Source organism: Erpetoichthys calabaricus, chromosome 3 (assembly GCF_900747795.2).
Source record: "Erpetoichthys calabaricus chromosome 3, fErpCal1.3, whole genome shotgun sequence".
Lineage (NCBI taxonomy): Eukaryota > Metazoa > Chordata > Cladistia > Polypteriformes > Polypteridae > Erpetoichthys > Erpetoichthys calabaricus.
In genome coordinates, this window is record NC_041396.2 from 2,069,324 (window position 1) to 2,212,912 (window position 143,589).

The window sequence follows — 143,589 nt, forward strand, 5'->3', positions numbered from 1 at the left end:
AAGTAGGATTTGAAAATTTACCTTCCCTGTCAAAGAAGCCCTGCAGAGCTTTTTTGGGGTCTTTAATGTAGAAGGCTTCAGTGTCTTCTTGAAATCCTGTAGCAAAAGGGTTCTCTTCATTTTCATCATTCTCCTCTTGTGCTTCATCAGCTGTGAAGGACAGAAAACTCTACATGTTAAAGGTTGCAACCTGCTTTCTCTAAATTTAAATGTAATCATAGCAGAGAAAAATCAAAAATGTAAGGAGATAAGATTTAGCTGCCTGAACTTGTCCCATTAACGCGTGTCCTTTATGAATCAAATGCACTCATATAGTGAGGAGAGTATGAGGCCTGCTAAAGGCTCCACCAGCCACACAAGGCCCTCCTAGGCCGCCTAAAATTCCCCTTACCTCAGGCAGTCTGACTTCCCTGTTCTACAGATAGGCTTTGGCTTAATTAGGCCCAAAACGGTCTCTTTAATGTTCCAAAAATATACATAAAACATGAAAATATCTTTTTAGGGAAAAGAATTGTTAAACTATTGGCTTGGAAGAATGACTCCCAAAGCAGATTCTTTATAACTAAGGATATTTAAAATATCACAGAAAAAAAAAAACAAAATAGAAAAAAATAAGGCAAAAATTCAACCCAAAGTAAATAAGTCTAAATACATGATCCAAATACTCAAAACCTAAGAGCAGAAGCAAAAATATCCCAGAAACAGAAAATCCAATGCTTATAATTAAATACACTCAATGAATGTCAATCAACCACTGAAAGATCTGCTCTCCACTTTGGACTATAAATGCTGGGGGTGGTCATTCTGTGGTGACATCAGGGTGGCACCACCCACAGAGTACAAGTAACTCATGACAGTAAGATTATAAATAATAAACAAACAATATTAACAAAAAGTACATAATTACAATAAATATTTAAAAAATATAAAATTTCATTTATAAAATCTCATTTCTATAAATAGTAAGGAGACCAGGTCTGCCCTGTGTGGAGTTTGCACATTCTCCCAGTGTCTGAGTGGCTTTCCGCCAGCTGCTCCAGCTTATGGGTGGATTGGCATCACTCAATTGCTCCTAGTTTGTTTGTGTGTATGGTCAGTGATTCTGCCTTGTGCCCTATTCTTGCTGGGATAGTCTTGAGCTCCCACAACCCTGTTTAGGATTAAGCAGGCTTAAAAATGGTATGGTGTGGTATAAATTTAAAGTACAAGTGTTAAATGTTTTATTGCCATACCATCCATAAAGTGTATTGAGGCATTCAGTGGCACAAAATAGCCTTCTCCAAACAGCTTGATCCTGTACCTTCTCCTCAGTCAGAATCTTTTCCTTCAAATCTTCTTTTACTTTATCAATCCATCTCCGTTTTGGCCTCCCTCACATTCTCTTCCCTTGTACTTCCTTGCTCATCACTCATTTGCCCACATATTCTTTATCTCTCCTCATCACATGTCCATATCACTTCAACCTACTGTTCTGTGCTTTCTTAGTTATTTCTCAAACTTTTAGTGCACTTCCTATTGTCTCGTTTCTTATCATTTCCTTTTTTGGAACTCTATCCATCCATCTCAACATTCTCATTTCTACGACATCCAACCTTTTCTCCTGCTCTCAGCTCCATACATTATTGCTCTTCTTACAAACCTTACTTTTAACCTTTGATCACAAAACAGTCCTGGTACCTTCTTCCAATTGTTCCATCCACACTGTGAGTTATCTCTGCATCTAATTCTCCATCTTTGGCTACCACTGACCCTAGATATTTAAAATGTATCCACTTTTTTCTGCAGTGCGCATTAAGTGTTATTACATTTCAAGGACCGGATCCCTCTTGTTGTCTGGAGCACGCAAAAAAAAAAGTGTCCCTCATTGTCCATAGCACGCTTTGTGAGGGATTCCTGAGTGCGTACCAGTTAACTTTCATAAATGGCACCATAGCTGGCCGCCTATTTTATATAATAGATCGACTGGGTCTGAATGCAGCACACAAAATCTGGCTTCTTTTTTTATTAATCACAATTGGAAATAACTTGCATATTTCTGGTTTTCCTTTTATTATTACAACGGTTTTAAAATTGACATTTTAAGGAGCATTTACAGTGTCAGGACAGCATATTTAGCTACTGCAATCAATGTGTGTCATTTGGAGACTGCTGGATTGACAATTCCTAAAACAAAGGCAAAATTAAAAATAAGTATTAAGCTTATAGGTGTTATATTGCTGTATCTATAAAGAAGAAACAGAATCGCATTTAGTTTAATCCTGTATGTTATTCTTTGACCACCTATGCCACGCTTTACAAATGTATAAAATCTGGCTACTCTGCACATTTGATTTTTTATTTCTTTTAACTATAACCTACACCTCTTGTGATTTTTGCTGTATATTATTTTGTAATGAAAAAATGTGTTAATGACAAGTGTTTGCCAAATCAAAAATACAATAAGGATGGAATACTTAATGAACATTACAATGCAATATTTAGTACATTCCGTTATTCTTTTTGTGAGACGTGACTGGATTCACCCTTATTATTATTATATTAGTATATATTTATATAATTATATAAAATATAGATGAGCATGTCTTTTTGCACCCAAGGATCAGAAAGGCACATACTGGAGAGAACTGAAGGAGGAAGTAGGATGTGTGGGACTCAAGTAACGTGTGTTTAACATGTTTAAATAATCATCTATGGGTTTCAAATATGCATTACATGCATGTAAAGTGATCCGGTTCCATACTTCTCTTTGATCAGGTCACTTTCAATGCACAGAAAATCCCGTTTGTAAAAATTCTGCTGCATGCTTGGTAGAAAAGGCAAAAATATTAATAATAATGAAGCATACAAAAGCATGTTAAATACAAGCATACAAGTAGTAGCACTTGCAAGTAGGAGGACGTTGTATGGACCAAGCGAAGGCAATTCCATGCCAGACCAGGGGGTGGTGGGGTGCACTAAACCTTCTCCTGTTATCTCTGCAGACCAACCGCAGGAAAACCTGTCTGACTCAGCACTGACGACTCCACTTCCGTCACCCAGCATGATGTCACTTCCGGTTCCTAAACATCACTTCTGGTTTGATCCCTTAAAGCCACTATCTTTGCAAACCTTCAGCAGTTCAATTCTGGACTCCAAAAGAGAAACATCTCTTGCTAAAAATTAACCCATTGCAGCCAGGGATAATATAAGGGTGGCTGCCCCAAACCTGTGTGTCTGTCAAGTCTGATCATTTTCACAATTGTTTCTCGCACTTCTTCATCTAATGACTACAGAGCAGGGGTCCTTACGCCTTATGAAGACCTTCCAGGGGTGGGTTCTGGACTTCCTGAATCTTCTTGTGAAAGATCACCTGGACCCGCTGCAGTTTACCTACTGAACAAAGATCGGACTGGAAGACACAATTATCTATTTGTTCAGACCACAGTTAGTGAGACTCAAGGAGTATGTGAATAACAGTAGAGCACCACAAGGGACAGACAGGCCTGTCTGCTCTTCTCTTCATTCTGTACACGTCTGATTGGAAATATAACAGCAGGTCGGGTCACTTGCAGAAATTATCGGATGAGTGTGCACTTAGGGGGTGTATTGATAAAGGGGAATGAGACAGAGGAGTTGGGGGAAAACGTAACATCAGCAAAACCAAGGACCTGCTTATTGATTTTCACCGCACCAAACAAGCTGTATGTCCAGTCACTCTTCAAGGAGTAAAAGTGTAGATAGATAGATAGATAGATAGATAGATAGATAGATAGATAGATAGATAGATAGATAGATAGATAGATAGATAGATAGATAGATAGATAGATAGATAGATAGATAGATAGATAGATAGATAGATAGATAGATAGATAGATAGATAGATAGATAGATAGATAGAATCCCAAGGGGAAATTCACAATACAATCAGTGTAGATGGGTGCACTGCTACCTGCACTTGGGGTTTCACATCAATGACAGACTGGACCAGTGTAGTAACACAGAGGAACTACAAGGGACATTCAAAAAGTTTCCACACCTTTTTTAAATTCTATTTATTAAGAATTTCAAAAACAAATGACATCACTTTTCTACATACTCACATACACTTGTGATGCAAATTTTCCCAGCATCGTACCAACATTTTAGTGCCCCATTACTACCCATCCCACCTTCACCGTTTCCAACGAAAATATAAAAGTGCAGAAACGTTTTGAACATCCCTTGTATATAACAAACAGAAGTGAAGACTCTTCTTTTCTTTCTAAGACTGCAGTCCTTAAATGTGTGTGCAGTGACATCCTTTACATGTTCTCTATGTTTGTGATGGCCGGTGTGATTTCCTACGCTGTGGTGTGCTGGACTGGTAATGTCACTTCAAAAGAAGTCCAGCAAATCAACAAGCTGACGTAAAAGGAAGCCTCAGTTTTGCAGCACACTCTTGATCATGTGGAGGTAGTAGAGGAGGACAGAATGAAGGAAAAAATGATGGCCTTTATGAACAAAGCTGCACAACCTAACCTCTCTTTGACACACCAGCATTGAGAACTTTCAGCCAATGGATTATTCCACAGAAGTGTGTCAAGAGAACGTGAGTGGGGCTCCGCCATTCCTAAAGCAATCGGCCGCATTGTGACTATGACCACTCTTTTTATCTTTAGCCATGTCAGATGTTTTCTTTGTTAGACACTCCGGTGATGTTGTTTGTGATAATATCACCATATTTATGTATTGACCTTCTGTAAAAATAATAATAATAATTCATTACATTTATACAGTGGACCCTTGATATACGACCGGCTTGACATGCGAACAACTTGATTTACGACCAAAATTTTTATTTTGATTTACGACCAACATCTTGCGTTACGACCTGAATGCGGTCACGTGTATCCGCTTGCGCGATTGTAAACAAACAGAAACATTCCTATTAATGCGGCACTCATTCAATAAAATGTCAGGTTTGTAAACTCTCTTGGGACCTCCCCCAACTAGAAGACATGCCAAAGTCCAAACTCCGTATGGAAGACTGTTTATCTGTTGCTGGGGCAAAATCCGGCTTAAAGCTGTGCTGAGTCTCTCAGCCAAAGCAAACAGAAAAGATATCGATGGGTGATATGCATGTGATATCCCTGCCCGGCAATGGACAAGCAAGCTTCTACAGTCGCGGCAATCGCGCTTCAGGACGCACTTCAGCATGTCGTTCCCATTGAGTGGGGAGTGGGGGGGTCTCAGAAGAGTTCAGAAACAGTTCCTTGTATCATCGCAAGGAAATGCTGAGAAAAAATTCTCGTCAGAATAACTTGTAGGCAGGAGGAGATTAAAAAGCCTTCAGTTTCATTATCATCCTCCTCCCTTCCTGCAGCCCAAAGATGTCAAATTAAATGGTGAGTACAGTATGAAATTGTTGTTTCTGGTAGGCTATTACTTTTTGGTTAGTACATTAGAAAAATTATTGGTGTTTTGGTAAATTATGCACATTATACAACCCTTATGAAAAGGTTAAGTAAGTGTTGCAGTGGGAGGTTCGGAACGCATTATGGGTATTTCCATTATTTCTTATGGGAAAAATAGTCTTGACTTACAACCAACTTGAGTTACAACCAGCCCTCGCGAACGAATTGAGTTCGTAAGTCAAGGGTCCACTGTATACCGCTTTTCTCAGTACTCAAAGCGCTATCCACACAGGGAGGAACTGGGAAGCGAACCCACAACCTTCCACAGTCTCCTTACTGCAAGGCAGCAGCACTACCACTGCGCCACCTGTGAGGACGAAAAAGACAAATGCCCTCCTGGGGACAAACAAAGCTCTATACCAGGGGTCTCCAACACGTCGCTCGCGAGCTACTGGTAGCTTGCAACCCCTTTCCAAGTAGCTCACCAAAGGGTTAATGAATCCTACATAAATCTGAAAACTTGATTAGTCAAATTAGGGGTGGGCGATCTTACCAAAAATCATATCACGATCCACAATCTGAATTGCAATCTCTCTTTTCAATGTGGCATACACTTAAGAGAATATCCAGACTGAAACTCATCAAGACCTACGTAACGCTTTATTTTAAATATCAAACAAAGTTGAATTCAATTGTTCTCTCGTTCGCTAGCTAAACGGAGTTAAGGACCATGACCCGAAGTTGGCAAGTGAGTGAGGAAGGCCCCTCCCTTCGGCCCGCCGCATGTTTCTCAGATGGCACAAATAAATCGGAACCGCAAGCAAACTCTGATACATAGCGCAATGAGAGAAGTCACAAAATCAACCGAAACAGACATACAGACAAAGAGACATTGGATTTTATATATTAGTAAACCTTCAAAATAATGTGCAGTTCAAGTCTCAACAGCCTTTCTGGAGCTTAGTAGAGCCAGATAACTCTAAGAATCTTCACCATGCAGCTCTGAAAATGTCGGCTTTATTTGGATCCCCATACCTCTGTTAGTCTGTGACATTAATGTCATGAAATCAAAGTTCAGAACAAGACTGACAGACGGACATTTAAATGACTCCATCAGAGTGAACCTGAGTGGCTCCACTCCACCATACGCCTCAGTGACAGTCATGTCACTAACTAAAAAACACATCACACATGCGACTGGACCTGTGAATAAAGTGACACAGTGACATGTGACACAATGACAAATGAATAAGTCAGATCTGTGGATTTGGAATTGCATTGCTTTGTTCCGACGGCCTTCAAGTTTTAATTCATGAGTGTGAGAGACACTAGAAAATGCATGCAGACATACAAAATGCACTTACAAGTGAACTCGATATTTTTTGTGATGTTTTAATGCAAAATGTGAGTTGTGGACACCAACATTCTGTAAATGTTCAGGCAAAACAAGCTTATTCAGTTTGTTTGGGTTGAAATAAGTGATGAGATAAACGTTAAAAACATGAGGAGCTGTCGGCCATTTTCATTTTGGAAAAGGAGCTCTCGGGGGGGAAAAAAGGTTGGAGACCCCTGCTCTAAACATTCAATGAATTAACAGAGGTGAGCACTGCTGCCAGAAAGCTCCAAGGACTTGGGTTCCACTCCAGTTGTGGTCACTGCTTGTGAAGAGTTGCCATGTTCCCCAAGTGTTCCTTAATGATGCCCTGGCTACTCAGATTTCCTTCCACGTTTTTAATTAACTATAATTTTTTCCGGTGTGACTAAGCGCAGGTTTGTGTGTTTGCATTAATCGACAGGAATGAAGCCTATGCTTGAATCTCCTTTCTGAACGGAGTCCCCCCACCCTGTTCCCCATTAAATGAAGAGTGCACAGAAGCAGAATGTGTGGATGGAGGCTCACCTATTCCCCAGGTACATCCTGCATCCTCGGTGCTGCTTCCTTGCCCAGCGCTTTTCTGGATTTCATCTGGTTCAAGCTCTTCATCTGAGCCATCGCCCATCATCTTCCTCTCCAGGTCCTCCTGCCTACGCCGCTGCATTTCCTTCAGCTCTGTGACTGACAGCTCACACTCTGCTTCTGCGTCAGACTCGGGCCCCTGGAGTCAGGGAGGACAACAAAGAACAAAAAGACGGCATTAGGGGGAGTCACAACCCTGGATATCGGACTAAATCTCTTTTAATTCAGTAAATGTGTAAAAAGCAAAAAAAGCAAGAAATAGCTCCTGTAAAACAAAAGACACTTCATGTTCTTAAAAAAAAAGATCATCATAAATCACTTCCTCCTCCCTTTCAAGTTTTTGGCCAGGGTTCTCCCTTGGCTGAGGTTCAAATTCACGATTTGTGCCCCTTTTCTTCATTTTGATTTATCTAATTATGTTAATGTTACTTTTGTCGATCATCTCTTCTATATATTTCTCTTCTGGTTCGTCCTGTTTCCTCTTCAAAAGCGGTCCCGCCAACACGCAGCCGACACGGCATTTCTCGATTCCTATTCCTGCTCTTCCAAACCCTTCCCCACGCTGCTTTAGGCCTCCCATACCCCCCCACACCGCTTTTCTCGATTCCTATTCCTCCTTTGGACTACCGCATTCCCCGCTCCTCTCTCATGACCCCATTGGTGTCACGTCACCGCCCTATATCTAGCTTGACAGCGTGACCTTTCACTTCAGCCATGTGTGCGCCTGGGAGTCTTTTCCGTAGCCTGCTACAGGAAGGTACTCTGTTGACCACTGGCATTGGTTTCGCTCCTTGCTATTCGTTTCGCTCCTTCCTATTTTCATTATACTGCGACGGTTGTTTCCTAAGCTTTTGTTATAAAATGAACGACAGTCTCCCTAATTTCCGCCAAATACTGCCTGTTATCTTCTGCGGTTCTTGAGCCCTCACCGCTGCCTCTTCAATCAACAAACACAGGCTGTGGAATGAAATGAAAGTCCTAAAACTCACAAAAAATATGAGAGCTCTCGAAAGTGAAACTCAATTTGTTCAATGGCTTCTTCAAGTTCGGGAAGGTAAAACTGGAGATACGGCAGAACTACCTTCTCAATGTTTACCACAACAACAAGACCCAGTTGCTCAACTTTACGGTGATATTAATTTCTCGACTGTGACTCCCCAAGAACTTGCTACAAGACCAATACTGAGCATCACAAATGACGATTCTCTACCTATTAACAACAGACTTCTTGATCTTATACAAGGTGAAAAAGTGACCTTCAAGAGTGTAGATACAGTAGTCAGTGACGATCCTAATGATCAACTAACGTACCCACAGGAGTTTTTACACACCCTCACACCAACTGGCATGCCTCCCCATATCCTTCAGCTGAAGGTGGCAGCTGTAGTTACGCTCCTCTGAAATTTTATGCCATCAAAAGGTCTTTGCAACGGAGCAAGACTCATCGTTACCCGAATACATACAAATATTATTGAGTGCAAACTGATCGCTATCCAAAATTTTAAAACAATCTTCTTTCCCAGAATCTCTCTCCTTCCTTCCGACACCAACCTCCCTTTTACATTTAAACGCACACAATTCCAACTCAGACTCGCCTTCTCCATGACTATCAACAAGTCCTAAGGACAACCGTTTGCAAAGATTTGCGTTAATCTACAACAACCAGTCTTCAGCTATGGTCAGTTGTACGTGGCTTTTTCTAGAGTTAGTTCTTTTGACTCATGATCTGTCGTCTCCACCAAAACACCTATTCACAACTGTGTCTTTCAAGAAGTATTTATTTCTTCTAGATTTCTGAATTCCTTTCTCACCGTTTTCCGTTCCTATTCTTACACCGCCGTGTGCTACGCCGGGCGTCGGCTAGTGTGCTTTATTCTTAGTATCTGATTTGATGAATGTTAGCTGCCTGTGATATGTTCCATGTGCTTTGTGGCTGGTGCCCCAAGAGGTGATGCAATGCCCTGCACCCTATAAATCCAGAGGGTCTCCCACAGTTCCCAGTGGTTCATTTCTGAATGTACCTGGGAGTTGAGTTTACTTGTGTTTATTGGATTTATTACACTTCTAGATTTTCGACTCTCTGCTCCGTATTTTGACGATTCTCTGACCTTTTTGCTTTGGATTGCCTTTGCCGTCACTCCCTTTTTCTCCCTCTTGTGCTCCCGTGGTGTTTCATTCTTGTTACAAACTAGGGGGGTCCGCCCCCTGTTCGCTTCGCTCGCCCACCCCTGATTTTGGTTGACCAGATATACAATTTAAAGAGATTGTTATTTTCATGGGAATTGTTACATATGCATTATTGTCACTTTTACTTTAAAACTTTGTAAGAACAATATTTGCAATTAACTTTTCTTCAAGATTGCATTGAATTTTGATTCCGTGTTTGGACTTACATCGTGACACGCAATGCATACTGCCTATGAGTGAATATCGTTTCTTTCTCTCCAATAAATAAAACGACTTTCTCGAATGTTTGTCCATGCTCTTTCTTCTTCGCTTAGTCATTGACATGTCATTGAACGTATAAAATTATTGTCCTGATAAAATTTATGAGAGCTGAGAGTGCAGGAAGTGTGTCTGACAAAAGCATTCACACGACTGAGAGGTTAGATGGCCGTGGTCTTGTTTGAAAACTGATGTAAGTATGGCGTGACTTGAATGAATCTCATGTTAATAGTCTCCGTCTCACGGGACTTCATACCACACCAGTGTTTTTGGAATCTTTTAATTCTCACTGGCAACACGAATTAGATGATCTACAAGTCTCTGACTTAAAATTTAAATCCGAACAATATATTCAATCTCTTTTCGCTGTTCCATTATTTCACCGGGTAATAATTTCCATGTTAGCGCTAATGCGATCTTTACTATCAGTTTTTTGAGGCTTTCTAATTTTAGTACTTTCATAATCTCTAATCTGCTCTGCATGTGTATCACGCCAACATTTTTGAACCTCTTTAGGACGTTCTACTTTGTCTTCTACTCTTTGTCTTTTATTTCTAACCCCGCTTGAAGCTGAGAGCGCAGGAACTGTGTCTGATGATAGCATTCACACGAATGAGAAGTGATTGGACCGTGGGTGTTGTTCTAACAACATCACATTAAAGTTCGATAAATTCTGAAAAGAATGATACCAAACATATATATGTATTTTTTAAAATAAGCCTGATTTAAAGTGTGACAAAAAATGTCACATAAAATCGTTGCACTTTTAGGCTTAGGATTTTATATTATATATATTGTGATGGACGGCCGGCATTTCAGTCTGGCCGGGACGTCCCTGAACAGAAAGGAGGAGGAACAGCAGGCTTTTTAGGACACTGCCTCCCCCAGGACACTAGATGGCAGCTCCCCTGGACAGAAATGGTTCCCCAAGATTCCCTCAGGGCATCATGGGACATGGAGTCCTTTTCCTCAGCCCTGTCGGGTGCCGTGGGTGCCACCAGTGGGAGCTCACAAGGACTCCTACTGTTATTATGACCCAGAAGTACTTCGGAGGCACGAGGACGGAAGCCTGAAGTACTTCCGGGCTACTTAAGGAAGGATGATGTGGCGTTTGACCCGGAGAAGGAACACTTCTGGGTCATTGACTATTTAAAGGACTTTGGGAAACCCAGAAAGGGAGCTGGAGTTAGGTGGTAGAGTGTCGGTGCTGCTGGGAGGAGTGGAGGGTTGTGATTGTTGATTATTATTGTGGCGGACAGCCGGGTCCCATGCCCGGCAGGGACGTCCCTGCTGCTTATGTTCCAGGGGAGCAGCCATGGACAGCTCAGTACCTCTCCCGGGTCACTTGGTGGCAGCCTCCCTGGCCAACGGTGATTCCCCAACCTCCTGCAGGGAGTCCTCCACAGCCTGGTAGGGGCCCGGGATGGCCGCTAGGAGGGGCTGTCTGGTTTCAACAGCCTGGCTGGACGAATCTTCGGCCCCAACCGGAAGTGCAATTAGGACCAGGTAATCAAGCACATGGAACACTTCCGGGTGGGCTATAAAAAGGGCCAGCCACCACCACTCGAGGAGCCAGGGTCAGGAGGAGGAGGACTACGCTTGCGGAGGAGTGGTGGTAAAAGAAAGGTTGTTGCTGTGTTGGACTTGTTCTTTGTGGGACTGTGTATTGCCTGTGGGTCACGGGGAAAGATGTGTGCCCACGGGTGAAGAAAATAAAAAGTCTACTGTTTTTATACAGGCCTCTGTCTTTATCTGTGTCGGGTCAGGCGCCTATATAGCGCCTTGTTACATTGTATTGATTATTATTGAGTATTGTGAATTGTGGAGTGTGCGGTGCTTTGTGCACTTTATTGGAAGAAAAATATTAAAGGATTCTTCTTGTTGCTTTTACAAGTGTGTCTTGGACGTCTGTCTGGTGGGTTTCACGGGGCAACAGCGACCCCTAGCGTCCACAATGTATATATATTAAAAATAGCAGCAGCCCTAACACTGCCCCCTTGCTGGTTACCACTCTTTTAACATCGGCCAGTTCTGATGTGGTTCCTCGCACCATCACCCTCTGCTTCCTGTGTCTGAGCCAATTCTGCACTGTGACGATGCAGGTTCTGCTCCATGCTCCCATCGGCTGTTAGGGAGCCCTTGAACCCAACACCGTCATTAATGTCACCGATGAGCTAGACAGTGAGGCAATAACACTTGAGCAAGGGGATGATGTATAAGTGCAAAAGTGCTTTTATTAAAACAACAAATCCAAAGTGCAACAGTGCAGTGTTCATAGTTCAATAAATAAATAATCCATTAAAGAAACGTTGTGGAGGTTAAATTCATTAATTAGAACAATCCTTTAAAACGAGGTTAAAACAAAACAATGCTGAAGGCAGTCTCTTTAAAACCAATCTAAAGCCCGGTGTCTTTTACCTGGCAGCTCTCCTGCTTCTCCCATCTGGGCCACGCAACAGGAGAGTCGCCCTTTCTGCAGCTGGCCTTCTCTCCACATGACTGATCTGGATGCTCCCCGATCCCTGGCTTCGGTTCCGCTCTCCCGATTGAGACTTGGCTTTAACCCAAGGGCCAGGATGCTCACATTGGGACTCCTACACCCAAGCCTCTCGACTCCCGCTGCCTTCTTGGCCTTACGCGGCCAGTCGCCCTTCACTGGTCACCCCCGCTACTCGTTCACTCAGCAGGAGCGTCCACTACTACGACTCCTGGGTGTCGGCCTAACACCCAGGCTTTCACATAGCTGCCTGCGAGCGCTCACGCGCTCATGCGCACCGGCTTTCTCCTTCTTGCCGCCTTCCTTCCTGCTTCCTTTTGCCACCTCCGTTTCCTTCTCTTTTACTTCTCTCCCCTCAACCGGCTCGCGCTTCTCTATACAGTATATGCAGAGAGGACATGGCAGCTGCAGCCCATTAGCCACAGGAACGACCACGGATGTGGGCAGTAGTGATGGGCCGCTCGATACTCAGGTTTCGACACTGTGTCGAGCTTTCGAAGCACTGGAGATCGAAGCGCCGCTTCGAGGCTTGCTTCAAATGCGCCCGTCACGTGATTTTGAGTCACGCTTGCGTAATGACGTCATTGATATCTGCGCAGTCAGCAGTCGATTTGGTCAGCCACTAGTCTGTTAAAGCGCTCAGTTGTTCTTGTTACATACAGCGATAAGGTTCGCTAACCCGAGATCAAATCCTAATTTAGGCTCGCATATGTTGAAATAAGGATTTTGTATAAAACAGTTAAGTAGTACTTGTCTGAAAGTTAACAAATATATTTTGGAGACATTATGAACGATTTACATGGGGCACCTTTTTCCTTGGTGTGGAATCGTGTCCACCTAGAATCTGTAACAAATTAATGAGCATATTTTGCGTAAGGTAGCACGTATTATAACAATCCAGAATCTACTCTACGCCATGTCGATCATATCAGAGAGGCTAAGAAACGCTTCACTAAAGCCGACGTGGTCATTACACCAGTATATGCGCAAGACACTCTCATTAAACGTTTTTACTATTCAGTGATTCCCAGATCTGTAGCTGATTTGTATTATTGATTTCCAAAAAGCAATGTGTGTAAAAGCGTGTGCTGCATAACTAATCACAACTGTCTTCTGCAATTTTAGGAAAGCTTCGGGAGTTCTGCGTTAATGAGACAAAAACGTTGTAAAGAAACTTTGCGAATTCATCCAGAGGTGAACATAAAGATCACTCAAGTACTGACAAGAAGGAGCAGCTGGATAAGCACATCTGGAGCCAAACTTTCAAAAAAGCACCTGACTTTGTCAGCAACATCCTTTCCTTCTGAATGCATCTTATCAAAGGCTGCGCCGGGGGGTAAATAAGTAATCTTCCGAACTGCAGCACAACAGAGTAAATCAATGATGTAAATAAAATTATTGAAAGACTAAGCTTTTGTCGTTTCTGTATTCTTAAACCATCTTCCAGTCCCACAATCCCCCACAGTCACTGTCAATTTAACGTTCCCTGCTCCTCACCTGTCGTGTCACCCAAAGTATCAACACTCAGTGTCATTCAAGGCTTTACCGTCCTTCCTTTCAAAGACATAAAATAACACACACATTCCCTCTACATACGTGTCCAATAATAATAGTAAACTGGCAGGAACGAGAAAAAGCACAAGATGGGAATATTCATGACAAGAGCCTCGGCATCAGGGTGAGGATGTGCCTTGTCACCCATTACGTGAGCTCGTCTGCCACCCTTCAGTTGCACTGGCACACCTTACACTGGGGGCAAATGCAATGGAGAATACCGACAATGTACACCTTCAGAAGTGGAATAAATCGACTGTATAAGGAGAACATTTCAGATAAACGATGAATTTTGTTAATCATAAACAATGCAACATAACTATTATATGTGTTGTTACTTTTTATTTATTCTCACCAAACGTTACATATCTACATGGGAAATGAACATGGGTAATATGTTTATAATCATTGTCACTAAAATACACTGTCAAAATATATTAATGAGCAAACTGAGACACATTGGCCTTTAGGAAATATAAAAAAGCGTATGCGCTGCCATTTAGGACAGAATGCATTGTTAATGTGACGCACTCTCTACTGATGCGATGTCACAAAAAAAAGAAACAGCATAGTCCGTGCAAACTCATCGCCTCCTTGGTTTTTGACCTTATGATTGTCAACATCAAATCAATAAAGTCATTTTAAGAAGATGACAAGTCTGCTATAGTCAGTTCAATGAACGCTCCTTTTAAAAAATTGCTTATACCGAATATAAATCAGAATCTCAATGATGCGGGACTCGCGAGTAGTAACGAATAATATATGACACTGAGAAATTGTAATTCCTAATAACGGGAACAAGTAAAAACTACGATTTCCTAAAATGGACACTGTAAATGTAGGCATTTCAATAAATAATTTAGGAGACTTGTGTGTGCATTTCAATACCAATTTAAGAACTACGTAGGCTACCTGTTGTACTATAAACGCTACCTCAAGCAGCACTTAACAGTAAATAGTCTAACAGGACAATGACTGACTGTACGAAGATGCTGCGCCGCTACAATAAAGGTTCACACTGTCATTCTGCATGTTTAGAAGGCGCTGATTGGCTGAAACTGTTTATAGCGAATTGTCTCAAATTAGTAGTGCCGTATAGCGATCAGAAACGAAAAGACACATTTAGGCATGCTGGACAGTAGTTTGTTTTTCTACAATACAAATTCAGTACGACACCAGGGTCTCCAAACACACAAATATGAAGCTTATTACGTTTTACAGTGAAACTCTTTACATACACAATATAATTAGGGACGTGTGCCCCCTGCCCGTCTACGGCGGCCCAATCTTTCCTCGACAGCTCGATTCGCTCGCTATCCGTCCAAGCTGAAAATATTGTTAAATGGAGGAATTGAAAAAACCTTCAACAAGTGGAGGATCGACGACGCGAACAGCTGGTGTTTTTACCGAGAGACAGTTGTGATACCATTGAGCCACCTAATCAGGATAATCAACGAGCTTCGCACAACTGAACTACTACTACTGTTCTTACTGCGGCGGATGTGGAAATATGTTGTTTGACATATACACGTTAAATTGGTTTAATTGACACGAGAGTATCATTGTTGTATTCTCCTAATGAAGACAAAAAAATAATATTTATAGATGTATACTATATGACGTACGGTTTTGAACAAAATTAAGCGTTCCATAAAAAGGTTGCATGATTTACCTAATCTTTTTATATATATATAAAGTTGATATATGACAATATATCTTTGACACTATGTATCAGACAAAGGAAATCACAGCAAACCACAAGAACAATAATTACTTCTCAGCAACTACCTGAATTGTAGTTTAACAGTATTAAGTGAAATGTGTAATGTCAATACGAATTACAAAATATAACTAGAGAGTTAAGTGTCAGATAGACTCTCAAAATATAGAGGTCAATGCCTTTGAGTGTGCTGAGGCTTCACAAAGATTCAGTAACCAGTGACCATGTCTGCTCGAGACTTCGAAGCCCTATCATGATCCAATCTCTGTACTACGCATGTCTGAGGCTTCAGAGCTCCGTCATGAGCTCAGTACTACGCATGTCTGAGGCATCAAATCCCCGTTCGAAGCCCGTCATGACGCAATCTCAGTAGTACTACGCATGTCCGAGGCTTTGAATCTGCTCGAAGCTTCGAAGCCTCAGTTAACCTAGTGCGCATGTCAGAGGCTTCGGTGTCCCGTCACGATCTCAGTACTCAGCATGTCTGAGGCTTCGGCACCCCATCAGGATGCAATCTCAGTACTACGCATGTCTGCTCATTGCTTCGAACCGCAATGCATGGGGGCGGGACATTTCCATTCCTCATGTCAGCTTACTGCTTTGACCCGAGAGTTAGGAAGTTATATTAATTACATTACACTGCATATTCCACCACCAGGTTACAAAATTTCAACAGAGTTGTGATTGGTGAAACAAATCTTTCTGGATCATCAACACAACTGAAATTATTGTGCAGTACATTACTTAGTGTCAAAATATAAAATGACAAATTTTGCATATTAAAATGCTATTAGAATGCATAAGAACAGCTGTACTAATATGGTTCAAAACACTTCCTTCACCATAATACTCTGGCTGTTCTCATAAATATTCCAGTCTCTGTGTTGCACTGCCTCACTTCTATAGTGAACAGTGTTATGCGTGTATTCACTGAATATAGAAATCAACATATATATGATTGTACCGCTACTTTGCGGTTCACTTTTCGCGGATTCACGACTTCACGGGTTTTTAAATAAAAGTGATTGCCCGCCTATCGCGGAAGTTATGTTCCAGACCCATCAGCAACAGGAGAAAATCCGCGATATAGAAAGACCATATAAATAAACATTTTTATAGTTTAAGCCTTAAAATACCCATCCCACATGCTTTAAACACATGTAAACTTATAAAACACACTTTGTTAACACATATGATATGTGAATGTCGGGCTAAGGATATGAGTAACATCTCACTATTATAAAACATTTTAACTTCACACAAGACAAGACAGTGAGACAGGAAAATTGGTGATGTACAGGCTTTTAAATTATTGACACGCAGAGTGACAAGCAGCACAAAGCCAGCACAAAGTCCACTTCTCCTTAGCGTTCATTCTGCTCCCCACCCCCTTGACAATGCGAAGTGGCAGGAGCGTACTGCGCCTCCGGGGAGGGGGGGGTTTGAGCGAAGGTGCGTTCAGCCCTCACACACCCACACACACATACACACACACTCCTCCTTCCGAACGCGCAGAGCGGCAAGCAGGCATTTTGGCAGAAGCAGCACAAAGTCCATTTCTGCTCAGCGTGAGTTCAGCTGCCCCCCTTCACAAAGCGAGTGCAGACACATCGACGTCTGATCGCTGCGTGCAGTGTGCAGTGCTGGTCTGCGGTGTTTAAGAATGTAGAAAGTGTTTAAGAGCATAGGAAGTGTTTATAAGAGCGTGGGAAAGGTTAACAAGAGAGTGAGAAAGGTTTATAAGAGTGTGGGAAGGGTTTAATAAAGCCTTAGAAATATGTATAAATAATAAAATAAATATAGGTCGCTACTTCACGGATTTTCACCTATCGCGGGGGGCTCTGGAACGTAACCCCCGCGATAGGTGAGGGATTACTGTATATATATATATATTTGCAGCTGGAGATCCACAAAGGGAGAAAAAATGTATCATGTATCATAAAGTAGTTTTTATTCCTGAGCTTTCAACCCCTGCCAGGGGTCTTCATCAGAGGATAATGCTTAGACTTGCAAGAATCAAAGGCAATATATAGCAAAACATTATGTGGATGGGGGGGGTGGCTAAATCAGTGTGATGGGGGGGGGTATTGGGTGTACAGTTTATTTATTATGAACATGTTCTTCTTCTGTGTCCTCACAGGTGGTGCAATGGTAGTGCTTCTGCTTTGCATTAAGGAGACTGTGGAAGATTGTGGGTTCGCTTCCCGGTTCCTCCCTGTGTGGATAGCGCTTTGAGTACTGAGAAAAGCGCTATATAAATTTAATGAATTATTATTAAGTTTACATATGCTGGATCTACGTCCAAGTGTCTGTTGATGGCGTCATCATTTGATAACCAAGATTCGGCCAGCTCTCTGCCACTTTTAGTACTGGCCTTAAATTTGACTTGTCCCAGTTAAATGTCTGTCCTGTTGATTTAGTATGCGTGTAGATCAATGAAAGTGAGTCCTTTCTTCTGATGGCGTTGCGATGTTCCTCTATACGTGTTGCGATTCTTTTTGAAGTTTGTCCTATGTATACTGCTGAGCAAGAACTGCGTGGAATACTATAAACTGCGTTTCGTGTTTCTGCTATCGATTTCTTGTTTTTAGCATTAAAGAGGACCGTGCGCAAATTGTTCGTGGGTTTGTGTGCTATTCTGACACCTGACTTGGCCAGGATGCCCGCTGTACCTTCTGACACATTGTGGTGATAAGGGAGTGCGTGCCAGGTGGGGTGGGGGTTCTGATTCAGTTCAATTGTTTGCTGAGTTTTTTGGCGTCTTCTGTGTACGCTCCGATTAATGAATGTTTTTGAGTATCCGTTTGAAGTTATTCATTCATTTTTGTTTCCTTCGTATTACAGTGGGTGTGGACTCTTCTGAATAGAGTTTTAACACAGCTCCGTTTATGAGATACCGGGTGGTTGCTGGTGAAGTGTAATATCTTGTTTGATATTCTATATGTTCTATTTACTGTGTTATATGTTGTTTTTATACTGTTTGCTACGATATCACTGTTTCTGTCCCTTCTCATAAATATTCCTTTTCTTCCTCAGGTTCATTATTACTGCTATAATTACTGCATTAATGTTCAATATGTCTGTCACTCAGTCAGTCATTGTCCAACCTGCTATATCTAAACACAGGGTCACGGGGGTCTGCTGGAGCCAATCCCAGCCAGCACAGAGCGCAAGGCAGGAACAAATCCCCGGCAGCATGCCAGCCCACCGCAGGACACACACATACACCAAGCACACACTAGGGACATGTTAGGATCTCCAATGCACCTAACCTGCATGTCTTTGGACTGTGGGAAGAAACCGGAGCACCCGAAGGAAACCCACGCAAACACGAGGAAAACATGCAAACACCACGCAGGGAGGAGCCGGGAAATTAACCTGAGTCTCCTTATTGTGAGGCAGCAGTGTGATCAAGATGGATCTAATGAAAATATGTGTCTTGTTTCATGTGTATGATGAAATGGTAGATCTAGCTAACGTAGAGGGTTTCATTAGTTGTATTAGCTATATTATGTTACAATAGGTAAACTGCAGGTCTTGTACTTTGAACGTTAGGTGATATACGTGTATCAAGTCTTATTTGCGCCTGCTTCGAGATAAATGATTAGTATGGGCTGCTCTTACGGTAAACAAGAATAAATGTTTCTGGCAAAGACAGATTTTTTTTGAAATTACTATAAATATGGATAGCTGCCTGCTCTTTGTTTCCAGTGCATTAGTAGATCTTCATTCCGGCGTCTGTATCAATCGATGAAGAGTCTACAGCGTCGTCATTAACAAGGCTAACATGGGGTGAAGTAATTGACAGTGCTGATAAAAGTAAACACACGACATATCTCAGTGACATTTGGCTTTACCTCCCCTTCATCATCTCACGTGCACTTTTAAACAAGCTTCAAGGTGTCGTTTTGAAACATTTGTGCGTCAAAAGCTCAGCGTCTCATTTCCAATGCACGTGATGATGTGGATGTGTAGCGCCAGTTCGTATCAGTATAGTTATTGCAAAATTTTGTGACAGTTAGTGATGGACCAATCGCATTTCCACGAGGTGTAGTCTAGTTTGGTTGAAGAGTTTAATTCAAATACTGATATATGCTGGTTTTACATTGGAATTAGAATATGAATGTACTGTACATTATGCAGATTAAATTCCCGATTAGAAGTCTAACACCAACCAGGTTTTCAAGGAGCATTGCCGCATAATCGGAACTATCAATCAAACGCATCAGGCAACGGCAATCTGCAATCCCCAGACAGATGCTGACCAGGTTTGTTATTGAACACGAGACCTGGCGCTGTCCGACTGGCGTAATTGTTCAAGCCACCGTTACGCATACATTTACTTCTAAACAACGGTAATCCGTGCTGGCGCCTAACGTAACTAGTCAACGTTGATCCGATTACTGCAGAATAATGACTTGCTAAGCGTATGTCGATTTACAATGCTTGACATTATTGCCAATTATAATTTTTGACTTCAAAGGTGTATATCACAACTTCATAGAGATTCGGTATTCGTCCACAATGCTCTAAGGGTTTACTGTTAAAATGTGCTGTTAATACAAATGGCCAGGAGGTGTCCCTAGAGAGGTGAGTGTCAAATGCTTCGAAGCTTCGATACGATTTCCGACACAATTGCTTCAAACGTGTTGATACTTCATGAGGCTTCACTCCGCCCATCACTAGTGGGCAGTCTCTCACCTGTGCACTTAGGTGAGAAATGCCCACACCGCAGATCGCCCTGCGGCTCGCTACAGTTACCACGCCCCCTCGCTAAGCCGCGAGTGCTGCGATTATTTATTTAAAATAAAACGGCCTTTGCTGGAAGAGCTGTGGACCCATAACACATGCACCCATCTAAAAACATCACCCTGAACTGCCACTTCTTTTAATTTGATGCCCACCCTCTCATGTGGCGCCTTATCAAATGCTTTCTGAAAGCCCAGATAAATAATATCATCTGCTCCTCTCTGATCGTATCCTTTTATTGCCTCCTCATAGAATTCCAGCAGGTTAGTAAAACACGACCTCCCTCATCTGAACCCACGCTGACTGTTCAGTAAAACTCCTGTCCTCGCCATCTGCTGCTCAACCTTATCCTTAACATGAGGGGACGTTCAAAAAGTTTCCACACTTTAATATTTTCACTGGAAATGGAGAAGGCAGGAGGGAGGAGTAGTAACTGGTTGGGTCTGAGAGTGTCATGTGAGCAGTGAAACTGCAGTGCACAGGAAGGGGACAATGTGGAAAAGTGATGTCATTTGTTTTTGAGATTCTTAATAACACAGTTAAAAAAAATGCAGAAACTTTCTGAACGTCCCTGGTAATTTCTTCCATTAAATTTTTCTGTGATGCACATTAAGCTTACTGGCCTATAGTTGCTTGGTTCTGCCCTGTCACCCTTTTCAATATAACGGGATAATTTTTGCCATTTCCCAGCCTTTGAAATTTCCCCAGTGCGTAGCGACTTCCTAAAAATACGCATCAGGGGTTTCTATCGGCACTCGCTCACCTTCTGAGGACTGAATACGAGTGACTGACATGACTGCTCCTTTGCTCAGTCACCCTGAAGCTAGTTAGCTAATTTGGAGAAAAGGAACAACAACAAAAAAAAAAACAACTTTTAAGTAACAAAAGGATTCTCGAGTCAATCATCTACATTGTCAAGTGCAAATATGCCGAAGTCTGCTAGTATGAAGACAATCTGAATAAGTTTGGCTTTGTGTGTCCTCATTCTCCGCCCTGACTGCTATCAAGACAAAGCGCAGGACGACGTGTTTCCATACGAAGGCTGCTGATCATCCATCATTCCCAGACCTGAGAAACTCTGCAGTCAGAGATGAGCACCCCAGTCTCATCAATTTGCAAAGTACGCCATCGTTCAAAGTATACGCAAAAATGTGGAGTGGTGCAGCTATTTTCAAGTGTTCTACTTATTGTGTGCTAATAAATGTTTGTTTTGGGGTTTCTGAAGGGGGTCTGAATTTTTTTTTCTCTCCCTTCGAAGGGGTCCCTGGTCTGAAACAGCTTGAGAACCCCTGGTTCTTCCATACGACGGTTCCAGAAAGAAGCCTTATTTCTTTAGATCTCAGATGACATCCTGATTTGAAAAGGTCCCTGGATGCCGTCAGTTACACCGGCTAAGTTCTGATCTGTTTCTTGACCTGTTAGTGTATCCTGTCGCCTTCTTCTTTCTTAGTTAGTCCCATCTTTTTGAGTCACTATTTTATTTTTTCAACTAAACTTTTCCAATAGAGGTTTCGGCGCCATTTTTACACTATTCTTTAAAGATTTCTGTTTTGCCTGCTTTTCAAAGCCCAAACACACAACTTCAGAATGAAATGGTCAAGCAGTGTCCAGCGAGGCACCACACAACCCAGTAGAGAGGCATTTTGGAATCCAGGGCGTGGGCGTGAGACCCCCCACCCCCCAGGTTTAAGCCCCTTGCCCTACCTGCAGGATAAACAGCCTGGTGCTGCCCCCGAACTTGAGCACATGGCCCACCTTCAGGTGCACGTAGGTTTTAGGTGGCACCTGCTTCTTGTTCACGAAGGTGCCGTGGGTGCTACCCAGGTCATAAATGAAAAGTCCCCCATCGTCCTCGGCCCGGCGACCCTGCAGCACGGCGTGATAGCGGGACACCGACGGGTGCTCCAGGGCGACGTCGCAGGTGGGCAGCCGGCCGATCACCGTGTAGTTGCGCTCCCCGAGCGGCACGGTGTCCACGATCGCGCCGTTCTTGAGCACCTCGATGGAGTACGAGCTGTCAGGGATTCCGCCCCAGGAAGGTTCGCTGTACGGCAATGGCGGAGGCGGCTTTGCCACCGCTGGGCCTCTTTTCGGTTGCTTGAGCTGCCGAGTCTCACAGGTCCCATTTTTTGAAGGCGAGCTCTCCTCGAGCTCCGACTCTGGCCTGATTGCAGCCCCGATCACGGCGGGCTTTTTAAACTGGAACGCAGTCTCTTCTGTTGCATCTTCTTCCTCCCTGCTCGTCGGGACCGTCTGGCCACTGTCCAGTTCTTCGGTCATTCTTTGAAACTCTTACAGCAGACCACCAGCCACTGTTTACTACGACAGATTACTCGCAGGATGTGCTAAGGCTGCCTCCACTCTGGTTCGGCGCTTAAAAAGTCCCGTGCGACATTACGGAACTGGAAAGGGAAAGTTCAGTTCCTATTGCACTTTGAGCTACTTTTTGTATGAAAATGTGCTATATAAATAAATGGTGTTGTTGTTGTATTGGGGGCAAAAGACCCAGAAAGTACCGCTCCTGTCCGGACATGCTCAGGATCCTAAGCTGTCTGTGGCTACATGCACCAGTTATGGTCAATAAATAAATACGCAAATAAATACTAGTGTGAAATGTAACAGTAAATAATGACATATGTCACGAAATATTTATTAAAATGTTAATTTCTTTATGTATTTATTTTATTGATATCTGTGTGAGCCATCTAATTTGAAAAGTCCAGTTATCAACGTAGACCTCAACGTTAATGTTTGCAGTGCACCATGCAATTCTTGCCTCTCTCTAATATGTCATTTGGTGTGGGAATTCATAAAAGGCGTGTTAATGTTTGTGATGTGTCATCTATTGGAATGACAATCCTAATGTATATATCTCTGTTGCATGTTATTTGATATGGGATTTGTAAAGGCAGTGTTAATGTTTGTGATGCACCATCTGTTGGAATGATAATTGCAATGCATATGTCTATGTTATATGCCGTTTGGTATGGGATTCATAAAAGCAGTGTTAATGCTTGTGATGCGCCATCTGTTGGAATGATAATTGCAATGCATATGTCTATGTTATATGCCATTTGGTATGGGATTCATAAAAGCAGTGTTAATGTTAATGGGCTAAAAATTGACGTTGATGGGATCCTGGTTGAACCCTCAGCATCAGTCTGTAATTTGGGTGTCATCTTTGATCAGCTTCTTACTTTTCTACCACACATTAGCTAAATAGTACAGAAAGCTTTTTTTCATCTCTATAACATTGCTCATCTGCATTCTTTCCTCAGTGTGAAAGATACTGAAACACTCATTCATGCTTTCATCACTACCCGTCTGGACTATTGCAATGCATTGCTTTATGACCACCCAACTAAATATATCAATAGATTACAATATGTTCAGAATTCTGCTGCTCGTTTAGTTACATAGACTAAATAATCTGCTCACATCACTCTTGTCCTCCATGATTTGCATTGGTTACCAGTTTCTTCAAAAATCAAATATAACATTATTCGTCTCACCTTTAAAGCCCTTCATGGTTTAGCCCCTCATTATTTGTCTGTCTGCTGCTTCCTTACACTCCTGCTCGTGCATTAAGATCATTGGACGCTAAGTTACTCACTGTACCTAAATACAGGTCAGCAACTATGGGTGGCAGTGCTTTCAGTGTGATAGCCCATAAAATTTGGAATGCTCTTCCTCTCAGCCTTCATGAGGAAAAATCTATTATTAATTTCAAACTCCGGTTAAAAACATATCTCTTCAATAAGTATTATTCATTTTCTTGTATGTGATTTCTATTATTTTGTTAATGTGTTTATTGAATTGTAAAGTGTCCTTGAGTGTATGAAAGGTGCTACATAAATAAAACTTATTATTATTATTATTATTATTAATGTTTGTGATGCATCATCTGTTGGAATGACAATTGCAATGCATATGTCTCTGTTATATGCCATTTGGTGTGGGATTCATAAAAGCAGTGTTAATGCTTGTGATGCGCCATCTGTTGGAATGACAATTACAATGCATATGTCTCTGTTATATGCCATTTGGTGTAGGATTCATAAAAGCAGTGTTAGTGCTTGTGATGCGCCATCTGTTGGAATGACAATTGCAATGCATATGTCTCTGTTATATGCCATTTGGTGTAGGATTCAAAAAAGCAGTGTTAGTGCTTGTGATGCGCCATCTGTTGGAATGACAATTGCAATGTATTTATCTCTGTTATATGCTATTTAGTATGGGATTGGTAAAAGCAGTACAGTATTAATGATTGTGATGTACCATCTATTAGAATGACATATGTAATGTATGTGTCTCTGTTAAATGCTATTTGGTATGGAATTCATGAAAGCTGTGTTGATGTTTGTGATGCGCTGTCTGTTGGAATGATAGAGACATAGCAATCAGCCAGACACACAGACAGACACTCAGACACTTATCCTTTTAGTAATGTGGATTTCTTCATTTATTTATTTCAGTGATGCACACTCAACATGAAACAAGCATTTATGAAAACTGCCACTTTCATGCATCCAAAGTTGAGAGGGCAAGTTCTAGTGAGCCCTATTCTGTGACTGGCGTGTGGTCGGTAGCTTAGACGTAAACTGCTGCCCATCAATTGCCACATTTACAGCAGATACTTCAGATGCAGACTCCATGGGTCAGTATCAGTGTACCTGAGATAGTCTCGTATTCTCTGTGGTTCAAGACCAGACTACATAGTCTAGTACTAAGAGGAGACGATCTTCAAGACTATGTGCTCTTGTGGTGAAAAGCAGAACACGATCAGCACCACGTTTAACCAATCTGCAGCTTGCCTTCTTTTGTGTTCCTCCTTGGTTTGCTCAATTTACCCGTTAGCAGCAGCTGCCAGCAATTCACATTTTGCCCTCTCTCAATTATTGAGGCGTCACAAATATTTGTAGCAATATTATCTATATAGATTATCAATATAATCTATTGGAATGACAAATGGAATGCATATGTTTCTGTTATATGCCATTTGGTATGGGATTCGTAAAAGCAGTGCTAATGTTTGCTATGTGGCACCTGTTGGAATGACTGGGATATTTCAAGTGGACGGACTCACAGATAGGACAACGCACAGACACGTATCCTTTTATCATGGCAGATTATTCACTTCAAGCATATGAGATGACCCTGAAATTCCTGTACTGAAAGTAATGATGAAAGGCTGACATTAGTAGACTCATATCGGATGCACAACTGTCTCTCTGTAAATCGTATCTACCGTTAGGGTGACCTGCGTGCGCACCCTTTGGGATCGGCATATGTAACAAAAAACGCAAAGTCGGAATTTTTCTTTCTGATTTTACCAAAGTTCGTTGTATTGTTATATATGATGTTCATAGAATACAAACATATGCGTGTGACGTCCTTTTGAGTGGGGTTGCCTGTGGGTTCTTGCTGAAGAATTAATACTCTTCATTCATTATGCGAGGGGCTTTTCCTAATAAACGAATTAATCCAAAAGTTGCCAAGGCATATAAAATATCTAGTCAGGGAAAGGACAACAATCATAAAGAACGCCTCATCGAAACCGCAGCTTCACAGAAGAGCACAGGTGCTGCTGAAGACATATCGTGAGAGATGTCGTGTAAGATCTGCAGCAGGCCCGGTCTTAGGTATTATGGGGCCCTAGGTGAAAGGGGGGTCCAGGAGCCCCCCTGGAAGCTCTGTGAAATGCGTGAAAATTAGACCAAGGAGTCGATCCGGGGCCCCCCGGACGCCGAGGCCCTAGGCGGTCGCCTACGTCGCCTATGCCTAAGGCCGGGCCTGTCTGCAGATACCGCAACGAAGCGCACTCTCCCAGCCCGCCGCGGAGCGATTTCTTCATCAGAGGCGCCGACTCTGCGTTCTTTTACCGAAGGCTAACGGTTAAACGTGTGTTGATCCGCATTTTTCTACTTCTTAAATTATGTATCATAAACGTTTTCATGCATCGCTTGTCTTTTTTCCAGGACATTGATTTAAATATATTTGATTTAGTAAGACGCTATATATAGAGAGAGTAGGGAGCAGGCTAAAAAGACCCTGGAGAGGTGGAGATATGAGACGAGTGGAGAGGAATGAAGGTCAGTAGGACTACCAAGACAGAATACATGTGTGTGAATGAGAGGGAGGTCAGTAGAATGGTGAGGATGCAGGGAGTAGAGTTGGCGAAGGTGGAGGAGTTTAAATTCTTGGGATCAACAGTACAAAGTAAAGGGGATTGTGGAAGAGAAATGAAAAAGAGAGTGCAGGCAGGGTGGAGTGGGTGGAGAAGAGTGTCAGGAGTGATTTGTGACAGACGGGTATCAGCAAGAGTGAAAGGGAAGGTCTACAGGACGGTATGTTATATGGGCTGGAGACGGTGGCACAGGAGACAGAGCTGGAGGTGGCAGAGATAAAGATGCTAAGATTTGCATTGGGTGTGACTTGGATGGATAGGATTAGAAATAAGGACATTAGAGGGTCATCTCAGGTTGGACGGTTGGGAGACAAAATCAGAGTGGCGAGATTGCGTTGGTTTGGACGTGTGCAGAGGAGAGATGCTGGGTATATTGGGAGAGGGATGTTAGAAGAGGAAAAGGAAGGCCTAAGAGAAGGTTTATGGATGTGGTGAGAGAGGACATGCAGGTGGTGGGATGATGAGGACTGGAAGATATGGAACAAGATCTACCTATCTATTATATAGTGCCTTTCATCTATCTATCTATCTATCTATCTATCTATCTATCTATCTATCTATCTATCTATCTATCTATCTATCTAGTGCCTTTCCTATCTATCTATCTATCTATCTATCTATCTATCTATCTATCTATCTATCTATCTATCTATCTATTATATAGTGATTTTCATCTATCTATCTATCTATCTATCTATCTACCTATTATATAGTGCCTTTTATCTATCTATCTATCTATCTATCTATCTATCTATCTATCTATCTATCTATCTATCTATCTATCTATGTATCTATCTATCTATCTATCTATCTATTATATAGTGCCTTTCATCTATCTATCTATCTATCTATCTATCTATCTATCTATCTATCTATCTATCTATCTATCTGTGATATAGTGCCTTTCATCTATCTATCTATCTATCTATCTATCTATCTATCTATCTATCTATCTATCTATCTATCTATCTATCTATCTATCTATCTATGTATCTATCTATCTATCTATCTATCTATTATATAGTGCCTTTCATCTATCTATCTATCTATCTATCTATCTATCTATCTATCTATCTATCTATCTATCTATCTATCTATCTGTGATATAGTGCCTTTCATCTATCTATCTATCCATCTATCTATTATATAGCGGATTTCCTATCTATCTATCAATCAAATTTTGTCCGAAATACTCTACCATAGGAACGTTTTTTACGAGCTCGCGTTTCCAGTCGGACGCGAATTAGCGCCGTACAGAGAAGTGCGCGCCGGGCCCGTCTGACAGGTACGTAAGTGAATCTACCGATTTAATGCCTGTTTTTAAACACGAACAAGTTTTTTCGGAGTTTAGAATAGCACATCGTGTGAGTGTGATATGAATGGGGCGAGTTTGCCGTCTGCTGTTCCGTAGATTTATTTTACTCGACGGTTTTCATTCAAAGGGAAAACTGAACTCGCGAACTCTGAGGGCTCCATTTGACAGGCACCCCATTAACACACAGCCCGTTACGGCCACCCTCCGGTTCAGCAGTCCGATTATCCCGTGCCGTTTTCGGCGAGTCTGCGCCCATCCCGTGAGTAATGCAAAGCGAGCAACAAGCTCTGGACGGGCCGAGAAGCCAAAGTGACACACGGCCGGTTAAAGTAATGGAGACCAAAAAGACTGAAGAGTAAAAGAAAAAAAAGAGACAAGTGCCATTGTGTGAGACGAGAAAACAAATTCTGTTCTGTCGATTTATTTTAGTTGCGCCTCTGAGCAACAGCAAGGTAACATGTACACTTTTTTCCCCACTGAAGTCTTCTGATAGATAGAAGTTTGTTTGTTCCCGGGTGGGAATTTGACTTTTTACAGAAGTCTCAAAAATAAATAAGTAAAGAGATATATTATGATAACAAAAATACAAAACCCGTCTCATTTACACATAAGAAGGACTAAAAAGAAGGAAAACTTCTGCCTTGGCAGTCCTAGTCCTAGTGAGGCGCCACACAGGCGTGTTGCTGTTGATATAAAGGAGCCCCCGCCGCGTTTCTTGACCCACTTCTGCTGGATAATTTCTCAGTATGAGGGAGTCAGAGAGAGGATGTGCAGCGATGGTCAGAATGACACGGAGTGCTGTCTTCATTCTCTCCTGTATGGCTACCAGGGGGTTCAGAGTGTGTGTCATAACTGAGCCTGCCCTTTAAATTAGCTGGTTGATTCAGAGAGGCGAGTCCTGTTGTTACTGACCACCCGAACCCACTGCAGTTTGCCTGTCTGCCAAAGAATGAAGTGGACATCTCTATGATCTGTCTGATCCACAAGGCAGGACAAAGCTGGCAGCAGCTGTGCGATTTCTGTTTTTTAAATTTCTCCAGTGCCCTCAATATCACCCAGCCATCCCTGTTAAAGGATATGTTCAATGTTTTTCAAGTCAGAGTTATTTCTTGCTCTTCTTACTTCTTTATTTAAATAAAATGCTATAAAGTTCTTTTAATGTCGATAGTGACATCCTTCATATCCTCAGAAACTTGGTGATGACCACTGTGGTGTGCTGGGCTGGTAACATCACTTCAGGAGGGGCCCACCGAATTAACAGGCTAATTAAAAGGGCATGCTTAGTTATGGGATGTAGTCAGGACCCCCTGGAGGTAGTGGTGGAGCAGAGAACACTGAGTGACATTATGAACAATGCTGCACATCCTCTCTGTGACACACACCAACTCTGAGGACTTTCAGTTAATGAATTGTTCAGCAGAAGTGGGTCAAGAAACCCAACTGGGGGTCCTTTATACCAATAGCAATAAGCCTGTGTAGTGCCACACTGGGACTGAAACTGCCAAGTCAGACATCTTGTTTTCTTTTTAAATTTTCTTTGGTTTTAGTCATCTACAGTGCATCCGGAAAGTATTCACAGCGCATCACTTTTTCCACATTTTGTTATGTTACAGCCTTATTCCAAAATGGATACAATTCATTTTTTCCCTCAGAATTCTACACACAACACCCCATAATAACAATGTGAAAAAAGTTTACTTGAGGTTTTTGCAAATTTATTAAAAATAAAAAAACTGAGAAAGCACATGTCCATAAGTATTCACAGCCTTTGCCATGAAGCTCCAAATTGAGCTCAGGTGCACACTGTTTCCCCTGATCATCCTTGAGATGTTTCTGCAGCTTCATTGGAGTCCACCTGTGGTAAATTCAGTTGACTGGACCTGATTTGGAAAGGCACACACCTGTCTATAGAAGGTCCCACAGTTGACAGTTCATGTCAGAGCACAAACCAAGCATGAAGTCAAAGGAATTGTCTGTAGACCTCCGAGACAGGATTGTCTCGAGGCACAAATCTGGGGAAGGTTACAGAAAAAATTCTTCTGCTTTGAAGGTCCCAATGAGCACAGTGGCCTCCATCATCCGTAAGGAAGTTTGAAACCACCAGGACTCTTCCTAGAGCTGGCCGGCCATCTAAACTGAGTGATCGGGGGAGAAGGGCCTTAGTCAGGGAGGTGACCAAGAACCCGATGGTCACTCTGTCAGAGCTCCAGAGGTCCTCTGTGGAGAAAGGAGAACCTTCCAGAAGGACAACCATCTCTGCAGCAATCCACCAATCAGGCCTGTATGGTAGAGTGGAAAGACGGAAGCCACTCCTTAGTAAAAGGCACATGGCAGCCCACCTGGAGTTTGCCAAAAGGCACCTGAAGGACTCTCAGACCATGAGAAAGAAAATTCTCTGGTCTGATGAGACAAAGATTGAACTCTTTTGTGTGAATGCCAGGCGTCACGTTTGGAGGAAACCAGGCACCATCCCTACAGTGAAGCATGGTGGTAGCCGCATCATGCTGTGGGGATGTTTTTCAGCGGCAGGGACTGGGAGACTAGTCAGGATAAAGGGAAAGATGACTGCAGCAAAGTACAGAGACATCCTGGATGAAAACCTGCTCCAGAGCGCTCTTGACCTCAGACTGGGGCGACGGTTCATCTTTCAGCAAGACAACGACCCTAAGCACACAGCCAAGATATCAAAGGAGTGGCATCAGGACAACTCTGTGAATGTCACTTGAGTGGCCCAGCCAGAGCCCAGACTTGAATCTGATTGAACATCTCTGGAGAGATCTTAAAATGGCTGTGCACCGACGCTTCCCATCCAACCTGATGGAGCTTGAGAGGTGCTGCAAAGAGGAATGGGCGAAACTGGCCAAGGATAGGTGTGCCAAGCTTGTGGCATCATATTCAAAAAGACTTGAGGCTGGAATTGCTGCCAAAGGGGCATCGACAAAGTATTGAGCAAAGGCTGTGAATACTTATGTACATGGGATTTCTCAGTTTTTAAATTTTTAATAAATTTGCAAAAACCTCAAGTAAACTTTTTTCATGTTGTCATTATGGGGTGTTGTGTGTAGAATTCTGAGGAAAAAAATGAATTGAATCCATTTTGGAATAAGGCTGTAACATAACAAAATGTGGAAAAAGTGATGAAGCGCTGGGAATACTTTCCGGATGCTATCTATCTATCTATCTAATCACAGAGTTGCCTGACTGACTCCCTCACTGTTTCCTGTTTAGTTAAAAGGCTGGAGTGGTGGTACGGTAGCAGGCTGGTACATGTACATCCATAGGCCTTTACTAAGGAATGGCATTGATATATCAATATTTAGAGTGATTACCCCAGTTATATAAAAAAAAAAAAAATATAAAACCTCCAAAATGGTTTAATGGAAACCTGATGTTATAGGAAAAAGAAAATTAGCCAACCAGTGTTTTTTATTTGTCGATATTTGTTGGTAACAGTGTGGTAGCGAGTGGGCATGTCCTTTTTCTGTGTCCGCACAGAGAAATGGAGTTTGCAGTTCATGCAAGTAAATGGCGGCAGCACAGCAGTACCACCGACCAGGCTGAGGCCATAATCATGCAGAGAAGTGGAGGTGCTGCTTTTTATGCAAATGAACACCACTACCAAAAGCAAAATGGAAGAATGTTTGTCTAGGGGATTCATTCATAAAAAAATGTTGCCTGGATATGAACATGAAAATATGTGCTTGGCAAAAAATGAAAAAAAAAAATTGCTGTCTAAAACCTGGCGCATGCGTATTTCTACACAATTCACCCTTTATAATCCCTGTCACCTTCTAAATGTGTGTACCTGAACTCGCCTTGAGTGCTGTCCTGAAACATCCATATGTGGCGCATGCTAATCAACCTCATACATATGCAATCACCATACTACAGAATTTCATTGGCTGGTAGAGCAGTTTCCTCCTGACGCATCAAGACTCCGCCTCCCCTCATTCAAGAGTATCAGGCTATGCTCCACAGCTGAGAGCACAAGATCAGGCATAGCATTATAGCGCCTCTCCTCCGCATTCATGGATTCGATGAGCCTGTGGCACTGCTGAGGTGTTAGGGAATCCCAGAATGCTTTGATCGCAGCCTTCAGCTTGTCTGCATTGTTGGCTTTGGTGTCTCTCATCATCATTGCTGCTCTCTGCATATAGCGATCTACACACCTCCAAGGCTGTGAGTCCAAACGGCCGTTTTTGTGTTTACAGACGGCATGTCTGTGGATGTTTTAAAGGAACAACAGAATCCTGAATATGCTGACTTTGCCAAGAAAGAACAACCATCATCTTTGTGCATCTCTGCAGGTGTGTTCTCATCATGTCCGCTACTATTTTTTCCCCATCTACACTACACCTCAAAAGTTTCAGAGCACCTCAGTTTTTTCAGTTTTTATGGAATTGCACGCAGTTTAATGTCTTAATGTTTCATCCGAATTGCCCGATGTTAAGAGTGGTTACCAGCAGGGGTCAGTGCTGGGGCCGCTGCTATTTCTGATATATATAAATGATTTAGATAGGAATATAAATAACAAGCTGGTTAAGTTTGCAGATGATGCCAAGAGAGGTGGATTAGTAGATAATTTGGAGTCCGTTATATCATCACAGAAGGACTTGGACAGCAGACAGGCTTGGGCAGAGGGTGGCGGATGAAATTTAACGTCAGTAAATGTAAAGTATTACACATAGGAAGTAAAAATGTGATGTTTGAATACACAATGGGAGGTCTGAAAATCGAGAGTCCACCTTAAGAGAAGGATTGAGGAGTCGTAGTGGACTCTAAGCTATCGACTGTCAGACAGTGTTCAGAAACCATTAAGAAGGCTAACAGAATGTCAGGTTATATAGCGCCTTGATGTGTGGAGTACAAGTCACAGGAGGGTCTGCTCAAGCTTTATAACACACTGGTGAGGCCTCATCTGGAGTCCTGTGTGCAGTTTGGGCCTCCAAAAAGACATAGCAGCACTAGAGAAGGTCCAGAGAAGAGCAACTAGGGTGATTATGGGGGGCTACAGGGTGTGAGTTATGAGGAAAGATAAAAAGAGCTGAGCCTTTATAGTGATGAAGAGGAGACCTGACTGAAGTGTTAAAAATGATGAAGGGAATTAGTCCAGTGGATCGAGACAGTTATTTTAAAATGAGTTAATCAAGAACACGGGGACACTGTTGAAAACTTGTGAAGGTTAAATTTTGCACAAACATTAGGAAGTTTTTCTTTACACAAAGAATGACAGACACTTGGAATAAGTGACCAAGTAGTGTGGTTGTTAGTAAGACTTTAGGGACTTTCAAAACTCGACTTGATGTTTTTTTGGAAGAAATAAGTGGACAGGACTGGCGAGCTTTGTTGGGCTGAATGGCCTGTTTGCGTCTAGATTGTTCTAATGTTCGTGAAATCAAGAGACAGAAGAAATAAACAGTGGCAAATAAAAAAATAAGTCAAGGAAATCATTAAATGTACAACATTTTATTCAGATTTTGGATTCATCAAAGTAGCCTGCACCTTTTGCTGATATTACAGCCAAATTGTGGTAACTCTTGTGACTCAGAATGCCAGTCACCTTGTGCAAGTCACCAACTCTGCCTCCAGCCAAAGAACCCCAGACCATCACACCACTTAACAGTTGGTGTCACACACTGAGGAACCATCATGTCACCAACCCGACGGCGTACAAACACCCTGTGTGGTGATTTCAGATTTTGATTCATTTGGTCCATAAGATTTTCTTCCAGTTGTCCACAGCTGGTATTTCTGTGGCCTGTTGGGTCCTTTAATGAACGTCTTTCTTCCTTTCAAACCTGCAGCACAAAGCCTCCTCTTCACACTACAAACTGACACTTAATTTTGTCGACCCGCACTGTTAAGCTGTGCTTGAAGCTGTGAGGCGCCTGTGGTCACACAAGCTGGTGACCCTCAGAAACTGGTCTTCTGATTGGCTTGTGACTTTGGGGTTGCCTGATCTCTTCCTATCAGAGTTTCTTCCCGTTTCGAGTTGCCTTTGGATTGTGTAGGACACCACTGGACTCACTGACACTTTGACTTTGTTTGCAGTTTCTGTACATGAAAGGCCTACACTTCTCAGGGTTGTAATACTTGGCCTCATTTAATTTTTTAACTACCGTTTTCTTGCCATTATCACTAGAATATTGCCCACGTAGCACTTCATCGGTTGTAGTAACACTGTCTGTTCCAACTTGGCTTTAAGACACACAGAGGGTTCTTAAGTAATCAGCAGAAGTTGGGACACCTGTGCAAATAGTTTGCTTCAACGTTCAAGGCTTCATTTACTTTAATCGCTCCAGAACATCTATAGGTTGTAACCTATTAGTTCCTTAATTAAGGCCCACCTGTTATTCTGACATTTCCTTGTTCTTTCAGATTTTTGCTAACCTAAACTTTACATTTGAACCCCTGGCAGTTTACTGCTTACCGTTTCACCATTTTAGGTCATTCATTGCATTTCAACTGATTACATTTAAAGAAAAACTGAGGAGTTCTAAAAGTTTTGATGGGTAGTGTAATTATCTTTGTGACGCACCAAGTGGCCTTCCATAGGTGAATCGAGCCCGATCATCCGAGTGAGGGGGTGTCGAGCGCAGCTGTTAATGCGGTGGCCCACTTCAGACCCATCACCTTTATAAACAATTGCCTTTGTGATCCAGTGGTTGGGAAGCACTGCACTAAGGTAAGTTGGAGTCCTCATGTCTCCTGGTTTCAAATGTTACAACATGCTGTTGTATTTCCACCTGTCCTTCTGTTCCGAGGAGAATTCCATGAAGGGCCTTTACTAACATTAGTGTGGATATATTCACAGAACCTTCATGGAGTGTTGTTACAAAGAAAATTGTCAGTAGGCCTTCAGAATACTAATACTGTCAAGAGAAAGTCTCGTCTTGGACCGCCAGTCTTGTGCCCTGTTGCACTCGTCACTTAGTTGTCACTTTACATGCAGTCCTTCAGTAACACAATAGCAGAAGCATTTATGGAGACCTTATAGATGGTGGATGGTATATTTTGTGAAGCATGGTGCGTGGACGTTTGCCACCGCTCATCTGTTTCTTCTTCCAGGACACACATTTTGTATCCCAGGTGTCCATTTCAGACACCCCCCCACACTTTGATTGTCCTCCCTGGTCTTTAGTTACTTATTTATTTTATCTTCTTTCTACAGGTAACTGACCATAATGATGCGCTACTGGGGGGAGATTCCTGCCCCTGCAGCACCGCCCAGCCGGAGCTCCTTCGATCTTCTACAGCGGGAGTTCCGCTCAGTAGAGGTACAAGACCCCCCAATGCACCAGCCCTCCGCCCAGCGCCCTCGGCCAACGACCATGCTGGACATTCCCTCAGAGCCCTGCAGCCTAACAATCCACACTATTCAACTCAGCCAGCATACCCGCCGTCTTCGTGCCCTCCTGGCAGCCGCACAGGGTCAGTCTCAGGGTGAGGGTGCAGGAAGCGGGGCTAATCGGCTGGACGAAAGTGAGGGTCTGCCTCCTCGCCCTGTAACTCCTGCTCTGCCTGATGATTTACTCCCTCTTGACAGTAAGGCTCCTTATCAGCCATTCCAGCTCCGGCACAGTGATCCGGAAAGTGACTTCTACAAGTAAGTGGTGCCCAGATTACAATCTACTGTATACAAGTAAAACCATAGTACCCCCTGTCTGTCTTTTGAAGTTTTTGACTTTGATGTTACTTATCCATTTTGCTCACTGAGGATGTGATTTCACCAAGTCTGTTTGTGTTTCTGTTTGTTCACCAATCAAGTGACGATGGCTGAACTGATCTTCAAGTTATTTTGCATGTAGGTTGCTGTTGGTCCAACTTAAAATACGGGCTGTATGGTGTTTCAAAAAGTTCATCATGGGTTGGGCAGAAATGCATCACTCTAAAATGGCTGAGTTGAAGTTCTTTAAATTTTGCATGCAGGTTTGTTGAGTTGAGTGGCACCTTGCCTGGAGAAGTGGCCTGAGTTGCCTCGATAGCTTGCATATTGTAATCTTTCTAGTTAGCCAATAAAAAGGGTCATTTTGCTTGACTTCTCACTATATCCATAATGGCTAACACGGTACATCACCTTAGTACTACATGCATATTACTGTTAATACAACCTGAAAGCCATTAAAAAATTCCTTTGAGAAGCAGGTTGTAATGGGGCTTGGGCATTTGTGCAAAATCAAAACCGTTCATCACCGGCAAAATAGTTTGGCCGCTAGTAACGGAGTTGGGTAGATTTTTTTTCTAGCGATCTTTTCAGAATCAGAATTGCCATTCACTGTTTTTAATCTGCCTGAAATAACTTGTAACTTGTGCAATGCCACTCCTTATTCAGGAAAATATTCCAGTCGTCCCATGAGAGAAAGACTTTCCGAGACTGCGGTCATAAAGCTTATGAAGCCGTTTCTGGACAAAGGCAGAACCGTAACAACAGTTGGGTAAAGTGCGACAGGAGCTTCCACCTGCAGTTAATGGCACTTCAGTACCCATGTAGTTTGTCAGCATGCCCGTGTCGATCAAACTAAGGAAGTGACCTTATGCGTTAGAGAGATAAGTAAATAAATCAAGGTAGATAACATTCGATGTGGCTTTTATATAAGTAACACTATTGGACTCTACCCCCTGCTCGCTTCGCTTGCCAACCCCTGTGTGGGCCCTACGCGCTCGTCATTTTCCGGATCTGCCGCTTACGATGAATCGTGCTGTGCTTTTGAATAAACACGATTATCAACTCTATCTTTGATATCTCCGTCTTTCGAAACTATTATTGATGACAATTTGGCACATGTTTCTTTATTATATACCAGTAACAGCGCACTGCACGATAAAGTGCAGTGAATACACTTGACTTGAGCATTTCTAGTTTTCATGTTCTTTCTCTGTATGTTTAGCATTCGTTTGCTCAGAGGTTGATGAACTTGCTCCTGAGCAGCTCTTCTTTTCTCCACCCTAACAGCCCGCTTCTTCTCTTCTTTCGTAGGCATCTTTTCACGTTAATTAAACTGATTAAGTCAGTGTTTATGTTGCAATTACTTAGTACGTTTTTCCTTAATTTTTCACTTAAGCTGGCGCTTAAGTTTTCAATCTGCCTCAAGAACGATTTAAGATATGAAGAGGTAGAGGAAGTGATGGTGAAGGTGGGAGGGATAAGAACGACGCCTGTATGCATGCGCCGCATGGCCGCCCTACTGCCAAGAGTTGATTCTACAATAACATAAAATAAAAATAAAAAGAGGAATATCCTTGGAGGTCAATTATCACCCCAAAAGCGGATAGTAGACGTCACGTAGTATATGTGTACCAAATTTCAGGTCAATAGTTCAAACGGTTTGCAAGCTACAGGTGATTTAATATCCTGGACAGACAAACGAACAGCCACGGTAGTGTATTATATAAGAAGATGCTAGCATGATCTTTCGGATTCATATAGAAATCCTAGAAAACTTCTTTTTTTGTGTTTTTCAGATAAATTTCATGTAAAGTGTGATACTTTGGGACGTATGGATTTGTATCCATTATTGGCAGTAGAATTTCTAATACGTCTGTTTGTTAACTCTTTCAATTCTATATTGCATCAATTCTCCCTGATCATAAATATAAACCTGACCAAATTGTGGTTTCTTTGAAATCAAACTTGTGGTAGCTTTAATTGTTGCGGGGCTACAGATTCTCATAGTGTATGTTCCTGAATCGTGTAAATCTATGTTTTGAGCATTGAATGATGCGAACACGAACAGTTTATTGTAGATTCGGATATTTTGCCTGTAGTGTTTGTGGATTTCACTTTCGCCAAATAACAAATTTTATTTCTTGTGGATACACCTCTTCATTGGGAAGAAATACTACTTTTCCCTGATGGCAACATGAATTAGACGATCTGCAAGTCTCCGACTTAAACTTTAAAGCCGAACAATATCTACAGTGCATCCAGAAAGTATTCCCAGCGCATCACTTTTTCCACATTTTGTTATGTTACGGCCTTATTCCAAAATGGATTCAATTCATTTTTTTCCTCAGAATTCTACACACAACACCCCATAATGACAACATGAAAAAAGTTTAGATGAGGTTTTTGCAAATTTATTAAAAATTTAAAAACTGAGAAATCCCATGTCCATAAGTATTCATAGCCTTTGCTCAATACTTTGTTGATGCACCTTTGGCAGCAATTACATCCTCAAGTCTTTTTGAATATGATGCCACAAGCTTGGCACACCTATCCTTGGCCAGTTTGGCCCATTCCTCTTTGCAGCACCTCTCAAGCTCCATCAGGTTGGATGGGAAGCGTCGGTGCACAGTCATTTTAAGATCTCTCCAGAGATGTTCAATCGGATTCAAGTCTAGGCTCTGGCTGGGCCACTCAAGGACATTCACAGAGTTGTCCTGAAGCCACTCCTTTGATATCTTGGCTGTGTGCTTAGGGTCGTTGTCCTGCTGAAAGATGAACCGTCGCCCCAGTCTGAGGTCAAGAGCGCTCTGGAGCAGGTTTTCATCCAGGATGTCTCTGTACATTGCTGCAGTCATCTTTCCCTTTATCCTGACTAGTCTCCCAGTTCCTGCCGCTGAAAAACATCCCCACAGCATGATGCTGCCACCACCATGCTTCACTGTAGGAATGGTATTGGCCTGGTGATGAGCAGTGCCTGGTTTCCTCCAAACGTGACGCCTGGCATTCACACCAAAGAGTTCAATCTTTGTCTCATCAGACCGGACAATTTTCTTTCTCATGGTTTGAGAGTCCTTCAGGTGCCTTTTGGCAAACTCCAGGCGGGCTGCCATGTGCCTTTTACTAAGGAGTGGCTTCTTCTGGCCACTCTACCATACAGGCCTGATTGGTGGATTGCTGCAGAGATGGTTGTCCTTCTGGAAGGTTCTCCTCTCTCCACAGAGGACCACTGGAGCTCTGACAGAGTGACCATTGGGTTCTTGGTCATCTCCCTGACTAAGGCCCTTCTCCCCCGATTGCTCAGTTTAGATGGCCGGCCAGCTCTAGGAAGAGTCCTGGTGGTTTCGAACTTCTTCCACTTACGGATAATGGAGGCCACTGTGCTCATTGGGACCTTCAAAGCAACAGAAATTTTTCTGTAACCTTCCCCAGATTTGTGCCTCGAGACAATCCTGTCTCGGAGGTCTACAGACAATTCCTTTGACTTCATGCTTGGTTTGTGCTCTGACATGAACTGTCAACTGTGGGACCTTCTATAGACAGGTGTGTGCCTTTCCAAATCATGTCCAGTCAACTGAATTTACCACAGGTGGACTCCAATGAAGCTGCAGAAACATCTCAAGGATGATCAGGGGAAACAGGATGCACCTGAGCTCAATTTTGAGCTTCATGGCAAAGACTGTGAATACTTATGTACATGTGCTTTCTCAATTTTTGTATTTTTAATAAATTTGCAAAAATCTCAAGTAAACTTTTTTCACGTTGTCATTATGGGGTGTTGTGTGTAGAATTCTGAGGAAAAAAATGAATTTAATCCATTTTGGAATAAAGCTGTAACATAACAAAATGTGGAAAAAGTGATGAAGCGCTGTGAATACTTTCAGGATGCACTTGTATTTACAAAACACAAGAAAACGATCACAGGGGTCAAGCTTATTTTTGGATTCACAGTAGCTGAGAGAAATAGAATAAATAAGTCTGCTCTTTACCTTTTATTTCTGGCATAATGAAACTGCCATCTGTTTGGTGTATTTAGAACAAGATTGTCTTTGGCGGGATAGGATGGTTAACTCCGTTTTTAACTGATCTTACTGTGATTAATGGGATATGACCATACTAGCTTAGTGAAATGCCTCCTTTCTAAAACAGGCTTACTGGTACAATGACAAGTATGTCTGTTTCGATTCTGTTGTGTGTTTACGAACCTCTCGTCACCTTCAACATTACTCCTGGGAATGGGCATATCTTATATATAAACATCTACGTGTGGAAGTGTGTGTGTCTGTCCAGCCCAGATGTGAGAGGTGGAGTTGGGGTAAGGGCTCCACCTCCGAGAAAACAGAAAACTAAATGTCTACGTGAGGAAGTGTGTGTGTCTGTCTGGCCGGCCCGGACGTGCGAGTCTACTACAGCATGAAGCTCAGAGAGTCGGCAAGGCAGCCTCAAGTTAACAAGTCGGAAGAAGAAAGCGAATCTGTTGCCAAAGTAAAACCGCCAAGAAAAGAGAGAAACTCTTGCGCAAGCGAGACAAGCACATCGGCAAAATGGTATCCATTTTACTTTTCCTCCCGCCGCTAATACACAAGTGAGGGGAACACGTCAGCAAAATGAAACCTCCTAGGAGAGAGACACCCGGAGATGTTCCTTTCAATTACCTGACGTCTCTAAATTTCAATTTTTTTTCTGATGATTTCAATAGTTTCTTGGACCCCAGGCTTTTTACAACACGGGCTTACACAACTAGTGTATATATGTATACAAGGGGGTACCCAAAAATAACCGGAATTGAAAAAAAGAATTGTTTTAATAATTTTTACTTTCTGAAACTTTAGTCTCCTTCAAAGTACTCTCCATGTGAATGAATGAATGCACTCGTCGCAACGGCTTTCCAACTGGTGGGAACATTTTTGGAATCAATAAAGAGGAACATTGTCCAAGGCCTGCAGCGATTTTTCTTTGACTTTTTCCACTATACAAAAACGCTTTCCTTTGAGTTCTTCATTCATATGCGGGAACAAGAAAAAGTCACACAGAGCAAAAATCAGCTGAGTAGGGAAAGTGGCAAGAACTCCAAGACACACACAAGTTAATTCAGATATCTCTTCAATAGTCCAACAGCAATCTTCGTAAAATTGTCTTGCAAACTTTTTCAAGATTTTCGTCATTCCTAATTGTGGAAGGTCGGCCAGATCTCGGTTGGTCTTCAAGTGAAATTTCCCCTCGTTTGAAACGTGAAAACCACTTGTAGACCTGCCTTTTAGTTAAAGCTTCTTCTGTAAAGGCAGTTTCAAGCATCACTACAGTTTCAGCAGCTGTTTTTCCCTACGAGAAAACAAAATTTAACGCAGATTCACTGTTCTTTATGATCACCCATCATAAAAATCACAGAACACATTTAATATGCAGCAAGAAAAACTGACACGGAATGACATAAGAACAATACTCAACAGACTGCAGCAGAATACTGTAAGTGTGCTACACCGAGTGGCGAAATTCGCAACTAAGCCGAGATTGAGCACCAGGGACAGATTCCGGTTATTTTTGGGTGCTCCTTGTATTTTATACAGTATCTGCCAAATAATCCAGAGTACACGACACGTCTTTTGTCCTTGTAGGGCCTCGTCAAGTTTATGGTCTTTTATATCCCCTTACGGTGATTGAACCTCTAATGTTGCGCCACGATGGCTGGTTTGCTTACTTGACAGGGTGAAGATCAGAGTTTTACATTCTTAGTTCTGAATTGCAGTCTGATTATTTGGGTGGTTACCTTACAGGTAACGCTTGTGTTTGGTCGGCCAGTCGACAAGCATCTGCCACGTCCTCTCAGTTGCGTGAAACAGATCAAAGATATGTTATACAGTATATGCCAAATAGTACAAAGAGTACACGACATGTAAAGAGAGAGAGAGTCAGACTTGGTGTTGAATCTTAATTTTATTTTTGTTTTATTATTTTTTTTTTTTTTATGCAGAGGCAAAGGAGAACCTGTGACAGAACTCAACTGGCCATCATGTCGCCAGTTACTCTATCAGTCGGTTGCTACCATCCTGGCTCATGCAGGCTTTGAAATGGCTAATGAAAGTGTTCTAGAGACCCTGACGGACTTGGCTCATGAATACTACCTTCGTCTCACCCGACTGCTGCGTGTGGCGGTGGATCGTGAGGCTCGCCTTGGAACTACGCCTTTCCCTGATGTGGTGGAGCAGGTATTTCATGAGACCGGCATTGGCAGTGTGCTGGCACTGCAGAAGTTCTGGCAGCAACGTATAAAAGACTACCATAGCTACATGCTTCAGGTGAGAATCCGCACAAGCTCTTGTTTAAGGTTTCAGTTTTATTTGAGCGTTGTACATTAGAGTACCTATTAACACTTGACCTCAACTCAGCATTCTCAACATTTTCTTAATCCAACCATTAGTACTAAGGGATTGGAGACAATCCCAGCAGCCCCCAGCGTGAAGCTGGAACCAATCTTAGATAGGGCACCAGCCCAGTGCACCCAACTGCACTCACACTTTGGGGCACAGTCAGTTTACAGTAATCCTTTGGGATGTGAGAGTAAAACCCTCCTCAGACACAGGAGGATGTGCAGACTCCATACAGATAATGACAGGTACAGCATTTAAAGCTAGGATTGTGGGTTATGGATTCAACAAAACTAACTGTGGTTCACCTCGTTCTATCTACCTCACACAACTGTAACAGACTTGTCCATCACACACCTACCTGCACGTTACACTTTATATTTCTATTCTGTTTTTATACTTTATGCTGCCTCTGTTACTTATTATCTATCTGCTACTTATTATTTATGTTTATCTTTAAACGTTGGTTTTTGTCATTTGGTGTGGACAGCTGTTTTGTCTTGGTAAGAGTAATATATCGCTCTACTTTCCCCTATTGTATTATTAATATGTAGCCTTTGTCAGAATGTCTCTGATATCACAGACTTACCACTGTTTATAAGGTATTATAGTATACAGTAATCCCTCCTCGATCGCGGGGGTTGTGTTCCAGAACGCCCCGCCAAAGGTGAAAATCCGTGAAGTAGAAGCCATATGTTTATATGGTTATTTTTATATTGTCATGCTTGGGTCACAAATTTGCACAGAAACACAGGAGGTTGTAGAGAGACAGGAACGTTATTCAAACACTGCAAACAAACATTTGTCTCTTTTTCAAAAGTTTAAACTGTGCTCCATGACAAGACAGAGATGACAGTTCCGTCTCACAATTAAATGAATGCAAACATATCTTCCTCTTCAAAGGAGTGTGCGTCAGGAGCAGAGAATGTCAGAGAGAGAGAGAGAAAAAAGCAAACAAAAATCAATAGGGCTGTTTGGCTTTTAAGTATTGAAGCACCGCCGCACAAAGCAGTTGCAAGGAAGGCAGCAGCTCACACCCCCTCTGTCAGGAGCAGAGAATGTCAGAGAGAGAGAGAGACAGAGAAAAACAAACAATCAAAAATCAATACATGCCCTTTGAGCTTTTAAGTATGCAAAGCACCATGTGGGAAACATGTCGCTTCACGAAGCAGCTGCACAGAAGGGAGCAACGTGAAGGTAATCTTTCAGCATTTTTAGACGAGCGTCTGTATCGTCTAGGTGTGCGAACAGCCCCCCTGCTCACACCCCCTCCGTCAGGAGCAGAGAATGTCAGAGCAAGAGAGAGAGAAAAGTAAAAATCAAAAAATCAATACGTGCTGTTTGATCTTTTAAGTATGCGAAGCACCGTGCAGGAAGCGTATCGCTTGATAAAGCAGCCATATGTAAGCCCAGCAAAGAAGAGAGCAATGTGAAGGTAATCTTTCAGCGTTTTTTGAGGAGCGGCCGTATCCTCTAGGGCAGGGGTCCCCAACCCCCGGTCCGCGGCCCACTACCGGTCCGCAGCCGTCTGATAGCCGGGCCGCGAGAGAACTGCCGGCGATGGCGACTCACTCAGACTTTTCAGAATGCTTGGCGGGCGGGGCTTTGCAGTGGTGCAGAGAGAGGAGAGAGACCGAGGTGAGAGAGTATTACAACAAAGTATTTTTATGGTCCTGACAGTTTCCCCATATGACACGAGTCTATAGAAATCACGTTACTACGAGGTACATTCAACAGATGCTTTCATTACAACGAAGTGACCTTGTAATGCTTGAACGAATCATCCACAGAGCAGTTAGATCTGTGGTCGCAGCTCAGTTGTGCACGTTTGCACAACGATCCCCAAACAGAAACATTGTAAAAAAATCTCTTTCTTCGAACTTTCCTCGTACTGTTTTTTTTTTTTTTTCTGTTTTTGTTGTCTGTGGTTTTCATTGATTCCTTTTGCTTATTGCTTGTCAACATTTGAAAAACATCCATTGGAATTTAACTCATTGTCACCCTCCTATAGAAACGGCAGACACGAAAAAAAGATTGCAGTGTTAATGTTTGTGATGTGCAATCTGTTGGATTGGCAAATGTAAAGCATATGTCTTTGTTATATGCAAAAAAAGAAGAAAAATCTCAGATTGCAAACGTATGCGAACTGCTTAATAACTTTAATAATAATAGAAATGTTATGTAAATTGTGTATAAAACTGCCCCCCCCCCCCCCAACCAACCCTAACCCCGTAGCGAAATCCCCCCCCCCATCCCCCCCTCCCCCCCCCGGACCGGTCCGTGGAAAAATTTGCATCTAATAAAGTGGTCCTTGCTGTCAGAAAGGTTGGGGACCACTGCTCTAGGGGTTCCCGTGCTCACAATATATTTGAGGAGTTTTATTTAATACGTAATACGCGCTCTGGTTGGGTAGCTTCTCGGCCATCTGCCAATAGCGTCCCTTGTATGAAATCAACTGGGCAAACCAACTGAGGAAGCATGTACCAGAAATTAAAAGACCCATTGTCTGTAGAAATCCGCGAACCAGCAAAAAATCTGCGATATATATTTAAATATGCTTACATATAAAATCCGCGATAGAGTGAAGCCACGAAAGTCGAAGCGCGATATAGCGAGGGATTACTGTATAACTTATCCCCACCTTCCCTCCTACATGTATAACCTCAGGCAATTAGGTGTAGTAAAAGACAAGCAGGAGTTAAGTTACAACTTAAACAATATATTATTGATAATATTCATAAATAATAACAATATGCAAAGTACGTTTGAATATTCGCAACCATACAACCTGATTAAATGGTGATATGTGTAGTTTCAGGCGGCACACAGACTTGTTAGGTACTTAAAAATTAGCCTTACGTCTCTTCCCTGAGTCTCATTTTTCCTGTCTTTCTTATTGTGGAGTCATGAACGCTGACCTCAGCTGAGGCAGGCAGCCTGCAGTGCTTTTAGAATATTAGAACAATCTGGACAAGAACAGGCCATTCCAACAAAGCTCACCAGTCCTATCCACTTAATTCTTCTAAAAAAACAAAAGGTCTAGTTTTGAAAGTCCCTAAAGTCTTACAGACCACCACACGACTTGGTCACTTATTCCTTGTGTCTGTGTCCTCTGTGTGAAGATAAACCTCCTAATGTTTGTGTGAAATTTACGCTTAACAAGTTTCCAACTGTGTCCCCCTTTGGATGCTGTTCTTCTTAAACGAGTTGTCACTGTGCTCTTGGGGTCATTTTGGCAGGTCATCCTTTCTTGGGAAGATTCTCCAGTGTTCAGAAAGTTCTCCATTTGAAAATAATGCTCCTTACTAAGGTGCACTGCAGTCCCACAACTGTAGAAATGGCTTTGTTACTCTTTCTGATTGGTAAGTTTCAACAACTGTTTTCCTCATCTCTTCTGGAAATGCCTTTGATTGAGGCCTGGCGCTTTTCTAAAAACCTTGTGGTGACAACTTCACTGTCATGGTGAGGGTCAGTATGTGGTGAGGCTTGACTGTGTTTGAAAGAAGATCAACCAAGCCGATTCCAGGGATACAGGGGATGACTTATGAGAAAAGATTAAAGGAGCTGAGCTTTACAGTTTAAATCAAAGGAGATGAAGAGGAGACATGATTGAAGTGTTTAAAATTATGAAGGGAATTAGTCCAGTGGATTGCGACTGTGACTTTAAAATGAATTTATCAAGAACACTGGGACACAGTTGGAAACTTGTTAAGGGTAAATTTTGCACAAACATTAGGAAATCTTTCTTCACACTGAGAACCACAGACACATGGGATAAGCTTCCAGGTATTGTGGTAGACAGAAAGACTCCAGGAACTTTCAAACCTCGACTTGATGTCATTTTAGAAGAATTACATGGGTAGGACTGACGAGCACGGTTAGGCCAGGTTTATACTTCACTCGACACATGCTCCAGCGGATGCTTCTGCTACGCAAGTGTTTTACTGTTTATACTCACGAGCATACTTTACCTAAATCTGGAGGAATCCACCAGGTGGCAGTGCGAGATATTATCACAGTGAGAACAGGTTCGGCTTCGCTGTGTTGTGAATTGCCTGGAACATCCATTAAATTCAGATGACACCTTAGCGCAATATCTCTGAAAAGGATGTTTAATGATTAAATCGATCAATCCAGGGATGTATCCATTCCAACAAGCTTTGGACACGAGGCAGAAACAATCCCTGGACGGGGCATCAGCTCATCACAAGGTGAATACAAGCACACACATACACTGGCGTCATTTTAGTGTCACCAAATCTGCATATCTTTGGAAGGAAACCGGAGCACAGTGTGGAAACCCAGCAGGAAAACATAGAAACTCCAGGCAGGGAATACCAGCGACGTGACTCCCTGCGAGACATCAGTGCTACTGTTCCGCCACCGTGCCACCCCCATGTGTGTAATTAGTATTAGTAATTAACAGTATTCATTATTTAAATGAAATTAATGATTTTTCTGTAAAATGTAACATGCATACTTTAATGCATTTCATCATGAAAGTGATATCAAGTGTAAGTCTAAGGATTCTAAATGTGCAGAGAGTTAGAATGTCATACATTTAATGTGTTCTGTGTGGTGCTCTATTGCTGTTTGCTGCTGCTGTCAGGTCAGGAGGAAGCCCCAGGAAAAAAAGGACACACAGAAGATGTGTCATGTCATTACGATCGTGAATATGCGACGCTTGAACATAAAAAGCACCACGAATGCATCTGTATGTCGGCGTTTTGCTTCACTACATTGAACCATTCATCATACATCGTAGCACGCACATCGATCCCCTAGGATCCGCATAGAGGCTTTCTGTCACATGTAGATAGTAAACAGAGACTCTGATGTCACATTCCGACTTTTATCACACTGCGCCCCCCCACCCCATTTTTTGCTGGTACTGCACCTCACGCACACATCATATTAATTTCTGAGGACCTGCTCAGAGGACGCATCAAATGAACGCTGGGAACACATTGTAGCCATGATGCATGTGCATACGCGTTCTGAGTGTGAAGTATAAACGAGCCCTTAGGCTGAATGGCCTGTTCTCGTCCAGATTGTTCTAATGTAGTGCGGTGCAAGGCCGTGTAAGACACAGGCAGGCAGTGACGGCAAGGCAGGATGGCTGTTACTGTATATGCTTGCCTGTGCCGATCTCTTGTAGCCGAATTATGAACAAACTAGAGTTGTGATGACACGTTTAAGGGCACCTGCCATTAGGGAGATACTGCATCCCCACTTTAAAATTAGGGTCGTTTCAAAATTAGTACTTCTCAACACACTTATATCAGTTGTCTGTGAGCTTCCAAATGCATTCTGAAAAACTTTATACATTTTTTTTTTCCAAGTTTGAATCCAGTTATACACCACTTTCACTCGTAATAAGGAGATTTTATCTGTTGTTTAGAAAGAAGGACCTGGCTTCTGTGCGCTTCTCTCAAGTGGTTGATGTTAACAACTAACCCAAGCATTTTATAAGCATCACACTTTCAGACCATTTTTGCACCTGCTTATCCACTTGTGTCCACTTGGGTAAAGTAAAGAAAGCTCTGCCCCTGTATTGTGCACTTGTGCAATTCACTCTCATTAAACAGGAACTTTTCTGTTTTACTTTAATAGAAACTGACAGAAGTACAGCCATTGTAGCTGCGTTTTTCCAAAGTTACCAAAGTTCAGCAGCTCTAACTCAAAAAATGGGATTCAACAAAAGCCTGACGCGTAGAAATGATTCCACAGACAAAATATCTTTGTTTTTAAAAGTTTAGTTAAAATTCAAAGTAAAACAGTTCACACGAAAAAGAAAATTAAAATAGCAAAAAAAAAAGAAAATTCTTATTAAGAAAAGTTCTGTTCAAAGCTTAAACCTTGTTACATCTCAAATCATTACTAATTACTTAACTTTTCTGAACCATTTCTAAACTGTCAGAAAACTGTATGCCTATCCCATCTCTGAGTTGAAAATGGGTCTTTCAAGTCCCTGAGTAATGGGACATGTTCTAAACACAACTGAACTTATTATCACACTGTTTCTCAGTTATAGCAAGAAGGTTCTATCTCTTACTAACTTATAGGGGGAAAAGACTATACCATTGTCTATGACTATGGAAGAAATTATATTCTATTCAAATTAAGCAAACATTAATATGAATTTAAGTCAAAACTTTAACTTTCTGAGGTGCCCTTGTACTGATGTGTCAGTTCCTTGTGTCATTCGACTCAGATTCATAGTTGCTCGACTTACAGTGGATTCAGAACGTATTCAGACCCCTTTGCTTTTTACACATCTCTTATATATATTTCTCTTCTGGTTCGTCCTGCTTCCACTTCAAAACCAGTCCCACCCACACGCAGCCGACGTGGCATTTCACGATTCCTATTCGTTGTCTTCCATGTCATGCACTATACTGGCCTGCTGAGTGTCATACATCCAACAAGTACGTGCCACAACGGTAAAGTAGCGTTACCACCTTTGCGAGAGCCACCTGTGTCTTTACAACAACTTCTTACACAGCAAACATCAGAAGCTAAAAATGATCGTGAACACTTTCGAGAATACAACTCTTCTCTAGCGTTTGCTTCCATGGGTGCAAAGATAACTCAACCTTCTGGCCACGGACCATACTGTTTTAAAATACACGGGCATATTTATCACCAAAACTCTCCACTATACACTAACACTGCTACCTCTCCAGGATATGGACAGTTGTATGTTTTTCACATAGCACAAGCTGCTTACAAAACAAAGCAAATTCTGCATGCAGCGAAAATTTATGCTCAGAACCATCAACCCCTTCGCTAAATCATACAAACACATGCATGAAATCACTCAGTCCAATCCAACAGCATCTGTACGAATGGTTTTTAAGGAAAACCCTAGGCAGGATTTACGACGATACAATGCCCCGACATGTCACACTGATGTTGCAGTGATTTTCGTCAGAGAAGATGGCGAACCACCTGCTGAAAGGGACATTTGCATCTATCCCATAGGCAACTCCTGTAAACAGATTTCCACACTCAATATGAATTGCGATCCTATGGTTTACCCACTTTTATTCCCTTATGGAGACATTGGCTGGCACAAAGATTTACAACATGTTCCTGATAAAAGAACCGCCAAGTGAATAAGGCTTACTCAATGCCAATTTTACACGTACAGATTAGCAATGAGGAGTATATTTAGTATTATGCACTCCAGCGGCAAACTATTCCAACAGTACGTCGTAGATGCGTATGTCAAAACAGAGCGCGCGTCTCAACTGTCTCAGATTACATCTACAAGATCTGCGTGTAGAACAATACAAAGGACTATCAGACGCACTGCAAGCAAACACTGAAAATAACAACGTACGTGTAGGCAGAATGATCATATTACCGTCCACATTTCCAGGAAGTCCAAGATACATGCAACAAAACTATCAGGATGCCATGGCCATAGCACGTAAATTCGGAAAGGCCGATCTATTTATCACTTTCACATGTAATCCTGCTTGCCCGGAAATTCTACATGCACACTGCGTCTTTCAAGAAGTATTTATTTCTTCTTGATTTCTGAATTCCTTTCTCACCGTTTTCCGATCCTATTCTTACAACGCCATATGCTATGGTGGACATTGGCTAGTTTTGCTGTACTGCAGTATTGGTCTGGGACATTGTTAAGCATACAACCACATACCTGACATTTCAATTTTGAACACGACTAATTTGAGTTTTTTTTTCCCTGTGCATGTTTTAGTATTGTTTGGGTTTACTCAAGACGGATCTCAGTTCAAACTCACTGTATCAAGAATTTTGTCATATCTGTTCTCCATGAAAATATGATGTTAAATGTTTTTCTTGGAAATCACTTCAAACAATGAGGGCAAGTAAGATACAAAAAAATTCAGACGTTACCGTCAGTTGGATTAGCGCCCTAGGAACCAAGTTACCTGAACTGTTCAATAACATTTCAGTAATTATTTTCAGCTCTGATGCTGATCTTTCTGATCATAAAATAGGTCAACTGAGGAGTAGAATTCCTAATTAATTGCAGAATTTGGTATTTGAGGGTTCCTCTAGAGTGCCTCTTTCTCTTGCACAATTTGGTTCAAAAACTAATCAGTACATCGTCATCTAATAACAGGCTTAAGTTTCACGTTTGGTATTTTTCCATCCACCTATTTTAGCTCCAGACTGTCCTCAAGAAACTGTGACACACAAACACACACAGACAGACACGTTTTCGGTATCGGGGGACCCTAAAACGTCGAGATCCATTGAAAACCGAAGATTGCAATTTGTGACAAATCTAAAGCTTTTGTTCCTCCCTCATCGATGATGGGTTATGGTGGGGGAGGATGCAAAGCTAAAAAGTAGCATTTTTGGGCGCTTATTACCTTATTTTATTTACTTTAATATCTATATTTAGAGAGGTCAGCAAAAAGTGGACAAATTGTTATGAATGGAAACTGTTACATGGTAAAAAGAGACTAGACTCTCTGCACTCCAGTAATTACAGGCAAATGGTGGAATAAATTAATGAAATTGCAAATATAAACTGGAGATGCTGCTCATGTTTGGTAATGGAAAATCAGAATGGGTTCAAATAGCAGGCATTCTGTTTCAGGAGAAAATGGATTTGGAAGATGGATGGATGGAAGGATAGAAGGATAAATGAACAGATTGATCCCATTTCACTGTTATGGGAGAAGCAACAACATTATTTGACAGGGTCAACCGAGTTTACTCTTAAAGCGTGCTGTTCTCTGGTGAACACCATCCTGATGTGATTTAGAAGTAACAGCTGTTTACGTCCTGGGTGGCACTGCTGTCTCACAGCTCCAGAGTCCTGAGTTTTAACCCCAGCCACTGCCTCCTCAGGTTTCTGAGGGTTTTTCCATCCTGTTTTCTTTCCAAAAACACACAGGTTGTTTATTCAGCATCACTTAATTGGGCCACTGCGAGTGAGAGTCGATGTGCCCTACAAAGAATCAGCACACTTCCTTCATGGTTAGTTCCTACCTGATACCTTTATTATTGTATCTTTTTTACTCCTTCTGTGGTGGGCATCTTCTGCACAGGGCAGTGGGATAGTAACATAATGTGCTTCTGGTTTATTCTTTATAGAACCGAACATGAATATTGATTGCAAAAATGTAATATTGTGTCAATCTTGCAGGTGAGCAAGCAGCTTTCTGAGGAATATGAGAGGTTGGTGAATCCCGAGAAGGCAGCAGAGGACACCAAACCCTTAAAAATCAAAGAAGAACCCCTCAGTGACATCACTTTTCCCATCAATGAGGAGCTGGAGGCTGACTTAGCACCTGGTGACCAATCCCTACCCATCGGAGTGCTGGGCGCACCTAGTGAGAGATTTTCATCTGGCCTTGAAGTGGATAACTCTCCTCACACAGCAGGTACTGAAAGAACACTAAACATAGAAAGTGGAACCAAACAGACCAAGGCTGGTGGGCCTTATTCAATGTTTGTGGGCCTTTAGCTGCATTTATAACCAATGAACACAGACTTGAAAGATGATTGTAAGAGCCATTTGCTAGTTATTGAAGTTACATTAAATGTTTGCCTATATATTAGTGCATAGTCTGTGGAAGGTTCTTACAACCCCCAGAAGTTGCATTTCTAGCCTCTCTGACTACAGATTAGCCTCAGTTAGTGACCTGCCTTGCCATGTGTGTAAGGCCTGGAGGGCACACGGTTTTTAACCATACCTTAACATGTCCTATAGCGTGAAAGGTAACATGCTTTATTGAATGTGCAGCGTCGTACATTTAAAGAGTACTGAAGGCAAAGTAAAGCATCTTTAAGTATAGAAACAACTGAAGTTTGACAAGAAAAGCTAAATTTAGAGAAGAGATTTTTTTTCCAGTTTTTTGCCTTTAATTCTTTGTGTGTAACTACCTTTTGTCTTTATTCTTGTCTGGATTATTTTCTCTGAATTTTCACTAAATCTTTTAAAACAAACTTTTGGACTGAGAGATTTCTTTTTGTCCCATGCTTGACCCTGCCTTACGCACCAGCAGCTACACTAAAAGTTTAAAACCGAGGATAATCTACAGTCAGAGAATAGAAATTATTAGAATATACCAATTCATTTTAACTTGTGGGGATTGTAAGAACTTCCCATAGACCATGCCATAGACATTTAATGTGACTTAAATAACCAGCAAATGGCTCTTACAATGATATTACAATTTAAAATAACAGTCCCTTGTGTAAGTATTATAGGTGTCATTTGCATGTATGTGAGGAGATTTTAGTCATTTCATTAACACAAGAATTACCAAAGCATACAAAAAACACTCATAAATCTGGCCCACCTTAAATCCGCTCGCACCTCTCCATTCAGCGTCTTTTGTCTTGTAAACATGTCAATGAGCCCAAGCAGCAAGTATCCTGCTGTCCCGTTCTCCCTCAGCCGCAGAAACTGCAAAAACCTCTCCCAACTGAAGCCTTGTTTATCAGGGAGTCAAGTACCTAATAGGCTAAAAAAATATCTTGTTATTTGGAACACATGCAATGCAGTTGTGTTCTAGGTCTAGAAAGATCTATGTAAGTGTAGCATGACAGAAATGTTGAACACATACCTAAAAGACAAACTTTTTCCATGTTTTGTACTAACGACAAAATTTCGACATGAAGTGTATAATGTGTGAAGACTGAAGTCCAAATATCAAATAAGCACTTTCACAAAAGGTACACGTATAACAGAACAAGTGTGCTTTTATTCAAGACTATAACCGAAGAGCTACTCTTATTGTTACTATTATACAATAAAAACATACATTTGATTTGAGTGTGTAACAGCCGGTGTAAATGTATGGTACTTGTAAAGGTTAGCATTTTTTTAATTCAGTTTTATTCTCTTAGTCACATTCACGCTCGCCCCGATCTGACACTGCTGTTTTCAAATAAAGACAAGCTATAACATAGGTGAACTCAGATGAGGACAATGGTTCTACATTGGAGAAAGAGAACAGAAGCCCTCCATGCAAGAAACCTCCACTCACATATAAGAACAACGCAGCTGCACCAGGTGTAAAGGCGAAAGATGGCACCGTTTGGATGCAGGATGAGGTCCGGCGTCATCCTGCCAGCCAGTCTGCCCCACACCTGTCCTCCAGCGAAGCAGCACAGCTTACAGAGCTCGCCAACGTATCGCCAAACTTCTGTTTGTGATTGTTTTGTGATGGTGTTTACATAAGAAACATTTATATGTTACTTATATAAAAGCCAGATCGAATGTTATTTATCTTGATTTATTTACTTATCTTCCTACAGCGTAAAGTCACAAGTAGACTGCAGAGCTTCCTCTGTTCGATTGATAAGGGCATGCTCACAAAGTACACGTGTAATGCCACGAAATATGCCTGCTGACACTTCAGTACGCAGAATGCAGTTAGACTTCTTTTTTGGGCACATACACCGTCCAGATCTAAACCCTAGCGTGGAGTGTCGCTCGCGTACTGAAGTATGTTTTTATTGTACAATAGTAACAATAAGTACAGCTCACTACTCAAAACATTTATTCTGGGACATGTGAAGACTTGAACCCGCAACCTTTTGAATAGGAATCAGCAGCTCTTACTGCTGTACTACCAAAGCAGTCACTACAAGGACGTACACTAACCCAATTTCTTTTTCTCTGGTTATAGTCTTGAATAAAAGCGCACTTGTTCTGATATACGTGTACCTTTTGTGAAAGTGCTTATTTGATATTTGGTCTTCACACATTATACACTTCATGTCGAAATTTTGTCGTTAGTGCAAAATATGGAAAAAGTTTGTCTTTTAGGTATGTGTTCAATATTTCTGTCATGCTACACTTACATAGATCTTTCTAGACCTGGAACACATGTGAAATGCACATGTTCCAAATAACGATATATTTTTTAGCCTGTTAGGTACCTGACTCCCTGATAAACAAGGCTTGAGCTGGGAGAGCGACTTTTGCCATTTCTGCAGTGGTGGGGGGATTGTATAGCAGGCTGCTTGCTGCTTGGGCTAATCGACACATTTACAAGACAAAAGATGCTAATGGAGAGGTGTGAGTGGATTTCAGGTGGGCCGGATTTACGAGTTTTTTCGTAAGCTTTGGTAATTCTAGTGTTAATTACCTTTATTCCTGTGTTTCATTACATGACTGAGTTGGAGAGCACGTCACACTTTGCATCTGATTCTGCTTGATCTCGTTGCTTTGAAAATGTCTGATTACATGACTAGGAATTGCAGGGGATGACAGATTACACAAGTTCTTCACAATGTTCCCCCCCCCCTATTTAAAAATTTCTTAATTATCATGAGCTCATGGCATTTTGACATCTAATTAATTGTGTTCTGAAGTTGCCCATAAGCCCTGTGACTTTAAAGTCCCTCTCACAGTGTTCATGGCCGTTGCAGTGGGCTGCTATAGGAACATCTGTGTTGCCACATTTAATATGGAACCTGTGGAAATTCATTCTTTGGCAGAGTGTGGACCACACAGCAAGAGAGAGAAGAATGGGAAGTTAAACTCATGCTAAAATTTAAGTCATTATAACATGGTTTGAATAGAGATGAGTTTTACTCCGATAGATGAGGATTGTTTGCATCTCTCGGATTGTTGCAGACAACTTGACTACAGATCCACATTGTTTTGAAAAACTCATCAACTTCCAAAGACTCTGTTGGACGGTCATCTTATCAGAAGATCTTGACTACTCATTGTTCTCCTCTCTTGCTGAATGAATCTTAGCCTGGAGAGGTCTGTTCATTTTTTACATCTAAGATATCTCACTTAAAGGTTTTCTACTGCTGTATCTGTCTTAGTGTGTATACAAGCACAGAGAATTCCAGTTTCTGTATTACATCACATCTTGCCTGAAGAAGGGGCCTGAGTTGCCTCGAAAGCTTGCATATTGTAATTTTTCTAGTTAGTCAATAAAAGGTATAATTTTGTTTAACTTCTCACTACATCCATTATGGCTAACATGGTACAACACCTGTATACCATTAACTGTACTACAGGGGACCTAGCCCAACCCCTGAAAAACAGCCCCACAAACACAATTTCTCCTGCACCAAGTGTGACAGTAGGCACCGTGCAGTCCTTTAGGTAGCATTCTCCTGGCATCACCGGACTGCCAGGTAGTGAAGTGTGATTCAGCACTACTGTGGGTCTAGCTGACACTGGACATCGCGCATAGTGATCTTAGGCCTGTGTGCAGCTGCTCAGCCAGGAAAGCCCATTTCTTGAAGCTCCCACCACATAGTTCCAGAGGCAGTGTAGACCTCTGATGTGAGTGATGCCACAGAGGGTAGGCGATTCTTACTCGTTTCAGCACTATGTGGCCCTGCTCTGTGAGTTTGCACAATCTATCACTTTATGGCCAAGGTGATGTTCTTCCTTAATGCTTCCACTTCACAATTAAATGACACTTAGAGTTGACCGGAGCAGGTCTACAATTACAGAAAGTTCATACACTAACTTGCAGCAAAGCTGGGGTCATTTGACTTTGCCACTGTTAAGGTCACTGAGCCCTTCAGTATGACCCATTCTGCTGCTAAAGTTTGTCAATGGAGATGGCAAGGCTACATGTTTGATTTTACGCACCTTTTATTAATGGGTGCAGCTGAAACACCTGAACTCAGTAATTTGGAGGGCATACAGTGTAGTTTTATGGAGGCTTTTGGACCTCAGAGAATTTGAATGTCTTGTTTATTTCTGGGGCATTGTTGAAGTTTATCCACCTTATTTTTTGGATTTACTATTTTGCATTTGTGGTTGGTGCCATTTTGTGGCTTTGTTGTCATGATGCATCACTCCATTGCTAGGGAAACGGTTCCTGGAAGTCACATGGCATAATGTCACAGATGCAGCACTTTATAAGACGGGTCCTGCCAGGTTGTGTTTTGGTATGAAAGGTTTTTCTGCGCCATAGCTGACCCTATTACATATTTCTAGGGTTGTCACGATTTACATAAATATGCACTGATTTCTTTTTAAAGGGCACCATAAAGCTAACATTATAACCTGTAATGTTAGCCTTTTAATGATAGAATCTTGGTATTGATACTTTTGGCTAGGCTGGTATGTTTTATTTTGTGATTTGGTTTTGACCAACGATTTATTGTCACTATGTTAAAAGGCACACGTTAGTCTTAGGGTCCTTAAATTTTCTTCATTCTGGCAGAACAGTTACGATTTCTTTTAAAACAAGTTTGCTGGTTTACTGTTTCAAGATCTCCAAAGAAGCTAGGGGCCCACTTTGCCACCAGGTTGTGCCACGTTTTCTTCCCATTTTCAGTTTGTTTTTCATGTCGACCACCCCATGGTGGCCCACCACTGACCTTTCTGTGTTTTCTCCTTTTTGCAGCTGCTGCCAATAACAATTCCCCTTTGTGGGTCTTAGCTCAAGTTAAGATAGAGCCACAAGACACTGAGGAAGGGCAGGTGTCTGGGCACGCCGTTCTAAGTGGTGACGTCTTTGAGGAGCCCATGTCCACTATTAGCGAGACTGGCATCCCCCCTTCTCCGGGTGGGGCTGGCTCTGAAGGCAGCTATGGTTCCCACTCTCCAGACAGTCTCATGGGATCTTCACCTGTCTTCAACCAGAATCCTAAAAAGCGCCTTAAAAAGGTATGATGAGAAGAAATGTCTGTTTTACGCTGCCCAAGAAGTGGGTGTTGGAAAGGCTTGATGACTGATAATTGCTGCATTTCCTGCTTCTTCATGGCTTTGACTTCTCATGGAGCAGATTATCACTGATGCGGTAGAAATATGAACTAGTCTGGACGAATGGCCGCAAGAGAGCTTTGATTGTGGCTCATGCCAACATTGCTGTGCCAGTTCAGCATACTGTCCTTAACACTTGGACAATAAAGCTTTAGGTTCTTCACTGGAAGAGACATCTGAGTCGTTGTGAAGTACAGGACATCTACCACTTCCATACAACAAACATTCGGGAATGACTTTTTGAAGATGCCATCCATTTTAGGTCCTGGACATGGAGCATTGTCACAAAGGGCACAACTTGGCATCATATAGTTGCTTTTGAAAACAGTGGTGGTTTCTTTTCAGGGTTTGTTGTGTGTCAGATTCAGGGAATTGTCCGACATCGAAGCTGAGCGTAATGAACTGATGAGGATTACAAAGAGCCCGTTCCTATCCACGACACCTGTGGAAGTCAGTTGGGTGGTACGTCTCTCTGATTTTATGAAGTAAGCCAAGCTCTTTGGCCCTTTTGATTCAGAAACTGCTCAGATTTGTTATCCAGATAACGGATACTTTTTTTTTAATTTTACCTTGCAGACTTTGCCCTGTATAAGAAAAATCAACGGCATTGAAATGACAACTGTTATTAGCATCACGTGTGTTAAGTAAAAATATGAAAGACTGGGAAGGGTGAATTATTTTAAATGTGAGAGTCAAAAAGAACAATTAGGAAGGAAGCAAAGCTAGTGGACATTTCGTGAACCAGTCGCTTGATATGAGGCATTAAACTGTTGAATTGAAAGCTTGTTTCTTCATCCACCTCCTGACGCGCAGGGTGGTCCACACTCGACTCTAAACTAATCCATCCATCCCACAAATTTCATACTCGCTTATTTGGTGCGGAACAGGGGAAAAGTGAAATCGGTGCATTTATAGTAGAGAGTGCACTGGCAACAACCTCTGAAACTCTGCTCAATTGAGTTGGAGTGACCATGACCATAAGTGAATTGGAGTGACCACGTGTAGCTCGTTCTTTGGCTTTGTCAGGGCCAGTAATTGTACTTTATTGTCAGGACTGGTGCATTTAAGGAACTCCCAGTAGGACCTTATGGGCGAGCTTCTTCAGATATAATTGTGTCCAGTGTATGAAAATGGACAGATGGGAGGATGAGACCTGAATCAAACCCCAGAGCCTGTTGTTCTTGAGTGCCTCAATGGTGAGGAACATTTCAGTACAGTTTTACACCGAAGCAGTTGTGTTGCATTTTGAGGTGTTTGCTCAGGGGACATGGAGAGTCAGTGTTGGGGGAACATTCTGGAAACTTGTGGTTTCCAGAACTACTTTTTAGCCACTAGGGGGTCACACCATCCTCAGTGATGTATTCACAAGTCCAATGGTTCTTACAATAATTTGCAGCTCCCAAGTCAAAGAAGCACACATCACCACAGTTTTTGACTGCAGTTTCAGGTGAAGACCATCACTTTTAGGAAGGAAGTAAAGGGTAGGGGTTAGTATGGTTACTTTGTAGTATACAGCATTAAAGTTAGGGACTGGTAGATTAGGGGTAATTTAATGTTAGGCTTAGTGTGTAGTATAAGCGGTTAATATTACCGGTAACTTAAGGTTTAGGTTGGGGGTTTGCATTGTTAGTGTGTATTATAGGCACAATAATAATAATTCATTACATTTATATAGTGCTTTTCTCAGTACTCAAAGCGCTATCCACACAGGGAGGAACTGGGAAGCGAACCCACAATCTTCCACAGTCTCCTTAATGGAAAGCAGCAGCACTACCACTGCGCCACCTGTAACGCAACTTCCACCATGAAACTGCCGCCGTAGGCCTGTGGTGACGTAGGGCTCTGTGGCTCAGCAGCTCGCTGCTTCTTGGATCACAATGTTCTGTCACCAGGGCCCCCTGTGACTGCAGGCTTGTGTTCCAACCAGTTTCTCAATCAGTCGGTCATTGTTACATTTAATTGATCTCATTGTTTAATCAGCTGACCCATTTTTTTCCTTTTGTTTTGCATTTGAAAAATCCAGTAATGTCAGATTTACACTTACAAGAATTTAAGATATATTTGTATTTTTTTCTTGTATCTTTAAATAGTTAATTTTTTTAATTCACTCTTTTCTGTGAAGTTTGCTTTCTTAGTTTTATTTGAATACAAACAATTAATGCTGAGCAGGGCAGCACAAATGACTCTGAAAAGAACAACAAGTGCGGTGCTACCTACTCGTGTTACCCATTTACTAATCAGCACACAAAACATTTACATTCACTTGTTTGGCTGATGCCTTTATCTGAGGTGACGTACAACATTTATGCTACAATTGGTTACATTTCTACTGGTTTTCCAATTGGCAAAGTAGACTACACTGTGCTCTCTGCTGCACTTCTGTGATCTACCGTGTAGGCATTATGGGCCTTTAAGTCGCTGCTTGTGCTAATCAACATGCAGCATGTGGCCATAGTGTGGACTAGTGAGGAGAAACGTCTGTCTTCATCACCGGGTAGACATGAGAGGTAGCATATAATAAAAAATAGAGAGTCAATGGGTTTGTAGGGTCATGTGAAAAGAGTCCAGTGACATTGTCACCGGCACTTCGTCATCACTCTCTGGCATCACAGTTAGCGAGTACAGCTGCCTGACCCGGAAGTGTCTCTGACTTACCTGAAAAATCACATAACGCAGTTGTCATATCAGAAAAAGGTTTACTCAAGATGGAGAGATGTGCAAGGCACTATATGATACATACATCCACACACGTGAAAGGCTCACAGTAATAGACAGATCAGTAGATAGATATGAAAGGCATTATATAATGGAGAGATGGGCATTAAAAAGAAACTACACAGCCATGGGGAAAAAGTAAGTGCACCCTATGACATGTTTTTTTCTTTTTAACATATTTTGACATTCAGTTTAACAGTATCTTTTTGTCTGTCTGTTATATAGTGCCTTTCACATCTGTCTGTCTGTGTATTATATAGTGTCTTTCCTATCTATGTATCTATGAAACAATCATGCAGTGTCTTTTCTTATTTATCTATCATATAGTTTTCTTTCTTTCTTTCTTTCTTTCTTTCTTTCTTTTTCTGTTATATAGTGTCTTTCACATCTGTCTACCATCTGTGTATTACATAGTGCCTTATCTATCTATTATATAGTGCCTTTCATCCATCCATCTATCTATTATATAGTGCCTTTCATTTATCTATGTCTATTATATAGTGCCTTTCATCTATCTATCTATCTATCTATCTATCTATCTATCTATCTATCTATCTATCTATCTATCTATCTATCTATCTATCTATCTATCTATCTATCTATCTATCTATCTATCTATCTATCTATCTATCTAAATTGTCTGACTGACTCCTTATTTCCCGTGTAGTTAAAATGCTGACATATGAGAGTACAGCACATACATTTAGACCTGTAGTTATCTATTAAGAAAGGAAATTTCAATACATCAATATGTAGGGGTCACCCCCCCTCCCCAGTAGAAAACTAAATACTCCCAAAAACCTCCTAAAAGCTTTATCAGGTTTAATTGAGACTGGGTGACTTTACAGAACATCAGTCATGTTTGTATTTTTATTTTAGTAAAATAAAAAAATAGTAGTACTAATACTAGTAGAGTATTCTTGGGCTCCTCCTGCAAATGTATGCCAGCAGCACCACAGCGCCACCGACCAGGCCGAGGCTGTAATCACACAGGGAAGTTTGGCTCCCGTTTTTTGCAAATGAACGCCATTACCAGAAATGAAATGGAAGGAAATTTGGTGAAGCCGTGAGAAGACGTGCTTAGCAAGTTGCATCACTGGATACACACAGTGCTCCTTATTCTGTCAGGATAAAAATGCATACAAATTCTATCTGAATCATATTATCGATGTCGTTTGTCGGCAGTAGACATACTTTGAACAGCAGGGTGGGGGCTGTTGGTGGTGACATACATGCAGTATGGTGCAGACCCCCTGGTGGTCAGACTGCGACATGCAGCTACGCTCAGGTTCACAAAGCAGAAGCAGTGAAGTGCCAGTAAAGACGTGCCAGCCTGGTGCAGCTCAAGTCAGGAGTGGTGACATTTCCTGGTCAGTTTGAATGCTTATGCAGATCAGTTAAGGGTGAAGGACAGAACATAGAGGAGGTAGATGTTGTACATGGTTCACCATATTGTTTCTTTTCACTTATTAATCTTCTGTACAATTCTAAAAACATTCAATTCATTGCATTGACCACATAAGTAAATGTGCAGCCAGTAAACCTCAAATTTGTATTACTTATTAAATTAGCTTATATTGCATTTGAACAAAATCCTCCAAAACTTTGTAATGGTACAATTTATTACAAACGTTTATCATTATATTTCTTAGGAGCACCTGGAATTGGGCCGACTTACTGAGCTGAACTGAAATTGAATCTGACTTACTGGACTCTCTGAGTTGGGCCGACTGAATTCAGACGTATTCCAACGATATTTTAGCCAGTTGTGCTGCCAGTTTTGAGCCTACACCAGGATAACTGACTTACGAATTATGTGACATCAGCAATATGACATTTTTTTCCCTATGCCTGTTATTCATAGTGTTTGCTGTTGTCCAGTATTGCGCACCATTGACTTGTGTCCTTTTAAACTTTACTTATCTCTCCATTCTGTATAAAAACAAAAGATTCTATTTTTTTCTCAGCTATCGCTTCAAAACACATGAGGTTAGAGTAACATATTGGAAAAAAAAATATATCACTTTTTGAGTGGAATATTCATTTAAAAGCCTGTGCTCCATTTTGGGTCTGTGCAGGTCATAAAGCCAGACTTTTGAGTTTGGGGATAGGCTGCCCTGGGATGAGATTTGTGGAGTTCTGGTCTGGTCTTTGTGTACTTTGGGGTCTTCTCACCTCTCTTTGCTCTTTTGATGCTGCACAACAGCGCTGACCACTGGGCCACCCGCAGCAATATGGAGAAAAGTTAATGACACCATTTCCAATCCACACACCTGCTTGTTCTTGAGCAGGGTCATGGTTTGGGGGTTTGGTTTTGGAACGATCCTTGAACAGGGCATACCAGTCCATCGCAGAGCAAACACACACGGGACAGTTTAGTGTCGCCAATCCACCTCACCTGCATGTCTCCGGACTGTGGGAGGAAACCCACTCAGAACCCTGGTCTACTTACGACAAGCCAGCAGCGCTGCTACGGTGCCACCATGCTGCTGTATTTCGTCATTAAACATTTAAATTGAAGCTCACATTCTGACGTTTGAAATATTTTACACAATTGTTCAAATTTATTGCACACTTTTACTTCATGAAGTAAATCATATTTAGTATGAACACCCTGACTTATGCTAATTCAGGCATATGTAATGATATTTTAGCACAAGGTGCCTGTGTGTTGCATATTTTGGGTGTACAACGTGATAACTGATATGTGGATTATGTGACATCAGTAACATGACAACTGATGTTTTTTTTCCCCCCATGCCTGTTATTCACGGTGTTTGCTGTTGTCCAATACTGGTCACCATTGACTTGTGTCCTTTAAAAGTTTAATAATCTCCATTCTGCGTAAAAACATGAGATTCAGTTTTTTTTCTTGGCCATCACTTCAAAACACATGAAGTTACATTAACATATTAAAAAAATATTTTTCGGGTGGAGTATTCCTTTAAAAGCCTGTGCTCCATTTTGGGCCTGTGCAGGTCATTAACTTTTGTGTTTGGGGATAGGCTGCTCTGGGATGAAACTTGTGGAATTCTGGTCTGGTCTTTGTGTACTTTGGGGTCTTCTCACCTCTCTTTGCTCTTTTGATGCTGCACAACAGCGCTGACCACACGGCTACCTGCAGCAATGTGGAGAAAAGTTAATGACATCATTTCCAATCCACACACCTGCTTGTTCTTGAGCAGGGTCAAAGTTTGGGGGTTTGGTTTTGGAACGATCCTTGAACAGGGCATGCCAGTCCATCACAGAGCAAACACACACGGGACAGTCTAACGTCACCAATCCACCTCACCTGCATATCTCCAGACTGTGGGAGGAAACCCACTCAGACACGGGGGGAGAACTGGCACGTGAACCCTGGCGTACTTACGACGAGCCAGTAGCGCTACTACGATGCCACCATGCTGCTGTATTTTGTCATTAAAACTTTTAAATTGAAGCTCACATTCCACCATTTGAACTATTTGACACAATTGTTCAAATTTTTTATGCACTTTTACCTCATGAAGTAAACCATTATATTTTTTATGAACACCTTGAATTGGCCGACTTCAGATGTATTTATCGATATTTTAGCACATAATGCCTGTGAGATGCACATTTTAAGTGTACAGCGTGATAACTGATATGTGGATTATGCGACATCAGTAACGTGACTTTTTTTTTTTGTTTCCATGCCCGTGATTCACGTTGTTTGCTGTTGTCCACTACTGGTCACCCTTGGCTTGTGTCCTTTTATAAACTTTATTGATCTCCATTCTGCATGGTAACATGAAATAATTTTTTTTCTTCTCGGCCATCACTTGGCTATAAGTAACGTATTAAAAAGTACTCTAATTTGGGCCTGTGCAGGTCATAAAGCCAGACTTTTGAGTTTGGGGTTAGGCTGCCCTGGGATGAGACTTGTGGAGTTGTAGTCTGGTCTTTGTGTATTTTGGGGTCTTCTCACCCCTTTTTTTTATTTTTTTTTTTTTTTGCCCTTTGGATGCTTACCACTGTGCCAGTATGGAGTCACGTTAATGACTCCACCTCCGCACCACAAGTCTGCTCATTCTTGAGCATTGTCACAGGGGTCTGGATCAGTCCTTGGACAGGCTGAACACACTCCGGCACCAATCAGGGCCTATTTAGTGTCACCAGTCCTAACTTGCATGTCTTTGGACTGTTGAAGGAAACCCACCCAGACATGGTGGAGAACTGTACGCAGGCAGGACCTGTGAAGCAAACCATCGTCTCCTTACAATAAGGCAGCAGTGCCACCACAGTGCCACCCATTACACCATTTCAATTTGGCATTTGTCTTAGATGACAGCAGTGGTTTAAGACAGCAAATGGTGAAAAATAGTTTTGGCTCTGTAGGAAACTTATTTTTTGGGATGAACCGGGAGATGTGCGCAAAATGCAAAACAAAATAAAAATAAATGAAGTAACCAAAACCCAGATGAGAGGCAAGAATCCAAAATCAGGCGGATGGTGAAGATCAATTAGCAAAGAGTTTACTCTTTACGTTTAAACGTTTTATCCACCGATGAGTTGAAGCTCAAGCTCTGACTTTGTATCCTGTCATGGCGATGAACTTGAGGTCACGACCCCGGTGACCACGCCCCCACAAACGTGGGTCACGGCCCTAACAACAGTTACGCAAAAATATGTAAAAAGCAACAGGACCCTAAAATTCAACCCCTGATTATGATAAAAATAAGGAAAAGTGAAATTCACAGAAATCCAGACTCAGGGTTGAAATGAATTCCACTGATAAGCGTTTATTTTAGAAAGCGGTTTAAAAACAAGATGGCAGGTGCAACTGAGAGAGCGACTAGGGGTGGCATTTGAACCAGTGTAGCAGCAGTGTGAAGATCTGTGCCACAGTGCTACGTAAAATAAAAAGGATGGCATGGCAGCTGTTCTGCTTACTTGTCTTAATGGCGACTTCTAACAAAGAGGAGGGGATCTGCTGGACAGGTGACGCCAGGCATCGACCAATCAAGGGCTCATTTATTCTTTTTGATTTGCCACTCGCTGTCCTCCATAAGGGAGTATGGGGGTCTCACTTTCACAGACTTTGTCGTCATGTGGTAGTCTTTCACAGGACGATTCTGATTGGCTGTCCTTACACTGCCATTTGCCCTATCAGTTCTATCGCATGATTTCAGGTCACTCAAGTTGAGGGGTACCATAATGACAGCCTGCTAAACTCCAACCCTCAATGGCCACGCTACTGGCAGACAAAGCGAAGCTTCATCCCACAGCACTGGCTGCCCCAGCTGGAGTTCTTTGTCAGGATGGCCATTCCACAGAGCTGCCCATAAGTCCCATTGGGCTTCCCGTTGTCCCAGTTTGTGTAGTGCACCAGGTCCTCACTGTCCACCCAGTACCAGTACTCCCACATCAAGTGTCTCCGCAGGCCGATCCACACCGCCTCGCCGGAAAGGCCGCGGACAGCAGCGATCAGCGCTGCCTGCATCGTCTCGTTGGCCACGCTGAAGAGGTCGCTCTGCTGGCTCAGGCAGTGTCTGCGGGCTTCGGGCCAGCTCTTCATCTCTGGGTCGGTGATCCCTGTGAATGAGGAAGGGCAAAAAAAATCAGATAAAGATGGGGCTGGCTGGGCAGGTGGCATCACAAGTTGGTTACTTTTTAGGTGCGTTCACCTAAAAGACCTGCCGTCGCGTGAGACAACTCGGCACCCGAGGGAACTAATTGTTACGTTGGCACTTATAAGGATTACAAGGATAGATTAGAGAAAGCTTGCTTTCTTTCTCCCCCCCCGATCCCCCTGTACCCCCATTTTGCCTTCCAAATTGAGGCTGGACCCCACTTCACAAAGTCCCAGTCCTCTGACCTACCTGAAGACAGAGCACGTCCAAAACAAAACAAGCCCCCCAGCAACGGCGTATGAGGAATACAATTATTGAGATATCTATTGCCAATACAGTCCAGTTACTATACGCATAAAATATAATCTTCAGCAATCTTGAGATAGAAAACCCAGGAAATGGGGTTAAAAAGTGGCCCTGGATGAGCATAGTGAACCCTAATACAGTAAACCAGAGGTATGATGTTAAACTGTCTCCTTTAATTTCTTCCACACATACATACATATACGCATATAATTGTAATTAAAGCATAAACCAAAAGTGTCCGAGAAGGGAAAACTGATGTATAGTTACAGTACCAGTATGATTGCAAGCGGCTCAAACAGTGATGGCTCTGAGGCTAAGGATCTGCGCTGGTATCCAGAAGGTTGCCGGTTCGAATCGCCGTCACTGCCAAAAGAGATCCTACTCTGCTGGGCCCTTGAGCGAGACCCTTAACCTGTAATTGCTCCAGGGGCGCTCGCTGTACAATGGCTGACCCTGTGCTCTGACCCCAAGGGGTATGCGAAAACTAACACATTCCTAATACAAGAAATAAAGAACAACAAGATCTTCTTTGCCACACCATGACAGGATGCAACTCATGATCGTCTTCTATTAAAGTGTCGGGATCAGCTTTCTTAGCTCTCTTTCTGCTTCCTCTGTAGAGGTAAAGATGTGATGCTTGCCTTGAATATCCACTTTCAGTCTGGCAGGGTACAGGAGGCTGTATCTGATCTCGGCTTTCTGTAAGCGCGGTTTAATGCTGTAAAAAAATGGCATGTTTAGCAGCCGTTGAGGGTGAGAAATCTGGGAAAATGCGAATGTGGTTACAGTGGACCCTTGACTTAGGAACTCAATTCGTTCACGAGGGCTGGTTGTAACTCAAGTTGGTTGTACAGTTGTGCTTGAAAGTTTGTGAACCCTTTAGAATTTTCTATATTTCTGCATAATTATGACCTAAAACATCATCAGATTTTCACTCAAGTCCTAAAAGTTGATAAAGAGAAACCAGTTAAACAAATGACACAAAAATATTTTACTTGGTCATTTATTTATTATGGAAAATGATTGAATATTACATATTTGTGAGTGGCAGAAGGATGTGAAGCTCTAGGATTAGCAGTTAGTTTGAAGGTGAAATTCAAGTCCGGTGTTTTCAATCAGTGAGATGACAATCAGGTGTGAGTGGGCACCCTGTGTTATCTAAAGATCAGGGATCTATCAAAGTCTGCTCTTCACAACACATGTGTGTGGAAGTGTATCATGGCACGAACAAAGAGTTGTTGATGCTCATCAGGCTGGAAAAGGTTACAAAACCATCTCTAAAGAGTTTGGACTCCACCAATCCACAGTCAGACAGATTGTGTACAAATGGAGGAAATTCAAGACCATTGTTACCCTCCCCAGGAGTGGTCGACCAACAAAGATCACTCTAAGAGCAAGGAGTGTAATAGTCGGCGAGGTTACAAAGGACCCCAGGGGAACTTCTAAGCAACTGAAGGCCTAATGTTCATGTTCATGAGTCCACCATCAGGAGAACACTGAACAACAATGGTGTGCATGGCAGGGGTGGAAGGAGAAAGCCACTGTTCTCCAAAAAAAACATTGCTGCTTGTCTGCAGTTTGCTGAAGATCACGTGGACAAACCAGAAGGCTATTGGAAGCATGTTTTGTGGACGGATGAGACCAAAATAGAACTTTTTGGTTTAAATGAAAAGCGTTATGTTTGGAGAAAGGAAAACACTGCATTCCAGCATAAGAACCTCATCCCATCTGTGAAACATGGTGGTGGTAGTATCATGGTTTGGGCCTGTTTTGCTGCATCTGGGCCAGGACGGCTTGCCTTCATTGAGGGAATAATGAATTCTGAATTATATCAGAGAATTCTAAAGAAAATGTCAGGACATCTGTCCATGAACTGAATCTCAAGAGAAGGTGGGTCATGCAGCAAGACAACAACCCAAAGCACACAAGTCGTTCTACCAAAGAATGGTTAAAGAAGAATAAAGTGAATGTTTTGGAATGGCCAAGTCAAAGTCCTGACCTTAAACCAATTGTGGAAGGACCTGAAGCGTGCAGTTAATGTGTGGAAACCCACCAACATCCCAGAGTGGAAGCTGTTCTGTACAGAGGAATGGGCGAAAATTCAGGACTGATCAACAGTCACCGGAAATGTTTAGTTACAGTTATTGCTGCAAAGGGGGGTCACACCAGATACTGAAAGCAAAGGTTCACATACTTTTGCCACTCACAAATATGAAATATTCAATCATTTTCCTTAATAAATAAATGACCAAGTATAATATTTTTGTCTCATTTGTTTAACTGGTTTCTCTTTATCTACGTTTAGGACTTGAGTGAACATCTGATGATGTTTTAGGTCATATTCATGCAGAAATATAGAAAATTCTAAAGGGTTCACAAACTTTCAAGCACAACTGTAAGTCAAGACTATTTTTCCCATAAGAAATAATGGAAATGCCCATAATGCGTTCCGAACCTCCCACAGCAACACTTACTTAACCTTTTCATAATAAAAAAGGGTTGTATAATGTGCATAATTTACCAAAAACACCAATAATTTTTCTAATGTACTGACCAAAAAGTTATAAAAAGTGCCTAGCCTACCAGAAACAACAGTTTCATACTGTACTCACCATTTAATTTGACATCTTTGGGCTGCAGGAAGGGAGGAGGAGGAGAATGAAATGGAAGGAGTTTCCTTATACAAATCTTTTCTTTGTAAAATTGTCGAGATGGTGGATTTCGACATGCTGTACATATTAGCGAGATCGGTCACACGAACACCACTCTCATATTTCCACACAATTTCCTTCTTCATTTCGATTGTGATCACTTTCTTTACCTTCATTACCTTCTCTTCCTTCCTTAGCAATTATCGAAATAAATTATATAAATCACCGAACTGACCGAAATTACGTCCACAAACACATGTATCTGGGCTCTGACTGACACTTACGAACGCTCTCGGCTGTTTGTTTACAATCGCACAAGCGGATACACGTGACTGCAATGACGTTGGTCGTAATTCAAAACAAAAATTTTGGTCGTAAACTAAGTTGTTCGCATGTCAGGCCGGTCGCATATCGAGGGTCGACTGTATTTTCAAATCTAATAATTTCTTGTTTCTCTCTGAGAAGTGACATTACACGGAATTTAAATTGTCATTTTTCAAAGTGCACGATAAGACTCTTAGGTTTAGAGGTATTTGATCCCCGTTTGCGGTAAGCTGCTGTTATCTCGGTTCTCTCTAATTATTTTAGAGAATAGCTCAGCTCCGAATTTCACTGGGTTTGGACTTTCACGATTCACAGGGAGACCTTCGATTCTAATATTATTCCTTCTGTATTCATCTTCCAGTACAGCAAGTCTGTCTCTGAGTTTTTTGCATTCGGAATTTGCAGCCGTTGCTTTTCCATCACCGGTAGATGCCAGATGTTCGGCTGTTTCAATTTGAGTGGTGAATGTTTGCTTAATGTCTTCCAACTGAGCGCCAAGTGCTCTCAGTTTATTCTCAAACTTAGATGCATTTTCCTGAATTTGTTCCTCAATATTTTCTAGCGTACCTTTGATGGCCGCCTCAAAGCGATTATTTACACGTTTCTCCTGGTCTTTCTTATCCTGCCACAGCTTCTCGTTTGTCTTCTCGTCTGTCTTGTGTATACCATGTCTTTCTTTCTTTATATCTTTCTTGAGCTCCTTTATGTCTTGAGCAGCGGCCATTCACTTCAGTTCGGTCAGATTGTTTCGGCCTTTGTGCTCCGCGGGTGAAGTGACAGGCCCTGTTACAGCCGATGCTCCCGGCTAGCGGACAGCAAGGCCACTTTCAGTTTCAAGCGATCTTCTGGAATCACCGAGTTATTGTGACCGGCGTCACTTGCACATTTGCTCTCGACTGGAGACAATGCAGTAGCCCGGGGTCCCAGGAGATCTGAGCTTTCGCCCGTCTGCTCCGGGTCAGTCTCTGTAAGGCCGTACCTTGAGTTTGGACTTGGACTTGATGCCTGTCTAGGCTTGGGTGTAGCTTTGAGTTTCTTTTCCATTTTGTTCTGAGCTCCTTTCTTACCGCTCATGTTTATATACACACTGGGTATAGAGAAGAATCCCCCCCTTTGAAATATTCCCAATTTTTTTGCTTTACAGACTTAAATGAAAACACACAAATTAATATTTCTTCCCAGCTTTACTTCCTCGATGCAATCTCTAACATCAAGTGAAAGATATCACAGCTACAGAAAAATGGTAAAAAATGGTAAAAATCAAAAACAAGAAATCCTGAGATGAATAAAGGACCCCCCCAAACTCAATCAGGTGTCAGTGCCCCCCATTTCCATTGCGGTTACTGGTTTCCTTCCCCCTGTGATCAGTTGTAATGAGTGTGATTAGTGAAGCTGTTCCTGGTCCATTCATTCCCTTCCTTGGCAGTGCCACTGACCGCAAACAACTGACTACGAGTGGCAGGCCACTTTCAAAAGATCTCAGGGACAGAGTTGTGATGGACATAAGGCAGGAGATCTCAAAGGCTTTATCAGTCCCAAGGAGTACAGTGAAGTCCATCATAAAGAAGTGTTTGGTACGACTAGGACCCTCCATGGACCCTCCAAACTGTACAGAAGAGTAAGGAGGAAGCTGGTAAGAGAGGCTACCAAGAGGTCAATGGCCACTCTGAAGGAGTTACAGGATTTGATGGCACAGAGTGGTCATTAATGGTGTGCCTGTGACAACCAATTTCACAAGCGCACCACAATGGTGGCTTGTTCAGAAGGGTCACACTTCTCAAGAAAGGCCACATGAAGGCTCGTTTGAGCTTTCCCAGAATGCACCTTGAAGATTCTGATGCCAAGTGGAAAAAAGTCTTCTGGTCAGAGGAAACCAAAATCAAACTATTTGTCCTCAACACCAAACGGTCCACCAATGCAGCTCACCATCCACAACACACCACACTTACAGTAAAGTATGGAGGGGGCAGCATTCTGTCGTGGGGGGCCTGGGGCTCTCGTTAGGGTAGAAGGATAAATGGATGGGGCAAAATACTTGAGGAAAACCTGCTACTCAATGCCAGAAAGTTGAAGATGGGCAGAATGTTCACCTGTCAACACGAAGACGACCCGAAGCACACAGCAAAACTGACCACCCAGTGGCTGAAGGAGAACAAAGTGAATGTCCTGGTGTGGCCAGTCAGAGCCCAGACCTAAATCACAGTGAAGATCTGGGGAAAGATCTCAAGATAGCAGACCACCAACACTCACCATCTAATGTGACTGAACTTGAACAGGTAAACTGTAAAGAAGAGCGGGCAGACATTACTCAATCTAGGTGTGCAAAGCTGATAGAGAAGAATCAACAGACTGAGGGCTGTCATTAAAGCAAAAGGGGGGGTCAACAAAATGACAATGACATGGAGGGGGGACCTTTACTAATCTCAGTAGGTCTTGTTTTTGATTTTTTTTTTGATTATTTTCTTAATTATCTTTCACTTGACGTTAGAGGTGGCATTGAGTAAGTAAAGCTGGGATGAAACATTAGTGTGTGTGTTTATATTTAAGGCTGGAATATTTCAAAGGGGGGGATTCTTCTCTGTAGCCACTGCATGAAGAGATCAAAGGTACATAAGCAGGTGTGACACGGAGGTGCAGGTCAAGCAGGTAGAGTGGATCATAAGGACTTAACAGACCGACTGGCAAATCAGCTACCGTAGAGAGACAGGTGAACAGAGTAAGGGGCACACGCTGGTGTAATATGGACAGCCAGGTGAAATAACCCCTGTGGGAGAGTCCACCAGGTAAATGAAGTAAGAGGTACATGTGAGGAAAATTAGGATGGATAAGAAGGTGTAATACAAGTAAAGAAGGTAAGACGTGTCACACCTGCTCATACACCAACATAAGAAGGTGTGATTTAGACGTCCAGGTAGAACAAGCACCGTATATACTGAGGAGCTGATAGACCTGCAGACGTGCACATCAGCTAAGGTAGAGAAACAGGTGTGATAGTCAACCAAGTAAAGAGACACACGCAGGTCTAATCCATCCACTCATCCACCAAACTGAGCCTTTGTTTAGGTCTGGAGGGAAATCAGCATGACCCTACCAGAGTACCCTCTCATGCCAACACCCACCCTGACTTGGGGAGATCGTGCAAGCTCAACACAGGCAGCAAACAGATGAGGACTGAAACTGCGCCACCCCTGGAGTGTACCAAGGTGCCAGTGAACCGATCCTTATTTTGAATCTGCCCAGCGGGTATCCCAAGGGCGACATTCACTGCAGTCCACTTCCGGTCCTTTTTTTGGTGCTCAGTTGCTCAATGGATGTCATGATTGGTGGTGTGAGGGCAACGGGCAGCCTGTGACCTTTAGCACAGGGTAACAGTGAACAAGTATCTTACCATCTGTAGCTGGAAGGGGTGGAGAGGGTGGCACAGCTGGCGTCTCCGGAGGTTTCACGGTTGTGCTTGTGTTATCTGAAAGGAAAAGAGGAACTCCTGAATATGCATCAAAGAATGAAGGAAGAACCACAGAATGATAATCAACAGAGCACTTCAATCCAGTATGGTGCGATGCCAGGCACTGGTGGGCACACCCACTGCCCAAAGTTTACTGACAGGCCCCATCAACAACAAAATGACATTGACATTGGGGGGGGTGATCCTTTATTAATCTCAGTAGGTCTTGTTTTTGATTTTTTATCATTCTTCTGAACTGTAGCTGTGATGTCCTTCACTTGATGTTAGAGGTGGCATTGAGGAAGTAAAGCTGGGAAGAAATCTTAGTTTGTGTGTTCATTTAAGGCTGTAAAGCAACAAAAATGGGAATATTTCAAAGGGGGGGATTCTTCTCTATACCCACTGTATGCTTGTATCTATTGTGATAGAACCTCCTCAAGATACCTTGGGATGATAAAAAATAAGAGAAGAATGAAGAGCGCTGCTAACAGAGCTCCGCTATAGACGTCCATCACCCCCTGGGTGGACCTAATGAGGATGAAATGTGTGGGAGACTTCAGTTTGCTCCCAGCCTCTCTCTTCAGTTTTATTTGACAGACACTGGCCATCTCACTGTAGGAGAGCAGGAGAGACTCGACTTGGCTCATTACAAATGTTTTTCTTGGCGTCTTGGTTTGTAGGCCTGTTTCCTGGGGATATTTGGGGCGCGGATTCAGAAAATCGCATTGGATCAACCACATCAGCTCTAGTGTCTTTACCGAAGACAACAACTTAGTATTCTGCAATGACATCGGAAACCATCCATCCATCCATTAGCCAACCCGCTATATCCTAACTACATGGTCACGGGGGTCTGCTGGAGCCAATCCCAGCCAACACAGGGCACAAGGCAGGGAACAAACCCCGGGCAGGGCGCCAGCCCACCACAGACATCAGAAACCTTCTGAAGAAAATTGGTCTTTCAGAAAACAAACCAAGTGAATGGCGTCTTTTCATCGACCGTTCAAAACGTAGTTTGAAAAGTGTGGTTTTAAATGAGGGCAACAACTACGGTTCTACTCCAATTGGTCACTCCACCAGGATGAAAGAGGAGTACAAGGCCATCTCTTAAGTCTTGGAAAAAATAAATTACCAAGAACATCAATAGGAGATTTGTGTAGACTTGACACCTTGGTACCCCTGACATATATTTGTAGGAAGTCACAACGCATAAGAGAGATCCTGAAGGACTGGAAAATGGCAAATATCATCTCATTATATAAGAGCAACTATAGGCCAGTAAGCTTAATGGGCATCACAGGAAAATTAATGGAAGGAATTATTAAGGATAAGTTTGAGCAACACCTGGCAAGGACAGGACAGTCAGCGTGGGGTCAGAAGAGGGAGGTCGTGTTTTACTAACATGCTGGAATTCTATGGGGAGGAAACAAAAGGATACGACCAGAGAGGAGCAGATGAGATTATTGATCTGGACTTTCAGAAAGCATTTGATAAGGTGCCACATGAGAGGGTGGGCATCAAACTAAAAGAAATGTCAGTTCAGGGTGTGGTGTGTAGATGGGTGCAGAATTGTCTCAGACACAAGAAGCAGAGGGTGATGAGGGTGTGAGGAACCTCATCAGATTTAAGAGTGGTGACCAGCAGGGGGCAGTGTAGGGGCTGCTGCTATTTTTAATATATATATATATATATATATATAAATATAAATGATTTAGATAGGAATATAAATAAGCTGGTGAAGTTTGCTGATGATACCAAGATAGGTGGATTATAAGATAATTTGGAATACATTATATAATCACAGAAGGACTTGGACGGCAGACAGGCTTGGGCAGATTTGTGGCAGATGAGATTTAATGTCAGTAAATGTAAAGAATTGCACATAGGAAGTAAAAATGTGAGGTTTGAATACACAATGGGAGGTCAGAAAATTGAGAGTCCACCTTATGAGAAGAACTTAGGAGTCGTAGTGGACTCTAAGCTATCGACTTCCCGACAGTGTTCAGAAGCCATTAAGAAGGCTAACAGAATGTCAGGTTATATAGCGCCTTGATGTGTGGAGTACAAGTCACAGGAGGTTCTGCTCAAGCTTCATAACACACTGGTGAGGCCTCATCTGGAGTCCTGTGTGCAGTTTTGGTCTCCATAAAGACATAGCAGCACAAGAGAAGGTCCAGAGAAGAGCGACTAGGCCGATTACGGGGGGCTACAGGGTTGAGTTAGGAGGAAAGATTAAAAGAGCTGAGCCTTTATAGTGATGAAGAGGAGACCTGACTGAAGTGTTTAAAATGATGAAGTGAATCAGTCCAGCAGACCGAGACGGTGACTTTAAAATGAGTTCATCAAGAACACGGGGACACAGTTGGAAACTTGTGAAGGGAAAATTTTGCAAACATTACGAAGTTTTTCTTTACACAAAGAACGATAGACACTTGGAATAAGTGACCAAGTAGTGTGGTGGACAGGAGGACTTCAGGGACTTTCAAAACTCGACTTGATGTTATTTTAGAAGAATTAAGTGGACAGGACTGGTGGGCTTTGTTGGGCTGAATGGCCTGTTCTTATCTCGAGTGTTCTAAGGTACCCAATAAAACTGGCCAGCTGAGAGTGAGTAAGACCTGTGATGGCCGTTGTCTGCTTCAGTACTGGCTCCTGCCAAGCATCTGATAGTCCCAGGACAAGTTGGAATTGAATAATCATGGAAAAATGTAATCATTCAAAACAAAATAGAATTTGTTTTCATTACATAAATCCACCAGAGTCACTTACACCTGACCGCCATTTCAATGTCGCAGCAGAAATCGAGGCTCGTCAGACCAGGTGACGTTTCTCCAATCTTCTTTTTTTTTGCTAAGCCCGTGTGACTTGTGGCCTCAGTGGCCTGTTGTTAACTGACAGGAGTGACACCCGCCGTGGTCTCCTGCTGCTGTAGCCACCCCAAGCTGCTCTTGTGCACACCTCACTTGTCACGAGTGCTTATTTGAGTTCCTGTCGCCTTTCTATCTGCTCAGACCACTCTGGCCATTGACCTCTGACCTCTCTGTAAACCCTCGAGATGGTTGTGTGTGAAAGTCCCAGCAGATGAGCAGCCGTGTGGCACCAACAACCACGCCATCACATTCAAAGTCCCTTCAGTCCCCCTTCCTGCCCCATTCTGATGCTTTGCTTGAACTTCAGCAGGTCATCGTTCAGATGTCAGGTGTGTGTTTGGTGTGTTTCATCTTAAGGGGCTTTTTCCTGGGTGTTGTTAATATTCAGGTGGCAGAGGGGAAATTCAGTAGGGCTTAGGTGTTGGCTGTCCCTCATTTTAAAAGCGTAGCGGCTTCCCTTGCTACGTAAATCTTGTAGCACCCTCCGCACAGGCTATAAGCGTGAGAGTCGTGGAGTGACGTCAAGACGTGCCAAGTATAATTTAGTCATGACAGTCATGACAAGTATGAAACCATTAACTGATGTACACAAGAACTTGTATTAGAGAAGAAAGTTTAGTTTAAAAATTGTGTTAAAAGAATTACTGATCTGCAGTGGGCTGGCGCCCTGCCCGGGGTTTGTTTCCTGCCTTGTGCCCTGTGTTGGCTGGGATTGGCTCCAGCAGACCCCCGTGACCCTGTACTTAGGATATAGTGGGTTAGATGGATGAATTACTGATTGGGATGAATAGTGAAAAACATAGAAACATGGACAAGAACATGGAGCGATGTGGAAAAACACAGGAGTGGCTACAGTGCCTAATACGAGACATCGCTCTGATCCAGCATCATGCTAAGGGGGGCACTAAGGGTGCCAAAGCCAGAAACGTCTTTGAAGAAAAGCCACTCCACCTGGACTAGGGTGACGGTTCAATGACACAAAGCAAACGCTGGAGTGGCTTCAGGACGAGTCTCTGGGGGTCCCTGAGTGGCCCGAGACGACGTGTAGAGAGACCTGAAGATGGCCGTTTACAGACGCTTCCCATTTTATCTTACAGAGTTTGAGAGGATCTGCCCAAATGTAGGGGCGCAAATTGTGTCGAGACTTAAACTAGAAGACCACCAAAGGGGCTTCTCCAAGGTACTGAATGAAGGGGCTGGATGCTGGTAGGAATGGCAGATTTCAGTTTTTGATTTGGAATAAATTCCTCTTGAGGTGGACCAGAAGAGAATGTGAGGAGTGCAAGTGACAGGGTGACGATGATGAGTAACGGAGGATGACATTGGCCGAGTTTTAATGCAAGTTTTCCTGTAAGCCCATCATGCTTCAGCTTTATTGAAATGAGCCCCGGGTGGTGGTCCTGTTGCCATGGTGATTACTTAATTTATTTTATTTCACCCTGTCCGTGTCTCCTGTCCTATTATTATTTTTTTTTATTATTATCATTCTTGTTGTTACCTCTATTGCTGCCTATAAAGTTTTGCCCACCAATGTTTTGGATGAGGTGGCACCGATGAAGACGCGTAACTCACAAAGACTGTTTGCAAAGGACACTGGGATAGGGGGCTGGCCTTGAGGGAGATGGTGCTATCATGTGACTTGAAGCAGCTCCGCCCCATCTTTATTTAATTTGCATCTCTAGTATCTGCCACATTGCCACCTACCTGTCCCAACTGGAGCAGGTGGACTAGAAGAAGACAAAGAAGAAGAAGAAGATGAAGATGAAGATGAAGGTGGGATTGTCACTTTTTGGGGAGTCTGACTGTTAGGTGGTTTCCATGGATTACAGCCAGTGAGGTTACTTGCTGCAAAAGAAAAAGAACACATTGAGGCCCCTGAAAGAAAACCCGGACCACCATTAGACAACATGCCCACCTGGTCACTGTTTGGAGATGCCAGGCTCTTCCCCTAACCTAACGTGATGCAAATGAGGCAGCCATTACCTGAGCGGGCACCACATTCAGAAACATTTGGGACCCCACAGCCGACCGGCCACCCACTGGCCAAACTTTACTAGGACACCCAGTTACAGAGCGGCATATTTATTGTGATTTTACCAGCTGAATGGACCGCCCTAAAACTTACAGAAGAAAGAAAAAAAAAAGGTGGGAATTCTACTGAAAGCCCCCTGAGGATCGGAGTGACGGGTCATGGTGGTAAACCACTAGGGGGCAGCCCTGAGTGTTCTACTGACCGGTGCCAGAGACTCAGTGTGACGGAGCAGGATAAGAAGAAGGCCATTGTGGACCAGTAGGGGGCGCCACTGTGTGCTGCAGTGACTGATGCTAAAGGGTCAGGGTGACGACAACAACATTTATTAATTTATTTCTATAGCACATTGTCATACAATATCTCAAAGAAAGAAAGAAAGAAAGACTAGGCTGTAATATTAAACAAGGTAAGGCCAGAAGAAAAACGAAATAAAAAATAAATAAATAAAAACAAAATCTGCAGGGGTCCGAAGGCCAAGCTATTGTGCTCATGGCTGTTAACCACTAGGAGGAGCTCTTGAGTGTTCTGCTGGGTGACAAGAGCAGGGGCCATTGCTGTCATGAGTGTGGACCAGTAGAGGGCGCCACTGTGTGCTGTACTGCCTCATGCCAGAGGGTCAAGAGTGGCAAAGACAGGCAGCTATGGCCATGATTGTTGATTACTGGGCCGGCCATCAAGTTACGATTCTCCAGGCAATTGTAACCAAGACTGTGGGCCAGTAGAGGGCGCCAATCCCTTCTCATGCCCGTCTTTGCTAGCGGGTGGCAGCACAGTGTAACTGCCATCTATTGGTTTGCTCATTAACTCTCTTTTTGAGTTTGATGTATCCATTTTTTAGTTCCTTTTTTTTCCTGTGGCTTGAATCCTTGAACGGACTTTTTGGCCCAGTTGAGGGGACAACCCTGACACAAGATGAGTGGGACATAAGGCTACTTCAAGGAGGACACCCTGTGTTGTCATTAAGGCTGGTGATCTCAGAAAATGGCTGAGGCGGCTGTCACCAAGGGGTGCTGGTTATGCTTGTACCCCGTGCCTTAGCCAGGAGGGTGTTGGAGACGACCAGGGAGGCCCAAAATGGTTAGGAAGCCACTGGGTTGTTGTTGACCAGTGACAAGGGCAGGTAGCCCAGGATTTGACTCAAGGGTGCAGGCATACCAACGGCCTGTAGAGGGCGCTGGGGCCTGCATTGAACAACAGAGCAGAACCCCAGCTGGGACTTAACATGCCAGTGCCAGGTGACCTCAGAGTAGTGAAGAACAGGGGCAAAACTGGGGGTGTGGGGGGCTAGCCAGTACTTACAAGCCCCAGGTACCTTCCTTATTCTCCTCCCTTAACTTTAGTTCAAATGTCTGCTGATGTTCAAGCTTGGAGAAGATGGCATCATCCTATGGAATGGATGATGGGTGATCATGATGGATGATAGTGGCAGGTGGACCCAAAAAGATTAACAAGCAGAAAAATAGACCCTCTTGTGAAACACATGCTGACTAAGATGTGATGGTGGGTGGACCTCATTAGCTCAAGCTTGGAGATGTTGGAGCCATCTTGTCTGAGGCATGCTGGGTAAGAGGTGTTGACAAAGGTCCCAATTACTCAAATTTGGAGAAGGTAGTGCCCTCTTGTGGAGATTGTGCCATGTAAAAGGTAGTGACTGGTGGTCCTAATAAGCACAAGCGTTGAGAAGGTGGCCCCCTTTTGTAGGAGAGCTTGTCATGTAAGATGTGGTGACAGATGGTCCTGTTAAGGTCAAGCTTGTGTGACCTGGCCTTGTGTTTGACGCGGCTGCCCCTTAATAACGTCAGTGACCCCCCCCAAGCGCAGTCTTACCTTTGTAGCACATGAAGGGTCGAAGGTTCACGCAGTTTGAGTCGATCCAGCCAGTCGTTGTCATCGCCACACAGGGGATTAAATCGATGTTGTTGGGGTCTCCAGGAGTCCAGTATGAGTGTATCATGACAGACCAGTCCGTCCACATCCACATGGACATCCACTGGTAGTTGAGCCCGATCCACATGTAGCCGTATGTGCTGTCGCTGTCTGGGAGGCTCTGCAGGACGTCCTGCGGGGAGGCAAACTCCACGGTGGCCAAGTCGGTGTAGTAAGTCCGGCAGTAGGTCTGGGCGTCTCTCCAAGTGAGGGGTTTCTTCACGACGAAAAACGAGTCAGAGGAATTGGCGACGGGGACCTGGACAACTGAAAGGAAGACATGGAAAGACAGAGTGCTGGGGTCAGGCCATGACAGTGGGCATCGAGGGTGGAGGAGAACAAACAGGAGCAGGTAGAGACCCGTGAAGCCCACCATCCAGCCTCAATGTGTCCAATTAAGAGGAAGTGATAGCTAATGGGAAGGACAAGCACAAACAGAAAGAGACCCCCCTGCCATGCTGTGCTGTCACAAATCCTTCACAGTGTTAGCCCATGAGCTGGCACGTCACCTGATAAGAGTGAGACCCTCTACATGTAAATACTGTGGGACAGGAACCTGAAAAAGAGTCACAGGGTGACCTGAGGGACCCCAACTGGGGCCAGAGAGGAGGGTCCAGTGTGCAGATGGTGGATCTCACAATACTGCTAGTGGGCGGCCCTAAAACATGGGGACATACGTGTCACCTCGCCAAAGGCCACCCCGAGACATAAAAGAAGAAAAAAAAAATGACAACAGCAATGTGGCCAAGATGGTGACATCAGACATAAGAGGAACCCGAATCACCGAAGAAGAAATGGAGGGAGTGTGAGCAGAGTCAGTAAACGAGAAGCTGAGGTGAACCTGCACACGCAAATGGAAGATGCAGCCAAGGACAGCGAAAAGGTACAAAGAAGACGCAAGAGCAGGTGGGACACACAGAGGGAGAGAGACGGAGTGTTAAACAGCCACCGGGGACGTCAGGTGGACTGCAGAGGTGCAGGTAAAGCAAGCAATGTGGACAAGCAGGAGCCACAGAGATAGAGGTAGAGGAGCAGGCGTGAAACACCAACAGGTAAGTAGAGAGGAAGGCACATCAACAGGTGCGATACAGACGGTCAGGTAAATCAGCGGAGGTACAGTAGGTGTGACAGTCAAGCAGGTAAAGCCATCAAGAGGCGAAATGGAGAGTCGGTGGAGAGTGAAGTGCGACAAAGACAGTCAGGTGTATAAGCAAGTGTGACACAGAGATGGAGGTGAAATGACTACTGTGTTAAGGTAGGGGGACAGACAGACAGACAGGTAGACCTACTAAGGTATAGAAACAGGTGTGCTACACCAACAGGTAGAGACTGGGTGAGCAGGTGAGATACAGAGGTCCAGGTACGGCGAGCACCGCGTATGAAGAGGTGCAACACACAAAGAGGCAAACCAGTTAAGTTCGAGAAACAGGGATGATACACCAACAGGTGAAGAGTGTAAGGCACACCAACAGGTGTGATACAGACATCCAGGTAGAATAGGAACTCTGTGTGTGAGCCGGCACAACAGACAGTCAGGTAAGCAGGTAAATAAGGTAGAAGCAGGTGTAATATGGCGGTCAGGGCGGCGCGGTGTAGAGAAACAGTCAGCCAGCTAAATAAAATACGAGGTAGAGGCAGGTAAATGAATGAATGCCGAATGAGTGCCTTTTATTGTCACTATACACCTGTACAATGAGATTAAAAGCAGCTCCTTCAGTGCAGACATACAGTATATGTAGAACACAACAAGTAAATAAAATAAACAAATGGTGCAAAAAGTTGCAAAAAAAAAGTTCTGAGACGCTATACACAAATGGAAAGAATAATAACTAAATCGAGTGTTTGCACATTATTTAAATACTGGAAAGAATAAATAACTATTGCACTATTGGGTTATTGCACATAATTTAAATATTGCACAATAATGCTGATCATGTGCAGTGAGTAGTGGATGCTGGACCCTGAGAGTAATGATATTGTACAGTATACAGATATTAGTTATTATTCAGTACCATTTAGATATTGGATATTGCACAGTTGATGGACAGAAGGAAGTCCAGGGGTTGGGAGTTAGACTGTGTAGTCCGTGCAAGTGTGAGTTTAGAATGGTTATGGCTTTTGGGAAAAAACTGTTCTTGAGTCTTTGTCCTTATTGTGATGCACCTGTAGCACCTCCTAGAGGGCAGCAGGTCAAACAGATCAGACCCAGGGTGGCAGCTGTCCTTGATGTTTTTTGCTCTGCTGAGGCAGCGGGAGATGTAAATGTCCATCAAGGAGGGGAGAGGGCAGCCGATGATCTTCTGTGCTGCCTTTACTACTCTCTGAAGCCTCTCCCTGTCTGCCATGGTGCAGCTGCCATACCATACTGTGATATGGTACGTCAGCAGGCTCTCGATGGACAAGCAGTAGAAGGTCAGTAGCAGGTTGGAGTCCAGTTTGTGCTTTCTGAGGACCCTCAGGAAGTGTAACCGCTGCTGAGCCTTCTTGATGACCGATGTGATGTTGTCTGTCCAGGAGATGTCAACGAAGATAAGGACGCCAAGAAACTGGAAGGTATGGACCCTCTCCACACACTCGCCATTGATGTAAAGGGGGGCTAGGTCGTTGCTGTGCCTCCTGAAGTCCACAATGATCTACTTGGTTTTTCTGGTGTTCAGAGCCAGATTGTTCTCTCAACACCAGGCTGCCAACTTCAGGACCTCCTCTCTGTAAGCTGCCTCGTCTCCCTTTGAGATGAGTCCGACCACTGTGGTGTCATCAGCAAACTTGACGATGAGGTGGTTGTTTTGGGCCGGACTGCAGTCGTGGGTGTAGAGACAGTACAGAAGGGGGCTCAGCACACAGCCTTGTGGGGTACCGGTGTTCAGTGTGCGAATGGAGGAGTGGTGGGGTCTGAGTCTCACAGACTGGAGCCGGTTGGTAAAAAAGTCTTTTATCCAGACACATGTGAGAGGGGGGAGGCCAAGAGTGACCAGTTTGGTGATGAGAATGTCAGGAATGATTAAATTAAAAACTGAGCTGTAATCCACAAACAGCATCCGGACGTAGCTCTGCTGCTGCTCCAGATGGCTCAGCACAGAGTGGAGAACTACAGCAATGGCGTCTTCTGTGGATCTGTTCGTGCGATATGCGAATTGGTAGGGATCGAAGTCTTGGGGGAGATAGTCCTTGATGTGCTGGAGAACCAGTCTCTCGAAGCACTTCATGATTACTGGAGTGAGGGCCACAGGGCGATAATCATTTAGGCTGGTGATGGGAGACTTCTTCGGCACTGGAATGATTGTGGCTGATTTAAGGCAGGATGGAATGACTGCCTGGGCTAGGGAGAGGTTGAAGATTTTGGTAAAGATAAAGGTGAGCTGGTGAGGATGGTGTAACACAGCCAGGTAAATTAAGTCAGGTGTATATGCAGGTTTGATACAACAAGGTGAATGGCAAATGAATCAGAGAAATCTCAAGATCAGAGATTGAAAATGAGATCAGAAAGAGGGGCCTGCAGGTGTGCTCAGGTAAACGGAGTGCGGTAAGAGGGACACGCGGGGTTAGGGACAGTCAGGCACCTCAGCTAAGGTGTAAGAGCCAATCTTAGAAAGTAAAGCTTAGGGTTAAACTCATATTACTCACTTTGTGAATTTCCCATTGGGATTAATAAAGTATCTATCTATCTATCTATCTATCTATCTATCTATCTATCTATCTATCTATCTATCTATCTATCTATCTATCTATCTATCTATCTATCTATCTATCTATCTATCATATAGCACCTTTCACTCTATCTATCTATCTATCTATCTATCTATCTATCTATCTATCTATCTATCTATCTATCTATCTATCTATCTATCTATCTATCTAGATAGTGAGCAAGAGAGCTGAGGAAACTTCGTGCCAGCAAAGCAGCAGGTCCAGATGGAGTATCACCACGACTGCTGAAGGCCTGTGCGTTGGAGCTGGGGAGTCCTCTACAGCGCATCCTCAACCTGAACCTGGAACAGGGGAAAGTCCCGAGGCTTTGGAAAACATCTTGCATCACCCCAGTCCCAAAGGTATCACGTCCTGGTGAGCTGAATGACTTCCGGCCTGTCACTCTAACATCACATGTGATGAAGACCATGGAGCGGCTGCTGTTTCACCACCTGAGGCCACAGGTCCAACATGCCCTCGACCCTCTGCAGTTCGCATACCAGGAGAAGGTGGGAGCGGAAGATGCCATCATCTACATGCTACATCGATCCCTCTCCCACTTGGACAGAGGCAGTGGCGCTGTAAGAATTATGTTTCTAGACTTCTCTAGCGCCTTCAACACCATCCAACCTCTGCTCCTTAGGGACAAGATGACAGAGATGGGAGTAGATTCATACCAGGTGGCATGGATCGTGGACTATCTTACAAACAGACCTCAGTATGTGCGTCTTGGGAATTGCAGATCTGACATTGTGGTCAGCAACACAGGAGCGCCGCAGGGGACTGTACTTTCTCCGGTCCTGTTCAGCCAACATACATCAGACTTCCAATATAACTCGGAGTCCTGCCATGTGCAAAAGTTTGCTGACAACACTGCTATCGTGGGCTGCATCAGGAGTGGGCAGGAGGAGGAGTATAGGAACCTAATCAAGGACTTTGTTAAATGGTGCGACTTAAACCACCTACAACTGAACACCAGCAAAACCAAGGAACTGGTGGAGGATTTTAGGAGACCCAGGCCCCTCATGGACCCCGTGATCATCAGAGGTGACTGTGTGCAGAGGGTGCAGACCTATAAATACCTGGGAGTGCAGCTGGACGATAAATTGGACTGGACTGACAATACTGATTCTCTGTGCAAGAAAGGACAGAGCCGACTATACTTCCTTAGAAGACTGGCATCCTTCAACATCTGCAGTAAGATGCTGCAGATGTTCTATCAGATGGTTGTGGCGAGTGCCCTCTTCTACGCAGTGGTGTGCTGGGGAGGCAGCATTAAGGAGAAGGATGCCTCACGCCTGGACAAACTGGTGAGGAAGGCAGGCTCTATTGTTGGCATGGAGCTGGACGGTTTGACATCCGTAGCAGAGCAACGGGCACTCAGCAGGCTCCTATCAATTATGGAGAATCCACTACATCCATTAAACAGTGTCATCTCCAGACAGAGGAGCAGCTTCAGTGACAGACTGCTGTCACCGTCCTGCTCCACTGACAGACTGAGGAGATTGTACCTCCACCACACTATGCGACTCTTCAATTCCACCAGAGGGGGTAAACGTTGAACATTATTCAAGTTATTGTCTGTTTTTTACCTGCATTTTTATTTATTACTCTTTAATTTAATATTTTTTGCTGCTGGAGTATGTGAATTTCCCCCTGGGATTAATAAAGTATCTATCTATCTATCTATCTATCTATCTATCTATCTATCTATCTATCTATCTATCTATCTATCTATCTATCTATCTATCTATCTATCTATCTATCATATAGTGCCTTTCACTCTATCTATCTATCTATCTATCTATCTATCTATCTATCTATCTATCTATCTATCTATCTATCTATCTATCTATCTATCTATCTATCTATCTATCTGTTACATAGTGCCTTTCACTCTATCTATCTATCTATCTATCTATCTATCTATCTATCTATCTATCTATCTATCTATCTATCTATCTATCTATCTATCTATCTATCTATCTATCTATCTATCATTTGAATAGAACAGACTTTTCTTCCATAGTCATACACAATGGTATAGTCCTTTCCCCCTGTAAGTTAGTAAAGATAGAACTTTCTTGCTATAACTGAGACGCCGGGTGCTAATTGAGTCCGTTGCCGTTTAAAGCAGGTGGTCTCAGTGCACAGGGGCTTGAGAAATGGGGTAGGCGTACAGTTTTCTGACCGTCCTCATTTTGAAATGGTTCAGAAAAGTTAAGTAATTAGTAACGATTTGAGATGTAACAGGATATAAACTTTGAACAGAACTTTTCTTATGAATTTTTCTTTTTTTTTGTTGCTATTTTCATTTTCTTTTTGTGTGCTCTTCTGAACTCCCATCTCTGCATGATCGTAAATGAACGCAAGGTCGCCGTACCTGAACTTGAGAAGATTTAAGAGACTGTGATATTATAATTGTATTTTGCCCGCGTCATGGAAGCCTCGCTGTGATGAAGCCGTCTGTCGTCAGAGCGTTCGACTGTGACGTGTTGTTGAGGTCAGGAAACGCCCTACTCGAACTGCTGTCATGGCAACGCCTACCCAGAACTCAAGTGAAGTCAGGAGTGATCGGAGTGCGGATTCAAAGCCAGAGAATGTGATTGGAGATCTTAAAGGTCATATAAGTCGGAGGAAAGATCGGCTTTCTGAGCTTATGGCTGAAATCGAAAGCCTTAAAGATACTAAAGAAAATCATTTAAAAGTAGCGCAAAAGCTTGGAATCTTTCGTGAGACGCAGAGTCAGACTGCGGAGCTGAATAAAAGACTACTGTCAGCGCTAAGTAAAGAAGGCGCAATTAAAAAGCACAAAACGTCATTCACAGAAAGCTCTAAGAAATGGAACGAATTTATTAGCGCTACAGCGACATGGCTGAAGGATACAAACAGCCTTTTAAGACACTCATCTGACGAGCAGCCAGTTAATCAACTCGGAGAGATGCAATTGCAAGCACAGGATCGCACAAAGTCAGGAGTACGGCAAGCTTCTCCTCAGTCAAAGCGCGCTCCCGATAAGAAAGGCGGCTTGTCGTCACAGCAAAGCGCTGCGGCACCATCACCTTCTTCGGCAGTGTTGGTTGAACAATCGACACTCGATATAATCCTACAAATGCTACGTGAACTTCAGGTTAAAGTGGAAAGGCAGGAACAATCCACAACTAGCGTAAGAAGCGACACTCAGAGCTCCAGAAATGATATACTGGACGTGCTAACGTGGAATCAGGCGGAATGTCATAAAGCAGTCACTGAAATGATTAAATCGCTAACCGAACAAACGATCGCTCCTGCGCCGCGGGGTGAAGCGCCACCCAGGCAGGTCCCTTTATTTTCAGGTGACCCGTTAGCTTATGCAGACTTTATTAGGGCTTTTGATCGCGCTGTTGGGAATGTGCTAGAAAGCCCACAAGATAAATTAGATTATTTGATCCAATTCACAAGAGGTCCCGCTCAGGATTTAGTTAAAGGCTGTGTGCTACTGCCATCAAGTCGAGGTTATGAAAAGGCCAGAAAGCAACTTGAATTTTACTACGGCGATGAAATATTCATAGATGATGCGTACATAAGTAAGGCCTTGAAGTGGCCTCAAATAAAACAAAATGACGGAGAGGCCCTGAGAGACTATGCAACCTTTCTTGATAACTGTATGGACTCCATGACCAAAGCAAGAAATCGATTGGCATTTAATAGCAATGAAAGTATCCGTACTGTACTCTCAAAGCTCCCCTCTTCGTTACGATACATGTGGGGAAACGTAGCTTATGAAACTGAAGAAAGAGAAGACAGAGAGACTGACATTCGCGATTTAACTTCCTTTTTACATCGACAGGCTAAGATATTTATGCACCCTATTTATGGGAAAGCTTCAAGAGGCAGCACAGAGAAAAAGGACAAGAGCGACAAGGGCAGGTCTCCTCTTATGTACGGCCAGAGATCAGGAGGCAACTTCACTACAAGTATTACTGATGATGATACCTGCGCATTTGAAAGGCCTTGTGTATTCTGTAATGGCCAGCATACCCTTGCTGAATGTAGAAAAATCAAAGAACTGCCACATAAAGAAAGAATCGACTTTTTAAAATCGAAAGGTTTATGCTTTCGCTGTCTCAAACAGGGGCACCTTGGTAAGAACTGTAAAGAAAGAATGAAATGTCAGACGTGTTGTTGTCAGCACCCAGACATCCTGCACATCAAAAAAGAGGTTGGAGCGACACCTACCGGACGGGAAACCGAGACGGCACTCCATTAAAATGAAAATAATTAAGGTAATGATTCACACTTAATATTTTCAATCTGAACCAATAGAATTCTTTTTATCTTATTGAACCCACAATTTTTAAGTTGAGGCAAACCATTTAAAGTGATTGGGTGCAATTCACTTGTTTTATACTGAAGTAAATCGATTTTTTAAGTTGTTACAATTTAAAATGGTTTATTGGTGGTAACCTGTTTTTATGTATTAGAAATATTATGAACATAACACATTGCAATGCTGTACTTTTTACATCTATTTAAAAATGTAGCGCAAATACACAAGCATTTTGCAGTATAAATCTTAAATCCATCCATCCATTATTCAACCCGCTCTATCCTAATTACAGGGTCACGTGGGGCTGCTGGAGCCAATCCCAGCCAACACAGGGCGCAAGGCAGGAACAAACCCCGGGCAGGGCGCCAGCCCACCGCAGTAAATCTTAAATAGACAACAACGAATTATTAAACGTTTCTACAGCTTTCTTGAAAGTATGTTTTATTACGAGTTGTTATACTTAAAATGAACAGTCGAGAAACAGGGTTATTTACCAGAAAGCCCCCGTTATAAAAAGTCTGCTGCTGAAAAAATAGCGATGTCCACTCCACTCGGGAAAGTGTTCTTCTTTTTCGGCAGTCGGAAAGCCAGCACACTGGAAAGTTCGACAGGAGGAATATATATATATATATATATATATATATATATATATATATATATATATATATATATATATAAATATAATATACGGTCCACAGCACACGAACACCCTAGAATATTAGGTTAACTGAAGTAGGATTTTTATGTTTATTCCCTTCACCATCAGGGTTGGATTAAGATGAAATTGGACCTGATGCTGCAGCGCACAAAAGTCCTTATTTTTTCTCGGCATTGGTGCATTCCACACTCACCGCACATGCGCACTCAGACCGAGCACGGAGCCTTAATTGCTTGCGACGCAACCAGCCAGCCTTTATTGAACATGAATAATAATAACGACATAGTATGGTAACAACTCGAGATTAACATCAAACTATGTCACATCAACATTCAATAGCAATTGTCTGAAAAGTGCACTTAATGCAGAAAACCTAACAATGAAATACACAAAATTTCGCATATTCTCTTACGAAACAGAGTAAGAAAAAATGGATTTGCAGAGACATTGGGTCAAAGTGACTCCGTTCAGGCTCTTGAGGGTAAAAATTTGTCCACGATTTAAATTTCACAATAGAGCAGAATCCTGTCGAGGATCTTAAAAATTCTAAACATCCATGCCGGGCCCGCGGGCTGGCTTTTAGTTTTACCTTTACAGATTTAAATAGCCATCGAGTTTTACTGTACAACTAACTTTCAAGGTGAAAAATTTACTACGTGGCACTTACCGAACAATAATAAAGTGTCAAGAATCCCCAAGATATTGCAAAAAAACGCAGCTAAATTACTAAGTAAACTGTTTACCGTAAAATTGATAGCATTCACTTGAAATCTTTGGTTAACAATAAACACAACGACGTTATAGTTACGTCACAGCGCAAAGAACAATAGTAACTGTATAATAAGTAACGCTGTGTCTAAGAATTATCTATCCATCCATCCATTATCCAACCCGCTATATCCTAACTACAGGGCCACGGCGGTCTGCTGGAGCCAATCCCAGCCAGCACAGGGTGCAAGGCAGGAAACAAACCCCAGGCAGGGCGCCAGCCCACCGCAGGGCACACATACACAACAAGCACAATTTAGGATCGCCAATGCACCTCACCGGCATGTCTTTGGACTGTGGGAGGAAACCCACACAGACACGGGGAGAACATGCAAACTCCACGCTGGGAGGACCCGGGAAGTGAACCCAGATGGGCCTCCTTACTGCGCCACCGTGCCGCTCTCTAAGAATTATTTTGAGGTTAATATAGCAAAGGAAAACTGTTCAGCTTCCAGAAAATTCTCGTCTGTTTTCATCTGAGCCTATTTCAGGAATGGGCTTAATGCTGCAGCATCAATAGCACCCACCTTAATCCGGCCATGTCCACCATAACTTACATTGGGTGGCACAGTGGGCAGCGGTGCTGCCTCGCAGTAAGGAGACCTGGGTTCGCTTCCCGGGTCCTCCCTGTGTGGAGTTTGCATGTTCTCCCCGTGTCTGTGTGGGTTTCCTCCCACAGTCCAAAGACATGCCGGTGAGGTGCATTGGCGATCCTAAATTGTGCTTGTTGTGTATGTGTGCCCTGCGGTGGGCTGGTGCCCTGCCTGGGGTTTGTTTCCTGCCTTGCGCCCTGTGTTGGCTGGGATTGGCTTCAGCAGACCCCTGTGACCCTGTAGTTAGGATATAGCGGGTTAGATAATAGATGGATGGATAACTTTGGTACAAACAAATTTTTTTACTTTGAGATCTGAAACCAAATATTTCAAGCTACAACACTGAATGACTAATCTTAAGTTGCTTGAAAGAGAAAATTTACGTTGAATGAACAACATCAATGTTCTACTTTTCTCAGTGACTTGTGCCTTTACTGTGCGTGGTTCCTGTTAAGGTAAAATCTAAGGAGAGTGAGAGGTGAGTAGAAACAGACGCCTTTATAGACCTCGGCAGTACATTCATAATCTACACTGAAAGGCTCCAGAGACAATTAAACCTTCAAGGGAGAAGAACACAAGTATCCCTCAAAACTATGAGTAACTATGATGAAGATGATTCAAAGAGGCTAACCCAGTGTTCTTTCTTATCAGATATACAAGTCTGTGGTCTCAATGATGATGAATATATTGATTGGCCAAAGGTCTTCTTGCCGGTCCCCATCCCAGTGAACAGACAAAGTATTCCACTACAAGAAGATATCGATAAGTGGGCAAATCTTAAAGAGGTACATCTATTGACTCTGAAGTCGATCTATTAATAGGAATCAACAACCCAGAAATCTTCAAGCAATCACGAATCACTCCTATAGCCAAGGAGGTGGACCTCACGCTATGAATGGATGGTCGGTGGGCCATACAAAGAAATCGATGACCTCGCAAAACAAAGTGGTAAGCGGCCCAAACATTCAATCAATTGTGTGTCAATAACAGAAATTGAGGATATGTTGCTGCGACAGGATAACACAGATTTTCCAGAGGAGATATCAGAGGAGGACATCAAATTGATGCACATAGCCTCAGAATCTGCAAGACTGGTAGGTGGCCACTATTGTTTAAAATTGCCTTTGAAGGATGAAACACTGAAAATGTCCAACAATCGCTGTATTGCTGAACAGCGGGCTATTGAGCTCAAGAGAAAACTGAGCAAAAAATTCAAGGGTCCACGAAGCCTTCATGAAAGACATTATTGACAAGGGCTACGCTGCCAAAGTACCCAAAGAAAGCCTGAACTGCAATGATGGCAGAAGTGTGGTACATCCCACATCACGGTGTGTATCATCCAAAGAAAAATAAGATACGAGTGGTCCTTGACTGCACTGCCACCTACCAGGGGACTTCACATAATGAACAATTAGATAGATAGATAGATAGATAGATAGATAGATAGATAGATAGATAGACAGATAGATAGATAGATAGCGTAGTTGGCAGGATTAGATAGATAGATCGATAGATAGCGTAGTTGGCAGGATAAGATAGATAGATAGATAGCATAGTTGGCAAGATAACAGATATCGATAGATAGCGTAGTTGGCAGGATTAGATAGATAGATAGATAGATAGATAGATAGATAGATAGATAGATAGATAGATAGATAGATAGATAGATAGATAGATAGATAGCGTAGTTGGCAAGATAACATAGATAGATCGATAGATAGCGTAGTTGGCAGGATTAGATAGATAGATAGATAGATAGATAGATAGATAGATAGATAGATAGATAGATAGATAGATAGATAGATAGATAGATAGATAGCGTAGTTGGCAGGATAAGATAGATAGATGGCGTAGTTGACAGGATTAGATAGATAGATAGATGGATACTTTATTAATCCCAAGAGGAAATTCACAATTATTAAAAGGCTCTCACCTATAACACCCTCATTGGCGTCCTTACAAGATTCAGAAAGGAGCCAGCAACACTAACGGCAGACATTAAGTCAATGTTCTACCAAATTAAAGTGCCAGATAAAGACGCTGATCTTTTACGTTTTTTATGGTGGCCTGAAGGTAATCTAAGTAAAGACCTGGAAGAATTCAAAATGACAGGACATCTTTTTGGTGTCTACTTCTTCACCCAGTTGTGCTTCTTATGCTTTGCGTAGAGCAGCTGAAGATTCCAGAGATGCATTTTCTGTTCACACCGTTCTCAATAACGTCTGTGTAGATGACTACCTAAAGTTGGTGGCAACAGAAGAACAAGCCATAAAGCTGACAAAGGACCTCCAAGCGCTATGCTGTAGAGGTGGATTTCACTTGACCAAATGGGTGAGTAACAGCAGAGCAGTTTCATTGTCTATTCCTGAAGAAGACAGAGCTCATGAACGCAAGGACTTGGACGTGAGCCACAGTCTTCTATCCTGGGCATCCAGTGGTGCACAGAAACGGACATTTTCAAATTTCATATTAAGTTACAAAACAAGCCCGCTACATGGCGTGGTATTCTGTTTGTTGTTAGCTCATTTGGCTTTCAACCACCCGCCATACTGCCAGCAAAGCTTATTCTAAGAGACTTGTGCAAAGGGAAATTTGGGTGGGATGAAGAAGTAGAACTGCGGTGGGTTGGCACCCTGCCCAGGATTGGTTCCTCCCTTGTGCCCTGTGTTGGCTGGGATTGGCTCCAGCAGATCCCTGTGACCCTATGTTTGGATTCAGCGGGTTGGTGGATGGATGGATGGATAGATGGATGAAGAAGCAGAAGTCAAACACATTCAGAAAAGGAAAAAATGGATGGATGACTTACAGTTACTAGCGGACTATAAAATGAACAGATGTGTCAAACCTGCATGGTTTGGAACCATAAAGTCAGCACAAATGCACCACTTTGCAGATGCCAGTGAAGATGGATGTGGCAGTGTCACTCACCTTGTCTTAACCAACGAAGAGGGCAAAAAGCATTGTTCATTCCTGATGGGCAAGTCACAAATCTAAGATTGGAGCTGACAGCAGCTGTTGTGGCCGTCAAAATGGACAAAATGCTAAAAGGTGAACTCCAAATGGCCTTACAAGAATCGACATTTTGGACTGACAGCAGCACAGTGCTACAATCCATTTCAAATGAAAGCACTCGATTCAAGACCTTTCTGTGATCAGAGATCATTCACAACCTTCGCAGTGGAGGAGGTACATCACATCGGCCCTTAATCCGGCTGATCAAACATCCAGAGGGCTAAGCAGAGAAAACTTTTCTCAAAAGTACCACATGGTCACAAGGTCCAAGTTTCTTATTGAAGCCCGAACGTGAGTGACCTGATCGACTGGACGATTCACTTTCTGAAGATGATCCAGAAGTTCAAACTTGTGCAGTCAATGTGACAAGAATTAGAGGAGGCGACTGAGCCCATCAACAACCTTTTCAGATTGGCATCGCTTGAAGAAAGCAGCGGCTTAGCTCCTCAACTTTAAAGACGTACTGCTGCACATAAGAAATGAAAGAAACACATTTCAACTGGAAGTCATTCCGTCTAAAAATAATCCAGAGAAACAAAAATCACTCATCGCAAAGCACATGAAAAGGTATAAACGGACCTTAAAAACGAGCCTGATTCCTCTAGAAGATGTGCCTAAAGCTGAAACAGAGCTTATCTGCCTCAGTCAACAGCAAGAATTTCCAAAAGAATTAAAGGCTTTAAAATAAAAAGGTCTTGTGTGAAAAAGAACAGTCAAATCTACAAACATGACCCGATCGCACAAGATGGAATACTGAGAGTCGGAGGAAGACTCCGCAAAGCTGCAATGCCAGATGAAGCTAAACACCCTGCAGTTCTTCTCGAGCATTCATTCACGTTACTTCTCTCATATTGCAGCACGTTCATAAAGAAACCGGACATCGTGGGCGCAACTATACACTCGCACAGCTACGCCAGAAATACTGGATACCTCAGGCAAACTCAGCTATCAGAAACATCATCTCAAAGTGCACAACGTGCAGAAGATACAATGAGAAAGCAGGTGAGCAAAAAATGGCAGATTTGCCAGATGATCACCCGGTACCCGACTGACCACCGTTCACTAATGTCGGAGCTGATTATTTTGGTCCCTTTCAAGTCTAAAGAGAACGAAGTCTGGTCAAGAAGTACGGAGTAATCTTCACTTGTCTGCGCACATAGAGATGGCACACAGCTTAGACCAGGGGTCTCCAACACGACGCTCTGGACCTACTTGTAGCTCGCCAAAGGTGTTAATGAGTCCTACATAAATCTGAAAACTTAATTAGTCAAATTAGGGGTGGGCGATCTTTCCAAAAAAAATCATATCACGATCCACAATCTCTCTTTTCAATGTGGCAGACACTTAAGAGAATCTCCGGACTCAAACTCATCAAGACCCAAGTAACATCCATCCATCCATTATCCAACCCGCTGAATCCGAACACAGGGTCACGGGGGTCTGCTGGAGCCAATCCCAGCCAACACAGGGCACAAGGCAGGAACCAATCCTGGGCAGGGTGCCAACCCACCGCAGGACACACACAAACACACCAAGCACACACTAGGGCCAATTTAGAATCGCCAATCCACCAAACCTGCATGTCTTTGGACTGTGGGAGGAAACCCACGCAGACACGGGGAGAACATGCAAACTCCACGCAGGGAGGACCCGGGAATCGAACCCAGGTCCTCAGGTCTTCCAACTGCAAGGCAGCAGCGCTACCCACTGCGCCACCCTAACCCAAGTAACACTTTATTTTAAATATCAAACAAAGTTGAATTCAGTTGTTCTCTCGTTTGCTAGCTAAACGGAGTTAAGGTCCTGCAGAGCCAATTAGGGACCAGAAACATAAGAGCCAATCTTAGAAAGTTAAAGCTTTGAGTTGAACTCCTATTAGTGTTTGCTTAATTTGAATTGAATATAATTTTCTTTAATGGTGTGGTCCTTTCCCCCTATAACAGGGGTTCTCAAACTGTGGGGCGGGTCCCCCTAGGGGGGCACAAAGATGTAAAAAAAAGAAAACAAGAATCGAAAATATGAAAAATAAATCTACTGAAACTAAAACAAATTAACTTAAACTACACTGGAAAAAAAATGTGATGATTCACACTTAATATTTTCAGTCTGAACCAATATAATTCTTTTTAGTTTATTGATCCCACAATTTTTAAGTTGAGGCAAATCATTTTGAGTGATTGGGTGCAACTCACTTGTTTTATACTAAATCTATTTTTTAAGTTGTTCTTCTTTTTTGGCAGTTGGAAAGCCAGCACGTTGGAAAGTTCGACTGGAAGAAAATACAAACGGCCCCTCAAAACACAGCACACAAACAAACTAAAATATTAAGTTAACGGAAATAGGATTTCTACGTTTATTTCCTCCACCATAACTTACTTTGGTACAAACAATTTTTTTTACTTTGATTGAGATCTGAAACCAAATATTTCAAGCTACAACACTAAATGACTAATCTTAAGTTGCTTGAAAGAGAAAATTTACGTTGAATGAACAACATCAATGTTCTACTTTTTTCAGTGTACATTCTGATACTAGAAAAATAAATCTAGAGTTAGATAAATGTTGATAAAAGTTAAGTAGGTACAATAAAATATGTATCTATGATATATCATTAATTAAAAAAGAACTAATTAGTATTAGTGGGCTCCTTTCAAAAAAACGTTAGGGGGGCGCGACTATAACTGTAATGAAAACTCGGGTCACAAATACTTACAGGTTGAGAACCGCTAGCCTATTCAGTTAGTAAAGATCAGACTTTGTGGCTCTAACTGAGGTGACATTTGAGCTGGTGGTCTCAGGACTCGGGGACTCACTCACAAGACCCATTTACAATTTAGAAATGCGGTAGGCATACAGCTGTCTGGCCGTCGTTGTTTTGAAATGTTTTTTGAAGTGATTTGTAACGATTTGAAATGTAACAAGATTTAAGCTCTGAGCAGAACTTAACAAGAATTTCTTTTTTTTTTTTGCTGTTTTAATTTATTTTTTTGTGTGAACTGTTTTGCTTTGAATTTTAACTAAATCTTTTTAAAATGAAGATATTTTGTCTGTGGAATCATTTATTTTTATTTTATTGAAATCACACAACATCCATCCATCCATCTATTATCCAACCCGCTACATCCTAACTACAGGATCACGGGGGTCTGCTGGAGCCAATCCCAGCCAACAAAAGGGCAAGGCAGGAAACAAACCCCGGGCAGGGCGCCAGCTCACCGCAGTCACACAACATTCCATACAAATAAATCAATTTTTTACAAAAATAAGATTGAAAACAAGTCATGTCGGTGCATCAGGCTTTTGTTGAATCCCATTTTCTTTTAACTTAGAGCTGCTGAACTTTGGTAATTTTGGAAAAACGTAACTACATTAGTCTAGCGGGCAGGTGAAGCAGATGCGATAGAAAGTCAAGTGAACAGACAGGTAAGTAAAGGAACAGGTTTAAGGAGGTGAGCTACACAGACAGTTAAGTTAGCGAAGGTTAACAAATCAGAAATAAATCGCTGAGATAGTTAAACAGGCAAATAAAAGTAAGGCCGGCTTTATACTTCACGTGACGTGACGTGTGCCCCGGCGGACGCTCCTGCTACGCCAGCGTTGTTCTGTTTATACTCAGTGCGAGATATCAGCACGGGGAGAACAGGCTCGGCTTCGCTGTGCTGTGAATTGCCTGAAACACCCATGAAAAGTCCAGCAAAATGGTCGATTTTATTGGCTAACTAAGAAGATTACGATATGCAGGCTTTCTAGGCAACTCAGGCCCCTTCTTCAGGTGAGATGTTGGCACAGTTTTTATCTGCTTGTGATTCTGTGATGAAATGCCTTATTTCAATAGATTGTGAATGAGTCACTACCTGAGAATCAGTTTAACAATTGTCGCTTATTTGATTCCTGAATTAATCAGGGCGGCACAGTGGCGCAGTGGTTAGCACTGCTGCCTTGCAGTAAGGAGACCCGTCTGGGTTCGCTTCCCGGGTCCTCCCTGCGCGGAGTTTGCATGTTCTCCCCGTGTCTGCGTGGGTTTCCTCCCACAGTCCAAAGACATGCAGGTTAGGTGCTAAATTGTCCCCAATGTGTGCTTGGTGTGTGTGTGCCCTGTGGTGGGCTGGCGCCCTGCCCGGGGTTTGTTTTCTGCCTTGCCCCCTGTGTTGGCTGGGATTGGCTCCAGCAGACCCCCATGACCCTGTAGTTAGGATATAGTGGGTTGGATAATGGATGGATGGACCCTACCAGAGTACCCTCTCATGCCAACACCCACCCTGACTTGGGGAGATCGTGCAAGCTCAGCACAGACAGCAAACAGATGAGGACTGAAACTGCGCCACCCCTGGAGTGTACCAAGGTGCCAGTGAACTGATCCTTATTTTGAATCTGCCCAGCGGGTATCCCAAGGGTGACATTCACTGCAATCCACTTCTGGTCTTTTTTTTTGGTGTCCAGTTGCTCAATGGATTTCATGATTGGTGGTGTGAGGGCAGCCTGTGGCCTTTAGCACGGGGTAACAGTGAACGAGCGTCTTACCATCTGCAGCTGGAAGGGGTGGAGATGGTGGCACAGCTGGCATCTCTGGAGGTTTCGCCATTGTGCTTGTGTTATCTAAAAGGAGAAGAGGAATTCCTGAATATGCATCAAAGAATGAATAAAGAACCACAGCATGATAATCAACAGAGCACTTCAATCCAGTATGGTGAGGTGCCAGGCACTGGTGGGCACACCCACTGCCTAAAGTTTACTAACAGGTCCCATCATGTGGAGGGGGTGCTTCAGGGCGGGCAGTGCCAGTGGCAAAGGGGTGATGCTGGCAGGGCGCCTACAAGGAGGTCAAGGTGCACTAGTGGCATTGGCCACAGTAGGAGGCAGCTGCCTTTGCCCGTTCAGGTAGACCAGCTATGTGGCTCTCCTCACAGGGTAGTGAGTTTGCCCCCTGCTGTTAACCCAGTTGTTATGGAGCGCCATCACTGGGTCAGTCGCATGCCATCCTTAAAGAAGTTTCCCTTCTATGGACTGTACTCCTCCCTCCCTGACAAGTGGGACAGTCAGCACTTGCTGTCCTTTCCTGGTCTGCGTGGGGCACAACAAAAACTTTTATTAGGTGAGAAGGTCCATACTTCTCGTGCTGCACCTTTGGGACCTACTGTACCTTGAACCCGGGTATACTCTTACCTCGGTAGCACAGGAACACCAGTGACCCGCCACAGGAATTGTCATTCCATTTGCCGCCTATCATCTCCGCACACTCCTCGCACAAATTGAAGTTATTGGGCTCTCCTGGGATCCAGTTGGCCACCTCCAAGGGCGTCCCGTCCATCCAGGTCCAACATGTGAGGTTATGACGGGTCAGCCCAAACCAGACACTCGGGACTTTGAGACGGGACAAGGCAGACGAGACGTTATTCAGCATGTCTTCACCTTTCAGGACGGCCAGGTCAGTGAAGTGCGTCCGGCAGTAGTTCTGCGCTGTCGCCCACGAGGTGCTTTGATTTACAAAGAAGAATTCCAGGCCAGGAGTCCCACTGACGATAGGAATCCCTGTGACAAGAAGCAAAAGAAATGAACCAAGAAGACAACGACGGTGTCACTGGAATGGGACACAGGGGGGGGACGGTGTCACTGGAATGGGACACGGGAGGGACGGCCTGCTGCATTTCTCCTCTGCACTGCCACCTACTGGCCATTCTAGCCAATGCTATTCCCTCTTTTCCTGAGCGTGCGGTTAATGGTTATGGCGTAGGAGATGCTGAGCGGCGGGGTCAGGAGAAATGGAGAGGAGATTATGGGGGGGCATGGGGGGAACCCCATTTAATAGCACTGATGCTAATAAACGATAAGAAGTAAAACTCAGTGTGGAGCGCCTGCTTTGAGCAAATCAAGTTCTTCAAGAAAAAGGCTTCAGTGGCCCTACAGAGGTGGGCTTGAATTGAGTGTCGGCTTCTAGGTGGACCCTTTCTTTTATCAAATACTGGCTGAAGTGGCGGGACCCCCAGAGCACACCAGGAGGGAGTTTTCATTCATCTGCTGTGGGATCGTCGTCCTCACTGGGGTGGAAGGAGGTTGAGAGGTCAGTGACTCCACTTCATCCAAAACTGTCACCTGTTTTTATTTCTTGTGCGCAGCCTGCAGACCTAAAGGGCCCCCTCACCGGCCCTCCACAAAGTCAGCCACAAAAATTTATATCTGAGTTTTACAAAAAGAAGAAAATTGCATGTTTAGGGTAAATGACACAGTGACATAGTGATGTGTGTCACACTGCATGATATCACAGGCAACAAACGGGCCAACAATAGAAAATCCGCATAAGCGAGCGAGGAGACGACAAAGAGGTCCACCATGACAAGAGAGAGAGGTTAGGAGCCTGCGCTGACCCAGCGTGTTGTCGCATCCACCACATGACAAACCACCGCAGGATCCCCAATTAGGACCCGAGAGCAGCCATGCGACGGGTGACACCTCAGCACCACACCAGTTCAGAGCGAATGGAACAGTGGGAGGTTTTATATGGTGGCTGGAGTGCCAATTCTGCCACCAACCCCCAGATTTCTCCCTGTAGGTTGGGGGGGCCTACATGCAGATTAACGTCATAAACCAGGACGGAGGTTAAGGGCCCAACAAAGCAGAGTCACTTTTGGCGCTTACGGGATTTGAACCAGCAACCATCTGATTACCAGTGGAGAGCCCTAACCTCAGAGCCACCACTCTGCCCCACCATGACAAGAAAACCAAAATAATGAAACTCTGCCCAAACCAAGCAGCTGGCACAACAGGCCATTGCCAAGCCACCACCATAGGTGGCACCTGTGCTTCAAGCATCAGTGGGAGAAGGAGCGGGCAGAATGCTACCCGTGTCACACTGGACGTTGGGTGAAGGGGGCATCATGGCAGGTGTGACAGGTGTGAAGGACAGCCGGGTCCCATGCCCGGCAGGGACGCCCCTGCTGCCTCTGTCCATGGCTGCTCCACTGGAACAGATGCAGCAGGGGCGTCCCTGCCAGGCATGGGACCCGGCTGTCCTTCACAGTGCCCCTCCCTCAGATGAGGCTTCTGGGGCTCATCGGCCTGCCCTGCGAGGGCTGGTCCTCTCCAGGACAGGGAGTCGGCGTCCTTAGCTCCGTGGCTGTGCCCTGGGAAAACATAATAAACAGGTCCATGGCTGCTCCCCCGGAACAGATGCAGCAGGGGCGTCCCTGCCGGGCATGGGACCTGGCTGTCCTTCACACAGGAAAAGCTTCTTCTGCCTGTCCTCCTCGCCCACCAAGGCCGCCTTAATGGCATTATGGGCCCCCTGGGCAAAGCAGTGCACTGGGACCCCTACCTACAGAACCACTCAGCAAGTCACAACATCCATAGATTAGCATGGGGCCCCTTTGCTCGTGGGACCCCCGGGCAACTGCTCAGCATGCCCATGTGTTAAGATGGCCCTGTCGCCCACCTCTTCCCATTGCAGATGACCACAAGCTTACATATTTATAACGATGCGCCCAACACTGTGATGGCCCCTTTAGCAGGTAGAAATAAGGACATGCAGGGTGTGAATAGAAATAAGTCAAGAAGAACCTGGGGGGGGCTCTCAAAATGGTCCACTGTCACAAGTTAGCACCACAGCAGTTGGCCTCTGAACTGCAACAAACTGGCCAGGCAGAGTGCGGGTTTCATTATCGACTCTAAACGTACCACGATATGGAGACAACAATGCAGAATAAGATTTGGGGTACCACCTCGGTAACTCCGTATACTTCTGAAAATTGAAAGAGCAAAACGAGGACATCTTTACAGACAGGAGTCCAATGCAGAACTGAGGGCTGGTGTGCTGGTTAGGAAGAATGACAACAGGAAGGGGCGGGTCCAGAAGGGGCGGGTACAAGAGGTGATGTCAGTGGTGGTTTGGGTTGTCAGTCAGCAGGTCTGCGGAGGGAGAAAGAGAGAAGGGAGCAGAGAACAGCGCCACCCCTGGCATGGAGGATGATCACACGTACTCAATGTGCACACGTGTGACAGCACGTTAGAAGAGTTTGTCACTTCAATGTGAGAAGCAAATGAGTTTGAAACACAGGAGAACATCCAGAGAGCAACAAAATAAAATAAAATAAAATAAATTATAAAAGTGCCAATGCAGGAAATCGCCCAGGATTTCTAAAGACTCCGTCAGTGCAGGTCTGTGGTCGTCAAGGTTTTTTTCCATATATTTTCTCTGCAGTTATTTGTAGGATTAATAATTATCATCCCGTTTGAAGTGTCTGTTTATCCTGTTGAATTATAATTGTCATTTCTAGTGTTTTCTGATTGTTGTTGCTTTTCATGAACGTCGCCATGTTATTGAGGGCAACTGTGCCATCGTTGTGAACCACCACACACAAACCTGACGTCTGATTTTGATTTGATTTTTTGATTTGATGCACGTTGTTAATCGTCTTTTCCCATGTTTGATACTTGAAACCAAACAAGGCGACAACCACACTGCAGCTGCATTGCCATTTCTTCACTCAGATGTGCCAAAGTTCTGATGTTTTTAGAGAGGTGCGATGAGCAATCACAACGTTTCCCTTCCACTGCTCTCATAACGACTGGTCTACATGCAAACCGTCCACACTGCTCTCCATCATCCAGTCACCGGTTCACTGGGCCGCTCATTTCTGTTGTAACCACAAGGGGGCGCCACTGAGCCCCTAACTGCAGACACAGTGAGGCCCAACACAATTCTGGGTTCCAACACTTTCCTTACACAAACGCACAAATGCTGATCGTCTCCGCAGAGTGTCACCCGCTGCCTCCCGACTCTGACTCTATTAAGTGAGGCTGCAGGCTCCCTTTTAAATCTGACCCGGGAACTGCTTCTGGTGTCACACCCATGTTGTGTGGAAACCATGACAGACCTCCACCCTGGCAGTACCCAAAGACCCCCGACAGGGATACGTTTCCCATGCCATCCTAATTAGGGTTCAGAACAAGAACATTGCCACCTGTTGTGTGGGGCAGAATGCCTGTATGCCCAGTCCATCCAATTAGGGCCTCCTGTCTCACCAACAGTTCACCCTCCATACTGGCCAGGACGCCTCTCCTTCCTCCATGGCACCTACATGGGATCAAGGCGCTCAAAGCAACAGTGCCGATCTTTCATTTCTTGATTCTCTTCCTCGCCATTGGAGATGACGAATTCACAGACATCCTGCACTGAAATGACATGACGTGGCACAGCCACTGTCATCTCTTAGTTCCAATGACGTCTGGCTATCCGGACGTGACGTTTCACTGTGTGTAATAATTCTTTACATTTATATAACACTTTTCTCACTACTCAAAGTGCTCTCCACACAGGGAGGACCTGGAAAGCGAACTCACAGTCTCTCTTACTGCAAAGCAGCAGCAGCACTGCCACTGCAATGTCACCTGTGAGGATCACGTGGCACATCCACCATCAGGCTGCAGGCCTACTTTTCACGGAGACACCATGTAGAGAAAGTCGTTTTATTCATTTTGTGCACACAGAGCACATGCAGGAGAGACGGATTTGGGTCAGTCGCAAAATTAAATCAGGAATCAGGACTGAGAGAGTCACTTATGTGAACGTCACCTTAAAAGACTGGCGCTCCTTCAAAGAAAAGCTGTTTTAATGTCGAATACGGCATCCAAAAAATGTGAAATATGGGAACGTTAAACGGGGTTTCCATTGTAAAAGCTTTTTGTTAACTCCCTTATTGCACTGGCGGTCCCACAGATTCTGTGCGAAGCCACCACTTGTGATGTCACATAACGCACTGCCAGAACATTGATATGCTCGTCACTTTATTATTACTATTATTATTATTACTAGAGGGCTCTGCCAACCCCTGTGTTTAGTTAACCGGGTATACAATTTTTTTCTTTGGAATTGTTTCAGTTTCCTGTGGTGGGTTGGCACCCTGCCCGGGATTGGTTCCTGCCTTGTGCCCTGTGTTGGCTGGGATTGGCTCCAGCAGACCCCCGTGACCCTGTTTTTGGATTCAACGGGTTGGAAAATGGATGGATGGATGGATGGATGTTTCAATTTCATTCTTTTCACTTTTACAAGCCTCATTAAAACAATATTTGGAATGACCTTTTATTTAAGGTCGCATTGAATTTTGATTCTGTTTCTGGAGATACATCGTGACAACGCAACGTATAACTTCCTGTGAGTGACTAGCGTTTCTTTTTCTCTAATAAATAATCGGACTTTTTCTAATGTTTGTCCCTGTGATTTGTTAATTGTTGTAGCAAAAGCTCTTCTCACATTTTAATATGAATGGCATATCAAGGTCTCCTTTGGTGTCTAATGCTATTTGTGCAATATATGCCACACTACCTTTCTTTTTACCTCTTTAAATTTGCATTGCTTCTCCGTGATCATAAATATACACCTGACCGAATTGTGTATTCTTTGAAATTAAACTTGTTGTTGCTTTAACTGTTGCGGGACCACAGATTCTCATAGCGTATGGTCCATTATGGTGTAAATCCACGTTTTGTGCATTGAATAATGCGAAAAGATGATTGTAGACTCGTATATTTTGCCTGTGGTGTTTGTGGATTCGGCGGTAGGCTGGCACCCTACCCGGGGTTTGTTCCTGCTTTGCGCCCTGTGCTGGCTGGGATTGGCTCCAACAGACCCCGTGACCCTGTTTTTGGATATAGCAGGTTGGGAAATGACTTGGGTGGCACGTTGGCACAGTGGTAGCGCTGCTGCTTTGCAGTAAGGAGACCCGTCTGGTTTAGCTTCCCAGGTCCTCCCTGTGTGGAGTTTGCATGTTCTCCCCATGTCCTCCCACAGTCCAAAGACATGCAGGTCAGGTGGATTGGCGATCCCAAATTGTCCCTGGTGTGCACTTGGTGTGTGTGTGTGTGCCCTGCGGTGGGTTGGCACCCTGCCCGATGTTTGTTTCCTACCTTGCGCCCTGTGCTGGCTAGGATTGGCTCCAGCAGACCCCGTGACCCTGTGTTTGGATATTGCAGGTTGGATGATGGATGGATGGAAATGACTGACTGACTGTTTGTGGATTTCACTTTCCCCAAACATCAAATCTTTTTAATTCTCGTGGATACGCCTCCTCATTGTGTAGAAACACGACTTTTCCCTGATGGCAACACGAATTAGATGATCTACAAGTCTCTGACTTAAACTTCAAAGCCTTACAATATTTCCATACTTCTGACATATCACCTGTGTCCATATACTCAATCTCTCTTCACCTTTCCGTTATCTCACCGAGTAATAATTTCTCTTTTTTAGCACTAATGTGATCTTTATCTTGTTTTGATACTTTTGAATTTTTCTGCTTTTATATTCTGTATCTTGCTCTCTATGTGTATCGTGCCTACGTTTCGTTGTGTCTTTTGAATTGCACTGTTTTCATTCTCTCTAACCTGCTCTGTATGTGTTTCGCCCCCTCGTTTTTGAACCTCTTTATGACGTTTTACTTTGTTTTCCACTCTTAGCCTTTTATTTCTGACCTCGCTTTGTCCTGCTGCTTTTTCAATTACACCTGGTCCTGATGATTCATTTCCTTCTGTTTGTGCTAATGTGATCTTTACTATCTTTTTTTTGATAATGTAGCGACCTCCGCGTCCGGCTCAAAAAGAAGTAAAAAAAACAGACTGATGTAATAAAGTTCTACTTGAACAATCGCCGACTTCGTGACCCCAAACACAACTTTCTAGCACCCTCTCTGACCCCTTCTCCCCCGGGTCTCGCCCCCCCCCCCTTACCACCTCAATCAGTACCCCGCTATCAGTCTTCTGTGCTGTACTCTGCCCTCCCTCAATCAGACCTAACAGCCACTTAAAACAAAAAAGGCTGGGACAAAACTTTCGAATTTTACTGTTTTCATTTTCTTTACCTTTCTCTGCATGTCTGTCACACCATCGTTTGTTTGAGCCTTTTGAATTCCACCTCCTTCATAATCTCTTATCTGCCTTTTTTTCTCTCCAACGCTTTTGAGTCTCTTTTCTCCACGTTTCTTCTTTGCTTAGTCGTTGACATTTCATCTAACGTATTGTCTTTATACACTTCATATGTGCTGAGAGCACAGGATCTGCGTGTGCTACGTGCCTTTACACGACTCAGTGTTTTGCTGGCCGTGCTCTTATTTGATATTGGTTGTAAGTCGGGCGTGTCTTGCAAGAATTTCATGTTCCACGTCCTCACGAGATGGCCCTGGGACAATCTCTTGGCACCAAGTCTCATGTTTACGGTCCCCACGAGATGCTCCGTGGCCAATCTCTTTCATTTCACGGGCCTTTTAAGTGTCTTCTGAGAACTTCCGAGAAGATAACGTCTCGTCGCCCTGCTCTTCCTTTCCAAGATTTTTTTTATAATAGAGAGATTATTATTAAAGACGAGATTAGACAGGAGTCCCCGTGGACTACGATGTCTGCTGATGACATTGTGATCTGTAGTGAGAGTAGGGAGCAGGTTGAGGAGACCCTGGAGAGGTGGAGATATGAGAGGAGAGGAATGAAGGTCAGTAGGACCACCAAGACAGAATACATGTATGTAAATGAGAGGAAGGTCAGTGGAATGGTGAGGATGAGGGGAGTACAGTTGGCGAAAGTGGAGGAGTTTAAATACTTGGGATCAACAGTACAGAGTAATGGGGAGTGTGGAAGAGAAGTGAAGAAGAGAATGCAGGCAGGGTGGAGTGGGTGGTGAAGAGTGTCAGGAGTGATTTGTGACAGACGGGTATCAGCAAGAGTGAAAGGGAAGGTCTACAGGATGGTTGTGAGACCAGCTATGTTATATGGGCTGGAGACGGTGGCACAGGAGACAGAGCTGGAGGTGGCAAAGTTAAAGATGCTAAGATTTGCATTGGGTGTGATGAGGATGGACAGGATTAGAAATGAGGACATTAGAGGGTCAGCTCAGGTTGGATGGTTGGAAGACAAAGTCAGAGAGGTGAGACTGTGTTGGTCTGGACATGTGCAGAGGAGAGATGAGGGTTATATTGGGAGAAGGATGTTAACAATAGAGCTACCATGTAAGAGGAGAAGAGGAAGGCCTAAGAGGAGGTTTATCGTGGTGGAGGGGTTTGCGTGTCCCAATGATCCTAGGAGCTCTGTTGTCCGGGGCTTTATGCCCCTGGTAGGGCCACCCAAGGCAAACTGGTCCTAGGTGAGGGATGAGACAAAGAGCGGTTAAACAAACCTCCTATGAAGAAAAACCATTTTGGACGGTGTTTTCCCTTGCCCGGACGCGGGTCACCGGGGCCCCACTCTGGAGCCAGGCCTGGAGGTGGGGCTCGATGGCGAGCGCCTGGTGGCCGGGCCTGCACCCATGGGGCTCGGCCGGGCACAGCCCGAAGAAGCAACGTGGGTCCCCCTTCCCATGGGCTCACCACCTATGGGAGGGGCCAAGGAGGTCGGGTGCAGTGTGAGTTGGGTGGTGGCCGAAGGCGGGGACCTTGGCGGTCCGATCCTCGGCTACAGAAACTGGCTCTTGGGACGTGGAATGTCACCTCTCTGAAGGGGAAAGAGCCTGAGCTAGTGCGCGAAGTTGAGAGGTTCAGGCTAGATATAGTCGGGCTCACCTCGACGCACAGCTTGGACTCTGGAACCAATCTCCTTGAGAGGGGCTGGACTCTCTACCACTCTGGAGTTGCCCCCGGTGAGAGGCACCGAGCGGGTGTGGGTATACTTATTGCCCCCCAACTTGGAGCCTGTACATTGGGGTTTACCCCAGTGGACGAGAGGGTAGCCTCCCTTCGCCTTCGGGTGGGGGGGACGGGTCCTAACTGTTGTTTGTGCGTATGTACCAAACAGCAGTTCGGAGTACCCACCCTTTTTGGAGTCCCTGGAGGGGGTGCTAGAGGGCATACCTTCTGGGGACTCCCTCGTTCTGCTGGGAGACTTCAATGCTCACGTGGGCAATGACAGTGAGACCTGGAAGGGCGTGATTGGGAGGAATGGCCCCCCTGATCTGAACCCGAGCGGTGTTTTGTTATTGGACTTCTGTGCTCGTCACGGATTGTCCATAACGAACACCATGTTCAAGCATAGGGGTGTTCATATGTGCACTTGGCACCAGGACACCCTAGGCCTCAGTTCGATGATCGACTTTGTGGTCGTGTCGTCGGACTTGTGGCCACATGTCTTGGACACTCGGGTGAAGAGAGGGGCGGAGCTGTCAACTGATCACCACCTGGTGGTGAGTTGGCTTCGATGGTGGGGGAGGATGCCGGTCAGGCGTGGTAGGCCCAAACGTGTTGTGAGGGTCTGCTGGGAACGTCTGGCAGAGCCCCCTGTCAGAAGTAGCTTCAACTCCCACCTCCGGCAGAACTTCGACCACATCCCGAGGGAGGTGGGGGACATTGAGTCCGAATGGGCCATGTTCCGTGCCTCTATTGTTGAGGCAGCTGACCGGAGCTGTGGCCGTAAGGTGGTCGGTGCCTGTCGTGGCGGCAATCCCCGAACCCGCTGGTGGACACCAGCGGTGAAGGATGCCGTCAAGCTGAAGAAGGAGTCCTACAGGACCCTGACGCTAAAAGAACGGACAAGAACAAGAAGATTATGATAACCAAAAAGAAACTGGAAGGACTGTGTGAAGGGAGAAAGGGCTGTCAGGTGAGGAAGCATACGACAGACGAGAGTGGAGGAGGAGGATGGTCCGACACAGCAACCCCACAGAAAAGTGGGAAACGCTTTAGAAGAAGATAAAGAACAACAAGAAGACGGGGAGTTTTAATTCATTAAAGGGGCTCCACTCCAAAGTACTCCTTCTGCAACTTGCAATCTGCTCTGTTGATAAAATGAGAAAGGGGTCCTGATTAAAATAAACCGTGACGCTAAAACTGGGCAACAAGTAGATGACCACTCTGGGAGATGTGGGACTTCTGGGATCTATAGAAAAGGGCTAATTGTGCCTTAGTTTCAGAAGCAGCCAGATGGACAGATAAGACAGACAGAGCGAAAGACAGACAGACAAGCAGACAGACCAACAGACAGACAAAGCGACAGACAGAGTGAGCAACAGACAGACAGAGTGACAGACAGACAGACAGACAGACGGGTGGACCAGACATACCAGACAGACAGACAGATGTTTGGCTGTGCTTTAGTGAAACTCTCACCTTTAGTAGAAGGGCCAGCTGTGGTCACTGCAAGGTTGGCTTGGATGCCGGATTTTGGGATAACATTCTCTGAATAACAAAAACAAATCCATGTGTTAGTGGTCAGACACACACGTCCTCTCTATTTTCCCACACGTGACGCATTGTGAAGACTCTGCCCTCAGTGTACTGCACCTCTTTTGTATAAAGGTAAATCAAAAAGTCTAAAAATGTCACAGTGACCACAACAAGCTGACGCGATACAACACGTTCCTAATGGCTTCTGGGTAGTCTGACCACACACCGTGCTGCACTCTGCCCTTCGTCTACAGCAGTGTTTCTGAACCTCTTCTTTCTGTAGTGGCACACTTTCTGTAACCAAGGCACACCACTATTTTACTAACCACAAACACATTATATCTCATAGATGTGCTTAACTGCCTGAACGGGCGGGACCACCAGAGAATTAGCTCTGAGATCAGTGTTCACAAACACAGTGTTAGTAAACACTTTGGTGGCATCTCCCAGCCCGCTTTGTCCCTTTGCCCAGCCCTCTCTAGAGGCAACTTGTATGCCCACTGTCCACCAGTCCTGAGAGACACGCTGGGGACCATACACCCAGGGCAGCCAAGAGATGTGTCTGAAGTGCCCTAACATGGCGATAACGGAGCTGCTTTTGGTGCCAACTTCTCCAGGTGGTCCTGTCCTCCTCTGTCAGGTCTCGACCACCTGTAGAGTTTGCCCTTCTCAGGTTCAACCCCAGGTGTGCCACACTATTATACCCACAGCCCACCCGTGTAGCTCTCACACGCGGCACACTGGTGGAGAACACTGCGTGCTGCACTGTGCATGTTCAGAATACCCATAAGCCATCATGAATCTGTTATGCTTACTGTTTCATTTTCAAGTCGTCTCTACGTTTTAATTTACCGTCATGTGTAGCGCCATTCTCAGGGGACACCATCACAAAGCTAAGCCCTTTGGATGTGTGGATGTTTCAGATTCCAAATAAATGAGGTTATGACTGAATCTAATTTCTTAAAAAACGATTTGCTGATGTGTATGGGGGGTGCTTTGGAACAGAAAACGAAAACACATTTTTTTATGTTGTCATTATAGAGGACTGAGTTTAGATTGATGGGCAAAATTTATGAATTTAAAATGAAAACAACTACAAGATGAATTGTGCAGAATGGGAAGGGGTCTGAAATCTTTCTCTGTTAAGACTAGAATCCCTGAAGCTTTCGAAAAATCTCGTAATCCCACCTTAAGTTCCTTCACACCTCCTCATTGGTGTCTTTTGTTTTGCAAATGAGTCGATCAGCACTGGCATCAAGCAGCCTTCTATCTCATCCCACCCAAACCCATGATGGAGCTGAAGTCAGTCGCAATCTTCTCCCAGGTCAAGTCTCTTTATCGTGATGTGAGGTTCCTGGAGTTGTATAGGGTGAACAATAAAGTCGACTCCCGCAAACTTGCGGTTCCTCAATTTTTTTATGGCTTTTTTTGTGGCACTACTGTATACAATTCTTCATGCATTTTAATGCTAAATTATTAAGAACAATATAATTTACTAATTTTGTAACATAAATATTAACGTAAATTCAGCTAAATTTCCATATATAACATAATGCTGTATACATTTTTTAGTACTGTAGGGAGAACACAAAGCAACCATAGAGGAAAACACAGCTTGGGATGGTGAAACACTGTACCCCTGTACTCAGAGGCGGGAGGTTTGAAAGTAGCCAATCCGAGACCATATTTCTTTTCTCCTTGCTGCTGATTGGCTGCTGCCCTGTGGCGCATCTCCAGCGGATGCAGCCTAGCATTTCCGCATCATAACAGTTTACCGCGTGTAGCTATCTCTCAAGTGTTTCACTGAGCGTTCTCGTCTTTTTCGTTTTCTTCTTCTTAAAGCTCTAAAATGCTGCCCAAACGCCCTGCACCTTCTAAGGCTTCTGGCAATGAACCAAAGCGCCAGAAGGAGTTTAAGACACTCCAGGAGGATTTGCTTCAGGAACTAAAAAGTTATGCCACAGTAGCGCGCCATTATAGCATCAACGAAAGCACTGTATGCTACATAAAGAAAAACGAGGCAGCGATCAAGAGTACCGTATCAGTAAGTTTCTGTGATAGTGCCAAAAAGGTAACGACCTTAAGAAATAAGAATATCGTCAGGATATATTTTTTTTTAGGGTAATGTATTAAGCTGAGTTTGAAATGAAATTAAAGTGTTTTGGGGACATATTTAGGGTTTAAACTATAAAAATAGGCATTTATAGGCATTTTTTTGACCACATCCAAAATTCACGGGTGATGTAGTAACGTAACCTCCGCGAATTTCAGGGGTCGACTGTATATCGCCATTTGGAGCACATGCATTTCATTTGTGTTGTGTGTCTACAACGATCTGGATAAGGGTAGGAGGACAGGAAATGCTGAACACATAGCTAAAACAGAAAGACGTGAAGTGTATGATGTGTGAAGACTTTAGTCCAAATATCAAATAAAACACGTGCGCTTTAATTCAAGAATATAACCAATGAGATAATGTCAATGAGTTACAAACCCACACACAAATGTCAATCAACAAAAAGATGATACATATGCTTGAATGGTGCAGAGGTTCCGTGTTCAAGTCCGGGCACTCTGCGTTTTGAGAGTAGTGAGCTGCTATTATGATTATTATAATACTAGCTGTGTGTCCTAGAAACTATTGAAATCATCAGAGTGCATTAGCGGCTAGGAGACTTTGTCTTTCTTCAGAGGTTTCGTTTTTCCGATGTGCTCGCCACACTTCTGTAACAGCAGATAAGCGAGTGACTCTCTCTTCGGATGGTTCCTTTTGCGCCTCGCTGACGTATCCTCGGAGGTGGAGCCCTTAGCCCGACTCCACCGCTCACTTCCGGGCTGGACAGACATACACACTTCCACGTGAAGACATTACATTTGATTTGAGTCTGTAACTCCCGGTGTAAATTTTGGCTACTTGTAAAAGTTAGCACTCATTTTTTATTATTCATTTCTATTCTGCCAGTGATGTTCATGTGTGTATTCTTGTAGTATTTCCCTCTTCTTCCCCTTTACCTGTTTTCCCTCAAGGGTAAGTGTTCTCATCAAGTTCGTTATCGGGTTGGTCTACTGCTGCACTTTAAGATGAACACACACACACACATAGATATACGCAGACACACAGACCCTCACCACAACAGTGCCCCATGAATGACACACACACACGCTGATAAACCCTTAGCACTGTATATCACACAAGTACCTTAGGAATAACACAGCCTGTCACTCAGCACTTCAAGAGACTTACTTATTATCAGCACGAACAACATATGATATTTCAATGATATCTCAGACCTAAATATTACTTTTGGTCTACAAGAATACATTTAAACATACAAAGACTCAGCACTCTTGACTATCGGCCATTTATCAACCAAGAATACCTTACTATACGTCATGTTCCCTACTATTGAGTTGAGCTCTCACCCTCAGCCTTAATAAACCTCACAGCACAAAGTGTATGGCAAAACTCTGGCTGCACCAGGTGCTCAAAGAAATCTAACTTATTACTTCAATCACTCTATAGACATGAAGACAAGGCATAGAAAGTTAAAAGCAGGATGGTATTTATCACAAGAATAATGATAATACCACTGGAACAAAGAATAATAGAAAATAGGTACTGATAGGGAAGTCTGAATATATATAACTTTTAGAAAAAGCTTACGAAAAAGTTACAGATGACAAGGATGAATGTCCCAGGGCGGCGTTTGATTTAGCAATCGATGTTCATGACGCTTTTCTGACAACCAGTCACATCTTCGTCCATCGTCACTGTTTCTCTACTTCTTCTTCTTAGACGAGGCATACTTATTCTAAAATTGTACCAGGGGGTTTTGCAAGATGTGATTGATAGATATTCTGATTGGCTGGCTGTCAATATGAAGAATTAATTCACTGTCCGTTTTCCCAAACATTAAAACCTTTTATGTTCTCTGAAGTGATGGTAGATCTTCCTTTCTCAGGCTGTAAAATAATTAGGCATCGGCTCAGTCTTCCTTTCCCAGGTTATAAAGTAATTGAGCCACCAGCATGTCTTCCTTTCTATGTTGAAACAGCTGTTTTAAAAGTGAGGTGTAAGGGAAGAAAACCTGCTTTGATTTGTCTTAAATGTAGTTCATCTGTTGTCTTGTCTCGAACAAAATATAATGGAAAATTAAACCGAAATGTACAGATTTTATACATCATAACAACGTGGTACAACAAATTTGGAATAGCAGGCAGCTTTCTGCTTGTGCTGATCGACACATTTGCAAAACAAAAGACGCTGATGAGGAGGTGTGAAGGAATTTATGGTGGCCCGGCATTACGAGTTTTTTCATAGGCTTCAAGGGTCGAGTGTTAATGGCAGGTGGCTAAAGCTACACATTCAGATTATCTGAAATCATGGAGGATAAATTGATATGCACCAGTGTTATGATGGAGCAGCATCCCATTGAGGGGCAGCTCTCGTGTTGTGGCCATTACTGGTCACTAGCCCATGTCTGCCTCGTGACTCTACACCCCCTTGTGCCCCGTCCCCTCATGCTTCAACATGATGTCGCTGTCCTCCAGCTCAAAAGATGGCAGCAATGCACCATAGAGTGTAAAAGTTGCCAATGAAAGAGAAAGAAGAAAAAGAAGAAGAAGGAGTTCCTGCCCTCAAGGAGCACTGCAGTCCAAGGTAATGGAACAGGAGGCAAAGCAGCTGCCTCCATAGCAGATACTTACCAAAAAACAAGAGGCTCAGACTCAGAAGGACCCTCATTTGTGCAGGCATTCAGTTACTGAAACAAACAAAGAAAAGGAAACGTTCATCAGGCCAATTGTTGAACTTCAACCTGCATACATCTATTGTTGTTGTGTCTCCTTTTACTCATTGCTGCCAGGTTGGACTCCAAATGCCATTACAGATAATGGGTATCCAAGCCATCACAGACTAAGAGACCACACTACACTGTCTGTGGTGTTGATGCCGCCCTTCCAGATGTTCTAAGTAACTTCTATGCACGGCTTGATACCCTGAGCAACATACCTGTGTGGAAGTCCATCCCTCAGGTACTGTTTTTGTCGACAGCCAAAGTGAGAAGATCTTTGTTGAAAGTAAACCCATGGCAGGCTGCTGGACCAGACAACAGAGCTGGCCAAGGACTCAGAGAACATGCACACCAGCTGATGGATATCTATACAGACATCCTTAACGTTTCTCTGAGGCAGGAAGTCAGCACCAAGAGCTTTTAACCCCCTTGTGCTGAAGAGGTCCTCAGTGACGATTAGCATGTAGCACTCATGCTAGGGCTCCGGTCATCATGAAGGGCTCTAAGAGGCCAGTCTTGGGCCACCTGAAAGCTGGACCTCACTGGACCCTCTCCTGTTTACTGATTGCCCAACCCGTTCCACTGAGGATGCCATATCATCTGCTCTCCAACTGTTCCTGTCCCTTCTTAACAAAAGAGACACTTATGCTGGAATGCTGTTCATAGCCTTCAGTTCAACATTCAAGATCTCAGTCTCTCAGAAGCTCAAAGGGAATGGGAGTTGGCTTCACAATGCTTCTAGACCCTGGATTTCCAGACAGAGAGACCCCAGAAACAGCATCATGCTGAGCACTGGTGTGTCCCCCATTTCTGTTCACTCTGCTGACTCTCAATTGAATGGCTACAAGCAGCTCCAACACCATCATTGACTCTGCTGATGGCACAATGGTGGCAGGTCTCATCAGCAACAGGGACGAATCAGCTGACAGAATGGACCTACGATGATTGGCGGACTGGTGCAAGTGCAATCTGTCTCTTAACTTGGACAAGATCAAAGAGATGATTGTTGACTTTAGGAAGGCCCATGTTGTCTACACCCCACTGCATATGGAAGGTCCTGCACTGGAATTAACCCAGAGCACCATATTCCTTCCAAAATCGAACTTGTTACACCCCATTTGATACATTGGCGTGTTGATCTTTTAGCTATTAGGTGACAGTTTTTTGGTCAATGTCACACACCGAACAATGTCACACTAGAGGAAGTGAAACTGTGCAGATGGAAGAAGAGTGACGCCTGCTATTACTTTCTAGAGTGGTGGAGTTTCAAGGCGGCTCTGTGAAAAAGTTTGGGACCCCCTCTCAACCTGCATAATAACTGACTCTCCTTTCAACAATAAAGATAACAGTGGTCTGTCTTTCATTTCCTAGGAACATCTGAGTACTGCGGTGTTTTCTGAACAAAAATTTTTAGTGACGCAGTACTTAGTTGTATGAAATTAAATCAAATGTGAAAAACTGGCTGTGCACAAATGTGGGTCCCCTTGTCATTGTGCTGATTTGAATGCCTGTCACTGCTCAGTGCTGATTACTTGGTTGGATGAGCTCGTTAAGCCTTCATAGACAGGTGTGTCCAATCATGAGATATAAAGGGATTTAAGGTGGTCAATCGCAAGTTGTGCTTTCTTCCCTTTGTCTCTCCTCTGAAGAGTGACAGCATGGGATCCTCAAAGCAACTCTCCAAAGATCTGAAAACAAAGATTGTTGAATCTCCTGGTTTAGGGGAAGGCTACAAAAAGCCATCTCAGAGGTTTAAACTGTCAGTTTCAACTGTAAGGGATGGAATCAGGAAATGGAAGGCCACAGGCACAGTTGCTGTTAAACCAGCAGGTCTGGCAGGCCAAGAAAAATAGAGGAGCGGCATATGAGCAGGATTGTGAGCATGGTGACAGACAACCCACAGATCACCTCCAAAGACCTGCAAGAACATCTGGTTGCAGATGGTGTATCTGTACATCGTTCTACAATTCAAACATCTGTATGGCAGGGTGATGAGAAAGAAGCCCTTTCTGCACTCACGCCACAAATAGAGTCACTTGTTGTATGCCAATGCTCATTTAGACAAGCCAGATTCATTTTGGAACAAAGTGCTTTGGACTGATGAGACACAATTGGAGTTGTTTGGTCAGAACAAAAAGCACTTTGCATGGCGGAAGAAGAAAAACACCTGCTACCTACTGTCAAATTTGGTGGAGGTTCCATCATGCTGTGGGGCTGTGTGGCTAGTTCAGGGGACTGGGGCCCTTGTTAAAGTCGAGGGTCGGATGAATTCAACCCAATATCAACAAATTCTTCAGGATAATGTTCAAGCATCAGTCACAAAGTTGAAGTTACTTATGCAGGGGTTGGATATTCCAACAAGACAATGACCCAAAACATAGTTGGAAATCTACAAAGGCATTCATGCAGAGGGAGAAGTACAATGTTCTGGAATGGCCATCACAGTCCCCTGACTTGAATATCATCGAAAATCTATGGGATGATCTGAAGCAGGCTGTCCATCAAATTGAACTGGAGAGATTTTGTATGAAAGAATGGTGAACAATACCTCCATCCAGAATCAGACACTCATCAGAGGCTATAGGAGGACAGCATCTAGAGGACAAAAGGAGGCTCAACTAAGTATTGAGGTCATATCTCTGTTGGGGTGCCCACATTTATGCACCTGTCTAATTTTGTTATGATGCATATTGCATATTTTCTGTTAATCCAATAAATTTAATGTCACTGCTGAAATCCTACTGTGTCCATAAGGCATGTCAGATATTAAAAGGAAGTTGCTACTTTGAAAGCTCAGCCAATGAGAAACAAAAATCCAAAGAATGAAGAGGGGGTCCCAAACTTTTTCATATGATTGTACTTGGCAAGCAAAAGAATACAACGCACTTGGTCAGAGTGCAAGACAGACCTGCAAAAATATCTCATCTGCACATCACGTGGGCCCTCCACTCAACACTTTTGGACATTCACCTTTCTCCTTGTTTTCCACTTAAAGTCAGTAATATCAAACACTGCTCTTCTTCAGAGTCTCACTTGATGACATGTCGTGTCACATTCTGCCCTTCTTCATCATTTTAGCTCTGATGTAACCAGCATGTCATCCAAATTTTCACTTTGGATATGCGGCGGTGCATCAACATCGGCGTGAATTCAGTGTGCTGCACATGGTGGAACACCTGGCACAAGTGCATGTCTGACATTATTGTCATTGTGTGGCCCTCTCGACCCCACGCGGACATGTCAAGAATAAACCAGCCTTTGGACCCGAAGTGAGGGCGAGGACAACATTGTCATTTGCGGGTGATGTATATAAAGAAGAGATGCACTGCATATACGTTTGCATGTCAATCAATTAGAATACAGAGTGCAATGCAAATGTCTGTGTTTAGATGTGTTTCTGGTATGAGGATTGTAAAAGCAGTGTTAACGTTTGTGATGTGCCATCTGTTGGAATGAAAAACACAATGAACTTCAGTACTAATAATGTTTGTGATGCGCCCTCTGTTAGAATGACAAATGAAATGCATATGTCTCTGTTATATGCAAATTGGCTTGGGATTCATAAAAGAAGTGTTAATGTTTTCTTCTTTTCAATCTCCTTTTCATTCTTCTTGATCTTCTCCCTTTTCTTCTTCTCGACTTCTTTCTCTTTCTCCTTCTTCTACCTCCTCTTCTTCTCACTCTGTTTCTCCTTCTCCTTTTACATCTTCTTCTCATATTTCTTCTTCTCCTTGATCTCCTTCTTCTTCTTTTCCTTCTTCTTCTTGACCTCTTCCTCCTTAAACTTCTTCTGCTTCTTCTTCTTCTTCTTGAACTCCTCGTACTTCTTGTTCTCTTCCACCTTCTCCTTCTTCTTCGTCTGCTACTTTGTTTTCTCAATTTCTTTCACCCCTCCATCTCTTTCTCCTTCTCCTACTTCTTCTTCATCTAATTCTTTCATTCTCCTTCTTCTTGACTCCCTTCTTCTTCTTCTTGATCTCCTTCTTCTTCTCAATCTCTTTCTCCTTCTCTTTCTTTTTCTTCTCTTTCTTCTTTTTCTCAATTTCTTTCAACCCTCAATCTCTTTCTCCTTCTCCTACTTCTTCTTCTTCTTTTCCTTCTCCTTCTTTTTGATTTCCTTCTCCCTTTCCTTCTCCTTGACCTCTTTCTCCTTCTCTTTCTTCTTCCTCTTCTTCTTCTTCTCCATTTTCTTTCTCTCAAATTCTTTCATCCACTCAATCTCCTTCTCCTTTTCCTTCTTCTTCTTCTAATTCTTTCCTTCTCCTTCTTCTTGACCTCCTTCTTCTTCTTCTTGATCTCCTTAATAATAATAATTAATAATAATAATTCTTTGCATTTATATAGTGCTTTTCTCACTACTCACTACCCTTCTACTTCTTGATCTCTTCCACCTTCTCCTTCTCCTTCATCTGCTACTTTTTTCTTAATTTCTTTGACCCCTCAATCTCTTTCTCCTTTTCCTTCTTCTTCTCAGTCTCCTTCTCCTTCTTCTAATTCTCCTTCTCCCTTTTCTTCTCCTTGACCTCTTTCTCCTTCTCTTTCTTCTTCTTCTCCTTCTTCTTTTTCTTGATCTCTTTCATCCCCTCTCCAATCTCCTTTTCCTTCTTCTTCTCAATCTCCTTCTCCCTCTTCTTCTTCCTCTACATCTTTTCCTAGATCTATTTACCTGACCAGCCTTCTCCATAGAGCTTGGTCCTGCACCTGGACCCTTTTCCTTCAGATCTTCATTTAATTTTTCCATCCATCCATCAACACTTTGGCCTCCCACCCTTTCTCTTCGAGACCCTTTACTTCCATTCCCATTGCTCTTTTTTCCCCACGTATTCCTTGTCTCTCCTCACCACCTGCCCCTCCTTTCCTGTCCTTTCTTGGATTTCTCTCCCACTTTTGTTGAACCTCTGATTGTCTCATTTCTTATTCTGTCCTTCTTTGTAACTCCACTCATCCACCTCAACATTCTGCCACATTCATCTTCTTTTTCTGCTCAGGTCTCGGCTCCATAACAGATTTATTTCAGTTAGTGTAAGAATATTTATTTTATTTCCACTTGATGACATCTTCAGCAGCTCTCTAAAAAGTTCTATCCAATGCAGTTTGTTGAGATTTTAAATTTCATCAGGTTTCACTCTCTCTGCAGTGCCGCGATGGCACAGTCCGCCATGTTCATTTGACTTTGGCCTCAGCTGACTAACACACCGAGAGCTGCGCTAAACTACCCATGAGCCATTGCGAATGTGTTGTATTGCGTCAGTTTCTATCTGTTGAGATACCACGTAATTTTCAAGTTGCCTTCACTTTATGATTTACCCTCATGCTGAGGTGTCACCCGCTGTACTCGGCTCCCAATCCAGGGGGGTCCGTCATGTGGCGGGTGTGGCAATGCGCTAAGTGCGTATGCTGCCAACCCCTCGCTCTATCTTTCTCTCAACTTGATTTTTACTTTCTCATATATGAAGTATAGTTAAAGTATTGTAATCGTCCAAAAATTCAGCCTCGAGAATATGATGAATCTCGACGTTTTAGTCCACCCTGAGTCCGAAAATACCATTTTTGGAATTATGTCTGTGTGTCTGTCTGTGTGTGTGTAAACACAGTAACCTGAATGCGCTTTCACTTAGGTCAATTTTTGAGCCATTTCCTATAACTGGAAGTTGTACTTTTTTAGTCATGCAGCTGCAGAGTCCAATTTATCCATCCATCCATCCATCCATCCATCCATTATCCAACCCGCTATATCCTAACTACAGGCTCACGGGGGTCTGCTGGAGCCAATCCCAGCCAGCACAGGGCGCAAGGCAGGAAACAAACATCGGGCAGGGTGCCAGCCCACTGCAGGAGTCTGATTTATTCAACTTTATTTCTATAATAATTGATCAATATACAGTATTATTAATTTGATTTGATTTGTTGTTGATGGTTCTTTAATGTACATAAAATAAAAATATAATCCTTGTCATTCGGTTTACTCCTCAAATATCCATCCCCATATCTGAGTATATGTGAAAGTCCAGGGGAGAGCACTCCCGATTGTTTTCAAAATGCTGCGGAATTTATGGGGTTCTAAGAGCTGATTTATGATTATTTTTTTTCTTTTACCGCACACTTCTTTACAAATGTGTCTTTTTTCTTCTTTTCCAATTTGACATAACAGGTAGTCCTGAAACTGCACAAAAAGTGTTACATTTGTGAAAACCAAATGTGCTTATCTTACAGAACATCAAATGAATCGTTACACATACTGTATTTCCAAAGTTGTAGTCCGTACAAGATGTTCAAGATGAATATGCAAATTTAAGCAAAGTTTTGCGAACCATTATGGAATAAATGAAGCTGGAAATACCCGGCTGGCATTACACACTAAACGTATTGAGTTAACGGATAAAGTTAAATTAATAAGGGTGAGCTTTTGGTTTTGAATTTGAACATCAGAGCAATCTGGACGACAACAGGCCATTCAGCCCAACAAAGGACGCTACTCCCATCCACTGAATTCCTCCAAACTAACATCAGGTCGAGTTTTGTAAGTCCCTGAAGTCCTAATGTATAAATTGACTTAGTATTAAGAAACGGACAAGCACAACATTGCCTTGATTTATTAAATGAATCCAATCCATCTCAACATCCCCAGCCCCTACACACACCTCACCCAAAACCCATATGCCCAAGACTAACCTCTGCAGGACGACGTGCTGTCTCTTTGTACTTTTCGGATTCACGATTATCTGAACTTGCGCTGAGCGGTCCGCTCCACCGGCGCCACATTAGCGCACTCCGTATGAGGTGGGGCTGCAGGACAGCTCGGCGTTTTCTGCAGCTCTCTCTCTCAAGCACCTTCTCTCCATCTCTCTTTCTCTGTTGCGCGCGCTAGCCCTCTCTTCTCTCTCTTGCTCGCTCACACCTTCTCTCCATTTCTGTCTCTCTCTCTCTCAAGCACCTTCTCTCCATCTCTCTTTCTCTGCTGCGCGCTCTCGCCCTCTATTCTCTCTCGCGCGCGCACTTTCTCTCCATCTATCTTTCTTTCTTGCGCGCGCTAACCCTCTCTTCTCTCTTTTGCTCGCGCGCACTTTCTCTCCATCTCTTTCTCTGCTGCGCGCTCGCCCTCTCTTCTCTCTCTCTCTCGTGCGCGCGCTCACCCTGTCCCCCCCCCCCCCCCCCCCTCACTTTCTCTGTACTTACCTGTCGCAGGTAATCGGGTGACCGAGATGTCCAAAGGCGGGTCGGGTGGTGCGCTTGCGTGAAGTACGGACTGGGCGAGCGTTCAAAGCGATCCAAGCATAACGTCCATTACGGCAGTCGGAACAAACGGTAGCCCGATACGAGAAGAGCTCCGGAGCCCCAGCAGGGCCGGCGGTCAGTATCGTGAACAGAGCTGACGAGCAGCGCGGCTCAGCTTACATCGCCAGCCACAGCGCCATTTGACTACAGGGGTGGCCGCGGGGCGAATGGGGATTATGTGTCACCAGATACTTTTCATTTTCATGTATGACTTCCTGCCATATCGTGGAAAGAAAAACAAATCAAGGCGACACTTAAACAAAACGCGCGGTCTTTCAGGTGATCTGAACGCGTGTCCGGCGCCGGGTATTCAAATCATTAGACTCCAAACTGTGCCCGAGTTTTGTGGCACTCATATAGTGACTGGCGTGTCCCCTTCCGAGTCATAGCCGTGCCAGCCGACTACAACAACATTTCCTTCTAACGCGCATTTTCAGACCCGGGATGTTAGCGCCTCGGCCCCCGGCCCCCTTTACTAAGGGGGGTCCTTAGTAAAGTTCCTCTACCAGTCCAAATGCAGTAAATCATACCTCCTTACGCTCCCTCCGCTCTGTACACACTAACACTCTTCAAGTCCCCAGAACTAAGCTCAGCAGCATGGGTGACAGGGCGTTTTCATCGGTGGCGCCGAGGCTGTGGAATGCCCTCCCTGATTACCTGAGAGCCCCACAGTCGACCGAGGCCTTTAAGCGAAACCTAAAAACTCATCTTTTTAGAAAGTCATTGTGTTAATGTATTTTATAGATTCTTCTGGGTTTTTTTTTACTTTTTTTATTCTATTTTTACTCTGTAGCACTTTGGGATTGCTAAAATATAAAGTGCAATATAAATAAAATTTATCATTATTATTATTATAAATCCCTCGTTGACCCACCGATGGTCCGGTAACGCTGGGCGGTGTTGTCACTTAGTGTCTCACTTTTTAATGTTGTCACAGAACGCGGGCTGGTGTCACCACAACCCCATAGTGTCCCGGTTTTTAATGTCACAGAGCACGCAGTGAATTTGTAATAACAGTAGGTTTTAAATTTTGATTGTATAGAAGTATACAAATATTAATTTAAATGACTTCAAAAAGTAACGTTTATATAATGGCTAAAATTGCACATTTTTTAGATATTATTGGGAATGTTTTACAACTAAACTGTAAATCTCCATAATTAAACATAATCGAATTGACTAAAAAAATGCAACTAAACACAAAAAAACAACTTTCAAGGAGAGGTGCAGTGAGGGGTGGCACTGCTGCCGTTTGATGCTCAGGAGACTGGGGGGTTAGTGGGTCCGTGTCCCAGCCCTCCATTTATGAAGTTTGCATGTTTTCCCGTGTCCATGCTGGTTTTGTCCAGGTGCTCTGCTTTCCCTTCACCATTCAAAATTATGACGCTTAAGTGGCCTGGTGGGGCTAAAGTGGCTCCTGTGCCACCCTGTGGTGGGCTGCTGGCCTGCCCCGGAGCTGTTCCTGCCTGCACCCATTGCTTGCTGGGATCGGCTGCAGGTGCCCAGCAAACCCCACCTTGGATGGATGGACTAGTAAAGGACAGACTTTTTTCAGGTGCAAAGCCAAATGTGGCCTTCCTGTCTGCTTGCCCACATTGGGAGCCCCAATATGCAAATCCCACACTCTAAAAAGAGAAAAAGGGCTCTTTTTTGATTTAAGGTAATTTTAGTAGTTGTAATGAACTATTTTAATATGTTTGTTCACCTAACGTAATTTTTTGCTTTACTTCAAATTGAAAAACCTTGCTGTCGCTCAATGTAACTTCTTCTATTTAGTCTAAAGCAAAAAATCGCTTTGGAGACCTTGCCAGCTCCGCCCCCTGTGATGTCACGTCCGGGCTCACACCAGTGGCGGAAGACCTACATGAGCCCCACCCCTTTGACTTCACTTCCTGTCTCCCCCTTTAAAAGCCTCCACCTTTTCCCTATTCCCTCAGTTCTGTTTGGACTCGGTTTGGACTGTGCGCATCAGTGCCGTATTATTTTGAAAAGCAACTTTGCAGCCAGGAAACCAAATTATACGGGTGGCTGCCCTAAACCTTTATATGACTCTGCCTCGAGTTTGTGACTATATATATATAGAATTTAAGTTGGCATTACAGTGAATACAATAATAGACAAAATTTTAATTTGAGTTCATCCATCCATTATCCAACCCGCTATATCCTAACTACAGGGTGACGGGGGTCTGCTGGAGCCAATCCCAGCCAACTCAGGGAGCAAGGCAGGAAACAAACCCCGGGCAGGGCGCCAGCCCACCAAAGTTAATTTGAGTTTTTAAAGAAATCTGGTTTGAGCTAAATACATTTTTTGCTTTTATTCAAGTTTTTGAAAAGGTTAAAACAAACTCAAATGAATTAAGTTTACTCAAATACTTTTTAAAATTTGAAAGAAATCAATTAAATTGCTTGTTACTTTGTGAAGTGCAGCTGGGTCATTCCTGGTGGCCCACACTGGGTCTTTGCTGGCCCAATGTCAGTTTGTTTTCATGGTCAAAGTGCTTTACAAGCTCTTAATGAAAAGACAATTAAAATTAGATACAAACAATAATGAATAAATAATAATGCACTTATGGATGATAGGCATCAGGGGCATAGCCAGCTTCTAAGATAGAGAGAGGGGCTTATTTTGAAGTAGCATACCATTTTGTTCATTTTTAACTAAGTTCTGTCCAAATTAAGTAGGTGGCACTACAGGCCACTGCCAAGCTACCACCATAGATGGCACCTGTGCTTCAAGCCAAATGGAGTAGATTACTGGACGTTAGGTGAAGGCGGCATCATGGCAGGAGTAACAGGAAAGCCTTCTTCTGCTTGTCCTCCTCACCCACCACTTCCCATTGCAGACAACCATAGAGCTTACATATTTATAACGATGTGCCCAACAACCTGATGGCCCCTTTAGCAGGTAGAAATAAGGACATGAAGGATGTGAATAGAAATAAGTCAAGAAGAACCTGGGGGGGATCTCTCAAAATGGTCCACTGTCGCAAGTTAGCACCACAGCAGTTGTCCTCTGAACTGCAACAAACTGGCCAGGCAGAGCGCGGGTTTCATGTTTGCCCCTAAATGTATTATAATAAAGAAAGAAAAACACAGAATAAGATATGGGGTCCCCCCCCCCCCTCGGTAACCCCGTGTACTCCTGAAAATTGAAAGAGAAAAATGAGGACGTCTTTACAGACAGGAATCCAAAGCAGAACGGAGGGCTGGTCTGCTGGTTATGAAGAGTGACGACCGGAAGGGGCGGGTCCAGAAGGGGCGGGTACCGGAGGTGATGTCAGTGGTGGTTTGGGTTGTCAGTCAGCAGGTCTGCGGAGGGAGAAAGAGAGAAAGGAGCAGAGAACAGCGCCACTCCCTGGCATGGCGGGTAATCACATGTACTCAATGTGCACGCTTGTGACAGCACGTTGGAAGAGTTTGTGACTTCAGCGGAGAAGAAAACGAGTTTGAAACACAGGAGAACATCCAGGGAGCGACAGAATAAAGTAAAATAAAATAAAAAAAGTGCCAATGCAGGAAATCGCCCAGGATTTCTAAGGACCCCGTTAGTGCAGGTGTCTGAATTTGTGTTTTTTTTTTGCTATTTTTTTCACTGCGGTTATTTTTAGGATTAATAATTATCATCCAGTTTGAAGTGTCTGATTCAGTCTGTTTAAGTTGTTGGATTCAAACTGTCATTTTTATTGTCTGTGATTGCTGTTCCCTTCCCGCTTTTTTTTGTTGAGAGCAAATGTGCTGTTGTTGTAAACCGCTGAGTACAAACTTTACGTTTGAAACTTGAAACCAAATAAAAGGTGACAATCACACCCCAGCTCCATTTATTTTTTTGCTGATATGTGACAATGATCTGATATTTTTAGGGAATACCGATAAGTAAAAAAAACCATCAAGGAATCCAAACGTTTCACAAAGTATTTCCACTCTTCTCAAAAGGAGCGTGAAAACTGTCCACGTCGCTCTGCGCAGTCCGGTCACCTGCAGGGATCAACGCGCCCACAGCGACAGCGCTGATCTTTCGTTTCTTGATTCTCTTCGTCACCACCACAAGCTGACAAACTCGCAGACCTCCTGCGCTGAAGTGACATGATGTGGCGCAGCCGCTGCCGACTTTTAGTTCCGATGACGTCCCCAAGACACCCACTGAGAGGCCGAGAGGGCGGACGGGACATTTCACTGTCAGTGCCACACATCCACCATCAGACTGCACGGCTACTGTTGCAGGACTTTTCACAGAGACGCCGTTTACTGATTGAGATACGGTGGGCTAATATGTGGAATGTTTGAAGAATCTCCTAAAATCCCACTTCTTTCATTTTGCGTTTTTGCAGCTTCAACTTAGCTCTACTCATAATAACCTCAATGTGCGTAGATGATTATCATTCTCTTCTGTGAATCGGCAAGCATTGTTCATCTTTTGTTTACTCTGCTTTCATTTTGATGTAGGGGGTCTCTTGGCAGGTTGGAGTATCCAGTTTCATTTAAACATCACAAGACTTTGAGGTGGAGGTGCTGTAAAAGAAGTGGACAAAAGCAGAGATGGTAGAGATTAGTAAAGATGGCAAAGGCTCTGAAGAATACAACACTTCTACACATGTCTGCTTTATTGAGAGTAGAACTAAAATGTAGCAACTTAAAAGGCACATTTAAACAGTACCGCCGCTCCCTATACGCAGAGTACGCAGTCTGCGTAGGGCACCAACTCCCAGGGGGGCACCATCCCAGCTGCTCAAAAAAATCGTTTTAATATATTATAATAATAATATAATATTAATAATATACATATACAAATAAACAAAAATATAAACGTATACATTGCATTTTACGGTGAACGCAGAGTAGGCTAAGCACACGTGATGACGCGTGCGCCCTCACCTCTGTTACGGCTGCCTATTTGGCCAAAAATGATAATAATTGAACAATATGCCTGGTCCTGGAAAGAGACATCAACAGTCCGGCGCCGAGAAACGAAAGAAAAAAAAAGCCCAAGATGAAGCCCGTGCATCACTTTCAGGTAAGTTCATAATCCTGTGAAACTTTATTTTATTCTGTCGACGTTAATAATGTGTTTTAATGTCGGTAATAATTTCACGACTAACGCATCTTTCTTAATATGAATACAAGCAGATCTAAATAAACAAAATGACTTAAAATGCATTATATTAAAACACAGAGGCAATTATTTTATTTTACAAATACTTTGGAACGCTCCAGCAGATGACAGTGTTGATTTTATTTCAGTTTATTATTGTTTATTTTATTTATTATAAATGTTTTATTTAAAGTGTAATTTTAGTTTGTATTTTTTGCGGTAGAGCTACAATTGTAATTTATAAATGATACAATTTATTTATGTATTTACTTTTATTTGAATAAAGTTCTATTTTGGCCCCTATAGTAGGTGTTTTTTTTATTATTTTATTTTTACTTCCGTAATATTTGGGGGAGGGGGCACAAAAGTAAATTTCTGCTTAGGGCACCCATTTGGCCAGCAGCGGCCCTGTATTTAAACGGTGGGTTAGTAGGAGTTGCTTACAATTTACCACAGTGGCTGCCTGGCGTAACTTTATTAGTAACATATTTCAGATTTTTGGTGCATAACAGTAAAGACCACCCAGCACTTCTTTGATGCTTAGATCTTAATAAGCAGACCACCTTTAGAAGATCTAAGGTTACAACTTGGAGTGTAGGTGGACAGTCACTTCAGAAAGTGAGAAGGAGCAAAATCAGTTAAGGCTTTATCTACAGTGCATCCGGAAAGAATTCACAGCGCATCACTTTGTCCACATTTTGTTATGTCACAGCCTTATTCCAAAATGGATTCAATTCATTTTTTTCCTCAGAATTCTACACACAACACCCCATAATGACAACGTGAAAAAAGTTTACTTGAGATTTTTGCAAATTTATTAAAAATAAAAAAATTGAGAAATCACATGTACATACAGTTAGGTCCATAAATATTTGGACAGAGACAACTTTTTTCTCATTTTGGTTCTGTACATCACCACAATGAATGTTAAATGAAACAACTCCTCTGCAGTTGAAGTGCAGACTTTCAGCTTTAATTCAGTGGGTGAACAAAACGATTGCATAAAAATGTGAGGCAACTAAAGCATTTTGTGAAAACAATCCCTTCATTTCAGGGGCCCAAAAGTAATTGGACAATTGACTCTTTGTCTACTTCATGGTCAGGTGTGGTCAAGTCCGTTGTTATGTCCTTATCAATTAAACAGATAAAAGGCCTGGAGTTGATTTGAGGTGTGGTGCTTGCATGTGGAAGATTTTGCTGTGAACAGACAACATGAGGTCAAAGAAGCTCTCCATGCAGGTGTAAGAAGCCATCAGAAAAAAACCCATCCGAGAAATTGCTACAATATCACGAGTGGCAACATCTACAGTTTGGTCCATCCTGAGAAAGAAAGCAAGCACTGGTGAACTCAGCAATGCAAAAAGACCTGGACATCCACGGAAGACAACAGTGGTGGATGATCGCAGAATCATTTCCATGGTGAAGAGAAACCCCTTCACAACAGCCAACCAAGTGAACAACACTCTCCAGGGGGTAGGCGGGCGTATTGATATCCAAGTCTACCATAAAGAGAAGACTGCATGACAGTAAATCCAGAGGGTGCACTGCAAGGTGCAAGCCACTCATAAGCCTCAAGAATAGAAAGGCGAGATTGGACTTTGCTAAAGAACATCCAAAAAATCCAGCACAGTTCTGGAAAAACATTCTTTGGACAGATGAAACCAAGATCAACCTCTACCAGAATGATGGTAAGAAAAAAGTATGGAGAAGGCGTGGAACAGCTCATTATCCAAAGCATAGCACATCATCTGTAAAACATGGTGGAGGGAGGCAGTGTGATGGCTTGGGCGTGCATGGCTGCCAGTGGCACTGGGACACTCGTGTTTATTGATGATGTGACACAGGACAGAAGCAGCCGAATGAATTCTGAGGTGTTCAGAGACATACTGTCTGCTCAAATCCAGCTAAATACAGCAGTCAAATTGATTCATGATACAGATGGACAATGAGCCAAAACATACAGCCAAAGCAACCCAGGAGTTTATTAAAGCAAAGAAGTGGAAAATTCTTGAATGTCCAAGTCAGTCACCTGATCTTAACCCAATTGAGCAGGCATTTCACTTGTTGAAGACTAAACTTAAGACAGAAAGGCCCACAAACAAACAGCAACTGAAAGTAAAGGCCTGGCAGAGCATTAAAAAGGAGGAAACCCAACATCTGGTGACGTCCAGGAGTTCAAGACTTCAAGCTGTCATTGCCAGCAAAGGGTTTTCAACCAAGTATTAGAAATGAACATTTGATTTCCAGTTCTTTAATTTGTCCAATTACTTTGAGCCCCTGAAATGAAGGGATTGTGTTCACAAAATGCTTTAGTTGCCTCCCATTTTTATGCAATCGTTTTGTTCACCCACTGAATTAAAGCTGAAAGTCTGCACTTCAACTGCATCTGAGTTGTTTCATTTAAAATTCATTGTGGTAATGTACAGAACCAAAATGAGAAAAAAGTTGTCTCTGTCCAAATATTTATGGACCTAACTGTAAGTATTCACAACCTTTGCCATCAAGTTCCAAATTGAGCTCAGGTCCATCTTGTTTCCCCTGATCATCCTTGAGATGTTTCTGCAGCTTCATTGGAGTCCACCTGTGGTAAATTCAGTTGACTGGACATGATTTGGAAAGGCACACACCTGTCTATAGAAGGTCCCATAGTTGACGTTCATGTCAGAGCACAAACCAAGCATGAAGTCAAAGGAATTGTCTGTAGACCTCCGAGACAGGATTGGCTCAAGGCACAAATCTGGGGAAGTTTACAGAAAAATTTCTGGTGCTTTGAAGGTCCCAATGAGCACAGTGGTCTCCATCATCCGTAAGTGGAAGAAGTTCGAAACCACCAGGACTCTTCCTAGAGCTGGCTGGCCATCTAAACTGAGCGATCGGGGAGAAGGGCCTTAGTCAGGGAGGTGACCAAGAACCCGATGGTCACTATCAGAGCTCCAGAGGTCCTCTGTGGAGAGAGGAGAACCTTCCAGAAGGACAACCATCTCTGAAGCAATCCACCAATCAGGCCTGTATGGTAGAGTGGCCAGACGGAAGCCACTCCTTAGTAAAAGGCACATGGCAGCCCGCCTGGAGTTTGCCAAAAGGCACCTGAAGGACTCTCAGACCATGAGAAAGACAATTCTCTGGTCTGATGAGACAAAGATTGAACTCTTTGGTGTGAATGCCAGGCGTCACATTTGGAGGAAACCTGGCACCACTCATCACCAGGCCAATACCATCCCTACAGTGAAGCATGGTGGTGGCAGCATCATGCTGTGGGGATGTTTTTCAGCGGCAGGAACTGGGAGACTAGTCAGGATAAAGGGAAAGATGACTGTAGCAATGTACAGAGACATCCTGGATGAAAACCTGCTCCAGAGCGCTCTTGACCTCAGACTGGGGCGACGGTTCATCTTTCAGCAGGACAACGACCCTAAGCACACAGCCAAGATATCAAAGGAGTGGCTTTAGGACAACTCTGTGAATGTCCTTGAGTGGCCCAGCCAGAGCCCAGACTTGAATCCGATTGAACATCTCTGGAGAGATCTTAAAATGGCTGTGCACCAACGCTTCCCATCCAACCTGATGGAGCTTGAGAGGTGCTGCAAAGAGGAATGGGCCAAACTGGCCAAGGAATAGGTTGTGCCAAGCTTGTGGCATCATATTCAAAAAGACTTGAGGCTGGAATTGCTGCCAAAGGGGCATCGACAAAGTATTGAGCAAAGGCTGTGAATACTTATGGACATGGGATTTCTCAGTTTTTTTTTATTTTTAATAAATTTGCAAAAACCTCAAGTAAACTTTTTTCACGTTGTCATTATGGGGTGTTGTGTGTAGAATTCTGAGGAAAAAAATGAATTGAATCCATTTTGGAATAAGGCTGTAACATAACAAAAGGTGGAAAAAGTGATGAAGCGCTGGGAATACTTTCCAGATGCACTGTACCACTTGTAGTGTTTCTAAAGTACGTGGGTACCCAGTGCAACGACGCTAAGACTGGTGTGGCGGGCACAGATTTTCTTTTTCTGTTTAACATTTTTGCTGTTGCATTGTAAGCTCAGAGAGACTGTTGGATGTTTGTCTTAGGAAGACCAGAAAGGAGTGCATTACAATAATCTAGAGCATGAAATTCAATTCTCAGCATTTCACAAATGTTACTTAATTGGAAACCTGCAGTCCCAATAATCTGGTTAATGTGCCATTTAAAGTTTAGGTCACAGTCTGCCATTACATCTAAATAGTTAACTTCTGCCATGACTTTTAATGCTAAGGGGATATCTATCTATCTATCTATCTATCTATCTATCTATCTATCTATCTATCTATCTATCTATCTATCTATCTATCTATCTATCTATCTATCTATCTATCTATCTATCTATCTATCTATCTATCTATCTATCTATCTATGTTATATAGTGCCTTTCACATCCATCTATCTATTATATTGTACCTTAATTCTATCTAGCTATTATGATAAGGCACTATATAGGCACCCGACCCGACACAGACTGACAATGGAGGCAACGTGTAAAAACTAAAGAAAAAGATTTTATTTTTCTTCTTCACCCATGGGGCACATCTTCCCCGTGTCCCACAGGCACTACACAGTCCTGTCACCACAAGCACACAAAAGCAGAAACACAAATAAAGTCTCTTCCTCCACTTCTCCCAGGCAGCTTCGTCCTCCTCCTCCTGACTTTGGTGCCAAGAGTAGTGGCTTCTGGCTCCTTCTATATTTCAGGCTGCACTTCCAGGTGTGGCTGCATCACAGCCCACATGGGCTCAGGAAGCTGTGCAGCTGTCATTAGCGGTGGCCACGGAGCCCAACAGGGCTGAGCTCCAGTGTTCCACATTCGTGGCCCTGATGCAACCCATCTATCTATCTATCTATCTATCTATCTATCTATCTATCTATCTATCTATCTATCTATCTATCTATCTATCTATCTATCTATCTATCAGTTAGATATGAATAGCACTGTATAATATTTAGAAACGATGTACAGTTTTATAGTTACAGATGGTGACTTTCCTGTCTGCATGCAGCACCTTCAGAAAGTCTTAAAACCCCATCACTTTTGTCACTTTTGTCATATTTTCTTACATTGTATCCTTGTGCTAAAAATCATTTCAGTTCATTTTTTTCTTCATCAAGTAACACTCAGAATGTCAAGATGAAAGGAGGATTTTATGAATTTTTGCAGATTTATTTAAAAAACAAACCAAACTGTAGTCCCAGCGGATGGCCTTGCTGGGTTCCTTGTGTGCCACCAGGGGGAGCTGCCAGTGCAGGGGCTCTCCTGTTCTTAGGAGGTTCCGTCTGACTTCTCACATGCATCGTTCTTGGACTGGGAGGTCTGCTGTGTCTTTCATGATGGGATGCTGCTGTGCCTTCTTCAGGTCAGGAGCTGAGTAGGGCGACACTCACCTGCAATGGAGGCAGAGGCAGGGAGAACTATTTGTTGTTGTAGAAGCCCGTGAAGAGGCATTTCTTTAAAACAAAATGAGTTTATTTGTCCCCATGACTGTATTTCGTCCAGGTGTGTCTGAGGTCTCGGCATGCTACAGCTGAAATGTCTGCAGGTCCACGCTAGACAGGAGACACAGGGTATCAGGCAGCTGATGCTGGGAGGTATGGAGCTCCGCACTACACAGGATACAAGTGATCTCCACTGACCACATGAGATAGGAGATACGTGAAATGCACTGTCCAATGGATGGTATGGAGGGCTACACTAGACAGGGAACATGTGACCCTGTCTAATGGAAGGTCCATACCAGACAGTGTCACACACGTGTGGATCAGAGGCAGCTAAAGGGCTCAAAAGAAGGTAATTCCCGGTCAGACCAGGAGGTGGCAAAATGCATTAATCCTCTACAGCACATCTTCAACCTGAGCCTGGAACAGGGGAAAGTCCCGAGGCTTTGGAAAACATCTTGCATCACCCCAGTCCCAAAGGTATCACGTCCTGGTGGGCTGAATGACTTCCGGCCTGTCGCTCTAAGATCACATGTGATGAAGACCATGGAGCGGCTGCTGCTTCACCACCTGAGGCCACAGGTCCAACACGCCCTCGACCCTCTGCAGTTCGCATACCAGGAGAAGGTGGGAGCGGAAGATGCCATCATCTATATGCTACATCGATCCCTCTCCCACTTGGACAGAGGCAGTGGCGCTGTAAGAATTAGGTTTCTAGACTTCTCTAGTGCCTTCAACACCATCCAACCTCTGCTCCTTAGGGACAAGCTGACAGAGATGGGAGTAGATTCATACCTGGTGGCATGGGTCGTGGACTATCTTACAAACAGACCTCAGTATGTGCGTCTCGGGAATTGCAGATCTGACATTGTGGTCAGCAACACAGGAGCGCCGCAGGGGACTGTACTTTCTCCGGTCCTGTTCAGCCTATATACATCGGACTTCCCATACAACTCGGAGTCCTGCCACGTGCAAAAGTTTGCTGACGACACTGCTGTCGTGGGCTGCATCAGGAGTGGGCAGGAGGAGGAGTATAGGGACCTAATCAATGACTTTGTTAAATGGTGCAACTTAAACCACCTACAACTGAACACCAGCAAAACCAAAGAGCTGGTGGTGGATTTTAGGAGACCCAGGCCCCTCATGGACCCCGTGATCATCAGAGGTGACTGTGTGCAGAGGGTGCAGAGCTATAAATACCTGGGAGTGCAGCTGGACGATAAATTGGACTGGACTGCCAATACTGATTCTCTGTGTAAGAAAGGACAGAGCCGCCTGTACTTCCTTAGAAGACTGGCATCCTTCAACATCTGCAGTAAGATGCTGCAGATGTTCTATCAGATGGTTGTGGCGAGTGCCCTCTTCTACGCAGTGGTGTGCTGGGGAGGCAGCATTAAGAAGAAGGATGCCTCACGCCTGGACAAACTGGTGAGGAAGGCAGGCTCTATTGTTGGCATAGAGCTGGACGGTTTTGACATCCGTAGCAGAGCAACGGGCACTCAGCAGGCTCCTATCAATTATGGAGAATCCACTACATCCATTAAACAGTGTCATCTCCAGACAGAGGAGCAGTTTCAGCGACAGACTGCTCTCACTGTCCTGCTCCACTGACAGACTGAGGAGATCATTCCTCCCCCAAACTATGTGACTCTTCAATTCCACCAGAGGGGGTAAACGTTGAACATTATTCAAGTTATTGTCTGTTTTTTACCTGCATTTTTTATTACTCTTTAATTTAATATTTTTTGCTGCTGGAGTATGTGAATTTCCCCCTGGGATTAATAAAGTATCTATCTATCTATCTATCTATCTATCTATCTATCTATCTATCTATCTATCTATCTATCTATCTATCTATCTATCTATCTATCTATCTATCTATCTATCTATCTATCTATTATATAGTGCCTTTCATTCTAACTATCTATTATACAGTGCCTTTCACATCTATCTATCTATCTATCTATCTATCTATCTATCTATCTATCTATCTATCTATCTATCTATCTATCTATCTATCTATCTATCTATCTATCTATCTATCTATCTATCTATCTATCTATCTTCCCACAGACCAAATGCGGAAAATTCTGCTTGGCTCCCATGATGTAATTTCCGGCTCCACCCCAGAAGACATCACTTCCATGCCAACTGAAGAGCCCGCCTCCTAATGACCTCATTTCCAGTTCCAGTCCCAAGATTCCCGCCTCTTCCTGCTTTTCTACTTTATATCCGCCATGTTTCCCAAACTGTGCAGTTCTATTTTGGACTCTTTGTCTGTAAAGACCATTTTTTCTCAACCTTTTTGCATTTGCAGCCAATTCTCAAGTATACAGGGGGCCCACTCAAACCTCTTTGTTGTGTCAAGGCTCGATTATTTACCCCACCAGGAAACAGGGGGCTTCTGGCTGCAGCTACTGGAATGTGTGGACCTCCACTGACCAATGGAAGGTCTGGAGGTCCACACTGTAGAGGAAACACTCAAACCCGTGGTGACAAAGAGGAGCTCACGTGGAAGTCATGTATGTGTCCTGTCTAGCGTGAAGTTCCATTGTCCCCCCTCTCCTATTCTTCCCTATTTTCTTGGAAGTTCCTCCTCTTCTGGGCTCCATGATATAAAAACTCGCCTGTCGCTGGAAGAAGGCGCGTAATATTGGGCCAGAGGTGAACAGGAGATGGAGCTCCTAGTTTGTTAAAGCAGCTGTGGCTGTTGATCTTCTGAATTTCTCTCCCCTTGTCTCATTTCGCGGTGTGACACACGTTGTCACCTCTTAACCTCTTTAGCGTTATGTTGACCCCCAGATAAAATCACAGAAAGCCTTCAATTGTTTTCAATAAGAAAAAGTGTTATTACATGTAACAGAAACTCAGAAATACCAAAACATCAACCTAATGGAGTTGAAAAGATCCGTCTGGTGTTAACTGCTGCCCTGAAGCAGAGTTAGGACACGTCCTTAGTGTGACCAGTGCACAGCCTGATGTCACAATCGGGACAGTAGTCACGTGTTCCTCCACGCACTTGTCTGTTCTGTTTTCCTGTTGTATGAAGGTGAGAAGGTAGAATGTCAGTGTCAGGCCTGCATGATGGATGCACCCCTGGCGTTACTGTGGGCTACTGCAGCTCAAGGCTTAGTGACTTCCACATTTCCCCCAACACGGACATGGACAGTTGTCACGTTATGAGCAGAGCTTAGGAGGCTAACGTCCTACTTGTCTTTCCACTTAATTACAATAATTTTGCCTTTTTGCCATGCGGCTAGCGGACCGGCTTCACCATGCATATCACAGAGGTTTGCTGATACAGTACCATGTGCTTCACTGTCTGTGTCACCGTCTGGTAACCAAGTCACATCATCCTCACTGTCACTTGATTCGAGTAATTGTTCAGCCTCAGTTTGTTCTAAAACTGACTTTACAGCTTTTCACTTCCGTGCCATTGTATGTTTAAGTCGAAATCTCCGCCCCCTCATGAATATTGATGAGTTACCATGAAGTGGCATAATGCATACTAATATTCCTGATTGTTTGTTATGAGGGGAGTTCAATAATTGGCTTACCTGACTAGGAACACAAAATCTGATGGTCAAACTCACCTCATTACTTTATAGCAGGGGTCCCCAACTCCGGTGCTGGAGGGCCACAGCAGCTCCATGGTTTTCATTCCTACCCTTGTGGTCACTAGAGGGCACTGCAGCTCCTCGAACCCAACACAACAGACACAGGGCACAGGTTAAAATTACAAAGATTGTACTTATTGTAAGGAAAACTCTTCACAAAGCGTTTCCCACCACCACAGCCACAAGGAAATCATTGGCACAGCACACAGTTTTTCTTCTCTCTCCGTCTCTTTCTCCTCCGCTCTTCCCAGCAAGCTTCATCCACCTTCCACCCAACTCAGGCTCATCACTGTGAGGTCGGTCAAGTCCTTTTAATATTGGTCAACCCAGAAGTGCTTCTGCTCCTCCACCCACATGATCTGGAAGCACTTCTGGGTTAGGCGGAAACCTCATGCCATACGGTTCCTCCGCTGTCACAGCACCCCCTGGTGGCACCCACGGTACCCATCAGGGCTGAAATATAGAACTCCAAGTCCCATGGTGCCCTATGGAAATCCAGGGGAGCTGCCATCTAGCATTCTGGGGGAAGCAGTGCCCTAAAGACACTGCCTTCCCCCATCCTTCCGTGTCTTGGGTGTCCTGGCTTTGATGGGCTGCTGGCCATCCCTTACATTCTTTTCTTAATTGGTGACTCATTTTTGCTGCCAATTAACTCCTTTTCCTTTCATTTTAATTGACTTGTTATTTTAAGATTTGTTCCTCTGAATTTCTTTCCTTAAATGGCACCCCAACAGAAATGAGATGTGAAGTGAGGGAGCCAACAGAAGACCAACCAAGTCAGGGCCTCAAACTCCAACCAGCTGCTTAATGAGGGGCCGATTCTTGTCATTAATTAAAATCGTTCTTTAATTTCGAGGCTTGTTGCTGCTCTCATTGTGCAACAGCTGACATTTACGAAATTATTGATTTTCTCTTTTCTGTTGAAATGTTTTGGAGACCTGAGCAGATTGACATTCCTGAGACCGTCATCTTTCTTTATTTTCAGATATTGTATGATGGACACCAGTTGTTTTGGCTCATCTTGTATCTCATTATTGTTTAGCAACTAATTAAGGATAAAGAAACAATGAAGGGGTCCGAGTCTTCAAGAGCAAGTCAATTAAAATGAATTCAAAAGCAAAAACAGGTCACTAATCAAGAAAAAGGGTTAGAATGAAAACCTGCAGACCTCCAGGACTGAAGTTGCAGACCCCTGCTTTACAGTGTAATCCCCCTTGACTTCCACACACTTGTTCCACTTTGCCTCCAGTGATTTATTAATCCCGTCAGATTCATCTCGGTCCCCCAGCCACCCCAGTACTGCCTCCTGGAGGTCACCATCTTCAGTAAGTCACCATCCACACAGGAAATTCTTCAGATTTTGAAAGAGAAAATGATCACTGGTGGCCAGGTCTGGACTGGATGGTGGATAGTTGAGCTCTATGGGTTCACATTCCTCGTTAGTTTTTGGTATTTGTGTAGTTGTGAAGGAGCGACGCATCTACTTTCAAGATGGTTCTGTTGAATGGGCTCATGTGATGACTTCATTGTGGAAGTGCAGCTTTCTCCCGTGATGATGATTGACTTGTGTGGCATGAATGCCAACAGAAGAACAGCCTTTGCATCCAAGAAAACTGTCGTCATAGCTTTCTGGCCAACTGCTGCACATGAAATTTCTTGGGGGCCGGAGATCCCTTAGGCTTCCATTGCCTGGACTCTTGTTTGATTTCAGGATCATGGTGGGGACCCCACACTTCATCCCTTGTAACATTCTGTGAGGATTTTCTCTAAGAAGGTCCCCGTGACTCTGAATTCCTGTTGACGTTTGTTTTACTATCTCGTATAGGGAATGTATTGGAATCGTCTAAAAATTCGACCTCGAGATTTTGATGAATCTCGATGTTTGAGACCTCCCCGAGTCCAAAAATACCATTTTTGGAATGATGTCTGTGTGTGTGTAAACACAATAACTTGTACAAGTATTTGATACAAAATGTAGATTTCTCTCAACTTTTGGGCTTTTTCCGCTAACTGGAAGTGGCACTTTACCTTTTACTCATGCACACTCCAATTTATTCAACTTTACTTTTATAATAATTGTTCAATATATTATTAATTTGGTTAGATTTTTTTTGAGGGTTCTTTAATGTACATAATAAAGTATCTATCTATCTATCTATCTATCTATCTATCTATCTATCTATCTATCTATCTATCTATCTATCTATCTTTTGGGAAAATACCTTGAGCGCAGAGACGACTCATCCGAGAGGTCACAAAAGACCCCAGGACAACGTCTAAAGAACTGCAGGCCTCACTTGCCTCAATTAAGGTCAGTGTTCACGACTCCACCATAAGAAAGAGACTGGGCAAAAACGGCCTGCATGGCAGATTTCCAAGACGCAAACCACTGTTAAGCAAAAAGAACATTAGGGCTCGTCTCAAGTTTGCTAAGAAACATCTCAATGATTGCCAAGACTTTTGGGAAAATACCTTGTGGACTGATGAGTCAAAAGTTGAACATTTTGGAAGGCAAATGTCCCGTTACATCTGGCGTAAAAGGAACACAGCATTTCAGAAAAAGAACATCATACCAAAAGTAAAATATGGTGGTGGTAGTGTGATGGTCTGGGGTTGTTTTGCTGCTTCAGGACCTGGAAGGCTTGCTGTGATAGATGGAACCATGAATTCTACTGTCTACCAAAAAATCCTGAAGGAGAATGTCCGGCCATCTGTTCGTCAACTCAAGCTGAAGCGATCTTGGGTGCTGCAACAGGACAATGACCCAAAACACACCAGCAAATCCACCTCTGAATGGCTGAAGAAAAACAAAATGAAGACTTTGGAGTGGCCTAGTCAAAGTCCTGACCTGAATCCAATTGAGATGCTATGGCATGACGTTAAAAAGGCGGTTCATGCTAGAAAACCCTCAAATAAAGCTGAATTACAACAATTTTGCAAAGATGAGTGGGCCAAAATTCCTCCAGAGCGCTGTAAAAGACTCATTGCAAGTTATTGCAAACGCTTGATTGCAGTTATTGCTGCTAAGGGTGGCCCAACCAGTTATTAGGTTCAGGGGGCAATTACTTTTTCACACAGGGCCATGTAGGTTTGGATTTTTTTTTCTCCCTAAATAAAAAAACCACCATTTACAAACTGCATTTTGTGTTTACTTGTGTTATATTTGTATCTATCTATCTATCTATCTATCTAATATATACAGTAAATAGAATCCTTGTCTTGCAGTTTCCTCCTCAAATATCCAACCCCATATCTGAGTATACAAGAAAGTCGAGGGGAGACCACTCCTGATTTTTTTGTCTGGTGTCGACATTTGGGGAACCCATTGAGAAGTGACCTTTGACATCATCGAATGACACGTATAACCTGTGACAGCTGAATGCCTAGTTCATGGGTTATGACGCTATGACCTTCCATAATCGTGATCTCCACTTTTTGGCACATTTCCTGTGACGTTGCCTCGGGGGGTTCATCTCTGTAATCGAGTCCCATTTAAGTTTTTATGGCCTGTCCTAAACTTCACCTTATAGTATGGGGGTATTCAGCCTCTCATGGATTCCTTTGGCTTCTTACCTTCCTTTATAAGGAATTTAACGATGGGCAGATGTTAAATTTCTTCATAGACCTCCAGGCAGATGTGTTTTCCATCCTGTCTCTCTGAGGTCTTGTTGTGAAATGACCTCAAACTAAATGGGTGGCACTCCAAGTCATGTCCTAAACTCTAGTGACAAGTTCAGATCTCTAACACAAATACCTGATACTGAGGTGGATCAATTATGGAATGGCCCTTGTATTTCATCCACTAGTGCAGAGGTCCTCAATCCCAGTCCTGGAGGGCCACAGTGGCTGCAGGTTTTTGTTCTAACCCGGTTGCTTAATTAGAAAGCAATTCTTGCCAATAATTTGATTTCATGGCTTGTTAGTGCTTTAACTCTGCCATGTCAGGCCATTCTGATATCCTGGACTTTCTTCCCCTTTCTAAGGATATCATCCAAAGGACTTGAAGGCTAAAATGGAGGAGTAATTCTCAGTCCTTCACTTTTCTCTCTTCACTTTCCTTCCAAGTATTTCATTAAACCCAACAGTGCATGATGAATACACACAGGGGTATCAATGCTAACAAGCTAAATGGAGAAATGCTGGTCTCTTTTGTCATTTGCATGTTATTACTAATAAGGAGCAATTAAAAACTAAAATAAGAAATAAGGGTTCAAAATCTTAACAAACGAGACCACTAAAGTGAAGCAGAAGTGCAACTTGAGCAATAAGGGCTTCTTATTAAGCAATTGGGTTGGAGAAAAAACCTGCAGCCCTCCAGGACCGTGATTGAGGACCCCTGGAATAGATGGCAGCAGAATGATGTGCCAAGCATAATTTGGGCTGTGCGCTGGACTTCTTATTAAAACTGGTTTCAGGTTAACCCTTTCTACATAAAATTCAAGCCTGCGTTCCACTCCTAGTTAACATCAAGCATTCATTTAGGTTCCGCTCCTCAGGCCGTTCCTCTTCAGATGCTCTCCCTGGTCCTGAATCAGCCAAGCATCACAATCTCTTGGCCACTTTTAGGGTACCTTTTTATTGATATTCATAAGATTTTATTATTTGTATGCAGTCTTTTGATAATGTGATCTCTGCACCAGGTTGTATTTAGTTTAAAGGATCTTCTTCTTCTTTTGGCTGCTCCCATTAGAGGTTGCCACAGAGGATCATCTTCTTCCATATCTTCCTGTCCTCTCCATCTTGCTCTGTCACACCTATCACCTTCATGTCCTCTCTCACCACATCCATAAACCTTCTCTTAGGCCTTCCTCTTCTCCTCTTCCCTGGCAGCTCTGTCCTTAGCATCCTTCTCCCAATATACCCAGCATTGTGAATTTCCCATTGGGATTAATAAAGTATCTATCTATCTATCTATCTATCTATCTATCTATCTATCTATCTATCTATCTATCTATCTATCTATCTATCTATCTATCTATCTATCTATCTATCTATCTATCTATCTATCTATCTATCTATCTATCTATCTATCTATCTATCTCTCCTCTGCACATGTCCAGACCAATGCAATCTCGCCTCTCTGACTTTGTCTTCCAACTTGAGCTGAGCCTCTAATGTCCTTATTTCTAATCCTGTCCATCCTCATCACACCCAATGCAAATCTTAGCATCTTTAACTCTGTCACCTCCAGCTCTGTCTCCTGTGCCACCGTCTCTACCCATATAACATAGCTGGTCTCACTACTGTCCTGTAGACCTTCCCTGTCACTCTTGCTGATACCCACCTATCACAAATCACTCCTGAGACTCTTCTCCACCCACTCCACCCTACCTGCACTCTCTTTCACTTCTCTTCCACAATCCCATTACTCTGTAATGTTGATCTCAAGTATTTAAACTCATCCACCTTCGCCAACTCTACTCTCTGCATCCTCACCATTCCACTGACCTCCCTCTCATTCACACACATGTATTCTGTTTTGTTCCTACTGACCTTTATTCCTCTCCTCTCATATCTCCACCTTTCCAGGGTCTCCTCAACCTGCTCCCTACTCTCACTACAGATCACAATGTCATCAGCAAACATCACAGTCCACGGAGACTCCTGTCTAATCTCGTCTGTCAACCCATCCATCACCATTGCAAATAAGAAAGGGCTCAGAGCCGATCCCTGATGTAATCCCACCTCCGTCACTCCTACCGCAGACCTCACCACTGTCACACTTCCCTCATACATACCCTGTACAACTCTTACGTACTTCTCTGTCACTCCCGACTTCCTCATACAACACCACAACTCCTCTCAGTCACCCTGTCATTTGCTTTCTCCAGGTCCACAAAGACACAATGCAACGCCTTCTCTAAACTTCTCCATCAACATCTTCAGAGCAAACATCTCATCTGTGGTGCTCTTTCTTAGCATGAAACCACACTGCTGCTCACTAATCATCACCTTTCAAGTCAATGTTATTTCTTCACAATCTCAGTTTATATTCATTTGGAACATAAAATTGTGTTCTGAAGTGAAGCACATTTTATATCTCTCTATTATAAAAAACAATCTTTGGGAGGGAGACGAGACCTGATTTTCTCGGAAGACAATTTGAAGTCCCGCGAGAGACACATTAACTTGCTCCCAGCTCTTAAAACAATGACAAGCGACAAGCAAAACACGCAGCTCGCCAGTAGCAGAAACCCAGCAGATGATCGAACCGCTTCTCCTTGTGTGCGTTCAGCCACCCTAACCCCCCCATCCCTTCACAACGTGAGCGGCAAAGACACGAAGTGGCAAAAGGACAGCGGCTGTACAGGCTTTAAAATGATCAACGGGCAGTGCGACAGCAGCAACAGCAGCAGAAAGACAGCAGATGATCTGACGGCATCTGCTTAGCGTGCGTTCAGCTGCCCCCCCTTCACAGCGCAAGCAGCGTTATATGTCCTATGAGAAAGAGATGCAACCACGCCCGGGGCCGGAAGTAAAGTACAAGTATTATTTTTACAAAAGTTTTAAAGTAAAAGTGAAAATAATCCATATGTAACAATTCCCATGAAACTAACAATCTCTTTAAATTGTATATCCGGTAAACCAAATCCGGGGGTGGACAAGCGAAGCGAGCAGGGGGCAGAGCTCCCTAGTAAACTATCTCTGCTGATACGGACTGCCATGGTGATGTGTTAGGAACGAAAGGATGGCAGACACATCGTCTGATGGAAATGAAAACGATCAACTGACAGAGGGACACCCTGAAAATCGTTCAGGCAACTCCAAATCGTACTCAATAGTTTGTATGCCAATGCCTGACAATGTCCTAATGAGACGACAGATGGTGTCCCATGGGATCTCCTCCCAGATCTGGACCAGGGCAGATGGACCGTAGCAGATTGTCCCACCCAGAGGTGTTTCTATTGGATTGAGGTCAGGTGAGCAGAAGTGGGGGCCAGTCAATGGTATCAATTCCTTCATCCTCTCGCCACACCAGGCCAGTCATTGTTGTGCACCAGAAGAAACCAGCATAGGGTCAGCCAATGGGTCCAAGGATCTCATCCCAATACCTAATGGCAGTCAAGGTGTCGTTGTCTAGCCTGTGGTGGATATGCCTCCCCAGACCAAACTGGTCACACTGAACGATGTTACGCCATAATGTTCTCCACGGCTTCTCCAGACCCTTTCACGTCTGTCACATGTGCTCAGGGTCAACCTGCTCTCATCTGTGAAAAGCACAGGACGCCAGTGGTGGACCTGCCAATTCTGGTATTCTATGGCAAATGCCAGTTGAGCTCAACTGTGCCCACTAGAGGACATTGTCGGGCCCTCAGGCCACCCTCATGAAGTCTGTTTCTGATTGTTTGGTCAGAGACATTCACACCAGTGGCCTGCCTGCTGGAGGTCCTTTTGTAGGCTCTGGCAGTGCTCATCCTGTTCCTCCTTGCCCAAAGTCCTGCTGATGGGACCTTCTATGAGGGGCCCTGTCCAGCTCTCCTAGAGTAACTGCCTGTCTGTCTCCTGGAATCTCCTCCATGCCCTTGAGACTGTGCCATGAGACACAGCAAACCTTCTGGCAATGCCACGTATTGATGTGCCTGCCATCCTGGAGAAGTTAGACTACCTCTGCCACCAAACTCTGTAGGGTCCAGGTATGGCCAGTAGTGACACTGACCGTTGCCAAATGTAAAACGAGTGACAAAACAGATGAGGAGGGAAAAATGTCCGTGGCCTCCCTCCACGTGTTAACCCATTCATTCCTGTTTTGGGGGTCGCCTCATTGTTGCCCCTCTAGTGCCCCAAAGCCGCTGAAACTGATGAACAAGCCCCTCTGCTACTTCACTGAGCAGATCAACAGCCCAGAAGGTTCATTGATGTGATGCTATCCTCTCATTAAAAAGGGTGCCTTTCATTTTTTTGAGCAGTATATTTTTTACAGATAACAAGCCCATGGATGTGTTTTATAATGGAGATAATGGGTACTGGGGTCCCGTTGTGAATCTTGAGATTACAAACATACAACAAAGCGGGGTATCCATGTTGTTTCAAGAAGGAAAAAAAGCAAAAAGCAAACCATGGTGGTCATTCAGCCTTCTACTCCGTTGCCTCCTGGACGGGCCTGGCACAAGAGTACTGATGTCACATCTTCTGGCCATCCCTACCACTCCGGAAAGTCAGAGTTTATGGTGGAACTGAAACCTGAGGGTGCAACATCACCACAACAGCAGCCACTTAGTAAGTGGAAGAGTTGGATTTCTTGCTCTGTGCGTCTCTCCTGATTTGTTTCTCTCCCTGGTGGCACCGCAGCCCACCCTCTCATGTTTGTGTTTCTCTTAAATGATTAGAAAATGGATGGATAAAGAAAGCAGTGAAGTGTGTTGGGGGCATCCAACATGAAAATAAAGAACTGTGAGGCAGAATGTTTTGTTATACGCTTACAGGGGGCACCATTTCTGTCTTTTATGGGTTTTTGGGTCAGGGTGGTGGACTCTGTAGGCCATTGAGCCACCATACAGCCATCATGGGGTCTTCCTCAGGGGTGTTTCTGGTCTGGGTAAGGGTTAGGGTTGTCTCCCTTTGCGTGTCTGCAGGCCACCTGAGTTGGCGAGCTCCGTCTTTTTCCGTCTCTTCAGAATTGAAAGCCTAGCCAGCAGGGAGCCGTGGCGGTCCACTACTGACAGAGAAAGCTGAGTTGGGCTCCACAGCAGCCACCAGCCCAAGTCAGGTTGTCATCGAGGGACACCATGCCACAGAGCACCCCGGGTGTCTTGTTGGTCTTGCCCTCGCCCCAGTTTGTGTACCCGACAGGCTGTCCACTGCCACTCCAGTACCAGAATTCCCAGAGAAGGTGTTTCTTAAGTCCGATCCACAAGCCATCCCCTTGGCCATCATGGGTGACTGATGACAAAGCGTTTTGTGTCGTCTCGTCGGTGACTTGCAGCAGCACATTGTGGTTCAAGCGACAGTAGCTTTGTGCCTCATACCAGGTCATGGCCTGCTGGATCAACACCACACCTGCAAAAGAAAAGGGCAAAGTAACTGAGGATGTTGGATGAAGGTATCAGGCGCTGGTATTTATGGTGTGTATGCCATGTGGTTTGATTTGCGAACACACAGATGATGGCACCTGTGCCAACTTGACTTCATTCCTCATTACTTTGGAGTCAAATAATAAAATTGGGCACAGATATGTCATGTATTATAAAGAGACAGGTGGCACAGCACTGTATCGCCAAAGCCATGCTGTACCTTTAGGGTATGGCCACTAGGGGGCATAGCAGAGCCCCAAACTCTTGAAACAACCAAGATACCTTCAGCCAGGCTTCTTGTAACCAAAGCACACAAATGCCCAATTCTGTTTCCTTTTACTTTTCTTCCTTGCTACAGACCCCTCTGGGTGAACTTCATCCTCTTCCTCTTCTGATTCTGATTACCTACGGCCCTGGCATACATCTGCTGCCAGAATATTCCCGAATGAAAGAGAGAAAGAGAGAAAGAACGAGAGAGAGAAGAGAGAGAAAGAGAGAAGAGAGAGAGAGAGAGGAGAGCCCGGTGTCTGTGGTGTCGGGCGTTTGGGACGCTGGTGGCCCCGAGGTGTAGTCCTGAATGGCTGCCACACTTACTGTATCTGCTGACATAACCCGGCTGGCCAGCATACCAGCCCTCGCTCTATTAGACCCCACATGATGTATCGCCGTCCAGTTACTCAAGTTATGCTGCCGTTTTTTATTGCAGGTCACTTTTGTTTTTTCACTCGTAGCTTCCCGGAGGGAAACAGAAAGGATTTCACTTGAAGTTCAGCATGACAGCAACTCCAAACCATAGGGGCGCAGTGAACACAGAGAAGTACAAGCGGGCAATGACAGCTCTTGCTTGTCTCCTCCACGGGAGGTTTCTGGCCACCCTGATCTCGCCTTAAGACATCCACATGACGGTGTGACAAGCGTACCGCCCCAGTCAAACTCCTCACCTGCCACTGTCTCCGGAGTGGGTAGTGCCATCCCCGAGGGAGTGTGGGTTCTTGACGCCCGAGGGGAGAGCCCTGTGGCTGGAGGGGAGACATGGGGTGCTTGATCAGAAGGCAGTGTAAACCATGTGACGTTAAGAGGTCCAATGGCTTGGGTTTTGGTCCATTTTTGGCAGAGTCTGGCCTGGCTTGTAGAGAGAGCCCTCTGTGCACTCGTATCACAACACACAGGGCCCAGCCTAACCCACGACTTACCTGGACTGGAGGCGTTGGTCCTTTGACTTGACGTCAGATAGGGGGCACCACTGGCATTGTAGGTGGTGATGGAAGGCGAATCAGAAGTATGTGTGCTGGGTTGTTTAGAGCTTTGGTCTGTTGATGTGAGGCAAGAAAAGGAGAATTAGTGCAACCACACATTATAGGAGAGCGCCCCCCAATGGCCACCACGTGATATGACACACAGCCACTGTACATCAGTATCAGTACAGGAGTATCTGTGGAGAGGTCAGTGCATCACTGCATATCAGGCAGTCCATGTTTATTGCATAGAGTGTCCTGATATGAGCAGATATAGAGAATTAAAAGTCAAACACATGCAGGTTAGGTGCATTGGCGATTCTAAATTGTCCCTAGTGTGTGCTTGGTGTGTGTGTCCTGCGGTGAGCTGGCACCCTGCCCGGGGTATGTTCCTGCCTTGCGCCCTGTGCTGGCTGTGATTGGCTCCAGCAGACCCCCGTGACCCTGTAGTTGCGATATAGCGGGTTGGATGATGAATGCATGGACAATTACTTTGTGTGCTTTCTGGCAAACTGTGAATGAGGAGCAATGACAGGATATGCATAGCTAGATGTCGTTCT

At 43.6% G+C, this 143,589-nt stretch overlaps 3 protein-coding genes across 4 annotated transcripts in view; 1 reads left to right on the plus strand and 2 right to left on the minus strand.

Annotated features, from left to right (window-relative positions):
* slc4a1ap (solute carrier family 4 member 1 adaptor protein) overlaps positions 1-22,675 on the minus strand; it is a 72,620-nt gene extending 49,945 nt beyond the window's left edge. The window contains exons 1-3 of the mRNA XM_028796335.2: positions 21,999-22,675; positions 7,273-7,468; positions 22-150 (exon numbers count right to left, since the gene is read on the minus strand). Of these exons, the coding sequence (XP_028652168.2) occupies positions 22-150; positions 7,273-7,468; positions 21,999-22,574 (901 nt within the window). The 5' untranslated portion in view covers positions 22,575-22,675. The remainder of the gene's footprint in view (positions 1-21; positions 151-7,272; positions 7,469-21,998) is intronic.
* Positions 22,676-27,656: 4,981 nt separating this feature from the next.
* supt7l (SPT7 like, STAGA complex subunit gamma) lies at positions 27,657-57,189 on the plus strand. Of its 2 annotated transcripts, none has more exons than XM_028796337.2 (5): positions 27,657-27,766; positions 34,968-35,402; positions 41,431-41,755; positions 50,976-51,213; positions 56,170-57,189. In XM_028796337.2, exons 2-5 carry the CDS (start codon positions 34,981-34,983, stop codon positions 56,436-56,438), a joined length of 1,254 nt encoding a protein of 417 aa, XP_028652170.1. In that variant the 5' UTR covers positions 27,657-27,766; positions 34,968-34,980; the 3' UTR covers positions 56,439-57,189. The 2 variants fall into 2 exon arrangements, with proteins under 2 accessions (XP_028652170.1, XP_051781376.1); XM_051925416.1 differs by lacking the exon at positions 27,657-27,766 and adding an exon at positions 34,289-34,481.
* Positions 57,190-63,986: 6,797 nt separating this feature from the next.
* LOC127527272 (macrophage mannose receptor 1-like) lies at positions 63,987-118,954 on the minus strand. Its single transcript, XM_051925420.1, has 6 exons — positions 118,516-118,954; positions 111,254-111,309; positions 106,490-106,558; positions 96,582-96,947; positions 71,507-71,581; positions 63,987-64,799 (listed from the first exon to the last, which is right to left on the minus strand). The coding sequence occupies exons 2-6, from the start codon at positions 111,300-111,302 to the stop codon at positions 64,459-64,461; spliced, it is 900 nt and encodes a 299-aa protein (XP_051781380.1). The 5' UTR covers positions 111,303-111,309; positions 118,516-118,954; the 3' UTR covers positions 63,987-64,458.
* Positions 118,955-143,589: the final 24,635 nt, after the last annotated feature.

Bases quoted from the DNA above. Each gene is read 5' to 3' on its own strand.
- supt7l (XM_028796337.2), top strand. From the start codon at position 34,981: ATGATGCGCTACTGGGGGGAGATTCCTGCCCCTGCAGCACCGCCCAGC. The intron at 41,756-50,975 runs GTGAGAATCCGC...TCAATCTTGCAG, and splicing joins ACCATAGCTACATGCTTCAG to GTGAGCAAGCAGCTTTCTGA. The intron at 51,214-56,169 runs GTACTGAAAGAA...TCCTTTTTGCAG, and splicing joins TAACTCTCCTCACACAGCAG to CTGCTGCCAATAACAATTCC.
- LOC127527272 (XM_051925420.1), bottom strand. From the start codon at position 111,302: ATGCCTGCACAAATGAGGGTCCTTCTGAGTCTGAGCCTCTTGTTTTTT. The intron at 106,559-111,253 runs GTAAGTATCTGC...TTTGTTATTCAG, and splicing joins TCTGAGCCTCTTGTTTTTTG to AGAATGTTATCCCAAAATCC. The intron at 64,800-71,506 runs GTAAGATACTTG...CCTCATTCACAG, and splicing joins ACCCCTTCCAGCTACAGATG to GGATCACCGACCCAGAGATG.